We start from the raw sequence: 143800 nt of genomic DNA, 5'->3' as shown, positions 1-143800 counted from the left end.
CTGTCCTCGCGCCCCCGAGTGCTGCGGTCCAACAGAACTTTCCGTGATGATGGAAATGTTCTGTATCTTCACTGCGCAGTATCCGTTAGTCGGTAGCTACAGGTTAACTTACCGAGTTCTTGAAGTGTGGCTGAAGAACTGAATTCTTAGCCGTATTTAATTTTAACGAACTTGAAGTAGCCACGTGTGCTTGCAAATGTCCGTGGTTACCCTCCTGGACCATAGAGATTTAAGGGCTCAAGTTGATCAGGGCAGTTGAATGCATAGTTATGTTGTTAACAGCACAGTTTTATGAAGATTCCGGTAAAGCCTGGATGGAGCACGTGCCTGCAGCACCTGAAAAGATGCCTGGAAGTTGCTGGTGGGAGAAAGAAGTGGTGTCAGCTGACTTTATTTTGGCTGTTTGGGGTGATAAGTGAGGGGATGAGTTGTGGGAGGGGTTAGGTGGCATGGAAAAGAGGGTGAAGAGGACATGCTACTCTTGCAAATGGGGCTGCATCAGCTTTAGTTTATGTTTAGAGAAACTCTGGGTGCATAATCACCATCACCTCTTCATTGAATAAGTATACACATCACACACACCAGGCTTCTTGTGTCAAGACTTAGAAACACCCTGGCAGAACTTGGGTTCTTCTGTGGTTCTGTGTGCTTATGCCGAGGTGCAAAGGAGGCCCGTGTCTGCCTCGCTGGCTGGTGGAAGGTTGAGTGATGTCACTGTTGTCTTCCCGGACCTTGGGAAATATTAAGCAAAGACAGGAAGTATAGTTGTGGGTTAGGAGGGCGTGTATCTGTGGGATTCAAGACAGTCCTGGGTAGGAGGAAAACCAGTGGATTGGAGGTGTGTTTCCTGGTCCAGAATGTCTAAGGTAACAAGCTGATTTCTTACTCATTAGAGCGTAAAGTACACAAGTTACCTACAGCAGAATTCCTCAGGGTTTTGGTCCTTCAAGAATGCTTAATCACCAATCTCTTTCCAAGGGTGTAAACCAATCAACAACTTCCATTTATTTTTATTGAAGATAAACATGTATATTTTAGTAGATTTCCTGGTCTAGTTGATTGAACGTTTCCAATAAGCAATTCATTTATGTGACTATTTTTAAAGTCTGAGATGGAAGCTCCCTTTTGATTTTTTAAACAATGTGTGTGTGATGAACCAAGAAATCTTATATTATCTTTGAAGAGTCAGTGTGCCCTTCAGCCTATTCTAAAGAATCCAGAAATAAACTTGTAAACACTGACATCTTTAGCTCAGACAGCTAAAGCTGACTAAGGTGGCCTGGCAGGGCTCGTTGCCCATAGTAAGCATTCAATAAAGATTTGGTAAATTTTTAGTGAGAAAGGAATGGGCCATGATTCCACATCCAGACTGTCTTTGCAGGTTGTCCATCCCTTTTTGTTTTGTTTTGGGTTTTTGCCCCCTGGAGATGTTCCCAACCACAAATAAAGAACAAGGGGGAAAATAGTTAAGCACACCTAGAGCTGCGTCCAAACAAAAGAGGAAAGAAGACTAAACAAACCTAAGGTTTTCTATTTCTCCCTGAGCCAAGTAATCCCTTTGATTACATCTAATACCTGCCAAAACCCAGATGGTGTGCCCACCCATCTCCCGTGTGATAATGCCACATTGTGAAATCTACCCATTAATATTAATTGTCAGCCAGAGAATCTGTCTGAACTACTAAAGCTTGAGATTGCCTTGAGAAAGCAGGCAATGCCTTAGCAGGGATTTTAAGATAATTCTCATGCTTTCATTCTGTATCTCACATATGTAGAATGTGAAATAATAGCCTGGAATGCTTTCCTAATTTCAGCACGGGTCTGCCTCTCACAATGTGGGTCTTAAACCACTGTTAATTTGGGGTCTATACCTGCTGACCAAAATATTACCTTAAACTGCGGTGGGCTTGCCAGTTACATGCAGGCACCCACTGTTCACCATATAGAGAGAATTTTAACTCCCTGGGAGCTGTTTGCATTGAGTGTGCCCTAGCTTGCGACACTCAACTATTTCCCTTTTATTTTTCTCCCTCTTAGTAATTGACTTGGTAATCCTTGAGAAGTATTACAGAATCTCAAGGTTTTTGTTGTTGTTGTTGTTGTTTTTCAATTATGTTGTGGGCCTTCCTGAGGAAAGGCAGAGGCAGAAGAGAAGGCCTGGGAAGAGGAGCTGAGGTGCAGGCACCTTTGGGGTGCTGCTCCTGGCTGATAGTCCCATCTGGTGTTTGACTTGGACTCTGATCATGAACATGCCCAGGTGAGCGCCACAATCGGACCTGTGATTCCACATTTCTGCGTTGAAAGGTCTCAGCATTGCAATTTCTGCTACCTTTACTGAGCTTTTGTCTTAAAGCCACACAATTTTTAAGTCCATTTATGCCCAAACATATTATAGATATGAAAATTTAGTAGGTATGAGACTGAGTTTTTACTCTGAAGTCTCCCCCTTTATTCTCATGGGTTATGATACAATTGCTGGCCCCGACACTGTCTTTGTTTTTGCCAGGAGTATACGGGGCGGTGAAATGAGTTAATTTAATACTCCAGACCTCTTGTTCAAGGAGAGGGCTCTCCCTGGTCTTAAGCTCAATGCCCGGCTGTGGCCAGAACTACGGCCATGCTGTAGCACTGACTGGGCAGTGGGGCACCATGCAAGTGAAAACTGGAAATGTTCTGCTCTTTTGGGTGCATGAATGAATGTTTACTTCAAAGTCATGTCTGTTCTTTTGTTAGCAAATAGGAATTTCAACTGAAAAAAACAACAACCAGAAGACCTTCCTGGAGCAGCATGTCTAAATAGACATTGAGATAATTTAAAAAGTAACTATTGGTATGTAAAGCAACCTTCCTCATGAAAAGAAGTAACTACACAAGTGGCAGAAGCCAGTTTACATGGCTAAATATTTTGATTACTTAATTTATTGCCATTATTTTACAAAATGAAATAAAAGCATTTGAATTGCAATTTTGTTCCCATTCTAGGCCAATACTTTGCAATTCTGGTTTACGTGAATGCTGCTTTGGGGAAGAGATGGGGAATGAGACAGCAAATGGCTTTTTATAGAGAGAGGTGAGTCCTCTTACCTACTTAGTCATCTGTTTCTACAGGGCTGGTAAAGGCAAGCTAAGGTCCTCATGCGCATGTGCAAGGAGGTGGCCTCCCTGGGTGTTCCTTGGAAGGAATTAAGTAGGGGTGCACCTCCACTTCCATCCTACCTGTGGAGAGTTGCAAAGGGTTTTTCTCTGTTTCTGTCATGGGCAGTGTTAGAGAGGAGGCATGTCTACAAGTGAAAGGAGATGGCTCTCTCCTCTCCTGCCCCTGTAAAGTTGCTTTCTGATGCCAGAGATTGGGACGCATTGATGTTATAAAGGCACCCAGAAGGCAGGAAGTAGTGCTTTTAAATGGAAGGTAAATCACAGACCCATTTCTGCCTTAAGTGCTGCTGTTCCACCATTTAAAAGGACAAAAACTAACTTTTAGACGCATTTCTTTGTACGAATAAGAGTGGGAGGCACACCACATTACTTTGTAAAAGAGAAGCCCTCTCGGAGAGTTTGTTCCACATGTATATATTTTCAAATGACCAAAATTCAGGTTATTACAATGTCTGAAGTAATTCACTTGCAGGATCAGACCCTAACATTCCAAGCTTAGTTCTGAGCAAATTTTTGGACTGGTTTAAAGACCTTTGAAAAATACACTTAATTATATAACAAAGCAGCATTGTGCAAACATGCTAAAGTGATGTTTGCACTATCCTGTTATCAGTTAGAAGAAACACAACAAAAATATTAAAGAGCAAACGAGCCAAAATCAATGTGAAAAGAGATAAAAGTATGATTGAAAAGAAATATATGTAAAAATACTGTAAAAATCGTAAGGTATCACCACATATAAAGTAATATCCTATTATCATCATGATCTTTAAGCCTTAAGACATAGCCCAGCCCACCCCGAATGCAGCCTGTTTTCTAATGTGCTGGAGCTGTCTGACATCTTGTATATTTATATATTTAAGTTGCAGGGCAGTGAGCCATTTAACCCTCTTTGCAAATCAATTTGTACCTTTGTTTTTTGCTGTGCCTTCTCAAAGGAATTTCCAGAAACCTGCAAACATTTCAGATGTTCCTCATGAGAACTCTGGATGGTAAAGTCAAAGCGGAAGCCTAAGCAGTTCCGCTAAACACTTGTTTTTAGGGAATAGCATCTCTTGAGATGAGAAGGTCAGTTTGAAAAAGTGTGGGGATGTCTTAGAGGTGCTTTAGGTCTGAGTCTGTGGATGTCATTCAAACCCCACATGTCACCACAGGCCTGTTTGTTTGATTTCCCTGGTAGCCGTCACCTACTGAGGGGCTATGCTAACCTTGGCCCACACTGACCCACCGCCCCAAGCCTGAGCCCAGGAGGCAAAATTCAAATGTCCTGGAGACCTTGGAATTTTAAAATATTTGCTTGCAATTCCTATTCTAGTTGGAACAGAACCCACCCAAGGGTCTCTGAGGTGATGTTCTAGGAGCTCCAGGGGCCCCCTCCTCCAGCATGGGGCTGCTGATATGTTCTTATAAACACAAATGAAAAGAAATCTTTTTGGTGTCTAATCTTTAGTATCTGAAATCAAGTTTCCTTTTGCATAAGTAAATTGAGGGTTGAAACTTTGAAAATAACCTACTTCCTCCCAAATCAGAAAAACAAACAGACATGAAACAGACTTCTATATTTCATTACCTAGGACCTTGAATTTTTAATTGGCTAGCAGAAAGTTATTTAAAAATAATGGGCAGGGCAAAATAAACATGCAATTTGATAGTCCGTTAGCAACTCCTTTTACTTATTGCATGCAGAACATTTTCTAATTTTCCCTTTGATTGTAAATAGAAATCTACTTTATTAAGCAGAAACATAGATTATTAATAAATAAACCATTTGATGCCTGTAAAGCACTTTGAGGGTGAAAAGCCCCTACTAAATGGCAAATATTATTTTTATTGCAAACTAACGGGAGGAACTAAGCTAATGAATGCTTACAGAGCTTAGAAATACTCATCACACTCAAATTGCCACATACTGTAAATCTTTAAACTTGTTTCTTAAATAGAGATACATTTAAATTTTAAGTCAATGCTTTTTCTTTTTTTTTTTTTTGCCAAGGATGAAAAGCAACATTTATGGGCCTGTAATTTAAATAAGAATAACTCAAGGGTTTAATCATTTCTTTACATTTAGATAGAAGTTGCCTAAAATACATAACACTTCTGAAAGTCCAGCTAGCAAAAATAGAAAAAGAAAGGCCTAGACTAATTTTCTGAATTAAATTGTTACCAAGGGATATAGCTTCTTATAAGTATCGCTTCTTTTGAAAAATATTATATTCATACACCAATCTACTTTAAAATGATACCCTATACAGATAAAGTGAAACCTGATGTTTTAGGGTTCAATCTGAAAGCTTCCTCATGCTTTTGCATTTGGCCTTGATACTGTGGTATATATGATATGTAAGAAAAATGAAATCTTTTACTCTCTGATATTTGAAGTAGGGCAACTATATAAAGATAATACCAAGCCACAATAGATTGAAAATGGAATTATGGATGTAAATTTGATTTTCTTAACATTTTTCTAAAGTGAGACCATAAGTGTTCACTTGTGCTGTTGGTTAAAGTGGACATACTGTATATTTCTATGGGTTATGTTAAATTTGCCAATACACATGTGAATATGTGTTTACGTAACTGGGACCCACACATTTGACTCTTTCTTATTGAGAGTAGACTTCATTTAAACCCCAAACAAATAATTTAACAAAGAAACAATAATTGTAACTGTTTATACTGAGAAGCTACTTTGCTTAAATCTCATATAAATATATATTTTGGCTAAATCCTGGATGAGAGATCCCTATGGGTCACTTGAGACTTTCCTCACTAAAAATGTTCAAGCTGCTTCATTCTCAAGAGAGCGAGGTTCCGAGCTGAGATCACAGTGAAGGTGTGCTGAGAGGGAAACATTCAAAGACAATTTTCTTGTCTCCCCCCACCACCTCCCCATGCACACATTCCAGGCATTTTAAAAATGACACCATTATGCTCCGTGTCCAGGACTGGAAAACAAAGTCTCCTCCTGTTTGACAAGATTCAGCCTGCAGTGATTTTAGCAGCCAAGATACAAGATTTTTAAATTAGGGCCTTCAGAATGGAGTATTAGCAGAGCCATATTAAAACAATGCTGGCAGCCCTGATGATGATACAGGGTAATTTTCTAATTAGCAGAAAGTTATTTGAAATGCAGCCTGGTGTCCCATTTTTCATACTGTTACTTTCTGCTGGGTGGAACTGGAGAAGTCAAACAAAAGCCACGAAGCCTCCCAGTCAAAGTTCTATGAATTGGTCTCTCCAGCCCTGTGAAGACAGAATCTAATTTTAAAGGGTTTTTAATTTACAGAACTTAGCTTTGCTACACTAGGAGAGTTGTGCTAAAAAGCAGCAGATCACCAGCCAACCAGTTAACAAATCACAATCACTGCTCTTCAGTTATTTGATTTTAGTGTTTTTTTTAATTTATAATTTCATCCTTGTATTATTCATATATTATTATCATCTTTGTTCCCTTAATACCTGTGTTTAGGTTTATTTTTTTAAAGCAGATTCAGTGAGGGTTGTGCATATAGTGGGTGCTGGATAAATATGATTGTATTGTAGGAAGGGTTCGAAGGGTTAGATATCTTCAAGTAGCTATTCTTAAAGATAGAAAAGAGGGGTTTCCTTCATGAGTTTGGGTCTTACCTTTTGCAAAATTGGATCAGGGGGATGGGTAAGAATTGGGGGTAAAAATTACTGGGACTCCCAAAGGGAAAGACAAATTAGATGTTTTGACATAAAGATTTCAAATATAGAAACATTCGAAGAACGTATTTTTTATATGTGAAGATTCTGAAGGTGTCATCCTGTGCATGGAAACAGAAATCTCCATCGCTAACATTATCTTCCGTTGTGAGGGAGAAACGATGGATATTCCTCTCCTAGTCAGGTCTGAGCTGCCTCATTTGCATGGGGACAGCTTCTATGGCGGGATGGAAAAGCAGGTTCAACCGCAGAGAACAACTTGCTTCCAGCCATCCTCCAAGTTGCCTCTGGGTTCTATTTTTTTTTCAAAGAGTCTCCAAAGGTGTTTCACTGCTTATGGAATTTGGTCAAGACTATGAAGCATGGTATTTAGTGCCCTTCCCAAACTTGCCCAGCCTCTCTTTCCAGACATCTTCCTGCCACTGCACTCCATGCTTTAGCTACCCCAGGCGAACTACAGCCATCACACTCTCCAAGCCCGTTAGTGTGCCTGATCTTGGTTCAGGCCAGTTCTTCTACCTTGAATGCTCTTCTCACATCTCCCCACCTCGCAGAGTCCTCCTCACCCTTCCCCAGCGGTTGAGAAACTTCCTGCTTTAGGGTGCCCCTTCACCTCTTCTTTTTTGTCCTATTCCTAGTCTGACTTGTTCTGTAGCAAGATGTGAATACATACAGACTGTGAACTGCTTGACTTGGGACATGGAACTATTTTTAAACCTTCAGTCCCTTCCATACCTGGTAAAGACCACTGGGTGTGGTAGACACTCAAAAACACCTGGTATTACATTGGCTCTAAATAAGGGGACTTCCTCCTTCACATTATACACAGTATTCGATATTCTATAAATTGGATAGATTGGTTATGAATGAAAAGGAAAACAAAAGGAATAGCTGCCATGTTCAAAGAATTACGCTTTGAGTAGAAGGAGTGAAAGAGACTGATGTATAGGGTAGTCCGGAAGCATTTTTCAGCCAGTTTTTCATTTGTGTGTACCCCTTTCCAACATGTTGAAAGCAACTTTCACATCCTTCCCAGGGACTGGGAATTCACACCCTGGCTTTACTTGCGCTGAGAAGTGGTGGACATGAGCGTTTGGCATGATTTGGCCCACTGTTTTCTATCCATGGCACAGCCTGATCAATGCAGGCACATCCTAGGGCTTTTTGATCATAGTGTAAATGTCTCTACAAACAAATAAACAAAAACCCAACAAGGCACTTCTCCCTTCCCACCCCACCCCCAAAGCAGTCAGGCTTTTAAAAAAGAAAAAAAACAAAAAGGAAAGAAAAATGCACCATATTAGTCTATGTTTAAATAAAAGAATTGGAATTCTTTATTCTTACGATGATTGAAAGTCAATGGACTCATCTGAAATGTCTGAACCAAGGATATAGTTTACAAAGCAGGACGTTCAGCTCTGCAGTGGATCTCCTGTTAGACTCCTTACAGTGATGATTCCTGGCTTAGCCTCTTCCTTGCTTGAATGCCAACAACTTGCTACCTCCTAGATGATTTTTCACTAGTTCTGCTTGAGGAATAGTAAATTCCATAACATCCTGTTTGCCAGGCCATCAACAACTGCTTTCAATAGCCACGGAGGTAGGTAAGTAGGTAGGTAGGTAGGCAGGCAGATCTACCTACCTACTTTCTTTCCCACAAATAATCAGCTGCATTGTTTATCATACTTCTTTGTGTCTATGCATCTATTTGATGGGTTGTGCTTTTTCCTCCTGTCTGGGTGCATGGAATTAAAAAAATTTTTTCCTATCCTCAGAAGATACTGTGAGAGTTCTCATAGGTCTTTGACATAGTTGACAGCTACGGCCATGTTGGAGTTACTGCACACTACAGGCTACTTTGTCATATTAATCCAGGGGGCTGATAGTCCAGTAGGCAGAGCTAAACAAATTTACACAATACACAGGAAAAGCACTCGAACCTGCCTCTTCTGATAGAACATATGTAAGTAATTAAGAAAAAAAAATAATTGCACATTTGAGAAGGTGGACTCACCAAGCAGTTGTTGAACTATAAAAATGCATTAAGTGTAGTCAGTTTCTTTTTTTAATTATTCAGGAATGTTGTTTATGTTATCATGAAAAAAAGAGGTGAGAAAATATATTCGGCAATTTTTGGTTTTGCCCCATTTGAGCAGATGGCGATTTGTAGTTCAAAATTTGTAACTCAAATTATTTCACATTTTTATTAATCAGTACAATATGTTTTTAAAACAACAAACTGCACTTAGAAATATCAGTGTAAGTCCCCCCAATTTGCCTCGTTCCATTAGAGAGCAGTTTCAGAATTAGAGATTTTTGTTACCAATATTGGGAAACATGGCATTCTAGTTCAGTATTTCAATTGTAATTATTTTTATTCCTATGTTCTGAGTATCTCCTGCGGGGGAGGGGCAATAGAAATAGTACAGAAAATTGCAATGGGGAGCTGTAAAAAGCTGGGAGAATCTGTTTCAAGATGTTTGCTTTTTTTGGTAGAACAAAAAGTGCATTTTGTTAGAGACAAATATTTTTGTGATGAAAAAACATTTTATGTGAAGTGTAGATTGGACTTTTAATATAAAAAAGAAATGTTAAGCTATTCTATTTTAGGAAGGTTTGGCGTCTTAGAATGAAAGCTGTTAGAACTGCATATATTGGAATGTTCTCACAACTGTTGTCATCCCATGTTCCTCTGCAAACCTGTTAAATTGCACAAGTGTAGAAATAAGGGAGCTTTTTTGTTATTAATTGACACTCATCTTTAGCTGGCATGTGCTGGCAGGTCTTTCCAGACAAACCTCAGACGGTACAAGGCAGAGCTTCAATCTGAAAGTTTGGGGAGGATTCTAAAGCTCTGTAATATGGAAGCTAGGAAGTGTAATATTAAAGTGATAAACATCTTATATTCAGTGTAATTCACAGTTTCTTTCATTCTTTCTACTATCTATAGATCTAAATCAAAACAAATTCCATAAAAGAGGGGGTTATTTTCAAGCACATTTTCCTTCAGAGAGTTCTTGAATATTTTATCATATCTATTTCTATACATATGCTATACATTTCTAGATCCCTGTTGAACAAAATCCAAGGTGATGATTAAAAAAAAAATAAACCCCTATGACATTAGAATTCCTAGGAGATATAAGTTAGCCCTTGTAAATGCAATAAACTTTGTTTTGGCAATTAAAGAACACACAGAGATATTAAGTCAAAGAACAACATGTCTGAACTATTAAATTGTGGTTTTTTTTCCAGGAGGTTATTAAAAATGTATTTCAAATTACCAGAGTGGCAGGAAAAAATAAAAAATAATAACTTAAAAACGGTTACATTTTCCTTTGCTCTTGAGAAAGCATATTGGATTTCATATAAGATGATTTCCAAGTAGAATATTTCTAAGCGCCAAATATCCACTGTAGGAAGCCTTAGAGCCCCCCCCCCCCCAATAGTGAGACTATTTGAGCAGTCACTGCAACAAACTGTGAATGGCTGGGCACTCAACTGTCATCTGGCAATGGGAATATATGAATTTTCTGGATGTCCCTCAAATTTTGCAGATCCCCCGGATTTAGACAAGCTCTTCACAAGGTCAAACAAAAAACCAGACCCAGATCGCGGTGCCTGCCCAGAATCAAACGGGGCAGGAAGTAAAAGCTTATGATGGGAGGGAGGGGATCTCTGGTGTCTGAACAGCGTCTGCATCCACAAATGGTTAATTCCCGCAGGCTGTCATATTGCATAAACAGATCCTCCTTTAATAAAATTAATTAGGTTCTGAGCTTTATAGGGTGATGCCCACTGACCCTTTACATGCCTATTGTTCCCAGATTCGAGCGAAAGAAAAAAAGAGAGGCTGCCCAGTCGACAGGAGAGAGAGAGAGAGAGGGAGGGAAAGAGACCCAAGTTGAAAGATTAGGAATCTCAAGTAGGAGCTGGAAGAGGGGGGTGGAGGAAGCTAGTTAATGTTTGCTTTTGCAACGAACTTAAAAAAAAATAAAATAAAAATAATAAAACCAACAGCACTGTGAAGGTGGTTTGTTAATTTCGCTTTTGCACGCGCCACGAAATTTAGGCTGCGTTGAGCTCCGGAGAAATATATGCAGAGTAATTGCAAATTGCGAGGACGCGCAGATTTAGTTCAAAAAAGATCTGAGGCATAAGGGGCAGGGTTAGGTGGAGGGCACCAGAGCATCTGCAGAAGAAAAGCAGGAACCTGCAAAACCACTTAGATTCCCACTACATCCCTCCCTTTTCTTCTCGCTACCCACCCAGCGCTATCCCGGGCATTTCATGGCACAAGTTGCTTCTGATAATTCTTTTAAGTTTGCTAAGGGAACTCCTGGATGTGGGAACAGGAGGTGGGATAAGGAAAGGTGAGCCGAGGATAGTGGTCTTTTTATTTTCATCTTCTTCATCAGAAGGGGCTTGAGGTACCCGTCCTGGGGATTAAGAGGGCGCATCCCGGGTGCCTCTGGTCGAAGGAAATCTGAGGCACGACAGCAAACATTGCCCGATTCTGTTAGAAAAAAAAAATTGTGAAGGGAAAGAAAAGAATCGTCGACCGGATGTTTCCAATTACAGGGGAGCCAGAGAACAGAAAGGGGGAGGGCGTTTGGCATGGATGGGGCAAGATTTGGAGAGGCGGAGGGGGTGGAGGTGGGAAGAGATGCAGCAGGGTAAAATGCGAGAAATGAGGCTTCTGTGAGGAGAAGAGGAAAATAGGAAAATGAAGCAGAACTACAAAAATGACAAAGTGTTGAGTACTGATTTATTGCAGAAGCCTCTGGTCATTTCCATATATTGAAATGCGCCCAAGCGGCCAGTCAGTCAATTTCTTTTGAGCTGCTGCTGCCGCTGCCCACGGGCTGCCCACGTGACTCCCCCTCAGTCAGCCTCTTTACCACCCAGCCCTTGAAACCAACAGAAGAGGAGGAAAGAAAGAGAGTGAGGCAGAGGAGGAGGCATCTGTGTACTGTAGTGGGTGATGTGGAAAAGGAGACATTTGTGTGGGTCTTTGGGACAGGAGGAATGTGGTCTGGGGAGGGGAGAGGTAGGTTTCATGCTCTATTAAAGTGTTACATCCAGTTACCTCCCTCTGGAATCTTTCTGTCTGTCTTTCTCTTTTTCCTCACTCTTCTTTTTCTCTTTCTCTCCCCTCTTAAGCCATTAAGAAAGGGGACAGAATACAGAGATAGAGAAATCTTATCTACAAATACATAATGGGGATGGGTGTGGAGATGTGGGATATTCAAGTCAGATTTGATTTTGGTGTCTTTGATACTATCCGTTGCTTTGGTAGATTTTTCTTAAAGAAAGGCGCGCGCGCGTGCGTGTGTAAAGAAAGGCGCGCGCGCACACACATACATACACTCACACCACACACACACCGTACATAAAAGCCAGTGAGTTGTTAAAAAATGAATTTGCAGCATTAGAGCTGTTAGCATCATTCAGCAAGCAGCAAGCTTGATAATTTCCAGGTGTTGGGAAAAGCCGTTGTCCGGGAGTTCTTACAGAGCTTATAAATCCCTGTTGGGAGGGAGAAAAAAAAAAAACCTTTGGAGGTGAATGAAATATCAAATCACAAGACTCCTATGTAGATTTATGATTGCATAAGAAGCTTGATCATTTCCATATACTGAAATGTGCTGTCCTCCTGAGCCTGCCCAGCCCTTCCAGGAGACGAGGCGCTCCGTTCTGCCTTGATCAATGTTGACTATGAAGCAAGAAAGGAGGAGGGTGGGGGTAGAAAGCAGGCTGGCACCAGATGGAGCAGGGTCTCGGGAAAGGTCAAGGTTAGCCCAGGCTGCTATTGAGTCGGTAGCAGCCTCACAGATAGATCTCTGCCTCCAAGGCACCCACTGGGGCTTCTCAAAATCAAATCTAATAGAAAAGGCAGTCACAGAATGAAATCGCTTCATCTGAATGCTAAAATTGTTATTAGGCTACATTAGAGAGATATCAGGCACGTGGTTACCAAAAAAGGGAGCATGCCTAGCAGTTTGTATCTGAAAGAAAAGCTATGAATATGTTGATAACATCAGTAATAGGCAAGTAGAAGAGATGGGTATCTTTATTTATTTGTTTTTTTGTCTGAAGACAAGATTAACATATTAAATGACATTTTTTTCTCTCTTTTTAACAGGACAACCTTGGAATTCTTCTTGGGCCATAGGGGGTGGGGATGGGGTGGAGTGTGTGTGAAACTAATCATTCAGTCCAGAAATAGGTGACCCTTATTGATTAAGAAGTTTGACTCACTTCAGGAATTTTGTTAGCATCTTTTGCCAGGTGTGTGCCTTTGGAAAATCATTCCTCAGGCATTACTTTGGAAGTTGACACTGCTGTGGAAATCAATCTTTCTGGCTTTGGACCATTGAAAAATATATCAGAGGTCTTTCTCTCCTCTCCCTCGTCTTCCCCCCTCCTCTTTGTCCATTTGCATTCTTTTTTGGAGAGAGAAGTGTTTCTGGAGGAAATGACCTCTCCCAGGCAAACCCCAGACTAAGAGAATGCCTGGGACAAGACATACATAGCCTGTTGGTATAGCCATACTAGTAGTTTTCAGACAGTCTCTCCTCCCAATTATCATAATGAAACCCACATTAGCTATTTTTAACCTACAGCATAGCCATATCTTAAAGAAGGATTTAGTCTTGTAAAATAAATGCGGGCTACACTAGATTAAACATGATGACTGTACTCCAAGGGTTAATAAATTTAGAATTAACAGATCATCTCAGCTTGATACAGCTACTATAGATGATTTAATATGCAGCCTAAGCAGGTTGACAGTCAGCTCACAGATGCAGATAAGATCAAACAGTCTCTTGATTCAGTAGATTGAATGGTTGTACTGAGTGTCTAGAAGGTGAGTGACAGAGCATATAGGCAGGGGTTCTAGTAAAGAGGAGCTTCGATTCCCAACTGCTGTTTTGTGCACTTGTTTTCTTTCCCTAACAGTTCACCTTCTGTGGGGATAAAACCCAGAGTGGGAGCTTCAAAATTCTCATCATCTAGAGTAATGGGAGCTTGTTTAAGTTTTGAGCAAGGAAAAGATGGATAACTTTAATATCAAGATCTATTTCTAATTATTTCTGCCCGGTAACTAACACCCCCTAGTTCCTCTCCCTCTCTGTCCCCGTGGTCTCCCAGGTCAGGGCTCTACAAATAGGTACAAGATTCCAGATGATGCGGGTAAAGGCAGGCTCAGGGCTGAACTCACGTAGGTAATTTCCTCAGTCCTCTTCTTTGCTCTCAGTGTGAGGACCTGAATATGGAAAAGAAGTGCAGAACTACACTGAAATTCAAACTCTGGTCCATGGCCACTGTGAGGTGTTTACACCAGGAAAGAGCTTACATTTCTGAAACTGATGTTAAAAGATTGGAAGATTGAGGCAGAGCTAACAGAAGAAATTGAGTATCTTTGTCATCAGGGCTCACCTTGATGGCTCTAGCCAGAGTTTCTAATACCTGAATGTTTTTTAAAAAGGTCTAATCCCTTTATCTGTTCCAACTCTAGTATTTAAACAAGACGAAAACAATCTTAATAGAAATGTATGTGCTCTGATGTGATAGACAAGTTTATAACAGTTTTTATGATTTGATCAAGAGCAAGGGTTCCTTCTAAACCCATTAGATTCTGTCATGTGAATATATATCCAGGCAATTTAAAAATGCATATTATGTATTCAATAGACCGGCAAAGGTCTGAATTGTATCGTGTTATTCTTTTCTGTCAACCCCCCTTCCCAAGTCTTAATATGAAAATCTGTAATAGAGTGACTATAGAGCTATGGCAATCAGTTTTCCAATGTTTCTAACTTGGTTGTTTCATTTATTTATTTCATTTCATTTTATTTTTGAATATCAAACTGTCCAGTCCACACTATGAGCTAATGGCCCACAAAATTTTCCTTTAATTAATAAAGCCATTTAAAACTGAATAATAGCTCTACATTCTGTTAACACTTCAACCTTTGCCTTCCAGCCTTAATGTCCTAGTGAGTAGCATGATATTCTTCTAATTTGGAATTTATTATCGTTAGATAACCTCTAGAAAATTCTTAAAATATTTCATTCTTTAAATATGCTGTTTTGAATTGTGGTGTGTTGTGGTGCTTTTTTGTTTGTCTGTTTTTGAGAAGTAAAAATCTTTCTCTATGTAACCTGCATATTTAAAGGAATAGAAGCAAATCTTTCAAATTTTAGGCTGGAGAAAGTATTTAAAGTGAATTTGTAACTGGCAGGAAGAAATCTGAACTCAGGTATGGCTGTTCCTGGAGCCAGGGGAGTGGGCATTGATTTCACCTATTAACCAGACCTACATGCTTCTGAATTTTATCCTCCTTTTCTTGGACAACCTGTGATTGCAGCAGGGGGCACTACCAACATATGAATTACTTGGAAGTAGGAAGCTCTGGCTCTCCTGTTTCCCAGACTACTTGGAGGCATAGCCACTGAAAACAGTTATCTCTCAGAAATTTGCATATTTATGGTGCCTCCTGCAGGTTCCTGTGATTGCTTTACAGTGAGGAAAGGTAACAGAAAAATATATATCCTCCTTTAAAACATGAAAAAGGATCATATAAGAACAGTGACTCTAATAGGAGACTAATCCTTGCAAAGCCTTTAGCATGAAATTTGTTTCTGGAACATTTTTTGTTTTGTTTTTATTTTAGGATTTGAAGGGCATATTTTGGAAGTTTCAGGGTCTAAGTCTCTGATTCCTTGAAAATAGATATAGAATACATACTTCACATTTTGAAGAAAAAATTAGCATAGGCTTACTTATTCATTGAATGAATACCTCTAAGGAACAGAAAATTCCTTACAGACACAGAAAAGCCACCCAATAGATCATTGAAAAGCCTGGTTCCATGGCACATATATTTTTTTGGTCCTAGTCATAAGCAATGAACAAATGTGCAGTGTAGCTTTGGATATAAAAGTTAATTAGGTCTCAGAAGAGAATAGTTTCATTTTTATTGGCTCTGAGTTCCAAGGATACCTTTGATGCACCTTTTCCTTCAGCCCTTTTTGACCTTCTTTGTGGAAACTGTACATGGGCCAGACTCTGGCTTGTTTGGTTCTGGATGCCAGATTTCTGTTACTCTGCTTGCTCTCTGGAAAAGCATTCCACGAAAGTAAGCATCATCATTGAAATTACACCCAGAAACCTCTAATCTTATCTCCACCTCAGGACCAAGGTGCAGTTAAATGTGATGTTTTATCAGGGTTTTAGATCAGCGAGAGATTTCCAACACTCTTCAGTTGACAATACTTGAACACAGGAATATGGGGGCTGAAGCTTTAATTCTGAGTTGTCCAGCTTCTGTGTATCCTCATCAGAACCTCATCCTTATTCTATCGCAACTTTATTGTACTTAATTCCCTTCCTTCTTAAAAGGCCAGTTCACAGTACTCATAGAACTGTTATCAGTAATCATCAGCAAACATCCTTACTGAGGGTGGAATTTCACAATACACAGCCTTCTCTGCATCCCATCCTTTCTATGGAAACACCTATCAAAATCAAGGGGATGAAAATAATTTTTCCTGCAATTAGACTTTACACAATAAAGACACCATGTAGTAAAAATAATACGTGCTATCAATAATACATGGTGATATAACTGCCCAAACGGCAAAGCAGAAGGATTCTCTTATCACACATTAGTTTCCACAGCAGTGTGTATACTTATGTACTACCTTTCTGTGTAACGTTAGGCAATGTATCTGTTTGTTTTTCTGGCTAGGGAAATTCTCCTTAAAATGCTTATTGCCATCATATTATTATTTCAGTGCAAGTTTATCCACAATGTTTGAGCATTTGCTGTTATGTTGAAAAAATATATATACTTTGCCAGTAATATTTATTTCCTTTTGCTGCTGGTCAATCTCTGGTCCCTAAAAAATGAAGAATAGACACCACCCAACATCAAGGGCTGTTTTGCCCCTTTCTGCTTCCATAGTGAAAAGCATCTTCCTTCTAGAATATTTAAAAATTGGAAGTAATGAATCACAACTTTTTACCATCGTCAGAAATGGATTAATTCTGAACATTTCCACAAACTAAATATCATGTCAATCTCACTGAAGGTAAAGTAGCTGAAAACACAAGCCTGAGCTCAGCATTTAAAATTTTCTCTTGTCACATTATTTTAAAGAGGTTGAAACATTTAAATGCAAAGATCAGTGGAAATAAAATAATCCAGCTTGGAATTCTAAAGATGTTACTAAACCTAAGTCATATAATTTTTATTTTTTAAAAGAAGTTGTTCCTTTTTGGTTTGAGGCTGCTTTTCAGTTTGATTTATTTATGCTGAAATAAAAGGAAAAATGGAAAGTTGCTAGTTCCCATTAAGGAAAATTAACTTCCTGTAAAGCATATGTTTTAAAATAAGAATATTTTTTAACTCTGTAGAATCTTTAAATCAATACACCCAAGAATCTAAAATCTTCATCAAAATCCTTTTCTGTGTATAATATTCAAATAGTTAATCTATATACTCCCCCCCCCATATGTTTACTATTAGAACCCAAGTTTATTTTAAAAATTCACTAATCTTGTTTTTTTTCTCCTACAAATTGAGCTTGGAGTTCAAGATTGACTATTTCGAGAAAAGAGGGTCATGATTCTTTCACCATTGTATTTGGAGAGCACATACTGATATTTCTCTTACTTCCTGAGCAAGGCCACAAAAATCACTACTTGAGGATGGGTAGTGGGCAATTGCCAATATAAGGCCCTGTGAGCTTTGCTTTTTTCAAATTAGAACCATCTAGAACAGGCTTTGATATTTAAAGAAGGTAGTATCCAGAGAATCAGGCTCCAGATTAATCTCTCAGAGTTACTCTGTGTTATAATGCACTTGGATTTTGGCTGTTTAAATATTTTATTGCATTTCAAAACCTGAGACTTGAGAACAATAAAAAGAACATTTTATCTATGGTACATAGGAATTTGAAGTTTCTGGGAATCTAAGTGGTTGACTTTGTACCCTCTATTCACATATTAGACATTTCCTAGAGTCCTACTCTGTGCTGAGTGAGGAAAATGATGAAAATGGCAGAGGCTCTGCCCTATAAGCACTGACAACCCAGGACTTGAGACATGTGGTAACTTTTGTGATGTAAGTTATTATATAACATATACACAGAAATACATGCAATTGTTTCCATCTGACACAAATGGGTTTACAGTTTATAATGTGTAGGTTAGATAGTAGTGCAAATGACCTATACTTAACTATTTAAAAAGTGAAATAATATAATTTTCCACTATATGCATATTTAATTTCTTAGTGAGCAGACACAAATACCTGTTTTTTTTTTTTTTTTACCTGCAGTAGCAACTGAAATACAGTAGATCTGTGGAATTCATTCTTTGAGTCAACAAATGTGTTAAATGCCTACTATGTGTTAGGGAAGTGAAACAATGTCATTAAAAATGATACATTTACAAATGCATGCTAGAAATATTCTATAATATTGTCTACAAAACAAATGTAGTACAGAAAGCTCATTTCTCAAAAGTAACTAGTTAAGCTATTTAATAACATCTTAAGGAGTGGAAAAAACCCCCAATAACAATAGATTATCACAGATATTCATGACCAAACCTCATTAATTTACCATTCTAATTTCTGGTAAATCAAACCCTTTTTCTAAAAAGTAGAAATCTGTTGTCAGAACTGACCAGAGCTGTTCCTTCAAACAGGTCCTAGTTAAATGTTTAAAATCAGCATTGTGAAGCCAGGGCTGTATGAAGCAGGGATAATAGTGTGCATCTATCTGTATGGCTTTGGCATGTGTGACTCGTGAACTTTATGTGACATAAAGGCTTGTGCCTGTGTATGTGTATCTTAGTGCCTTAAAAATAAAAGCCATCCAAGAGCAGGAGCCACGTCTCATGTCTGCTCAGTGCAGTGCTCCATAAAGAAAGAAAGAATAACAATTCTTAGGACTGGATTCTCCATTTTATAGGAAACTGGAGGCTCAGATAGCTGACCTTGTGCAAGACATTTTTTTTTAAAGAGAAAGAGAGAGAAAACAGGCAAATTGTATACAATCAGGAAAGGGAGGCTAGAGAGATTTATCCAATACCATGCTGCCAAAGAAAGATGCAATAGGAACAGAAATTTTCTAACAGAAAAGTTCCCTTTGTTAAACTTGGCAGGAAAAAAAAAAATACTGATGATTAACTATCAGAGGAAAAAAACATGCCTTAATTTCTGGAAAAGGGACCAGAATAGTCCCAGCTATTCAGTGATCTCTGGGTATGATATTTGTGGGGTTTATGAGAAACTGGCAGAGAAGGAACTTAAGCCTGGTGACATGTTCTGATGACTGCTTCCCTTTTGTCACCTAGCTAATTCTAGAGAAGACCAACAAAAGCTATTGTGAAGTGAGAATTATCAAGGCCATATGGTAACTTCATGGCCTGATTTGGTGGTTTGATTCTAGTCAGAGAGAACAGAGAAAAGAACTGCCCTTCTTCTGCAAGTGAAAAGGTTGCAGACATGGTTGCTGCACAGGTCTTGGTGGTCTTGCTGTATGAAGTCAGTGACCTTGGGGCAGGGCAACAAAACCCAGGCAAGGCCAAATTTTGGTGAATGTGTGGAAGACACAGAGCAACTTGCCTTTGAAAACTCTGTTTTAACTCATCTAGCCACCTGATCTTTATGGAATAGCTTTTCTAAAGCAAGAAGAGTTGGAAAAGCCAGGGCTTGAGGCTTTTGCCTTCATCTCCATCCTTTTTCTATTCCCCTCTGGTAGATTTGTTAACTAGAAAAACAATTATTACCGCCATCATCATCTCCACCACCCATGCTACCATTGCCATCTTCACCACCATCACCATCAATGCCATCCTGTCTTCCTTATGATGTAATCAGCACCAGCCGCATCATTACTAACAAACATTAATTACATATTATGGTGGTGGTAGACCAGGTTAATAGAACATATTTCAAAAAAATCCAGTCCGTTAGGTAATCCTAGACAAATTCTTCATCAGTCTGTCAATAGTCAAAGTCAAGCACATAAATATAGAGTGCTTGTGTACAGTCCTTGGGTAATTCGGTGCTGATTGCACGTGCTAGCTGTTGCTTTCTAAACAAAACAAGTGGTACCAAGAATTACAACTATCTGAAATACCTCTTTCATTTTTACCATACCTGTTGGTAGACAAGGTAGAGAAGATCTGAGGGTGCTTTATTTCTCCTTTTCAGTAAATTTATACATTTTCATCAGAATGTAACACAAAATGAATACCTCTGTGTATGTATATGAGGTTGCAACATTTCTTGACATATAGTCTTGATTTTTTAGTTGTTTTACTCTGGCTCTCTCGCTCTGTATATATATTTTAATATATATTTTTCCATATATGTCTTTTCTAGGATAATAAACTAATAAAAGCTTCAAATAATGGTAAAGACTACTTGTCCAAATAAAGGACTAACTGCCTATAAAATTTCTTTTTAGACAGTGAAGTCATAGTTAGAAGTTGGCAATAAGACCATCTGAAACTACTAAAATTCATTTCCATGATGCTTTCTTAGAAATAAAGAAAGGGAAGGAAGAGAGAGAGAGAGAGAGAGAGAGAGAGAGAGAGATATTTCACCTTCCTCAGCTGAGTTATTCTATCTTTATAAAATAACTTCACATCTGGACTGATAACTTGAATTCCACCCAGTGCCATTTAAATAGCCCAGGTTATAACGCTCTTAAACTTGGGGTTTATAACAGAAACACTGACAGACCCGTAACTATAGCGCCTCTACAGTAATGAGAGCACAGCTATTTCATTACACCAGTGTCTGGCAGCGCTGCTATAATTAAGAGTCTGTCAGCGTTTCCATTAAAAACCCAAATTTTAAGAGATTTTTAAACTCACATTGTTTTAAATCACATTGGGCTGAAATTTACTATACAAAAGGTCAGACCAGATGTGTATGTGTGTGTAAATGTTGTGTTGCTTTTTCTTTTATTTATACCCTCCCCCCCCCCAAAAAAAGAGGCAAATAGGTGGAGCTTGTTTTTAAGGTTAGTGTGGAAAACATGTGTTGAAAAAATTACTCCCTTATTAAAAGCAAAAGATTCATGGAGGGGGTGCACAGAGGCTGAAGATTGAGATGTTTTTTATTTTTGTTTTATCATATTATATTTTTTCCTTTGGAAGTGCTCTCATTTGGGTAACCATATTTGTACATATCCAAAAAGCAATGTTAAAGAAATAGATCTAGTTAAAGAAATTGATACTAGTTTACTTGGAAGATATTTGATAACATAGTCTGCTTGGGTTGATAAAAATATCTTGCATTGTATTCTTAATTGTTTAGCTGCTCTGATATTTGGGATAATCTTTTTGATCTTACCATCCTTGGTGGGAATCACTTTTAGGCTAAAATGCACTCTTAAGAGGATTGCGTGAGCCAAGCCTTATAGATCTCTGGGGGGAACTAATAGAATTTGGATGGTTATGTTGTTGCATTTATGTAGTGATATGATTTATTCAATATTCACTAAAAAAACCCATTTATTGAGCAATTACTATGTGCTAAGTATTGCACTAGGATGTTTCCTTTTTTTATTTTATTTATTCATTTTAGAGAGGAGAGAGAGGGAGAGAGAGAGACAGAGAGAGAAGAGAGAGACAGGGGGGGGAGAAGCTGGAAGCATCAACTCCCATATGTGCCTTGACCAGGCAAGCCCAGGGTTTCGAACCGCGACCTCAGCATTTCCAGGTCGACGCTTTATCCACTGCACCACCACAGATCAGGCCACTAGGATGTTTCTAACACAAGTACATTGGAATGGCTTCATTGTCCAGCAGCTGTGTGTCTTTGGTGTCCATGTTAGAGAGCTAAATTGAGTGTTTCACCTAGCAGTGCTCTAAACAGAACTCCTTGTCTTCAAAGGGGCCTCTTAAGTAATGAGAGGACTGTTCCCCTCTCCCCACACATTATTGACTCAGCATACAGCTGACCAGTCTAGAGGCAAGTATAGACTTACTTAGAGCAGATTCAGCCTTTCCTTCTTCCACTTCCTCCCGTCTCCCCCTCCCTTCCTTCTCTTATTTTTTGGATAGGTTCATCCAGGTATGTGAGATGGCCTGCCTGCCAGCCAACCAGTCAAAGGCCCAGGGAGCCTCTGCAGAAATAACTGACTAGCTCCCTGGGGGTAATCTGTGCCTTTGCAGGTGTAGACACTGCCCTCCAGGGGCCTCCTTAGGTCACAGGCTCTGGATTACACTGGAAGTAGAGGAGAAAGAAATGTGGCCCTTCTGCTCACCTTTCAATTTAGGGTGCTCACATTAAACCCACATCCTTCCTCACATGTAACTCCATTCCCCTATTTAATTAACTCTCCTTTGTCCTAACAACACCCTAGCACTGCCACCCACAAGAAACCCCTACGCAAACCTATGTTACGTGTAGAATCCATACCTAAATTTTATTTTCATGAAGACAACTGCTCATTCTCTATTTTCTGAACTGCCTTGAGGGGGAAAAAAAGGGAAAAGCAAGGTGGGATCGATTGTATTTTTAACCATTCAGTTAGTCATTCATTTATTTATCTTTAAGTCTCTTAAGGTATTTCCCCCTAAAGGCAGGCAGTGAATATTTTATTTTAATTTTGTAGTTTCCATCGAGAAAGACCTTTTAACCCTTCACTCTCTGGCTCAGCCGGAATCCCCAGCGCCAGGCGATCCATGGCACGAAGGCTGGGGACTGTATTAAGTCTCCCTCTTGGAGCTGTTTGTTGACCACATTCACGTTCAGAGCCCTGGAGCTAAAAGCACTTTACACCATAAAATAAAAGCACTGTCTTTTTTTCTAAAAGGTTACGTCTGGAGGCCACGCGGCTCATACTTCATACCGAAAACTACTGAAAGGACTATGAAATCCTCTATGATTTACATTCTCTCACTGCATTAGGGTATAGATCTACTTGACTCTAAAAATACGGTGGGTTTCTAACCGACGTGAATATATGTGCATTATTTCAGAAAGTCTGTTAGAAAACTTGTCAACACATTATAAAGCATAAACCAGGACTTGGCTATTAAGTACGGAGATCAGAGGCAGAATATATACTGCAGGAAGTCCTGGGGAATCTCCTCCGCGGGCAAGATAAAAAGGGGGCGGAGGGGCGGGGAGGGGTCGTCTGCTGGCCTGGAGTTTAGATGCAATGTCGTCACCAAAGGTTTGGGAAAGAACCCACGGAGCGTATTACCCCCTTAGAGGACTCAGCAAAGGTTTTACAGCTCAAAATGAAATTAACTGAACGGTCAGAAAATAATTTTAACGTTGTCATAATTTATTACTTTCTAAAAGCCACTTTTGGAACGGTAAATATACTTACTGTGTATCCAAGTGTGCTCGTTTAAAGTGACCTTTCACCTCTCTACAAAACCACCTGCATCATTAATCAATACTTATGTAAGGTTTTAAACCCTCTTAAAACAACACATTTTTATTTCTTTAAATACACATACAAACCCTCCCCCTCCCCCCACTTTGGGCGCTTTAGCAAGCATCCAGCCATCCAGCAGCAATAAGGGAGGGGCCATCACTCGTAGGGGGAGCCCGAGGTACCGTGAGTGGGGGTCCGCGACTATAAGGGACCAAATGCTTAAACACAGCCTTGGTTTTCTGGACTGGGTGAAATCAAGCTGTGGGAGGGGCAGGACTAGAGGGCAGTTCCTATTTCACTCTGGACATTTTATGATGGTGAAATTAAATATATGTTAATGATAGAAACGGCGCTGCTTACCTCTCCATTGGCATCCAGGGAAAGCAACTGCAAAACTGGGTTTTTAATGTATGTTTTAAGATGTGGTTTCGGAAGGAACCCCCTGGAATCTGAAACAAGTGCAATAACATAGCAGACCTACTTGTAACTAAGTGCTTAATATCCTATTTTTTTAAAAAAAGGAAAATCAATAAAACGTTGCTAGTTATTTATTGGAAATAACCACAGTTAGCGTCCCTGATAGGGTCCCGGTTTTAGAGAGAACACAAATGTGTAATGAATTGTAATTCAGAACACTGTTAAATGTGAACCACAGAACCTTTCAAAGGTAATAAAGTCATTACTTTTTACACTACAGCTAACCCTGAAAAGCTCTATACACACCATTATATGTCATACATATATATTTCCACAACACACATTTGCCCATTTATAGACCTTCTCTATATGAACATTTATGGTTGGATGGGGAAAATATTTAAATCTGAAAAGCTTGGTTCCGAAAGAATCTGACTCACTATTGTTACCTGAAGGGGTTATTTGTTTTTCAAAGGCCTCGCAGTTGCATTTTCTTTTTCCCTCTCCTCACCTTCCTCCCAACTATTCTTGCCCTATTTCTCCCTTCCAACCTCCAGCAAGGACATTCTTTTGGTTGCTCTAAAGCTAGTTTAAACACGACAAAAAATAGTAGTGGAAGAGAGATGCTGACCTACTCTGAAGAACTCATGAAAAAGGAGAAATGGTGTAATGTACATGCTACAGAGCTTTACTGAAAGTGAATCTTCCTGCTTCTTAAACAGGATTTGAACCCCCCCCCAAAAAAAAAATTCGAGGGAAACAATAAACCACATTTGCAAAAATGCAGCCCATTCTACATCTCTCTTAATGTTGAGCATCAAAACCTCTTTTTCTTTCTTAGAAGAACCCAAAGCTTCGAGCTAGACAAACCAGTCATTTTCTAATAGGTTTGAAACTTTACCAAAACAACACAGGAATAAACACCCGCTTGCCGGCAGGGCTGGGAGGTGGGTGCGCCCGTGCAAACCCGGACTCTTGCTTAAAACAATAAAAGCCCCCGCCGGGTGGGCGAATTTACGAAAACAACGTCCCTTTAGGCTGAGGGGGTAGAGAAGCCACGAGGGGTTGTGGAACCGCTTGGAGGAGATGAAGGAGGCTCTTCGCTCTGCACACGTCCACTCACACACGTCCACCTGCAGCTCGGAGTCTCGTGGGCCGCGGCAACCCGCCTCCACCCAGCACGCTCCGCGCCTCCCTGGGACTTGAGTCCCTTTCCCTCGCCGCCCCGTCCTTCCGGATTTGCGATTGCAGCGTGGTCTCCGCAGCAGCGGCTACAGGGTGGCGCAGGCCGGCAGGGAGGCTGGGAGGCGGGAGACGCCGGGGGACTTGGTAGGCACGTTTCCGAATAAACTTTCCAATCGTAGGGGGTGCTGTTGCTGTACATTTTACGTAAAACTGAAAGTATCCCACGCCAGAGTGAAGCCCGCTTTTTGACAGCGGCAGCGTGTGTGTGTGTGTGTGTGTGTGTGTGTGTGTAGGCGCGCGCGCGTGCGCGCGTGTGTACATTAAAGAGACAGGGGTTTATTTCCAACAGGTCTTCCCTAATTTCCAGGGAACGTCGGCAGAAAGGCCGGGCGGTGGGGGAGGGCTGCGGGCTCCAGCCTTGGCCGGGGTAGCGTGAGGAGCGTGGCGCTGACTTGGGGCGGTCACCCCACCACCATGGCCTCCTCGCAGCTCCTGCGAGTCAGTCGTTCTCTCCATTCCGCATTTTCTCTACTCGGGTAACAGCACAGTAATAGTTGTGCTCCGTCCGAGAGAAACATTTTCTTGTCATTCCTCTGTGCTTTTGCAGTTGATCAGGAGTGCGAGGGGGTGTGTCCATCCCTGGGACCCGGCTCCGGGACCTCCCGCGGCGCCAGGAGCAAGTTCCCAGGGATTGGAACTCCGAGGACTGTCCGTGCTTTGTCCTCTGGCCCGCGGTCGCTCGGAGAGGTGGATGCCTCGGCGCCTCCCTCGCCCTGGGCTCCAGCGCTCCCCTCCGGGGGCCGGAGCGTGCCTTGACTTAGGCTCCTTGTTCTTTATCTCTCGGCTTCCCTCTCTTTCCGTGACTCTTGGGAGCCTCGATTTGGTGCCTCCGGTTGCAACCGGACCCAATCAGTTGTTGGGGTGCTCAGTACCTCCCAGCTCGGCCTTGGGGGTGCCCTCCCGGCCGGGGCCTGCACCTCCTCCCTCGCCCTCGCCCCCTCTCCCCAGGCCTTCGGGGTTCCAGGAGGCCCCAGCGCTGCCCTTCCGGACCTGCCACCCTGCAAACTTGGGCTGGATTCCGCTTAGCCGCGCGCTCCCTCCCGCCTCCCCTAGCCCGCAGCGTATCTGTAACTTGGAGGCTCAGCTCTCAACTTCGGGTGATTTTTCTTTGCTATTTTCTCCTTGGGTAAAGTTTCCTGAGCGTAGTCTCGGGCTCAGGGCTTTCACTTCGGCCCCCGGCGTCCGCACGCGGGGAGCTAGCGCGGCGGCGGCGGTGAAGGGAAGTGGGTGTGCGCACGGAGGAGGGTGTCCGGGAGCAACTCTACCTGGTTTCCCTCCGCCCGCGCTTCCCCGGCCCCAGGCTGCAGCCTCTCTGTACACTCCAGCCCTTTTTTTTTTTTTTTTTAATAATCTTTCATTTTGGGGTGCGCATGCGGGGGGCGCGGAGGGAGCACGTCTTGCTGCCCCCACCCCCTACCCCTGCGCCCCTTTCTTCTCCCGCGGCCACGCTGCCGCTTCGGTGCAAGCTGCGGCCACTGGTGAGCTCGCGGCCCCTGCGCCCCCTCCCCTCCGCCTGCCCCTCCCCCGGGGGCCGCGTCTGGCGTCTGCTGAGCCCCCCGCCCCGCACCTCCCCCGCCCCGCACTGGCCATTGGCTTGTCCTGGTCTCTTTTTCATGTCCAGCCCCTGATGTGTGTCCATTGGTGTGAGCTTCCCCTTCCCTCCTCCCCTTCTCTCCTGCTCGCCCTGCCCATGTTTTGTGTGTCTCTGTCCATCCAGACTCCTGACGTTCAAGTTCGCAGGGACGTCACGTCCGCACTTGAACTTGCAGCTCAGGGGGGCTTTTGCCATTTTTTTCATCTCTCTCTCTCCCTCTATCTCTCCTCTCCTCTCTCTCTCTCTCTTTTTTTCTCTTAAAAAAAAAAAAAAAAGCCATGACGGCTCTCCCACAATTCATCTTCCCTGCGCCATCTTTGTATTATTTCTAATTTATTTTGGATGTCAAAAGGCACTGATGAAGATATTTTCTCTGGAGTCTCCTTTCTAACCCGGCTCTCCCGATGTGAACCGAGCCGTCGTCCGCCCGCCGCCGCCGCCGCCGCCGCCACCCGCCCCGCAGCCCACCATGTCTCGCCGCAAGCAAGGCAAACCCCAGCACTTAAGCAAACGGGAATTCTCGCGTAAGTAACCCAATAATAGTAATAATAATTACTAATAATCACGAGAGCGCGCAGGACGAAAAGCAAGAGCGAGGGGGAGAGAGGGGTGTGTGCATGCATTAAAATTTTTTTTTTTTTAAACAAGAAAAACCTCCGAGAGTTGGGAAAAAAGAGATTAAAGGAATGGAAAAGAACCTCATTCCATCCCGAACCATAGCCGTATGTACTTTTGGGACGGCACGCACCTTTTAATTTTATTTAATTTTACAAAAAATTGACTCCTCCTCTTTCCTGCTTTCCGTTGCTTTATTTCGCTTTTTGAATAGGAATGCAATGATTTCCACTCCAATTTTGCAAAATAATGAACAATGCTATGTGTGGATGCGAACTACTCTCATGCAAACCTAGGGGAGGGAACTGGGGGGAAAGAGGGGTTGCTTCCACTCCTCGAAGGAAGGAAAACGAGGGGGGGGTGATAGGGAACCCAAGCTTAAAAAAACAATTCTCAGGTTGAAAAGAGGTGAAACTGGCCCTCGGACATCCGCGCGCTTACGGTAAAGTCTGCACTAGGAGAAAAGTAGTAATCTCCACAATAGTGAGAAAGTGGGGTTGTGGGAGGGGGCCCCCGGCGCTCTGGAGTCTGTCGAATGTGGAACGGGGCCGCGGCGGCGTGGAGAGGGGCCGCGGCGGCGGGAGAGCTGGGCGCCCGGGAAGGAACCGAGACGCGATCCGCGCCTCGCCTTTTGTTCCGGCCCGAGGTGGGTGTTTGTCCCGCTGCCTTTTGTGCCGGCTCCTCGAGCTTGCCCTCCCGCGCCGCCGCCGCCGAAAGGCAGGAGCGAGGGCCGGGGAGAAACTGAAGAGGGAGGGAGGGCTCCCGGGCCGCCGCCGCCCGGGTTGCGGCTGCCCGCCCCTCCCGGCCGAACCGCAGTGGCGAGAAGACGTGCAAAATAAAATAAAATTAGATGAAAAGATTAAATAAAATAGGGCAAGAGAATATAAAATTTCTTGTCCCCAAACCGAGAAGCCAAACGTTCCGCGGGCCGTTTTCTGCAACGCTCTCCTCTTGCTATCCCCCCCCCCCCCGAAAAATCTCACACTCTTTAAATAGAGAGGAAAAAATTACGATTACCCCTTCCCCAAAACCCCTTTAGTTACAAACTTAGAGCACTAGCGGCAAGGAGAGAGAGTGAGGAACTCCCTCCTCTTACTATTTTTTGGAAGATTTTCAAAAAAAGTGGAAGTGGATTTTGATTGGGAAAAATCTCGTGTCTGAATGTTTACAAGCACCGCGTGTGCGGGAGCCTCCTGCCAACAAACAGAGAACCGAGCGCAGCGCGGCAGCCTGGGAGCGGGCGGCGGCGGCGGCCGGGCCTCGCTGGGGCCTCGCCGAGCCTCGCCGCACCCCCGCCCTGCCTGGGATCGCCCACCCGGCTCTCGGCGCCCGCCCGCCGGCACTGCAGCAGGCCGTGCCGCGACTCCGCGCCGGCGGAGTCCACAGTCCCTTCTCACTCCCAGCACAATGCCCAGACCTACTCTCGGCCAACGAGACTTCGAAAGCGGCCGGGGAGAAACTTGGCTTTGCAAAGCATTTTTATTTTGCAAAGCAACTAAAAAAGCGCGTTCTGTCCATCCTCCCAACCTCCCGCATATCTTGTACACACCACAGCTCGGTTCGGCGGGGAGGTCACCACGTGCTTTCCCTACCCCCCTCCCACTTGGTCTGGTCACCAGCCCCCTGGCTCTTGAGTACTGACCAGCCAGGTAGAGGTTGGTAGGGTGGGGGTGGGTGAATGTCCGCAGGGGAGTAGTGTATTTGAACAGCGCCCTGGAAGTGCTGGATCCCGGGACTTCGCGCACCCCACCCTTGAGTTTTTGCCCTCTATCCTGGGCCTGGCTTGGTCTTGGGGGTGTGAGAACCTTATGAGCCTATATAAGGGGTGGGTGGGTGGCTGACTGTCTCCTGGCTAGTAGAGTGTGTCTGGAAAGGTGTGCGGTGGGCACTTAGGAAAGTTTTGTCAGTGAGGGAAAGAAAGGCATGAGAGGGCCCACATCCTTTCCCCTCCTCATTCATGACCCTTATTTTAATTTTTGATGCAATTTTAAAAGACCACCTATACCCAGTTATGTATTTTTTTTAAAAGGGGTGGCCGTGCGCACAGGGAATTGAATTTTTCTCTGAGCCCTGGAACTTGTCACATACTTTGGAAGCTCCCCCGCCCGGGCACGTTGCGGGGCCCTCCCTTTCCCCACCTCCGCTCTTCCCTCCCTCGCCGCTCTCCCCCGCCCCCCACTCCCCCGGCTGCGCCGGATGCGGAGCAGACGCGGCGCGCGGCGGTGTGAAGTTACAGCCCGGCCAGGTACCGGCGGGAAGGAAGGGCAGTGTTCGCAAGACTCGGGAAAGCCGGGCCCTTCTTTGGAAGGATGCTTTGGGGGCTGGAAGGACAGACTGAGACCTGCAGTCCTGGCTGCACCCCCACCCCCCAATCCCGGGTCCATCCCAGGATACTCCTGGCTGGGTGGGTTAACCCCCTTCTCTCCCTCACCCCCGTTCCATTGCAGGCTTTAGGTTACGGGACTGTCTTGGAGGGGGTGGGTTGGGGGTCGCTCCTTTTACTGGGTGCGAAGAGGGGGCGGGAGCCATTCGGGTATTCAGGACCCCCCCCCCTCCACTTCATGGGCTGAATGAAAGCCATTCGGTCGCTAGGAGGCAGAACAAGATCAAGAAAGCTCAGCGAACTTGAACCTGTACCAAAGCCTCCCCCACCCCCTGCTCAGCGTTTCTCTGCCAGGGAGGGTAGAGCTTTGCGAGGGTGGGGGTTGGGGAAACGGACGGTTAGGCAGAATTCCCTTTCTCCCACCCCCCCATCACCCCTTATGTCTTTGTTCTTCATTTCGTTTCGACTTTAAAAATGCTTCAGGCCAGGGCTACGTAGAAGCATCCCGGTGCGCCGACACCCACAGGCGCGGAAAGCAGAGTGGGGTGCAGTTCTCCTTTTCTTTTGGGGCGGGCATTTTTAGTAGGGAGGAAAGGGGAGTGCGCGCTCTCAGGCTTCTGGCTGGGCAAGGCCAAAGGGCGGGATCCCGCAAATTTGCACTTAGGCTCCAGGTTCACTTTTTCCACCCCCCCTCCCCCCCACTCAAAGCACGGACCGTCGCGGCCACCGCGGGCTTGCAGAGCGGCTCTGCAGCCAGACCCCTGGCTCCCCCGCCTCCTGCAGCTCTCACTTCGGAGCCCGAAATCACAACAATAGTAATAGTTATCATCATAATGATGCGGGCAAGCAGCGTCATTAATAATGAATAACCGCAGCGCGCTGCGCACCGCAGTGCCCGGAATTGCGGGAGAAATGCATTTGCAGAGATTCCCCCAAAGTAAAGTGTGAGCTTGTGGACACAAAATGAATTTCAGGAGCCGCACTGGGGTATGTGCGGTGATATCGAGACAGCACCAGGTTAACCAGATGAGATTTTAAAGCTTCATGTGCCATTTTTACCACTGGTCGGCCCGGAGAACCTCGTCTCCTGGTGGTCGGGCTGGATGGACGTAGAGGCGGCAGTCGGGGGCCCCGGCCGCCCGCCGCCTCTCGGCCCCTGGCCCCCGGGCCCCACTGCCCCGCGGCCGCTGCTGCACGTGTTCGCAGCGAGCGCGGCTGGAGCCTGCAGCCAGCACGCTGCTCGCTTTGTGCCTCCGAGTCTGGGCGCCCAACTTCACTTTCTGCACAGCCCGCCCCCGCCGGGCCCCCTTGCCCCGGGCCTATCGCCCCTGCCTTCGCTTTTGTTTCTTGCTTTTCCTTTCGGCAATTCAGCCTCGGTTTGCTTCCTTACCCTGTTAAGACAATCAAAGGGAAGGACTTGGAAAGCAAACTTGAAGGCAGATCTCTTTTCCCCTCCCCCTCCTCCAGCAGCCCTCTTTCCCCTTGCTCCTTCCCTACATTTCTTCTAAGGATTTTTTTTTTTTGTTTAATTTATTCCTTTGCCACAGCAGAGAGAGGAAAGAGATCTCAGTCGCCGCTGGGGCATTGAGGCATTTCAGTCTTCTTGCTGTTTGAACGCAGAAGCATTTTATTTTCTATTTTTTTTCTCTTGTAGAGAATTCGCGGCTAATTATTATGATTATTTGCCCACTCCCTTCCACTTCAATCCTGGACTCCCCGCTTTGTAGCCGGAGCTTAGGCCGGAGCTTAGAAACGATGGTATTGTGGGGGCGAAGGAGGATGGAGTTGAATTGAAGGAGGGGGTAAAATGGCTGAGGTTAGGAATATTTTTAGGGAAAGAGGAATTTGCATTAAAATACAGAGAAATTATCTGATGCCCAGAAAGGAAATGTTGATTGCCACTGAGAAAAGATGTCAATGCAAATCAGTAGTCTACACCAAGAGAATTATATTTTCATATTTTCTTTGTGCCCCACTTTTTCTGATTTTAAATAATACAGCAGCAATAATAAGAACACGTTTTGATGTTTCTCTGAACACCACTAGCCAAATGTTTTGCAGGGAGCCCGATGTTAAATGTATTTCATACATTGGGATATAATTCTTGTTAATTAGCAATAATTTACGTTAAGAGCATAGAAAATGTTGAGGTTACAGGTTTTATATCTGTACATTTGATCATCTTGTTATTTTCAAGAACTTTGCCTCCTATAAAATTAATTAGGTGAAATGTGGAGGTGTAATCAGCAACCTCTGAATTACCACTTCATTTCCTGGTTTTGATTGTAAATCAGTTTAGTCACTACATTTGGAAGACTTTAACCAAGTCTGTTTTGAACTGTATTACTTTTAACTATTTGATACCTAGGAGAATATTTCCACTTACTCCTAAATGTTTCCGCTTTCAGAAATGTGACAGGCCTTGGGAATAAAAAACAAATCTTAACAGTGGAGTTTTTAAAAAAATGGTGTTGTTATTTTTTTTCCTGTATTGAGTCTACGTACTATTAACTTTGGTAAAATAAAATATTTTTTCTGAATCTTTCTTCATTCTATAAGCCTGAGAACTTGTAGTTAAAGCTGAAACACCCCCCCCCCCCATTTGTTAATGTGTACTTAAAATCCTTAATTCTTATAGCAAGGATCTGGGAGAATGACTTCCATATTCAGTTCCTCACTTGGTCAAAATGAAAGCAAATGTAGGAGAAAAATGACATAGAGGCATAATGCATAACTACTTCCGTTTATCTCCTTTTATTTGAAAAGCATTCATGTGTATTCTGTATTTATCTTTTGGTCAGTGTGTTGGGCAAAGAAACATAAGTGCTTACCCTGCTGTCTTTTCTAGTAGGAATATAACCTTCATATTCCTGTGGTGACCTTATGTTAAATTAGGAGGAGTACCAGAGGCTAGAAATTATGACATGTCCTACTTGAGCACAGGTGCAGCTAGGCAGGGCTCTCTCAATATTATTTCACCTAGCACATCTGGGAGTTACTCCAGATCTTCCCCCTCAATATTCAGCCTGGGTAGGGTTGAAATAAATTTAACCTGAGTTCACTGGATTTTTGCACTTTATCAAAATCTGTTCCAATATTCTACACTCAAATTAAAATCTATTTTTTGATTCTCTGTGGCTTTAAGTTCATTAAATGTGAAATTGGCAGCTTGCTAAAGAAGGTCAGACTGATTAACTGTTTAAGACTTGTACATTTTCTGCTTCAGTTTTATTAACTGGCAACATCCTGAATGTTTTTTGTATTTTGTGCTTTTTTTTCCTTCTAATAGAGTAAGCATAAGGTTTCAGGAGCAGAGACTTACCAACTCTCTTTTCCTCTTTGGAAGGTTAAACAATGGTAGGAACTGTTCAAATAGATGCTGGAATATTTTAGTGCAAAGTTAAAAAAAGGAAACAAGAATGAAAGACATATCTACCTTGTTATACCATTGCCGGTGATTATGTGTGCAGAAATAACCCCATAATGAAGCGTTTTAGAGCTCATTCAGAAAATTAGTCAACTTTGACAACATTAGGCAAAGTATTTCAAGTCCGAAGAAAGGACTCCTCAGCCTCGTTCTGAAATGTGGCGTTTGCTTGACCATTTTGATTTTTATATGATGGGAGCCATCAAGTGCAAACATGTTTAGAATATTTTAGGCTTTCTTTCTTCAGAATGAAAAAAATGACTAATTGGCTTATTTTCTTAAGTACTCAAAAGTATCCCATTTAGCTAATGTGTCTGAGAAGAATTGCCAGTGAATTTGGTATTTCTTTGATTTTGTGGCATTGCTGAGAGTGAGATCAGAAAGGTTTTTGGCAGTGTGAATTATGCTGTGTTCTGATTATTATTTAGATCTGTTTCGCAGGTGAATGCAGTCGTTTTCTTATTACGGCAGTATAAATGTGGCACGTTTTCTGTCTGATGCAGTAGCTTTCTAATTTATGAAGCTATGTCTCTGTGTAACTTAGAAGTATGTATATTCACACAGAAAGGCTGTATGTGTTTATTCACCTCTCCTTTTATTATTTGGCACAATAGACAACTTAGTCTATAGGAAAAAAGGAACTTGGTTTCAATTCATGTTTTTACAAATTATTTGGGGAGGAAGTTATTTAAGCTTTCTTTATGTTTCTTGATTTAACTTTATTTAATAGTTACATTCTTCCCGAACTCACTTATTTAAGCTTTCTTTATGTTTCTTGATTTAACTTTATTTAATAGTTACATTCTTCCCAAACTCACCAATCAGACACATTTATAGTGTGTAGTAGTAGTAGTGTGTGTGTGTGTGTGTGTGTGTGTGTCTGTCTGTCTTTGTATGGGTGTATATTTCTGGAGTTTTGCAAGTTAGACCTATGATTTCTTTAAATATGTGATGGTTTACCTCATTGATAAATTTGCTTTCTTGCTGAGCACCTCCACAGCTTTGTACATTTTAGGAGCTCACATTTTCTGGGGATTATATGGAGAAGCCTAGAAACACTTTGCATAATGTAGTGGGGTGGGATGGGGTTGATAATGTGTTTCCCCCTTTTCTCTCCTTTCTGGCACTCTAATAATTATTGTGCTTTTGTTTCTCCAATCACAGCCGAACCTCTTGAAGCCATTCTTACAGATGATGAACCAGACCACGGCCCTTTGGGAGCTCCAGAAGGGGACCATGACCTCCTCACGTGTGGGCAGTGCCAGATGAACTTCCCGTTGGGGGACATTCTTATTTTTATCGAGCACAAACGGAAACAATGCAATGGCAGCCTCTGCTTAGAAAAAGCTGTGGATAAGCCACCTTCCCCTTCACCAATCGAGATGAAAAAAGCATCCAATCCCGTGGAGGTTGGCATCCAGGTCACGCCAGAGGATGACGATTGTTTATCAACGTCATCTAGAGGAATTTGCCCCAAACAGGAACACATAGCAGGTAAATGAGAAGCAAGGAGAAAAGCTGTTTGCATGTTTTCTTTTCATTTTCAGAGGCGCTGTAGCCAAGCACTAAGGAGTGGTGAAGTGCTTTCTGCATTTCTCCATGTGACTGTCCTTGACAGCCCTGTAATGTTAAAATAATCGTTCCTCTTGCTTACGTTCAGACCACAAAAAAATAAATATTTTTCACTTCACTGAGTCAGATGTAGGCAGAGTAGATATAAACACCTGATACCCTCTCTCTCGATCTGCTGATTCTGAATTTCTTTTTTTCCCCCTTCTCATATTTAAGTGTTGAATCTTCCTACATCCAGCCCAGATTCCAATGTCCATTTGTAGCCTGGGGGACAAGTCAGAGACAAAATGGCCTCACAGGCATTTATAGTTTGGCCAGTGACCTGTTTGAGTCAGACTACTCGGTTGGGCCTCTCCAGGGCTGCAGTTAGTTCCAAGGTGTCTGTGAGGTGGGCTGGGCCAACAAGCATTTTGGAGGGGGCAGAAAGAGTTAACCGAGCTTCAGGGCTAGCCTTGGATCCATATTGGCTGTCAGCCCGTATGGGGCTGTAATTAAACACAGCCCCTTGGTGGGATGACACCGTGACCTTGACTTTAAGATGCCATTTTCGACTGGCCAGGCCAGAGTAGAGAGGGCAGTTGCTGAAGCGCACAGACATGCTTACTCGAAAAGTTTAAGGGCATGTTGGAAATTTCAAAAGGTTGGTTTGACAGGAACGGCTGCTCCCTGCAGCCTGCCTCCTCAGCTAAATGATAAATGCTTCTCTGTGCTCTCTCTTGTCTCTGATGTGGTTTTGACAGATGTATCTTGATTTTGTTTGTGGTTTACACAACCACATGTCACCCTTACAAATGTCCAGTCCAGAGACCCACTGTTTTTGCTATGCCACCATATAAAAATTCTCTTGGAAAAATACATACAATACATTCAGCAGCTCTCCTTTGGTTAATTTTAGCAGAGAAGTAGCTGGATGTGTGGATCTCTGAGCAGCTAAAAGGAAAAAGAATTAACAGCTAACAGAGGGACTTAAATCCCTACTCTAAGTGATAAACAGTAGCACTATATTGTGGCCCTTAAAACATATTTTGTGAAACAGCAGTGATTTAACACATAAGACAAAGTGAATGCAGATTCTGTGGTGACGAAAATGGCTTGCCTGTTGGTGGATCCCTTTCCTCTGTTTCCCCCTCCCCTCCCCCAAAGGTAGGAGATTCGTTCAGTTTTAGGAAAGATAGAGCATATAATCAATTGATTCATGGGAACTTGTCTCTCTGACCTAGTTTGACCACAAAGTTGAACTATAGTAGGTCAGTGGTCCAGAGGGGATTAAATGTTGTATTATTTCTATTCTCCCCCTCTGGAATTTGATCATTAAAATCAAACGTGGCATTCCTTTCTTTATTTTTAAAAAAATGCTTCCTGCAGTAGTATTCAGTTACTTTTCCTTGGTGAGATGGAAATCTGCTCCCAGGGAAGCTGCACTTGCAAAATATTTTTCTCGAATCCACCACATTTAGCTTATATGACGTGTAGGTTAACATTCCACCTCCCCCCTTCCTTCCCACCCCCCAGTAGGATATGGCAATGACCATTTCCATGTGCTGTCTTGTGACTGGAAGGAAAATGAACAGAAGTGTAAGGCATGATTAATGAAGCAAGAGCAAGCGGAAGGGGATTTGTCATCTTCAGAGATCCAAAGCCTTTCTAAATCACCAAATATGGAGTAACACTTGCGTGATGTAACATCGTATTTACATATCGAGCTGCCCGTTTAAAAGACAAAACACAGTGTCTGTCAAGCAAGAATTAAAACCACACTTCTTACTGAGGTCCCAGATAGGTTATTCAGTCTCAGATTAACCAGCTTGAGAATTCTGTGCTTCTGTACTTAAGAGGAGGAATCTAAAAGCTGGGGGAGGGCCCGACAGTAAAGGCTTTTTGCTGTTACAGTTGTGAATCTATGTAGAGAGAGAGAAAAAAGATTTTCCTTCAGTCTCTGGTTGTCATAAAGGTTCTATAATTTTGTTTTAAAGAACTAGGACAATAACAGAGCTTAGAGAAGCCAGAAAAGAGGCAACTTCAATATATGTTTTATGGGGCTAATCTGAAATAATTTCACTGAGATGGAAAGCTGTCTAAGGTATCTAAGATATTCAATGGGCGCAGAAGTGCTTTAACCCAGGTGAGGTAAACTTCGCATGCACGAATAATTACAAAGCCTTGATTCCTTTCATTGTGTTTAATCACCTGTTCCCGCCCTGGAATTGGCTGAACATGAATAGCATGGTCACATCTCAAACCGAGATGTCAGTAACTAGCATCACGACTTCTCATAACTCACAGTAATGAATTAAGAGTTTCCTATGGTGAAATTAACATTCTACCAGCAAAGATAAATTAAGATGCCCTGGCCCTCAGGTGCCTGTGAAGCGAACTTCTGGAAGACGGCTCTGTACTCACTCCCAGCCCATTGCTGTCAAGCTCGTCTTCACAATTCCAAGTCTGCTTTTCTCTTTACGGTGAGGAAGGAAACAATACGGGTAATCATTCAGTGGATATTTGAGTCGTGTCACAAAAAGAAAGGAGAAGCAATACTCTGTTTTAGGAAAGATATATTGATGAATCTCTCGAAGAATATGTTTGGCAACCACATAAAAGGTAGTCGTTTAAGTGCGCTGTGTAGAAAAGGCTTTATTAAAGTGATGTAAGTTGGATTGAGCTCACTGTGTGCTCTGTGCCATTTTATAAGCAGGAAATGAAGTAGGAATAAAACAGTGACAGATCTCCCTGAGATAAATAAAGCTTAGAATTTGAGGCTTTCAAATAAGAGAATAAGGGGTAGAGTTCTTTACATCTTCAGTAAAATCATATGCATTTTGACTGTACACAGGCCTCTCAAAGCTGAGTATTTTTTAGAAAGGGTGATTTTTAACATGATGAATAGATGGGTATGTGTCCAGCACTATACCTAGGTGCACGTGTTATCTACATGCATGTATATACATTGATCAGGTTGCTTTTTCCAGTTTATTCAAATAGTCAAAATACTGTGTAACTGTGATCTATTGAGACCATTGCAACAGTGTTAATTCAACTGGAAATGAGCAGGTTACACTGTGCGGGGGCCCAGTTCATCAATTTATGTGTCAAATATCTACCATCAGGTATCAGCAGCCTTTGACTGGCAGTCAGAGCTTTTAATAAGGGTTTGGGTTTATTTTCTAGACTCCTAATTTATGATGGGGGAAATATTCATCAGAGGTTAGTGAGTATAAAACTGCTGTTCACTTATAGAAAAGTCCAGAAAATATTATCACACAGTATCAGATTTGAGGTTTTGGCTTATTGCACACAGAAATCTTTAAATTAGGATTGGGATTTTATAAACTGAGTTTTTTGAGAGAATGGAAGAAAACATGACATGGTCTATAAAATTTAGTAAAGTCTATTACTATTGATAAGTAACATTTTTTTTCGCCTTAAAGTCATGAACAGAGACATTTATATCAGGGTATTTAAAAATTATTTGCCTAGACAATACACCTCCTATCTGGATAAAATGTAAGACAGACATGCTAATGAAGGGAGAAATACTAATTCAGAACAGAAATACATTAGCATGTTACTTAAAGGTAAATCAAGTATAACGTACATATGCTTTTCAGAATTTAGAAAATCAATTTACCTTTTCTCTTTGTGCCCCTTCCTAGCTCAGACTGAACTGGAGAATGAAGTTGTATACTTTACAGTGTAATTGTGAGTGAGACTATAACTGATAGTATCCCATTATGACTCCTTATTTTTCATTTTTCTTTATTTGTGTGATTCTGAATAAAAAATCACTGACTGCTGAAGTGAATTTTTCATATGGCATCTAAACAACCATCACAACAAAACGCCCCAATATACTAACACTTTATTTACTTTCAGAATCCACAGACTAATGAATATTGTTTCCTAACAAATACCTAGGATTTTTATTGGGAAACCTATGTTTGTGAGGCTGCTACCCAAAGACTCATGTTCATGAGACCGGGAGTCCTATATACAAGCTGTATTTGTAAATAAGACACAGAGAGGTTGTGAACTGGAAGCTTGGATGTTTTGTCAAAGTGCAATGTCAGAGAAACTCTAAGACAAATTGTAAATAGAACTGTCACAGTGATTGCATGATTGAGCCGCAGAAGTGTCTTACAATTGTTGGCATTGTCAGAGGACTTTTGAAAGCTTAATTAAACACAGTGGCCCTCATGGCTGCTAAATTTACTTCAGAAAGCTAAAAAGAAAAAAAAAAAAGTCGTAAAGGTGGAAGATCCCAAAGATCCCAAGATCTTCAGACAGTATCCTTTCGGTGACACAGAAAAGATGCATTGTACATTTTCCTAGTTGTCTTTTATAAATGATAGTTTTGAGAATCGGACCACGTGATATGAAGATCATACTGTGTGTGATGTGGCGATTTTGTTAGTTTTTCTGTCTCCTGCTGTTACAGACAGTTAATGTAAAAATGGCCTTTTATTGGAAACACAAATATGTATTCATTTCAAGAACAGGAGCAGAGGGAGAAAGTTTTCCTCCCATTCTCTGTGTTTATTCTTTGAAAGCTTAAAAAAAAATCAAGTGCTGTTATTTCTTAAATCGCCCCATTCCTTGTTTTGTTGCAAGTTGTGACTTTTACTTTAAAGGATCTGAAATCTGTTTTGCACACCTTGCTGCTGGTGAATGTGGCATTTAATCGTGGAGCTGCCCATGGGCTGGAAAAATGCAGCTGGGTGTAGAAATGTGCAGGCAGTGTCAGGACAGCAAACCTTAAGCTCAGGGAGGAGGTGAGTTGGATGCATATTAATGGCACATTTTAGAGTCCTGGAAAATCATTGATTTCACAGTGCAGCATCAGTGTAGTTTGACTAATGTGGGGGGACTAAATTGGAGTATGTAACAAACATGCAAATCCCAGGAAAGCGTTGTTCAAATTTCATGATTTCTTAGTGAAAGTGTTTAATAAAGGAAAATAGATGAATGGTGGCCTTCCCACATTAGTCGGGGAGAAAGCAAGAAAGTTTGGCTTTCCTTTGGGGGAAAAATCTGAAATTTAACCCAAGTAGTACAGCTAGGGAGATGGCAACCAACAAGATTGGGTCATTCGATGTTAATTTAATCTACTTTGGTTGGTCTGTTCACTCCCTTTATTTATTGCACAAAGAAATCATTTGACAAAATTTACCCCAAGCCCAAGTCTGTTTTTAGAGACAGCAGTACCAGCTTTGTGCAATAAAAAGCACTTAGCATCAAGCTGGACCCAGCCTGGCACCTTGCCACTTTTTTAGCAAGAGATTTAATCACCAAGGATCTTTAGTACCTTTCTGCTTGTTCAGATTTCATTTGGGTCATGGTTATGTCAGCAGTGTTGTTATTACAAGGATTTAAAAAATTTTTTTTTAAACTTTGTGCCCATTTTTACTATTGTCTGAAATTAAGCATGTTTTTATTTTATGTGTCAATTTGGAGGACATTAATAAAGTTCATAAAATATGTTCAGACTATATAATTTAATGGAGAATGACTAGTATTTTTATTTGTAATACAAATAGAAGATTGGCCATTGTAGCCCTCCCTCCTCTGTTCTTTCCTCCTTCCCAGGTAAATCAGCTGCTTCAACCCCTTTGCTTCCAGGGTATAGAGCTCTGGCCAATATCAGTAAATTTACCTTTGTAATTTGCCATGTAGTTTTTACAACAATGACCTAATTAATTTGAGCATGAACCATATTATTGCTACTAGAGTCATTTTCTGTCACAAACTTAATTTCCAGGAAATGTAACCTGACGAATAAGAATGCTTTAGCTCTCCACATGTGCTCCTAGAGACCAGAGGCAGATTTAAAGTAATAATAAAGAAAAAAAATGCCAGCATTATTAAAGCCAGTATGCTTGATGCCAAACTCAATTTGAAGCCAGTAAACATCAGGCTGTATTTCTAATCAGTTTTAGAATGTAACGTGGTCCATACTGGGTTCACTGGAATTTGTCTTCCTGCTTTTTTACTGACCAGCTGCACTCCTTATGCATTTTTAAAACATTTCAGCAAAGGCTTTTGCTGTTCTTAGCCGGGTTCGTAACTTGGGGTCTATTTCTGAGCTCATTCGTCATTCTGCAGTGGCATTGAGTTAGGTTGGCAAGGGAAGGATTTGAGGCATGGGGGGGGGGGTGGTAGGTCACTTCTGACCCCAGCAGGGAATAGGTGAGCTTCATTTGCCTTTACAATAGGCACACGGTGACTGCACCTCCGAGGAGCTCTCAGGTGCCGCTCAGATGGGCGCATGTAAATGCCCTGTCAGATGTGGAGCCGGAATATTAATGCTTCTTCCACCACCGCACCATAATAAAGCTGTACACAGCCAGCTTAATATGCAGCTAGTCTGGGGAATTGTGTAAACTTAGATAGCCCGGTGTGAAAGACAGCGATGTAAAAATGCTCGATATGCCACAGTTCCCATTCTTGTTCTTTGATCTATAGCGAAATGAAAACATCATCCTTTCCTCCTCTTGGAGTCCTCTCCCCAACTCTGCCACCTCCCAATCCACCGCCAGAATTTTTTTTGCATGTGCTGGTATGGAGAAATGCGACATAATTTGTTTCATATGGTTAATTACAGGCGTTTGAATATTTAAAATTTTAAATAGCCACAGTTCCAGCTTTTCCTGTTAAAAGTATGCGATTTGAACAAAGGGTGTACAGTGTAAATATTTGTGGTGATTTGCAACACCCCTCTTACTCCATTAAATACACACACGCACACGCACACACATTCAGTTTAAATCTAGTGCTGACTTGAAGGACCTCTGTACCTTCATTTGTATTTCTTTTTTAACCAACTCTCAACTGGAATTCCATTAAGATACTTTACCATTATTTTGAGTCCACTGTTGCTTGAGGTTTTAAAGAGGATTTTTATAATGTGTTCATTTAACAGAATCAACAGCTGTCAGAAGCAGTTGTGGCAAATCCACAAAACGTACAAAGAAAAATACACACGTTTCCTGAAACAAAACTCTTGGAAAAATAAGCTGCCAAGAACTGGCAAATGAGAAGTTTGCAGACAGGGAACCGGAGTGTTTCATCTCTGGGTTCCCCCTAGAGACTGATCGGAGCGGATCTGATGCAATGCCGCTGGAAGCTTCACCTGAACAGGTTGTTGCTCTGAGCTACTGTGTCGAGCACAAGGACTGAGCCTGTTCCCTCTGCTGCCCTCCTTTCTCCTTTTTGATCTCTTTAGAAAGAGAAAATACCAGGTTCTTAGAGTGCTCCACAACAAATTATATCCACTAAAGGTGAGATGATAAGGTTTAAACTTTCTATAAAGGAGGCAAGAAAGGCGCCTTGCACACCCTTTTCCAGGTAGGGTTGGCAGCCTGTTATTCAGAATTGGATCAGCCCCACCAGGGAATTCCCACTGGGAACCCAGAGCAGGCTTGTTGATGAAGGGGATACCTGGGGACCTTTGGTCACTCACAATGACTTTCTGTTTGTATCTTCATTCTTGTTAGCATTGGCGATGAACAAATTACACCTACAATTTGATCTTAGTTTTAGATAGAGGTGAGTCCACTGATTAAAAACTCCCATTAAAATAAAGAATGGAATTATTGTGAAACCTGCAAAGATGCTTTTGAGAAGAACACAGGTGCTGTTGTGTCCTCCCCCCCCCCCATTTCTATTTTCTTTTTGAACTGTCTAAAAACCACAAGGAAGCCTTCTGCTAAAGCATCAGGGCATTTACATTTATATTCATCAGTTCATTTTCTTGATATGTAATGATACATAAAAAAAGTTGCAAAGAAAATGACATCTGTTAATTTTGAGGGAAATAAGGTGTACTTAGATTCTTACCTTAGCCGAGCACCATGTGCCATGTCTGATCTTTTACATTTTAAATACGGAGCTTCTCTTTGCCCCCCCCCCCCAAAAAAAAACAAATCTGAAACATTTCCTTTGACCCACTCAGGGGATAAGATGGTTTCATGATTTATTTACATTTAAGGGGCAGATCACAATAAGGCATTTACTGCTCATTTTGGCCTCCACCTCGTCTTTAGAGTTCACAGTTGAAACAATACATGAACCAATGTTAAATGTAAATCTCATGATTTTCTCTGTTCTGCTCCACATCCCATCCCAAGATTAAAAATAATTATTCTTTTACATTTAAAAGTGAACATTGGCTACTGAAAAATGATTTAAAAGGCTGAGAAAAATTTTAATAATAAATCGTAACCTTCTCATGTTATGTTTTTGTTATGTTAAGGGGAAAAATCAATAAGGAAAAATTTAATTCTGATAAAGATACTCTTGGATCTTTGAAAACAACTGCTGTCCTTTTAACTAAAACATTTGAGCAGCTTCAAAGACTATGCATTTCTTCTGATCTTGGAGCTGTGTGACTGGTAGCAAGAAAGAAAAAAAAATCTTATTCTACATACAAGTGGATTGCTTAACAAGTCTGCACAGACACGTACTTGTTTGTACAATAGAGATAAAAATTCCTGTATAAAAATAATTCAGCTGCTGACAGCAGGCATTGTTGTTGGACCTGTCTTTTGTGCTTGTCCCAGCTCTGGGCCCCCTCCCCCGCTATCTGCTTGGGGCAGCTGGCTGCCTGCAGACTCCTGACCAGAAGTTAATTGCTATATATTAAATATATAGGTATTGTATCTAAAGAGGAGCATCTCAAGCCTTCATATGTGTATCACACTCTTACTTTCTGATGTGACCACGGCATTGACAGTGTGTGTGTGTGTGTGGGGGGGGGGGGACAGGCAAAGACTCTAATAGGGAAAATGACTTGAAGGCAGTTAGGGGAAATTTGGCCTTCAAGTCCCATTTGCTCTGCAGTGTAGCATCGGTTTCTAAACTTTTGTTTTTAATCTAATTCTGATTTACTCTGTCACATCCCATATCAACCCTCATTGAACTCTACTCATGTAGAGTAACATTAGTGTCAAACGGAATTGGTCAGGACCGTGGACCTGTAGCTCATACAGATGGTTGTGGATGTGGGTTATGTGTAGCTCTGCATCCTCTTCCTTCTAATAAATGTTAAAATGGGGCCTGTTTCTGAGCAGAGCCTGAGATTCCTCTCCTGGAAGAGAGTCAAGGAATCAGGGATAGTACCTGAGGGTTTTCTCCCCTTCCCTCCTCTTTCCCATTTCCTTGACAGACTTACCTTTCAGGTAAGATCCACTCTGGGAAAACATCTTAGACTGGAAGTGGGGGGGGGGAGGAGGTTGAAGGGAGAGAGGTGGCAGAGAGAAGTTACTAGAATATTTTCAATAGGGGCTCAAAACAGTCACCAAAGCAGAGAGCCCTTTGGGTCCAGCAGCAGAGCAATAAGCACGGGCACGTAGTCCTTTCAAAGCTGTTTGTTCCCAGTCTGACTTGTACACTTGCAGAGATAGGACTTACATATACTTCGGTGCTTTTACCTGTGTTGGGTGTTTGGGATGGGGGAAGAGGAGGCCTTCACTGGGAAGTCTTTCACGAGAAATTCTTAAATGTCATAGGGTTAGTAAGGGGTGAGTTAGATTCTTCTCCAGACTGATAATTGGGAAGCATGAAAATTCAAATTCCCACGACACTCTCTAATAACTGGGGTGGGTGGACACCACAACTTTCTGAATGTCAGCTGACGTCTGCAATGACGGGTCCCTCTTGGATTTTAAAGGCTGCCAGGGTGGGATGGAGGGGGGTAACCCCAGGAAGATAAAAAGACCCAACAACAGGATTTTCACTCTTCAGAAGCAAACCAGATCTTGTTCCTCGGCCTCATCTCTCCTTTCTTGCTCTTTTCCCTTTGGAAGCAGCAACTTCTAAAATGAATGCCACTCCAAGCTGATGAAAAAGCTGTTTTTTATACCATAGTGGATGTTTACACAGGAGACTCAACTTGAGGGGGGAACAGTCTTTTTGGGAGGGTGGTGGGACTCGTGTTAATCTGTCTTGTTGGAGGACTGTGCAGTATTGCCTATGAGCAACTCTGGGCTGTTTTTGATAAATTATCATGTTTAGAGATAGGTTTGGTTCTTAAGGGCTTAGTTTTATGAACAAAGTCCGTAGCGATGTTTGCTGTCTCTGTTTGTCTCTAGCCCCTTCGGCTTCACTAGAAGCTCAATGTTTAGTTTAAGCTCAGTCTGGAAGATATAACAATTTTGCATTAAAAAAATGAGGAAATCATAGGAAGAAAAACCCTTTGCTTTTTGGATGAATCTTACTGATAATTTGCTAAAGCTCATTTGAATTTTAAGCACTTCTTTAATCTTCAAAGGCTAAATTGCTTTATGAATATGCATGGTGTGGGCAGACTTCAGTTCATTACCTAGTTGTAAATTCTAATGACCATTAGGTCCTTCCAGTAATTGCGAATTGTTTTGCATTTTTGATTGGCCTATTAACATGTACGTTCGGTGCACATCAGGCTGGCCTGTCAGCCTGCTGAAGGAGAAAAAAAAGGTGAAAATTGTTTATAGCACCAAGATTCTTAGATTTTCAATCTTGCAAAATTGATGATGTAAAAAAATTAAAGCAGTGTTTTTTCTTCTCAAGATTGAAAGTTCACCAAGAGATTTGACATATTTAATTTACATGATGACTTTGCACTCCTTCATTAATGCAATTTGCATATGAAGCTGTTGTTAATCACTTTTGATCATGTTTTGTGTATTAGCTGCCTCAGTGGCTCTCCTCCTCGGGATGCCCCAGTAGAAAGGAGCAAAATGATGCATCTTCTTGCCAAGTTTCCTTTAGTGAATTGAGGAATTAGAAGTCTAACCTTGAGTAATTACATATGTTTTATCCGTTTTCTTTTAACGTTAAGTACAGTTTGTGGAAGTGTTGGCTGGAAATCCTCATTTGGGGAGAAGACTGTAAAATTTAAGTGTGTGATTGAGGCACATCCAGATACGTACAGAAATATGTATTGCCTGTCCCTGTTCCCCCACGAAAGTTGCCGGGCAGTTTTATTGTTACCAGTTTGATGGCAGGGAGACTTGAATATCCCAGTGGATTAAGACATCAGGCTCCTCCTTTGGAAGAGAGACGACTACAAACTACAGACAGTTCTAACAATGCTTTGGATTTCCCCTTTAAGCGTACGGCTGGGCTGGCACCTTACACGTCTTGGGCCTGGGTTTGGCTGACTTTTTTTTATCTTTTAGCTCAAGTCAGTGTTCCCGTGGCTTTGTTCAGAGGTTGCTCCCAGAGCTGCTCTTGGTCACTAAAGCAAACCGTGGTCTCTGGGCTCCCGAGTGCCTCCCTCAAGGTACAGAAGTGCCCTGGTTGTGAAAACAAGGTGCAAACTAACGGTTTCCGATTTTTGAGAGCCTGTGATTTTGGTGTTTGCCTTTGCTGCTGAGTCACCAGTGCTGTATTATTGATGTTCATCTTTGGTTTATGAGTTTATCACTGGTTAACAAGAAGAATCAGAACACTGAAACTGATATTCTGATTAAAAGGAATGTGTAATGAAAGAAAATAAATTGTGATGGAAAATGAACAGTGTGTAAGAAACATAACTACAATTTTAACCTCCGAGGGACCCTCGCACTGCCCTACCATGACTTCCATCCATACCATGCTAAAAGCATACTTCAGTTCAAAGTTGTTAATATTCAGCTGGGAAACAGTATCCAGAACACAAATAAATTATTAAGTGCATGAACTTTTTAGGCAGTAAGATGAACTGATGGGGTCCATCTGTGAGATCCAGGGGCTTTTTATTTGTGTGTGTCGAGCGATTCTGCCCTCTCCGACTTCACAGCCTTTGGTCTCTGGCCAACTGCATGCATAATTGATTCCACACGCACTATCATTTTCTTGATGTAATTGCTTTACTAAGATATGATGAAATCTAATGGATAATTTGCTATTTGAAAATGGGCAAAATAAAAAGGTTCATACTTTTTATTGGCGGGAGGGTAGAAGAGAAGGGGGTGGTTCAGATGACCTGGTGTGTAAGAAAACAAAACGAAACGAGAAAGGCAAAACTAACTTGTGCATGCTGCTTCAGTCGCGTTGGTTGTGGGTAGGAAGGTCTTTGTGACATATGGAAGCCAGTGTGTAAATCTCCCTCTTTCTATCTCATCTCATCCCCCTTCATTCCTTCTCTGTCTCTCCCCCAAACTTTACAAGAAAGGGATCCTAACAAGGTAAAAAGTAAACAATTTAGTCATCACAAGCCTTATTATTCAGTCTATCCAGGAGTTTTGCCATGTAGGTTTATTTAACTTCCAGGAATGTAAACACTGACACAGCCCTAGAAGCAGCAAGAAAGATTACAGAATTAGAGTTAAAAACCGTGAGCAGGGAGTAGCTGTGCTTTATACTCAGATATAATAACACTTTGCATCGAAACATAATAATGGTAAGTCAAAACCAACTGGAAACTTCTGCTTATATGGAGTACAAATTTCATTCTAATAGATTGGCATAATCTACTGTACCCAGAGTAGATTGCTATATAATGGAGAAACTGCTTACATGTCAGTTACACAAATAATTCTATAGGAAGTAAATGAAAAATACTAGAATTTCTTAAATCACCGTTAAATTTTGTTGGTGGGACAATCTCGTTTGCTCCCTCAAAGTCATGTGTGGCTTTGCATAAGTCTTTTAAAAATGTATTTTGAGGGAATTTACGGACGTTGAAACATTGTTTTAATCCAAACCAGTTCATGCTTTAAATGTACCTTAAAAAAATTGTACTGTTTTTTCAAAATATTTAAAGCGAGTGGAGGGGTAGAAAGCGTATAAAGTGAATCCATCTCACTGTGGCAAACTGTTTTTTAAGTAAAGTCATAATAATGAACAACACATGATCTGAAATTTGATCAGCAAACATATACTTATGCCAAGGAATTTTCTTTCTTTCTTTCTTTTTTTTTTTTTTTTTGCCATTCACATACCAAGGTTCTGTAAATCAGTAAACCAGGCAGAGAGTAGTAACTATCGTAAGGGGAGACCAAATCCTAATATACAGAATGGCACAGCTAAGCTGTCTTTTGGAAGAAACATTAATATCACCATCACTAACAACAACAACAAAAACCTTTTTTCAAAACTGGAAATGACAGAATAGTTTTAAAAGGAAAGAAGAAGGAAAAAAAAACACCCCCAAAAAACCCAACCCAAAAAATGCAACCACCCCACCTCTGATGCTCAAAACTTCAAACTATTAATAGACCACCAGTGAGATAGACTGTCTTTGTGCCTTGAAATGCAAAATGAGGGAAATAATTAGCAGAGGAACAAAATTCTCAAAATTTGAAGAACTTCTGTGATTACTGGGGGTACAGTGAAAAGAAAATGCAAATTTCTTCCTGATCTTAATTAGATTCAATTGTGCTGTGGGTATGTTGGGTTTGGGGGGGGGTTGTGGAGGGAGCAGGGAGTCCTGGGGGTGATGGGAGGGGCTGCGTCGTGTGGGGACAGGTTAGCAGGGTCCCTGCGGTGTGGCAAGAAGGTGGCTTCCGGGGCTGGTGGTGCAGAAAGAGCTTCTGATGGCGCCCAAGCCTGGGTCCTTCATTCAGCTGGGCTCCTTTCTCTCTGGGTCTAGGAGATTTCATCTGTTCTTTTAGGGAAGGGGTGAGCACTGAAATGGGAGCCGCGCTGCCCTAGGAAGCGGAAGCAGCCTGTGGGTAACCTTTTTCCTCCACGTGGGTACACCGTGAGAAACGTTGTGGGCTCTCCCTGTTGTGGGCTCTGCCTGCGCAGTATGGTCATCACTCAGCTTCTCAGGGTGGTGTCTGCACTGGGGCCCCAACACCGAGGGCACCGCCACTCCTGACCCCCCACCAACACTCTCTTCAGAGTTCCCTGGTGGTGGTTGGCCAGAGTCCTGCCAAAGTATGTATAGCAAGTTTCACTGGCTGGATTTTCCCTCGTGTGAAATAATAAAAGCCCTGGCCAAGGCGTAGGAATCTATTTTTGTTTCATTAATATTATTTATTATGTATTTTATTAATATTTTTAGGGGGGACTGTGCTCTCATTTGACCATTTGTAGTAATAATTAATACATTCCGTGCTGGTTGTAAAAAGTGTACTCGCATTTAATTGCAAGTCAGGATAAATTAATGGGTATGATTTAAAACAAAACTCACTTAAAATATTCTTGCAGAAAGCGAAAGAGGGGGCAGCCCCTGCGTTGAATTTATTTTCTGGGTGAGTGTCTGTTGTGAGGAGATCGAAAGGACTGTGTGGGTCTAACGGGCTTGGGGTATGTGTGAGGGTGTGGGGGCTCAGAGGAGGAGGAGGAGGAGAACCTGGGAGGAGGAGGGGCAGCCAGGAGCTCCGTTCTTTTCTTTAATTTCTGAGGGGGGCTTAAGCAAAGTGGTCAAGTCCATCTGCTCCAGAGAAGGTGGTAAAGAAAAGAGGTTCGTGGCAAGAGGGAAGGGAGCACAAAGGGAAAATTGTACATTGGGAGCGTTGCTCTCCCGGTCGTGGTGTAGCCAGACTGGTTTGGCAGACAGAATGATAGATTGTTTTGTCAAGGGTCCCAGGGTGTGCCCTGAACTTGAAGCACTTTGTTTATCTTGAATAGAAAGGGAAAAGCACAGACATAATCGATGTCTAGTGTTTAGGAGCTAGAAAGAGGTGGGAGAACAGAGGAGAGTCGGGAAGGTGGGGGAGGTGCGGGCCCTTGGTTGTGGCTGTCCATTAACAGATGAACTTGGCCGAGGGCCAAGCTTTAGATGAGAGCGTGTCAGGGCCCCAGTGCAGCTAAGCCTTTTCAGTGGTTTTTTTTTTTCTTTCTTTTCCTTTCCTTTTCTTTCTTTCTTTCTTTTTTTTTTTATTAAATATCTGCTGACTGTACATCAAATGCTCCCAGGTCTTTGGCTGAAGGCAAGAGCAAAAAAGACACACAGCTCAATTTTTCCCCCCTCTGAACCAGTTGAGGCCAGTCTTTTGGCTATACACACAGGTTCTATCATCTTTCCTGGCTTGCCAATTGGGAAAAACATAGTTGTGATAACGCCAGTAACCTGAGGGCCCAGGATCGGAAGGGTTTGGTGTGCGCAGGAGACCAGTGTGTGTGAGCGCTGTGTGCCCAAGTGTGCGGAGCTGGTGGGGCGTGGCGGGTGGGCCTGCGCATGCACATAGGGAATCAGTGGAAACTTTTTTTTTTTTTTTTAATGGCTGAAGTTAAACCTCTTTTTGGAAAGGACCTGTGAACTAATCTGTTGGTGGCTGAGAAAGATGATACACAAGCAAGACCCAGGAAAGGCCAGAGGTGGGGAGAAAGCGCCCTGGTTGGAAGCACAGCGTTTCCTGTGCAGGGCTGATGGCAGACCCATGTGTCTAGGCTTGTTTTGTTCTCGATTACCTTATCTTCTCTGATCTGTTTCTGTGTTTTTTTAGTTTATTGTGGCGTTCGGCATTCACTTAGGAGGGTTAGCAAACAAGAGCCATCAGCCCAATAACTCCCTGACATTTTTAGCTTTTCTAATGTGCAGACTGCCCTCCTGCCACAAGTGGCGAGGTAATTGAATTTCCCTGTTACTTACTGGCAGGAGGCATGTTCTGGTTCCCACCAGAGGGTCTGCGGGTACTAAGGCTGGGTTCATAGAGTTCCCCCGGGGGACACGGGGCTTCCAGGTGGTTTGGGGGCCTGCCCCAAGTGCAGTTCGCACAATGAAATCTATTTTTCCCCACCATAGACTTGAAAAGGCACCACTGTGACCATCCAAAAAAAAATATGTTAAAAATCATTTTTACTTCCCCAGGTTGAAGCCTCTCAAGTCAAGTAGGTGAATTTTTCTCCCTCCTTATCTAATAGCAAATGGAAACTGGGAAGATTTGGAGGCCTCTGGGCTCATCCTACAAATCACTTAAAAAGCTTAGCCAAGCCCTTTCTTAGGTATCCTCTTTCCTTCCACTCAGGTGTCTTAGGAACCTGTGTGGTAAGGATAGGAAGAGGGGCTGAGAGAGGGGAAATAGGTTCTTAAAAATATATTTATTTCATTTTTTTGTCTTCTTCAGCCTCTGTGAGTACGTGAAATAAAACGGTGAAAAAGTGGTGCCATTTCCAGTTGTGTGAGCTTGGGCAGATTCCTTCATCTCTCTCAACTTCGGTTTCCTCAACTGTATCATGGGGCGAGTTGCAGGACCCGCCTCGTGGACATTGGGAGCATCATGTGAGAATGCTTGCCTGGCAAGCACTAGAGAAAAGCTAGCTACTATGATGGTTATGAGTCACGACTAGGAACTTTTTTCTCCTTTCAGAACTGGAGTCCCCATAGTTCCCCCTGCGTGGGGGTGAGCAGGCTGGATGAGAGGAGGGTAGGGCAGGGAAGGTTCTAAAGCCCTCAGAGCCTCTTTCTGCCTTTGAGTGGGCTCCTGTGGCAGCCAGTGAGGAGGGGTCCTTGGGTTGAGACAGTTCAGGAGCCACTGCAGATTGGGTGATGTGAGGTGACCGGGGGGACTTCTGTCCATTGGCAGCTCCCTCAATGCCTGGCCTCTCTCCCTACAGACACGTGCTGCCTCCCCAGGACAGTGTGCCTGGGTGTGTGACATAGTCACTCGGGGTTCAGGTTCCTACTTTGCCACTGACTGGTTAGGAGAGTTTGGGCAAACCATTTGCCCTCTGTGAAACAGCCTAACCGAAGTACCTCCTTCAGGGGGTGGGTGCAAAGAGTAAATGAGAGAAAACACATCAGTTACTCGCCACACAGGATGCACTCCGAGAGTTTTTATTGCCATACTATGTACCCGACCTATTGTTACTCCATCCCACAGCAACCCCAGAAGGGAAGTCCTAATAGCTCCATTTGGTATAGGAGGAAATTGGGGTTCAGCAAGGGTTAAATAACTTCCCTGAGTGTTCACAGTTAGTAAGAATTCAATACTTGAGCTTCCAGTTATTATCTTCTACCACCTCCTCATAAGGTTTGCAGCTTTCTGCGGTGGGGCCGGGCACCAGCTGGGTGGGAACCTCTGGTGCTGGACGGTTGGCCCTCCTGTTAGTTCTGTGGTCAAGTTTTTCAGTCTTCTGGGAAAGAGAAATGTTCCCATCCAGTCCTTGGGCGGCTGTCCTGGGCACACTGGAAGAGCGTTGGAGCCGTTGGAAAAGAGTTGCAATGTAAGAAATTCTGCTTTGCAAGTAGTCACTTCTCCATTTGTCCAGAGTGAGCCAGAGTCCTGTGAAGAAGAGGGTGGAGGTCTTACTATCTGTGGGCAACTGGGTTAGGAGACGGCAGTAGGCTGACCAGGAGAGCAAGCTAGGACTTTGGGGGGCTGGTGAAGTCTGGCTTTCAGGAATTCTGTTTTATTGTCTCTTCGGCATTCCCTTCACTGATGAACCTTTTTAAAAGGGTGGAGAGGGAGAATCAGAGTTATACTGTGAGGGAGAGTGTGAATGTGAGTGTGTGTGTGTGTGTGTGTGTGTATGTGTGTATACTGGGGAGGATGGGTGCTGGGGTGTAATCATCTGCTCCAAGGAGGTTTTCATTGCTGGCCACACCAGAGCTGTGGTAAGGCGAGTCCAAAAGGCATGCGAGGAGACTTGAGGGAATATTTGAATGGAAACTACAGTCAACAACTCCATATGATCCACATGTGGCTTTCCCTGAGGCAAGTTTTCAGCTGCATGGTGGCCTCCCCCAGTCACTCCGCAGGCTGCTCTGACACCATTAATATTTGCTGAAGCGAGACCTGAGGTTCGTTGCAGAGGGATTATGTAATGTATTCCAAAACCAAATGTCAGTGTTTTCCTTTTATTTCCCATTCTTTTGAATTGGCTGGGCCACCATGGCCCTCCATTGATATAATGGCAGTCCGTTGGTAGTCAGGAGGCACCTACTGTGTGCAGGGCCCCAGGGGGGGAGCTGAAGAGTTGACCTCAGCCCTGAGAAGTGTCATTGGGGAGCTCTGTTCACTTGGTAAGTAAGCCCTTCCATTCGGACCCAGGGAAGTTGGTGAGAACCAATACCAGGAGGTTGTCATTGGCGGAGACCCAGGCGTTGTTCTGACTTGGGGACAGCCGCCGAGAGCACACGTGGGCAGAGAACTTCAAACCTTCCATTTCCGTCCTTCCTCTGCCCTGGGTCTGGCATCCTTGCTTCCTCAGCCCTCGCCTCTCCACGTTGTCTCCACATGCCTGGGACAGGACTGCAGGGGCCTGCCCTGGTCACCCCAGAAGAGGAGTTCTGAGTTGTGTTTGCTCGGACTCCTAGACTGTGCAAAGCTGAAATGGTAAAAGGAATACCACTGCTTTAGAGCCCCTATTCCACCCCACCCCAGTTTTCTCTCCATTCTCTTGAAAATCAGGCCAGCTCTCTTGATGGTGGCCTTTTGTTTCTTTTTCCATTTTGGTTCTGCTGTCCTTAAGGTAAGCACGAATTTAATGTCCCAAGAGGCAGGCTGGTGACCCTTCAGCCCAAGTGCCTGGATGTGGCAACACTATAATAAATATTGAATGGTGAGAGCAATGGAGATTTAACAAAGCCATAACTGAGGAGACCGCAGAGGGGCTGTGGACTGGTTAAGAGGCTGTTGGATGAGCTGGGTAGTATTTCTACTTCAACCTGATTGAAATGTCGACTAAAAATCAATGCTGTTGACTAGTGATAATTTACAGCGTTCCCGGTGCTAAGTAGTTCTCCGCTTAAGAATGCGTTGGCTGGGCAGAGATTAGTGCAGGGAGTTGTGTGTGTCACAATGAATCAGACGCATTATAGGTCAGCCCTTTATTTGTTTCATCATGACTTTTACACAGTTGTCATGTAATTTATGGCTGCTTTCACGTTGTCAAACATTTTCATTGCATCTTCTTCTTTAACACACTCCTGACACAGATGCGCTGTCTTGGAAGGCTTGGTATTATTTCATAATCTGAGAGGAGGCCTATAAACCATCAAATTACGCTATCTTCGGGCTAATCTAAATGCGCTGCAGATTAAAATCAGAGCTCATTTGTCCCTGATGCAAATTATTAAGTTCTAATTATAAATATCCATTTAATTACCCCATTTTTATTTTGCGGACCCTTTTGAGCACTGCTGTCTGCGATGGGGGGAGACTATCTCCGATAATTAATGTACACTTCCCAAGTGGTAAAGGATAAACATATGCTGCTTTGTTTGTCTTATTTATTGATTGATTAGATGTATAGAGATTTTGGCATCGGCACAATCCGAAGTTGAAATTCTTTTAAAAATGAAAACTATTTAAAAATCTCTTGAGGAGGAAAAAGCAAAATCTAGCCAACCAAGAGCTTTCTGCTAGAACACGTGGTCCTAAAATGTATGATTTTCACCTGATTCTGAATTTGATCCAGCCTGGATTTTGCAGAAGTTAGGGGTGAGAGAAACCATAGCTGCTTTGTACCTAGAATGTGAAGTCATTGTTACAGAAAAAAGGTGTAATGTTTAATAAAAATGTCATCCTTATTTCCAGCCCTGCCACTGTTCTCTACTAGGAAATAACAGTATGTGCCTGTCATAAGAAGACGATCTCATTGAGAACATTATGATAAACTATTTTTGATTTCCAAACTGTAAAGTAAAAAATAAAAAGCAATAAAACAAAAATCTGTAAAAGCCAATACCTAGACATTTATTCTTCCATGAAGGCAGTGGAAAATTACCATGACTGGTTTTAGGGGGAAGGATTGAGGTCGTTTGGGATTTTTCTAGAATGAAACTTTGTCTTTTTTTTTTTTTTCCATTTTTTCTGAAGCTGGAAACAGGGAGAGACAGTCAGACAGACTCCCGCATGCGCCCGACCGGGATCCACCCGGCACGCCCACCAGGGGCGATGCTCTGCCCACCAGGGGGCGATGCTCTGCCCCTCCGGGGCGTGGCCATGTTGCGACTAGAGCCACTCTAGCGCCTGAGGCAGAGGCCACAGAGCCATCCCCAGCGCCCGGGCCATCTTTGCTCCAGTGGAGCCTTGGCTGCGGGAGGGGAAGAGAGAGACAGGGAGGAAAGCGCGGCGGAGGGGTGGAGAAGCAAATGGGCGCTTCTCCTGTGTGCCCTGGGTCCTCCGCACGCTAGGCCAACGCTCTACCGCTGAGCCAACCGGCCAGGGCTGAAACTTTGTCTTTTGATGATTGTGGAAAGACACTCACTGGTCTGGGGACCAGGTTCTGACCCTGAGCTGTGAGATGCTGGCTTTCCTTCACCTCTCGGCCTTTCAGTTTCCTCATCTGTAAAATCCGTAGTTTGGATTGGGTGGGTCTGTAAGCTCCCTTCACGTTCTAGCATTCTCAGAACACACAGACATGGTAGATTTCCTGCTCTTTTTGGTATCTACTTGCTGAATGGGGCTCGACTGTAAAGAGGACAGAATATTTCTTGATTCTCCTCAAAGATGGAAACTACGGTGGATATTTAGTCTTGGGCTCATGATCCCTTGGCAGAAAGCTTAAAGAGCAGCTTTCAAATTGCTGGAAGCAAATTGAAGCATGGTATAATGGAATGGTAATAATTCACAGAAGTTTCCAGCCTTGTAAGGTTTCTCCATCTTTTAATTGTTGCAAGCTGTTTTTTTTCTTTTTAAATATAAACTCTTAAGGAGTGTAAATGTGTATTTTCTCCAAGCTTGTTTTTTTTTGGGGCAGCTCCTAGCTATGTTGAAATAGAAATATGTTTGACAGAGAAATCAGTTGAATTCAACCAGGTATTTTAGATTCAATTAACTGACTGAATTTAGTGATATTTCCCCCCTCCCCCCAAAAGCTGGTTTCTCTGTATGGGCATAGCCTGCATATGCTGAGTTCTTGGAGTTACAAATACTTGCTAGTTAAAGGCATCTGATGCAACATGTTTAAAACTCTCCCTCTGTTAGTGTTGAAGATAGTGTAAATTGAAGGAAAATGCTCTTTTTTTATTTATCACGTAGATAATAGCATATGGTCTATTCTGGGACATGGGATCTTTGCTGTGTGTTCTAATCTTGGTGTGTACCATCGACTTCTAGTATGGATGTTTCTGTTTCCACACTGTCCAGCAGATACAATTTATATGTGGCATTAAATTAGAGAGAAAATTAGGTTTTCATAAGCATGCTAAAAAACATTGTTCTTTGATAATGATTATCTAAAACTTTTTTATTATGATCTCATGTGCTGAGAATGTGGGGAAAATGAACCAGTTGTGAAAAACATGTTCCTTATAGGACAGAGGCACTCTTGAGATCTACAGTTTCAATGAAGAAGTAATTTATTTAAATTACTGCCTCTTTAATTTGTAATGTTTTGGGGATTTTTATTAGGAGTGCTCTATTAGGGCACTGATAATCAGCTCTTTCAGATTATGCATGCTCTTTGTTTCTGGCAAAAAACAAAACAAGTTTAAGGAAAAAAAAAACAAGGAAAAGAAACAGTTTAGTCCTAACCCAAACCAAAGGAAGATAATGGGCAGAATGAGTGAATGGCAGCCGCCCAGAGACACTACTTTCCCCTGGGTTATTACCCAAAGCGAAAGCCTGATAACATTCATGCCAAAAAGATAGGCAACAAAATATGTATTCAGTTATGAAGCTTAGGATTTCATAGCCTGATAGTCCCCCCCCCCCCCCAATCATTGTACCAGCCGCTGTATTGTTAATGTGTGCTGGGATGCTGCCTCTAGGACAGTCTTGGCTCACTAATGGGGTCAGCTGTGTCACAATGTGATATATGGATTATGTTTATCATGGCATAGTTTGTTTGCAAGCGGGGCTGGGAGATAGGAGCAGATGATAAATGAAGATACCCTACAGTTTTCACACTAGTTCCTGTGGTCCCAAGTCCTCAAAACAATCAAGCACCACTGATAATGGAGAAGTATTTATGTGGGGACATAATTGATTTCAAAGTTTTAGATCTCTGGCTGAAGTTTAAGATGTGACAGTCCATTGCATGAATGTCTTTACTTAATGCTCCTGTTTGACTTAAATAAATAATTTAGGGTTTGCTGCTGAAATCTTATGTATGTGCCTTTGGGCCAGTTAAATAACTTTCCAGTGGTTTTCTGTGACCTTGGATATTCATTTGCTTGGGCTCCTGTGTGTTTGTATGATTTTCCAAGTTTATTTCTCAAGTTTCACTGGCAAGAAATGATTTTTTTTGAAGTCTTTTGGGGTACACCTGTAAAAACCTTATCTTTTGAAAAAGACTGGTATACAGCAACACTATGATAAGATGTTGCAGGTATTTATATACAAATACATTTATGCACACATATGTGTATCACATATTAGTGTGTATGTATACAAACTATAAATGTATTCTTTATAATGTTTGTGTGTATATATATATACACACACATATATATATACATATATATATATATATATAGAGAGAGAGAGATTAAGAGTAGGAAGATCTTTAGATTTATCACGATTCCATTTTCAGTACAGATGTTTCAGGAATCACCCTCTTAGCCCTGGACTGAGGGGCCAAGTTGCACATTTAGGGACAGCTGTCTGAAGGCGAAATCATGGATGCAGCCTGTACCTTTGCCTTCACTGAGTCCAGAAGGCTGGTCTTGCTCTCTCTCGGGCTGTAACACTTGTTGCCCTGAAATCCCCTCCTTCAGAGTTCTGCCATGAGTACATTTCTTTTTTTTTTTTTTTTTTTTTTAAATTTAGAACCTTTTTTTTTTTTATTTTTTTATTTTTTTTTATTTTTTTATTTTTTTTTATTTTAGAGAGGAGAGGGGAAGAGAGAGAGAGAGAGAGAGAGAAAGAAGGGGGAGGAGCAGGAAGCATCAACTCCCATATGTGCCTTGACCAGGCAAGCCAGGGTTTTGAACCGGCAACCTCAGTGTTTCCAGGTTGACGCTTTATCCACTGTGCCACCACAGGTTAGGCATGAGTACATTTCTTGTGACCCGCCTCTGCATCTGGTTAAATGGACTTCAGTAATCCTTACACAGTTACTTTTTACTTATTTTATATCCTGAAAGATATTAAGTCCAACAAGCTTTTACCTACCTAGTCTATAGAGAAAATAGGCAGGCAATTTTTGTTTCAGTCTCTGTGTCTCTCTGGAGCACCAGTTCCAGAGGCTGATCAATAGGTTTTATTGTAGAACTTACTGTCTCTAAAAGCATTGTGACCTTATCCTGTCTAAAAATAGCATTTGCTCTTGCCTGCAGAACCTTGACCTGTGAAAACCCATTTGGAACATAACTGACATATCTAGTCAGCTGTATATCCAAGACATGCTCTGTGAATGAATTCTGTGCAGAACCGGCCAGGAGAACACTTCCTTCGAAGAAAAATAAATACCAGTTTTGAACACTGGGAGTGCATCTGCTTGCGCGATGGTGTGCTGGGACACGTGGTGGGGAGTGAGAGAGACTCTGGGCCTGGGGAGACTTGGCGAGGAGTGAGGACCCTCACAGAGGACTCCTGGAGGGTACATGTGACCCCAAATAGGGCAAGAGGCTGCCAGAGGCAGGAGTCTGGGTCGAAGAGAAAGTGGCTTTAAACAAAGTCTGTGATCCTGTTCAGAGAGTGCGATCCTTTGAGTACTTTCCTCAGCGGCTTGAGTCTTGAGCCCGGGTGGAAGGGAGCTTCCGGAACATGACCTACGGAAAGAAGTATTTCTGAGTTCAAAGTAACTCCCCTTTTTAGTGATAAGGAATTATTGTCACTTTATTTTTTTTTAGACATGATAATGGTTTCATGGTTAAAGGAAAAAAGTCTTTATCTTTTAAATGTACATGCTGATGTATTTCCTGACGAAATGATAGGATGTTTGGACTCAGTGTAAGTAGTGGGTCGGGTTGGCGCTAGGGTTCTAGATAAAACAAGATTGACCGTGAGTGGTGGGAGCTGGATGATTCCAACATGGGGTTTGATTTTATACCATTCTTCTACTTTTGTATATGTGAGATTTCCCCATAAATAAAGGTATTGCCTGACTGGTAAAGAGCAAAATGGCCTTGTTCAGTTGATGTTCCTTCTCCCAGGCTTTGGCTCAGGTAGTGGGGGTGCAGTTGTACTTGGGGTAAAAGTACCTGTGAACCCAAGTCTTTTTTCTGGAAAGCTCGCTGTTTGGGGGCCACCTTAGACTCGGCACTGTGCTCCATCCCCCTGGAGGAAAAGAGGTCCTCTGATTTGTTTTCAATGCATGAAGAGGAGTTGGAGGTGGACTTGGATTGAATTTCAGCACCTGTGCCTCTTTGTCGGGTGGGTGTTGGGGAGATGCAGGTGGGCAGTGCTTCTCTGGAAGGCTCCTTGGGCCTTCTGATGGCCATTTGAGCCATGGCTGTTGGAGAAAGGTGGTGGTTGGTCTGAGAGGAGGCTGACCACATGCTAAGGAAGCAGGGGGCCAGAACACAGTTAAGGGAGGATTGGCTTGGGGCAGAGCCTCTGAAAGATGGAAGGGACCAATGCCATGATTGCACAGCTATACTGGGGCGTTTTGTCTCTTCAGCAAAAAAGCCAGAACTGTTGCTGAGTGGCTTGATTGTGAGGTCACCAGTGATCCTAGTGCAGCCAATTTCGTCAGAGCCAGGGACCAAACCATCCCAGGCACAGGTCCCTCTGGTTTTACAAAATGTCTGTTCCTGCCCGTTCCATGCAGAGGCTATTATTAGCAAGTGTCACTCAGTTATCTGAGAGTGGTGCTTTTAGCTGCCATCTAAGTGCATGACACTTGGGTTTACAGCAGATTAAATTAAATTTTAGGCTGGTTTGGCTTCACTGGCAGTAAACAATAGGACCAGCTGTTGTAGAAACATAACCTGGCACCCTCAAGGACTGTGTGTGTGTGTGTCTGTGTATACGCTTGTGCTCCCATGTGCACCTTGGGGGTTTCTGAGCATGCAGATGACTCTTGAGCAATTAGGGACCTGACAGGCCACTGCTATGGGAATGGGGAAGGTGCTATTGTCTGAGGCTGACCGTGGGGCAACACCTCCTTTTTCTCTCTCTGCACTTCATCCCTTCCTCAAAATATGTGGTTCAGACAGTTTCTCCATCTTGATTTTACTGTACTTGATTGACAAAGGGAGTGTAGGAAGCTGGAATACTCTTTCTACTGCTGTTTGCACATCCACAGTGGTGTTTCCCTGCAAAGAAGGGGCAAGCTTGCATAAAAATACCAATAGAAACCAGCAGAAAAAGGGCGTAGATGATTTGTGCCTCACTGCAACATGACCAAGCTGAACTGGTGGGTACTGTAGGTAGTATGTCTGGCTGCCCTGTCTTGCTTTATATCTCAGAGTCCTGTAGGTAGGTCCAGCAGGCAGACTGTCATGGAGATGGGGGTAAGGTCTGCTTTTCTGGACGCGAATATCTTCGCTCTCCTTGGTCCTTGGTCTTGGGTGCTTGGTGTGGTTGTGCCTGTGAAGTTAGGACCTTTGAATTTATGCCTCATGCTGTTGAGTCAGAGTAAAGCAGTGTACATCAACATCACTTACTTAAAATTCTTTAGAAAACTCTGTGGGGGTAACTCCTCCTCCTTATAAAACAGAATGCGAATGTGTACATTATTTCACCAAAGGGCGATGCTCCTTACTTCTTAATCTAGATTTTAAAATTCTGTGGCACTTGATTTCATTTCCTCAGACTCCAGAATTTATACTCACTGATTAGTAATACATTATGCAAATAATTCAGTTTACATATCCAAATACTGTTTTGCATCATTCACACCTCATGTCTTGAAAAAAGAAAGTGAAATGTTTCTTCAAAATAAACAAAACCTGCAGAAGAGTTTATTGTAAGGGTGAACATTAAAGAGGCACCCATTTGCCAGGGAACTTTTGAGGAAATTTTGAATACTCTTGCGTAAATGATTTTGCAAGGTTTTATTTTTATTTATTTTTTGCTTCTACCAATAGGACATGCCTTTCAAGATATAAAGATATATTATGCTATCTTTGGCTTTCTGGATTTTTAAATTTTTTGGAAAAAAGAAGCCATAACACTGTACATCAGATACACATTTGTGCATATATATGTACAGCCATAAATAAGATTTAAGCTGAGTTATTGGAAGGAGGTACAATAATTGCTTGCCAGTGACATGATTGTTTTTCTTTCTTTCTTTCTTTCTTTCTTTCTTTCTTTCTTTCTTTCTTTCTCTCTCTCTCTCTCTCTCTCTCTCTCTCTCTTTCTTTCTTTCTTTCTTTCTTTCTTCTTTCTTTCTTGTGCCAGAGGTGGGAGAATACGTAGATGCAAACTTTTAACTCTCCATGTCAAAAAAGAGTTACGTCAGCATAGCCACTAATGCTTAAGTTATAGACTGGCAAATGGCAGTGCCCTATGAAGAGTATCTCTTTGCTTTCAGTTTTTATTGTCACTGGAGTAATTGAGGGGAATACAGGATGTGACCTGGCGCCCTTGTCTGAGTAAGCACGTACCCGTGCCCATGCGAACGTCGGAGCCTCACGTGTCAGATCAGAATGGGCCTCAGCCACGCTCCCAGATTCCACTGGTTCTAGCCTCACTCTCTGGAGCGGCTGCTACTGCTGCTGCTGCAAGGCGTGTTGGATTGCAGGAGGAACTTCCACTGGGAAGAAGGAGGAACCGAAGGAAGGGAGGAAAGCAAGCAGGGACCTTGTTTTTCCTCTGCAGCGTGAGTGCTGTCATCTTTCTTGTCTGATGCTCCACCCCATCTCCCTTAACAGCTTATAGACACATTTTTGGCACTGCGTAAAGTCAGCGTTCCAACATGTTTTTAATCTTTAACTTTCACGTCGTTAAAAAGTCTGATGTACTGACTCTAAGCTGCCTGGAGATAGTTCAGGACACAGCACCTGACAGGTGTAATATTTTGTGTTTTATGTCTCTCAGTTTGGAGGTTATAGAATCAAAGAGGCCGCAAAATACCTTAACAACGTTGATACCCAGACACTGACCCTGCACGGTCCTTGGGTTCCCTTTCTTGCCCTACTCTCACACCTACCTTTTTTGGTAGGGGGCAGCCTGTATTTGAAAGGGGTCCTTGCTGTCCTTGGGAGACAGGGAACTTCTTGGCTTGGTATAACTCATGAGGACTGAGGAATCCCACTTTCCATTTTCTTTTATGGGCTGAGGAATGTGTAGCGGATCACTTTTAAAGAGCGGACTCTCCTTTCGTCGTGGGCGATAGAGAGGCAGGTCTGGTGCAGCCTGTGGCGTCGGCTCTCCACGTGAATGACGATGTATCAGGAACAAGCAGCCCCAGGACCCTCTGCTGTGAATGATTGCGTCTTCATCTTTGCTCCTCCAACAGTGGCATGTCGATGGGGTCCATACGGCTTTTCTTGAGCCTGAATAATAATTACTGGGTCATCAGGAAGCCCTGTGGACACCCTATTTTACATTCTGGTCTGGATAGACTTTAAGGGGAACTCTGTAATGATAAGTAGGCTCCTACAATTTTCTCAACACACACCGATGGGCTCACGCCACTCTGGTATGTGGCAATTTTCAGATTAGCCTTGATATGTCTTACCTTGTCCCACCATGTCTGTGCAAGTGAGACATGGACATTCTTATGTCTGATGTCTTCCCATGTGCAACTTCTGGCTGGGCCCTACCTCTGACTCCCCAATCAAGTAAGTGTATTAAAGTTCAGATGAGCAAGAATGTCACTTTATAGCCACAATCTTGACACTTAAAGAGTAAATTTTGTTAATAAGTAGTAACAAAATTCTCTGAGCTCCCTTCATGATGGGGTGCAACACACCTGTGTGGACTGCAGGTCGCCTCAGAGCCAGCTTCCTCTCCGTAGCGCGTGCCGCCGGCTGCATGCCACGTGCCAGCTCCACCATGAGGAGGGGACGAGACCAGGTGATCGTGGCCCCACCTTGGCAGAGGGAGCCTGGATTGAGAAAAACTGGGCTTCATTTTTTATTTTCTTAATTAAGAGAGCTTTAGATTCCCAGTAATTATTTTAAAGTGTTTTTAAAGAATTTCTCTCTTTTCCTTAAAAACTGACTTTTTGGGGGCAAGACTGTCGTTCCCTGGTGGCCAGAGCACCTGAGGAATCACAGCTGACCATACTGGTCTTCCTGCACAGGCACTTTCCCTCATGGAAGGGGGGAGTCAGTATTTACTGAGCATCTTCTGTGTAGACGTAGGTTTGTGACGTCCTGTCGATCATTCTGTCATTTTACAGATGAGGAAAGGTGAGGACATCAGGATAGCCGTGGACATCAGGATAGCCGTGTCCCTGAGGTCACTCCTTAGGCAATGATAGAAACGGCCTGGCGTCTGGACCTCAGGCTCGTACCCTGGCTGGCCGTAAAGACTCCCTAGCCTCTCCTTGCCCGGTGGGCTCCAGGGGTGGCTCGCAGAACTTCTGCAGAGAAACTCGGCTACTCTCAAAGGTGGTGTCACGACGGCTGGACTGTTCTCCGGAACTGGAGCTTGGCGAGGTAGACTCCAGAGCGCTCTGGGGGATGCTCACCTAGGGCCTCTATGGTAAAACCCCAACAGCAACCCACCCAGCCACCTGCCATCACAGAGAATGGTTGTGCGGCTTTGCCTGTTCATCGGACCTCCTCCCTTGTCTGTGTCCTCTGCCCTGTTTCCTGGGAGGGCTCCCACGGGGTGGCTGTTCTGAGGTCTGTGCTGTGTGCACAGGCAACAGCTTGGGGGCTTTATCCAGATCCTCGGACATATGGGGTTGATGGACTTGGGATGGTGGCACCCATACCCTCTCAAGGGCAGACGGGTCTTGAGAATTAACCAGCCCAACCTCTCCCTTCACTTCACGGGTTCTAGTTTTAAAGACCTGTCTTGATAGTAGGAAATCCTTCCTTTTGTCTGCCTTAAATCCCTTATGCTCAGTGTATACTCAATCCCTCTTCATTTCAGAGAAGAGAGTATCTTGTCACCAGCTTTGGGCTAAACCTCCTCATATTTTAGAATTCTTTTCTCTACTCCCTGCCATTGTCTTTCAATAATCTTGATTCCCTGAACTTGAACTCGTAAATCCATGATCTTGTAACTCATTTATTGTTTTTGTACATCTCTTTAGAGCCTCCTGGTTCTCCAGATCTTTTGGTCAAACATTATTAGTGTAACTGCTGCAGAGGAACAATGGCAAGATACTTTCCTGTTGTCCACATTCCTACTCCTCTATCTGTACTCTGGTATCCTGCCGGCTTTCAAAAACCAGTGCTTCATTGAGGACTCTCACTCAGCTTGATGCCCACTAGGGTTCCTAGACCTTTGTTGGCCATCTTTGTGCACAGTTAAGCTTTCACTCCCAAACATATCGATACCACCTCTCTCCCTTCCCAGACCGCCCTTTCTGTCCTTGTTCATATTGAGCTTAGCTCTCCATTTCTGTCTCAAGTCCCTGACCACCTCTCTGCTTTCCTAGGTGACAGAGTTACGATCCTGTTCCTGAAGGTGCCTCCTTCTTCTTGGCTCCTTTCCCAGTGACAACTTCATGAGGGTGAGAAATTCAGGGAGTGGCCTTTCTTGCCTCACTCACTGTTGGAGAGAGAACTGTTCATAACTTTCCACGGACATCTGGAGAACACAGGTTTCGGAGGAGCAGAGCCCAGATTCCCCGTGAGCCAGCACAGCGAAGTCGTTTTTGAATTCCCTGCACAACCTGTGTTATAGTAATAGGAGCTGGCCATTGTGTTTAATAGTAAAACAGAGCCTAAGTGCATGCACTGAGCACATCTCTCCTGCGTGCCGGGGCGAGGAGAGGTGACAGTGAGTGTGTGGGATGACAGGAAGAGCATTACAGACGTGGGAAAGCATTTCAGGGCATACAACATGGCATGAGTAATAGCAGGCGTATAGCCACAAGGCTGGATTTTCAGTCCCTGCCTCCCTGTTTGTACTCTAGGTCAGTCAGTTGAGAGGCAAATGAAATGGTGAGAACAGGGGCGGCCTGCCCTTTAGACCCCAGGGTGTTCGTAGCCCAGGACACCCTTCATGGGTGTTGGCTCAGCGGAGCCCAGACAATATCACCCGACTGGACCTTTCTCGGACTGACTTGCTCACTTCCTGTTCTGCCCTGCCCAGAGGTGACTTGGTAATCCCCACAGTATGACCTCACATTGGGCTAAGTGGCCTGGGAATTTCTGCCTCCAGTCTCAAGTCGGGAGCAGAAGAGGGGAAGCTGGGAAGTTGAGGGATCAAGAGGGTTGGAAACCCGTGCCTCTGTCAGACCTGCTTCCGTGTGCCACTCTGTCACCGACACACTCCCCTTGCCTGAAAGCATGGGGCCGTGTTTCAGGGAAGAAGAGGCAGTGTGTCCCCATGTCCATGTGCATGTACTGAGTGCTTGTTGCTGTGGCACCCGCCTTTGGGCCGGATCTCCAAGGCCATTTCTCCAGCTCACTAAGCATTCTGAGTGGGGGCCTGGCAGAAGCTTGACTCCTTCAGATAGTGGCTCCAACTCCTCACCTGCCCGGGGTGGAGGTGTTGTCCCACAGTTAGTGACAGAGTGTCAATAGTATTCACATTGCCTCCTGGGTGTTGGTATTATCTCCTCCCCAAAGTAGAAACTTTTTGAGGGCAAGGACTATGTTTAACTTTTTGTATTTTCATACCCCAAACGATGCCAAGTCATATATGCTGTTTAATTCATACTGATTGGTTCAGGCTGATTGATTGGAAGTGTAAAGGCTAGGCGTTGCATTGGATTCCTCAGCTGGTGTGTCTCCCCTCCTTCCTGCCAGTGGACAAGCTGAGGAAGGGGTGGGGTTGAGGTGGGGATAGCCTTCTTGTGCCTTCACTCTGTGAGCACCTTTCTCTTGGCCAAGCAGTGAGCTCTCTGCTCTTTGCCTCTGCCCCTTCTCACCTGTGTGTGGGAGGTTCCTCAGGCCTGGGCAGAACAGGGCAGGCAGCTGGAGGATCCCCTGGGGGTGTGGGAACTTGGGTGCTGCATCCTGCAGCCCAGAACATTCTAGAAGGAAGTATGGGCTGTGTTCAGAAGGGAATGAGCACTGCTTTCCCTCCGGTAGTTCTGGCAGACACTGGGTTGGGTCCAAGCGGTGGTTCATTCTCTCTCCCTGTTGTATGTATATGTGAGACCATCGCTATTTGAGTAGGGAAATTCTCTGTGATCGGTGGAATTCACTGACTCTTACAGAGACTTCTCAATGAGAAAGAAGCAGCAGCACTCTTACAGTGTTACCCTTCCCATTGTGCTGTGGAGACGGTCGTCCAGACCAACTAGATTTACTTGCACAGTTCTAATTTCTTTTATAAGAAACCTCCCAACCCCCCCCCCATCATCAATTTAGTTCCATGTTGGGGTGGCCTGTTCTCCAAGTCCCAGGACTGTCCAGAGTGGGCTGTTCAGCAGGGCCAGGCTCAGTTCTGCTGTTCCATTAGTGGCGAGGGCAGCCCACAGCCTTCTAGTTCATTTGTTGACCATTCTCATATTGGTTTTTGTTTTTTTTTGTTTTTTTTACCTGCTCCTACCTGAACCACCAGAGATGGCCCAGCACAAAGCATTCCCTTTGGAGAGCCATGGGGAAGCCCTGCTGGCTGGAAGTGCGTTGGGGAAGTCTGGAGAGAAATGGCGGGTGTGGCCAGAGGTCCCCATGCACCACGTCAGCCCAGCCCAGGTCGCTCAGCCTGCCCTCCTGCCTGACTGTCTCCCAGAGCTTCCTCTCTGGCCCCCACTGCTCTCCCTTCCCCCTCCGATTCCCTTAGCCTCTCCTTTAGGAATTTAGGACCTTGGATTTAGAGAATTCAAGATAATGGATCTAGAATCCAAGTTCCCTGATGTAGTCTAGAGCAGTGGTTTTCAGCTCTTTTACACTTGGGGACCGGTGAAAATAGGAGAATTATTTCAGGGACCGCCAAGGCAGAGAGCACCCTGAGTGTAAATGAATTTGACTAAGATCATTGAGTCTATAATCTTTATACAGCCTCAGGGTGGTTAACTCTTTCGTGAAACACTGGTCTGGAGTATTTTCCCACCAGGGACCAGGGAGCAGCTTCACCTCCTTGAAGGTGCCCGTCTGCGGAAGGCAGCGAGTCTTAGACGGGCCGCCTGCCCTTTGGACTCCCGGGTCTTTGCAGCGCACACAGCACCCCGCTGCGTAGATGCCGACTCGCTGCGCTCAGTCCTAGGAGAGGCTCTCACTTCTCCTTTCTCAGATGCTGGCGTGATGGGGGTCCTCACTGTGGTGGAGACTTTCTGTCTTGTCCCTGGATGAGTCTGTTCCTTTTGGGGGGTGAGTGGGCAGTCAGCCCTTTGGAGGGAGTGGGGATCTAGAGGGGAGAGAGCAGGACAGGGAAGATCCTGGCAGGATTTGGAGATAGGCTCCAACAAGAGAGAAGAAGAAGCAGGAGCTCCTGCTGGAGGCTGACCCAGCACCCACTCCTGGTAAGGCACCTAGCACCTACTGCCACAGGCGGTTCGGGGCATTGGCCAGTGGCTTCTGCTGCAGAGTAGCTTCCCGGTAGGGGGGATGGATGCAGCAACTTCACCACTTGGTAGTGAATGCCCCTGAGGAGGGGTGGCTGGGAGCAGGAACTCCATCTGGTGCCACTCCTAAGACTAAATTCCTTGTCCCCTTTTGTCCCACCATCTTGGAGTGATGGTGACCTCATAGATTGGGGACTGGGACATGATAGGGGTGTGCCTCAAACCTCATCAGTACATGGTGATTTATTCTCTCTCTCTCTCTCTCTCTACCTGGTGTATGCATATGTGAGAGCCTGGAGATCCCCTTACTCTGGTCATCCTCCTCCCAGGAGAGAGCACTTCAGAGTTGTGAGGATGAGAGAGAGAAAGTTTTTCACTGCCCCTTGAACTCTCTATAGCCCATGGATTATGGTGGGGGTTGGTGAGTCCTCACTATCCCTGAAATTCTCCTCAAAGATGACTGTTTTATGGCCTGTCCTTTGTCTCTCTCAGGGGTAACTAGAGGTGCTGGTGTGGTTCCAGTGTGACTTGTCAGCTGTGCCCTGGGGGCTTGTTTTTGGGTGAAACACATCTTTTTTTTTTTTTTTTACAGAGACAGAGAGAGAGAGAGAGAGCGAGAGAGTCAGAGAGAGGGACAGACAGGATCTGATCTCCAGAGATGAGAAGTATCAATCATCAGTTTTTTGTTGTGACTCCTTAGTTGTTCATTGACTGCTTTCTCATATGTGCCTTGACCACGGGCTTTCAGCAGACCGAGTCACCCCTTGCTTGAGCCAGCGACCTTGGGTTCAAGCTGGTGAGCTTTGCTCAAGTCAGATGAGCCCGCGCTCAAGTTGGCGACCTCGGGGTCTCGGACCTGGGTCCTCCGCATTCAAGTCCGAGGCTCTATCTACTGCGCCACTGCCTGGTCAGGCGAGACACATCTCTGAGATGGCTAATAGGTAAAACTCCTTTCTCCTTGCATCATCCAAATGGATGCCATGTGGGTAGGCAACATGGTCAAGTTTATTTCTTCATTTTTGCGCATTGCAGTAAAACTAGCCTGTTCTCCTCTGCCTTGTTAAAGGGGACCCAGTTGAGAAACTGTAACCCAGGGCTGCCCTGATGCCTATATTATTGAAGCCTCTTAAATGAAATAAGCAATATGAAGTTATTGGGGGTTTTCATTTCCATAGGATCAAAGTATTAGAGCTGAGATGAGAAGCAGGTGGACTATACCCGCCCTGTTTTATTCAGCGTGTTTATTGAGCACTGCCTTACTCTGTGCCCAGCACCGGAGATGCAGAGGTGAACAAAACCAGGCACGCTCTTTCTTGTGAAGCTCACTTTATCTGGGAGATGGGCTGGTGGGGGGAGGAAGAGGGCATGGGGGGAAAATCCTATACCTGAGAGCCACAAAATCTAAAAGCACACAGTCTGAAAGAGGTGAAGCGACTTGCTCAGGCCACAAAGCTACCTAGAAGCGCTCAGCAACAAACCCAAATGGGTTTTTCTGAGTTCCAGACCCACACATTTTTCTAGCACATCAGGCAGCCACCTCTGGGGTCTGAGCCGTGGCAGGTGGGCCTCTAGCTACCTTCTGATCGCCCCCTTTAAGCATCCTAGGTAAGCAGGCTTCCTCTTTGGACAGCTCTCCAGGGAAGGAGAGCACAACGTTTTCTTTGCTGCTTCCCTCTCTACTTTCTCAGCCGTTCAAGTTGTTTGTATAAAGTGCTCGGTCCAGGTGTGCACACATACTCATTTTGGAATCATGGAGACACTGTATTTCCTGGAAGTGTTACTGTATCTTTGGCCCAGTTAGTACTAAGCACTGAGCCAGTATCCTTTCTTTTGTCTTTGAAGTCCCATCCCAGTTATTAGAAGGCCAGCTTGGTGAGCTGAGTATAGCAGAGGAAGCTACCACATTCTTATTTATTTATTCATTTATTTTCTTTTCCAAATGAGAGGAAGGGGAGACAGAGAGACAGACTCCTGCGTGCGCCCCCACCGGGATCCACCCGGCAATCCTGGTCTGGGGCTACTGCTCCCAACTCAACTATGTATATTTAGCGCCTGAGGCGGAGGCTCCATGGAGCCATCCTCAGTGCCCAGGGCCAATGCCTTTGAACCAGTCAAGCCACCGCTGCAGGGGGGGAAGAGGGAGGGAGGGGAAGAGAGGGGGAGAAACATGGTTGTTTCTTCTGTGTGCCCGGACTGGGAATTGAACCCTGGACATCCACATGCTGGGCTGATGCTGTACCACTGAGCCAACCGGCCAGAGCTTACCACATTCTTACTTATTTGCTTGTTTGTTTTGAATGGAAAAAAAATTTCCCCCTTGCTTTACCATTCCTTTTGTTCTAATGCCTTCGTGGAAACAGAGAAAAGCTGAGGGAAGAATTGATGGCACCCCCTTCCCACAGTTGTCTTCCCTTAGGAGCTCCTACTATGCCTACCGCATTTTCAACTTATTACAGCTTTCCTATGGTTTGGAAAATCTGTTGACTGAGTGATGATTGTTTTCATGAACTGGTGCGGCAAGTGAGGCAATGGTGGTCATTAATAGTATAGTTATGTAGAGTATGGCGCTTTAAGCCTCCACTTTCAAATCAGATTAGTGCTCTGTTAACTTAAAATAGTCCCCCAAAAAAGAAGGGATAAAAAAGAACTGTCGGAAATCGGAGGGAAATATTAGCATTATGAAACATGTTAACAAGTGGCCATTAGCACTTTATGTCTGCATGAATAGCATCTTTAAGTGTTTTATTGGTAACAGAAAAGAGTGGAGTCACATAGAATGGCATTTCTTTTCAAATTGGCAAGTTCTTTTAATTCAGACTTCTCCTTGTTATTGCCTACTGGGGAGCATTTATTTGCTTGTCAAAATGTTCATCAAGGTAGGAAAAAGTACTTTAGCTTTTCTGGCAGCTCCTGGGCTCTCAGGTGTAAGGGATTGATCCCTTCCCAAGCCCCCCCCCCCCCCCCAACACCCCTCCCACCAAGGGGAGGGAGAGTAAGGCCTGCAGAAAGCTGGCCTCGCAGCTTTGTGCCTGCCCAGTTCCAGGGCATCTTAGTTTGCTTGGTCAGTGGCTGGCAGCGTGTGTGTGTGTGTGTGTGTGTGTGTGTGTGTGTGTGTGCGCGCGCGCGCCAAGGAGGAGGAGTTTGCAGAGTTGCAGGTGGATGGCACCTCCCTAGGCTCTTAGCCTGTTCCAGAACTAAGGCTTAGGGATAAGAACTCTAATTTGGTCTTCACTGGCCCCTCTTAGGAGCCTCCTCCCCTTGTTCTTTTTCCTTTCTCCAAACTAACCAAACCCTCCCGTTTATATTATAATGCAAAACGCTCTTCCCTCTGGGCCTCAGGGCTTGTGGGGAAAATGGAATTTGGTTGAAACTCAAATTTCAAAGCTAGAATGACCCCAGGTTGGACTGCTGGGCTGTCCTATAGATAATGGAGTTGAACAGCCTCCTGGCAGTTGGGATTCTGGAAGTTCTCTCATTCGTTTTCAATACAGTTTTTGAACACTTGCCCTATGCCCGGACCTGTTGTTGGTATTGGGCATATAATGATAATTAAAACATTCGAAAGTCCTTGATCTGGGGGCACTCCCATTCTAGCCAGGGAGAAAGATAATGAATATGTGAATTATATAGTATATTAAAGATGATCAAACTTCTTTGGAGAAAAATAAGGTAGGGACAAGGGATGGGGGGCTGTGTGACGGGCGCACTTTAAATAGAATGGCAGGGGAGGGCCCCACCGAGAAGGCAAGGCTCCAGGGACCTGCCTGTTGGCCACGTGGCTTTCTGGGGCAAGAGGATTCCAAGCAGAGTGAATCGGAAATGCATAATCTATCTGGTTGTGGGAGGAGCAGTGATGGACCCTGGTGGTCAGGGTGGAAGTAGGAGGTAAATAGGAACTGAGGTCCAAGGTGAGGAGACTAGCACCTTGTTGGCCATTGTACAGACTCTGGCTTTGCCTGCAGGGAGATGGAAGCCTCTGGAGGAGCAGCGTTAGGTGACCTGGGTTTCCAGGAGGTCACTCTGACTCCTTTTTGAGACTTGAGCATAGGGAAGTGAGGCAGAAGCTGTCAGGAGGCTGTTGCCAAAATCCAGGCAAGAATGATGGCAGCTTGGATCAGGGTGCTGGAGATGTGGGAGGGGGCTGGGTTTGGGAAATATTTTGACAGTAAGACCATTAGGACTTGCTGACCAGTTGGATGTGTGAGGTATGAGAGGAAGAGAGGAGTCATGGTGGATTCTTAGATGTTCGACTTGGTGCCTAGATGGATGGAATAGCTGTATGCGGGGCTGGGGCAGGCATTGGCCGCTGCTCAAGAGGATGGGAGTGCTCAGCCCAAGCTGTGGGCTCCTCTCCTGCTTGGGGCCGTGGGTGGGTGAGAGACTTCCTTGTTGAGGAAAGATTGGGAGGGCAGGGACGTGGCTCTTGGATGGGGCAGTTCGGATGGGGCATTTTGGAGTGCTCTAGTACAGTGGTCCCCAACTCCTGGGCCGCGGACCACTACCGGTCCGCAGAGAAAGAATAAATAACTTACATTATTTCCGTTTTATTTATATTTAAACGTTTTATTTTTTAAAAATGACCAGATTCCCTCTGTTACATCCGTCTAAGACTCACTCTTGATGCTTGTCTCCGTCACGTGATACATTTATCCATCCCACCCTAGAGGCCGGTCCGTCAAAATATTTTCTGACATTAAACCGGTCCGTGGCCCAAAATAGGTTGGGGACCACTGCCCTAGTAGACTGCTTATTGCTGAGATGAGATGATGTAAGTCAAACTAACCTGTAGCTCTTTCAGGAAGGTGTTTTTCCGAACTGTTTTTATTGTTTCTTGCTCTGTTGTTCTTTACATACTAAAGACACAGAAATATGTGTTGTGTCTCGCATTTTTTTCCTTAGCTTGTTTTCAGAGGCTAGGTAAACCCTCAGGGGCTGCTGGTGAAACCATGGGCTATAGAAATGAGTATATGAGCTGTGTCTTCCCCTGGACTTCACCCTCTCCTGGTGCCTGAGGCTTCTCAGGGAACCACTGTCTTGTACCTCCGGGGAGTCCTTTCCTGAAGATGTGTCTGTGGCTCTGCTGTGCTCTGCTCTGCCAGTCGTTCTGGGTTTGGAATTCCTCATGGAAATCCGTTGTCCTCCTTTCCACAGGCCCTCCTCCTCCCTTTCCCATTCCTGGAAAGAAGTTGGCTGGCAGATAGAGTGTTTTTCCTTGAAAGGAGACTGGAGAGCCCTCTAATGGAAAAGTAAAATAATTCTTGGAATCTGCATCACACCCAAGCCATCCGGAGCTGAGACCCAAGTACATTAGTTGGGGGAAATTTGCAAGGGCCTGAGTCAAACAAATTGTTTTCTTGCCCTGATCTCAGCTTGAATCTTTAGATCAGAAACCAGTGATTTTAAGAGTCTGATGAGAAACAGGAGTCAGTTGTTTCTGTCTGAGCCACTTTTGTTTTAAGAGGTCTTCTAGGGTTTAGGGCTCACAGGTGAACATCTTTTTCCAGCTATGGTTCCTCATTACAGGGGAAGCTCCTTTACCTTCAAGTCTCAACAATGACCTTAAAACAGCAGCATTGAGAGTAAGAGTTTGACATCCTTCCAGTTAGGAGTTAGTATATTTTTTTTCTGTAGTGCTGGCTTTGCCACATGTAGAATGAATTATTCTGGAATCATAGCTGATTCAAAGCACAGCCCATAGGAAAGTCTAGGCTGTGAGCTCCAAGGTGCAGCCCCGTTGTCCGAGAGACCTTTGGGGAAATCCCAAAGCCCCAGATATGTAAGCACCAGCCTTTCCCTTGAACCGGGCAGAGCTGGGGTCCTGACACCATCATTCTGATAGCTACATCCTGCCTTGACCAGTTTGCCAAAGTGCCTGAGACCAGTATCCATCCATCCTTCATCCACAGTCATATTATTTCCATTCTGGAGGAAAATACAGTCTTCTCCAGCACATTCCACATTGGCTGATCCATGACCTTACAGCCTTCTTTCTTTAGAAATCTGTTTTGGGTATGTTTTCCCTGTGGCCACTCCCAAATGCCTTGTTTCTATAAATGTCAAAGGCTCAATGACTGGAGTGCCAAGCTGGTCCCCTTCCCCAGCAAGGAGAGTGGTCTGCGGCCTAATTCTATGTTACAAGAAGCTTTCTCTGGCTCCTCTTTTCTTTTCTTTCTTCTTTTCCAAGTGAGAGGAGAGGAGATAGAGAGACAGAGTCCTGCATACGCTCCAACTGGGTCCACCTGGGGCCGATGCTCTGCTCATCTGGGGCCATGCTGCAACGGAGCTACTTTTAGTGCCTGAGGCAAAGGCTCCATGGAGCCATCCTCAGTGCCTGGGGCCATGCTGGCGGCAGGAGGAGAGAGAGAGGGGGGGGAAGGGGAGGGGTGGAGAAGCAGATGGTTGCTTCTCCTGCGTGCCCTGACTGGGAATTGAACCTGGGACATCCACATGCCAGGGTGACACTCTACCAACCAGCCAGGGCCTCTCTGGCTCCTCTTTCACATCATGCCTTCTCCTTCACACTCTAAAATAAGTGTGTCTGAGTTTTGAGTTTCTTACTATTTTATATTTAGATAATTTTTTTGTAGTTGTTGGGGGTGGGGTGCACGAAAGCGTAGGCAGCCCTGGAGCAGTCAGCGTTTTAGGTTGGCTCTTTGAGATGAATGACTACTTAGCTGTTGCTCAACTACTTTTGTTTGTGAAATAAAGGGCAGTCAGCACCATGACAGGAGAGAATTTCAGGTTTATTGTGACGTCTTTTTTGTTTTTGCATCTGTCCTGCTCACTTAGGGCCTTTTCCATAACCCCATAGGAACCAATACTGAAGACCATATGATTTGAAAGCTTTGGAAATCTGCGTGTGTAATACGTTTTTTGTGAAAAAAAATATTTTTTGTTCTTTTGCTTTCAAAACTGTAATAATAATCCATAGTAATTATCCCATAGTATGCTGTCCTTTGTTATAGGAGCATGGGATTAGTGTGAAAACGTGTCCCGTGTACAGTTTCAACAGCTTGATTTTGCCCCCTCCCCCTTTCTGTCTTGTGCTATTTGGAAGACAGTTTCCACATTTCTGCCATATGTTTTAGGAAAGCTCGGGACTTCCAGGCGGAAGCAGCCTCAGGACAGTGAGCTCAGCTCAGGTGGGGAGGCCGCCGTGGGTAACAGAGACTGTTATGCAGACAGTGAGCTGTTGAAACAGCTGCACTTGGAAATAGTGCTCTCCTTGCCTGCCTGCCCTCTTTTCTTGAGAGACTCCAAAACATCTGAAAATTCAAAAGCACTTCAGGTTTTAACTTTTCTGGCTCAAACAGAAGCAGCTTCAAATCAGCAAGAGCACAGCAGTCTTTGTGGGTTTTGTACACATTTTTTCCAGCTTTTAAAGAAAAGCAATCCCTTTCTTTTTCCTCCCTCTCTCCCTCCCTCCCTCCCTCCCTCCCTTCCTTCCTTCCTTCCTTCCTTCCTTCCTTCCTTCCTTCCTTCCTTCCTTCCTTCCTTCCAACCTTCCAACCTTCCTTCCAACCTTCCTTCCTTCCTTCCTTCCTTCCTTCCTTCCTTCCTTCCTTCCTTCCTTCCTTCCTTCCTTCCTTCCTTCCTCTTTTTTCTTTTCTTTTCTTGTTTTGTATTCTGCTGTGCTGGAGAGCATTTAATCCTTGGCCTCCTGTCTGTTGAGATATTATGTTTTTTTAATAGTGCTTGTTTATGACTAAGGTCAAAGACAGTATTTCAGAACAAAAATTAGAGTTAGTTCATAATTGAGTGCATATGTATGTAACTGTTTATTTTTATAGTTTGCTAATTTATTTTTAAACAGCTCAGTTATGCCAACATGTTTATAGCTCCGTTCATCACATGCCTTACCAGTCAGGGTATTAAAAGGCACATGCTTTTCAACAGTTTGGATCCCAAGTTAAATTAGATAATGCCATCAGGTAGCAATTTAATTACATTAATTGAATGTTTAGGCCGAAAGGTAGTTTTGCAGAGGCCATAACGAAAGAACATTTATAAGTGCATGTGTATAAATCTCAGCATTATAGATATTATTTGAGGTTGCTGACAGGAAAATGGATGCATGTCAGGTGCTTAGAGGGAGACATGGGGGCTCTCTCATCGGTGGTAAATGCTGCCTTCACAGTTTAGGAGGCTGCTGGGCACGGCCATTTCCTTCGGAGCCACCTTTATCATTAGTCCTTGGGGCAGAGACACACAAAGGCACTTGGGTGCGTTCTGTGTAGCCAGGGCTTTCCTGCGAGGCAGCCTGCCAGCTTGGGCTGGCTCACTGAGCCTGAAATGACGAGACACAGTCTAGTGAGGTCTTTGTCACCTCGGACAGTCGAGGCTTGGTACACTTGGGTTTATCTTTGTGGCGCTCTACGCCAGCTGTGTCTGGAATCTGAGGAGGGCTGTCTCAGGATTCCCAGGGGTTTTACAGACCAGGATGGAAGCCGCTGGCAGAACCCTGGGATATGAGATGAGATGAGATGAGACGAGTCAGCCCACAGCTCTTGCCTGTTAAGGTGGCTTTTCCTCGGATGCAGAGGGAGATAAACGAGGGGCCCGATCCCCCGCCCCTGCTCACCTGCCTCTCCTTGAAGCCCTCAGACAAAATGGGAGTGCCAGCATTTGGATAACATGGCAAGCTATTTTGGGTCCAGGTGTTCTTTCCCGCTTGTCTGTGATTTAGTGTGATGGGTGTCAAATGGTGGATAGGAAAAAGGGATTTTTAGGTGTGCTAACAAAAGATCCTTTGCCTATGAGTAATTCATTGTCTTCTGACACCATCTGGTTTCACCTGGGCCGTAAAACCTAGTGTGGTTTCCCATACCGTATGATACCCTGTGTGGGTCACTTACCAAATGGCACCCCGCCTACCCCACGGCATCCGGCTAGCAGATCCGGGTGGGTCTGCTGTGGCTTCCGGATGTTTGCTGGATGCGAATTTTTCTGCCCACCCTTGTTTGGAGGGATACTGTCCTCCCTCAGGAAGAGTTGTTCCTGGTGATATCCACAATCAGCCCTTCCCTTTAGGAGTCTTCCATGGATGACTTCGGCTAAAATTAGAGACTCGGGTGGAGGATTGCCTCTCCTCATCGCAGAGCAGTTGGCTGGGCTGACGTCCCCTGCCCCTGGGAGTTGGGCAGGTGGGTGGGATTATTTCACAACACTCTTGCCTTGGTGGCCTGAAGGTCTCTGCCCCTTGGAACAGAAAGGTAGGGTGGGGAAGCGTGCCTCTGCGGGAAAGGAGGCCTACCGGTTGGGACAAGAATGTATTGGAGGGTTGACTGGGCCCCCGAGGGAAGGACAGGAAAGCCCTCGTTCCCTGCGCGGATTCCGTGTTTGTCCAGCTGAAAGCAGCCCCACTCGGCTGACTACCCGATGAGTGATTTTCTTCAAGCTGACAGCTGCCCCAACATGTTTCACCTACAAGTCCTGGCAAAGTGATGTGTTCTTTTGGGGCTATTACTGCAGCAAGCATTTGGAAGAATCTGGAAGAATGGAGCTCCAAAGGACAACCTGGAAGCAACCTCTGAGTACCTGTTCCTTCCCTACCTGCCAACTCTCTAGCTTTTTTGGTTTATGAGAAATGGGCCCATCCCCTTGCAACATCCATTGTGCTATTAATAATGAGGATAGAAATAAAATCAGTGTGTTTTTATGGGTTTTGAGTAAGCCCTTTGAAGAGCATTGTCAGATTTGAGCCTCACCTCATGAGTAACCTTGTGAAGAGGCGGGAGAGGTGTTATCTGAAGCCCAGAGAGGTTAAGGGCAAGTCTGGTCTCAAATAGCTCCAGGACCCAGGACTCCGCAACCCCGCCCTCCGCTGGTTCCACAGCCCACCCACACGGCTGTCAGGGCTTGCAGAAGACTGGTTTTTTGGCGGAAGGTCTGTTTGGAACAGTTTGGAGCATGGGAGTTGCTGGGGGTGCTCACTGGTCCGGGAGGCAGGTGACAGGAATTAGCTTTATCCTTCAAGGGTTTGCAGGGACAGAACTGTGCCTGACATCCAGCCTTCCTATATAATTTCAAGAATGCATTGCCACAGTCTCTAGGCACCAGGGGAAATGTTAATATGGAGAGGCTTCTCAGTAAATACGACAGGTCCATTTCCCCGTGAGCAGCAGTACCTGCTCTGTGGGCTTGTTCCTAACTTGCTGCCATGCTGAGAGATGGCTCTGAAGAGGAGGATTTTGTGGGAGACACACATGGAGTTGGTTGTTTCGGCACATTCATTCTTCCATTTGCATTTTGCTTTAGATTTGACTTTTCATAGGTTTCAGGACGCTGTGCTCCCACTGCAAGGAGAACGTTAGTGTAAATATAAAAACCACAGGTAGTCGGAGGTTGACTTGTTTGTTTTATTATGCCTTCCTCTTGGGGAGAGCGGGCTGGCAGGCTGGAAGGTGCAAGTGTGTGTAATGTTCTGGCATTCAGATTGGTGGCCTCCTCTACCTTTGCGGTGGGCGGCTGGGTTGGGTGAAGCCCCGAGATGACTTCAAAAGGGAAGGGTAGACCAGTCAGACCTCTGGAAGACAGTGTCTTCATTATCACTCCTGCATGCATGCCAGCAGCCAGATATGTGTGGATGGCAGGGGAAACTGCTGTGCAGGGTTAGCCCCTGGCCCTGTTCTCTCATTGGAAGGCCCAGTGGGCTTCTCTGTTTAGTGTGGGGGAGTCCTGCTAGGCAAGTGGGAGTGGAGGAGGAGACCAGGGCCCTGTGGCACAAAGGTGGTGTGGGATGAATGACTCTTTTCTGAGTTTGCAGAATGTGCCACCCAATGCCATGAATGCTACCAGCAGGCTGTGGTAATGTGGGGTTTTGTTCTGGTTGGGCCTTAACACTCAGTGTCTTTTATTTCCTTCCTCCCTCCCTCCCTCCCTCCTTCCCTCCCTCCCTCCCTCTCCCTCCTTTCCTTTCCTTTCCTTTCATCTTTCCTTTTTCGGTTTGATCGTGTCTTGACATTCAGTAACTTTTATGCTGTCTCCCCTTCCCTTCCTTCCTTCCTCCCTCCTTCTCTTCCTTCTGTTACTCTTCTATTTTTGAATCAATAAACAGTCGATAATCCATTTTCAGGAGGTTTAGACAAATGCAAATTAGTGTTTAATTTTAAAAACTCGACAAGAAGAATTAAACTCGGACCAAAGCTCCAGACTGTGGTTCCTCTCCGTGGGCCTTGGGTGTGCATCTTTTCTCCCAGATCCTCTAGTCGGGTTGAATTAGTCCTCACGTGATGTCGCACTCTTCTGGCAGAGACATCTGAAAATTTGATGAAGGTTTTTCAGTTCTGAGTAGGAACTGCTGGGTGTTGAAACCACCATTTGCAAACCCCCAAACAGCCACTGGTGTGGGAGCTGGGACAGCACTCAGAGCTGAGTTGGGCAAGTTCCTTTCCCGGCCGTGGTCAGTGCTTGGCAAGTTGGCCTGAAAGTGGGAGCCCTGTGCCCCATCCTGGGAGTAGATGGGAGGAGAAGGCTCAGAGGACAAGGCTAGGATGCTCACAGGAAGGAAGAATCAGCTGTCTCCCAGGGTGAAGGCTGGGTCCTGGAACGGCTGCCCATGCTGGGGGTGGTGGCATGGTGGGAGTTTTAATAAGAAGTCAGATTCCTGGAGAAGTGAGGTTCCTTTGCTGCTGCCCCCCTTTTCTGCCTCGGGTCTCTCCTACCTGCTTGGAGACAGCTGTGGCTTCTGAGCGCAGCCGACATGCTCTGGGGGGATGTGGCCCTCCTTTCTGGCACTGGGTGGGTTGGGTTTGGAGGAGGTGGCCTTCCTCCCCTGTTCCGCCCCTTGGGGCAAATGCAGTGAGTGGATCTGGGTCTCCCTTGCTCACAGATACCTTGGTGACTGGCTTTGATCCTTTATTTTAAACACATTCCATACGTATTAAGGTGACAGACACATTGGTTTTGCTCCAAGCAAGTAGTCGTCCACCCTGGATGGATTTTTGGGCCCTAAAGGCTGGTAGGTGTTTGGAAGAGAGGAAGCAACAAACAGTGCTATTTCTTCTGGGAGCCCCTGATGGATGAGTGTTCTCTCTCTGTCTCGCTCACGCTTTTCTGTGTCTCATTTTACCCATGAGAAACTTAACTCTCTTAGAGATTAAGTGCCTTCCCTTGGTCACATAGCTTCTCAGTGACAGGTCTAGAATGGATGTTTTTCTGATTATTAATGTGGAGTGCTTTTTCTACTCTACTATTATGTACCCAGATTAGAGCTAAATATATATTTTTTGATTGGTTTTTCTTAAACACATATTTTAATATAAGAAAGCACAGGATCAGGTATGAATAATACTTTTGATGCAGGAAGATGATAAGGGAAGGCGGTGGAGTGGGGGACCGTTCCGGAGCACACCTGAGATCTGGTGTTGTTTGCACAAAGCCCTGCGACAAACAAGTGTGCTCGCACGAACCCACTGGGCTGCTCTCTGAATCCCACGGAGGTCTTCAGTCTGTGTAATTTTATTAGGCCGAGACTTTTTTGATGTTTTATATTTCCATTTGCTCACAACCCAATGGGTGGGGGGGGGGGGGTTAGGAGGACAGGCCAACACGTTTGCCTCATTTACCTGCTCTCTGACTTCAGGGCTCAGCCACTCTGCTGTGTGTCACTTTGTTATGCCAACTTTTACAAATCAGGACAGTGAACTGGAATAAGCACCTCAGCTCCCTTTGAGGGACCTGATACCTGACTGTTACTTTGATAGGTATCTGTACAAACATTTATATGATTCTAATATGAGTGGCGTTGTGACAGCACACCAAGCTGTCAGGTTTCCTAGACTTCTGGTGGCAGAGCTTCTCAGTGGAGTAAGGATGACTTCCGAGCTGGCCTTTCCTCCCTGGGACCCTGTGAGACTGAGATTTCACCAAAGGCAACACAAGTTGTTTAGAGAGAAACCTAACGTTACCTCGTTCATTCCGTCATTAACTAGTAACATAACCAGAAGAGGGGGGCACTCTGGAATGCAGAGAGGCTGGTGTAACTTCTTAGAGTGTGTCTCCCTGTTCCCCCTTAACTTTTCATGTGAGAGGAGCACATTGCTGTGAATAAGGAAGCAGTGTAGTACTTTTGAAAGGTCTCTTGCCGCTCAGGTGACACCTGAAAGAATTTATAAATCATTTGGAGGGACTTACTCCGAAAGTGTCCTTCATTTTCCTGGAGGATCTGTGGCTTTCTGGGACACCTCCATGTCTGTTTACAGGGTGTTAAGGATTGGAGCCCCTAGACTGTGAGCTCCTTAAGGGCAAGGCATGAGGCTCATTTGACCCCCTCCCCCTGTCACTGACAGTACATGTTTGGAACAGATGAAAGAAAGTGGCTGCCATGGATGTGAAGGGCAGTGAAGGGAGCATTTCTGGAAGGATGTTCTAACGAAGCACAGAATGGATATGTACCAACACCTTCCCAGAAACAAGCCTTGTTTGGGAAGGCAGGCTCCTGATTTGGGAGGGGCTCCTGTGGCCGTCAGAGCCCTCTGTTGTTGGTGTCGTCAGCTATGAGCGAGCCGGGCAGTGTAGGCTTTCCCCGTATTACAGACAAGGAAGCGAAGCCCCAGACGTGTCTGCAAGCCCACCTGGCCAGGTGCCCGAGCGCCGGCAGGGCCTGAGCTCCCGCTCTGGGCCGAGTGCTTCACAGACACTGTTTTAATCCATTCCCACAGCTGCCCCAGGAGGCCGCGAGGGAGTGCTGTCACACGCACTTTACCGACGAGGAAACCGAGGCTCAGAAAGGTTAGTGGGCTGCTCTGGGTCGCATGGCCAGGAGCTGGAGATCGAGGAAGATTCTAGAATTGAATTCGGGAGCCTGAGTGCTGGCCCTACTGACCCCCCAGGGCTTGAACCCATGTGCTCTGGCTTTGCTGCCCCCGGCCTGTCGCCCTCACACCCTGGCTGCTGGCAGGCACTGTTTTTAGAGGTAGCAGGCTGGCTCTGGGCTGGGTCCTGAGGGCCTGGGAGCAGTGGGTGTCCTCAGTACACCCAGTTCTTTCCACTCTTCCCGCCTTTCACAGGGCCTCACCTGGCTTCCCTACCGCAGCCTGCCTGCCTGCTCTCAGGTAGGCCACCTGCTCCCACGTGCATTCCTGCCGGGGATTAGTCCTCTGGCCAGGCCACGGCCGCTCCCCACCCAGCTCTGAAGGCGTGTCTGTCAGCCCGCAGGGGTGCGGTCACCCAGTGGAGAAGTCAGAGGCGGCTGGCCTGAGGGAACTGGTCCTGAGGAACCTCACCAGCCCCTTTTCTCCTCCCTGCCCAGGCTGGACGGGGGGACTTTCACTCTCGGGACCACCCCTCTAACCCACAGCCCTTCTGCTGCCCCAGGGCTACCCCAGACCTTGCTGGCCCCCTGGGTTTTCCATCCTGGGCAGAGCAGCAAGTCTGTGGGAGTCCCAGCCCTCAGTGCCCTGGGCATCGCCCTGACATGCAATCTCTCTGGCAAGCAGCCTCAGGCAGGCCTGGACAGGGGACCGAAAGGAGGAGGAGAAGGGGAAGGAGGCTGCAGTAGACCAGCCCAGAGACAAAAGCCAGCTGAGGAGCAAACCGTCTGGCAGCGGGTGGGTGTCCCGGCTGGAGGGGCCAGCCCAGGCTGGCCTCCCTGGGAGGGGTCAGGTCGGTGCCTGTTCTCTCTGTCTTAGTCCTGCTGGCAGCTGGCCAGCTGCTGGAGCTGTGTGTGGGGCCATGAACAGGTCCAGAGTCTTGAAGATTATGAGTTGGGAGGAGGAGGAGACACTGCTGAGATAGCAGAGCACCAGACACCTTGGGAATCATCTTCTCCATCATCCTGGGGCCCAAGTGTCGCCCTGGGCTGTTTTGCAGCAGCCACACCCATCGGGGCTGCCTGGTCCCCACACCACAGTCTGCGCTCTGTTTCTAGGGGTTTCACGGTCCCTCTGGCTCACCAACACCTGTTGTTGTACAGGGGCCGGTGGGTAGGTGCAGGGTGGTTGGCAAACATTGCCTTGAGAAGGAAGCACTTTGAAGGAGCTTAGGTACAGGATTTCCTTCAACTGCTGGCTGGGTGGCCTGAAGCCAGTTGATCAACCCTTTGAGCCTCAGGCTCCTTATCTGTTAAATGGGCTAATTACCTTTCCTGTCCACTGGGAAGAAATGTTCTGGGGCCTGTCACTCAGAGCTGTTAAGGAATGTGCATCTTCTCCCAGGGGAGTTGTGCCGGAGGGCATAGGGCACAGGGCACGGTGGCCTTGACTTCAGCCTCAAGCACTGCGGGCTGGAGTGCGTGGCAGGGAAAGAGGTGTGCCGGGGCCCCTGACAGCCCACTGAGGGGCACTGTCTGCTGACCTTGCACCGCAGGTGTGGCTGGCCCGATTCCCGCTGGCCTCGCCAGGCTCTGCGGCCAGACACTGTTCTTCAGCTCATTGGCTCGGGCCCAGTGATGGGAGAAGATGATGGCAACACTAGGAGCCAGAGTTCCAGAGGACATGCCACAGGGTCACCTTTCAGAAAAGGCAGAGATAAATGTTTTGTCACTGTAATGTTCTTCCCTTTCGTTGCTTGTGTGCAGAGTCAGAGGAAGGGAAAGTGGGGAAGAGATACTGCTCCTGCCTCACAGCCCTCACCCTACCTGCTTCCTGTTCTGTTAGAGAAATGTAGTTTCTGCATGAGCTGGACAATCATCTGAGTCTTGTCAAGGTTTATGGGTGTTTCAAATATATGTTAACGGTACATTGGTATTAGCACACAAACCCAAGGGCTTCCCTTAGCAACAGAGTCTCCGGGCTCCTTGGAGAATCAGCAGCCTGGCCAACAATGGGGGTGGCTCTGGGGCGACCTGGGACCTGCAGGTGACCTTAGCAGCTCCACTGGCTTCTGGCCTCCTCCTCCCCTCTCATCTGCCTGCTTCCCTCTCTTTCCTGACCTTACATGTTGGTTAGTGGCTGGGTAGATCAGATCACCCCTGCCTACTTCTCTTTGATATGCTAAATTTACTTGCTATAAAATTAGAAAAATGCATGCTTTTCCAGAGGCAGCTATGTTATGACTGTACCCAGCCACTTCTAGGAAGAGACATGAGTATGGGGCAGTCAGTGCTTTGTGGTGCCTTCTGGTACTGGGCTGATGCAATGCTTGGAGGCTGTCACCTCCCCACCTCCTCAGTGGACGCCCTGCAACCTCGTAGGAACCCCTGTGTCCAGCCCAGCCTGGGTGTGCATCTTGTGTGCTTGGTTCACACTGATAGGGGTCACTGGTGGGGAGGAGTACTCCTTGGAGTACGCTGCCACATGTCGCACGAGCTGTCCCTGAGGCTGTGCCCAGCCTGCAGTGTCCAGGGCCTCTTCTGCCAGGGCCCTGCTGGTTATCACTGGGGGCATTATCTTCACGCACCACCTCTGCGCCCAGGGCTGTGGTGTCCCCTTGAAGAGCCACACACCCATCTACCCAGAGGCCCCTCTTGCTTAGAGTCTGACCCGGTCCCCACCCCTTGCCCCTCCACCAGCCACCCCCAGGCATTTTTGATCAGCCCAGCCCTTCTCAGAACAACGTTTTTTCCCCAAAGTACCAGGCCCTATTCTCTAGGGACTCCCTGGCCTGTGGGTACCCCAGTCCCTCACCTCCATGGGCCTGCTGGTTTTGTGCAGAGCAGTCTCTGCAGCACCCAGGCTTTTGTGGGTTCTCATGGTGGCCCTCAGGTGATGAAGAGGTTTCATTTAGGACTATGCACAGGCCTCTTTTGGGCATTTCTCTGCTCGATCATTGTCCTGTATTGGCAAAGGGAGAAATGGGACAAGGGAGGCCACAGAGTCCCCCGGGGTCAATGCTGAAGATGAGGTGGTAGAACAGAAAGCAGGCGTCAGGACTGGTCTGGAAGGCCTTCACAGGAAGTCAAGTTTGTAAATTGCTCTCTATGCTGCGAAGTGCCATTCAGTGGAAGCTATTATTATTATTATCATCATAATGGTCATTTTCATCACCATTATAGGTTATAGCAATGAGGTAGATGGTAACTGGCGAGCACTGATCGGAGTTTCCAGCTGATTTCTGACTGTAAAGGCCATGAATTTGCCTACCTGGACCATTCCACTTCAATATTCAGGAGCTGGGGTTTAAGTCTAGACTTCATAGCTCTTTGGTATTTCCCTGGCTTATTCAATTGGTGGCTAGTTTCTAGGGTTTGACTCGAAGACAACAACTTATATGTCTTTGAATACTAGTTACCCCTATTGTGAAAAACCTCGAAGTTATCAAACAGCAGTAAAAAGGTGATGCTTCATTTTACAAGAGATCTTTTTCCTCACTTTACCAAAGGATCCACAGTGCTATTTCTTTTGGATGGAATGTTTCCTTTAGCTCCCTAAGTGTTTACAGGCCATTAACTACTCCATGGAAAAGCTTTGTTAGAGACATAGGAGGCCACAAGAAAATAGACTCAGCTCCAGCTTAGGGGATGCTAGTTAAAGAGAATTAGAGTCTGTGGGACAACAGGTGTCGGCTAAGCCCTCCATGTGCTCAACGCTGGCAGGAAAGAGGTAGGGAGCAAACTACCTTTTTTTCCTGAGAACTTAATGGCCCCTTTGGAATCCATATTTCTGGTGAAGTAATTGTGAAGACCAGATCGTGAAGACAGAAATTAAGTGCTAAGTTGTGCTCACTCACCTCTTAGGATTGTTGGTGAGAAAATAGGCTCTGCTTTACAAAAATGTCGTTTACATGCTGCTTTTCTGCATACTGTTTGCGTGCTGTAGGGGGGATTGAGGAAGGAGTTGGCCGAAGGCTCCTTTTGGGAGCATGGAATGCAGGGGATGGCTGTCCTGGAGTTTAATTCTGTGTGTTTGGGGTTTATACGCCAGAAATGACGCAGGTGCCCGGGCTGCCGGGAGAGCAGAGTTGGTGAGGAGAGAGGGTTGGATACGATGGGAGAGATGTGCTCATCAAGCTCTTCCAGAACGGGAAACTGGCTCAAGTCTGTGTCTCAAACCAGTGGCCAAGGCAAAGATGGCTGTCGTCCTTCTGTCTTCCTGCCTTCCTTCCCGTGGCTGCTCTGAGCTCACTTTCACCCAAGTGTCCAGAGCAGGGAACAGCGGCCTATCATCAGGTGGTCAGCTGCAGTCCTGTCTATGCCTGGGCAATGGTTTTAAAAAGCTCCTGGTTCTGGCCTGGGCACTTGCCTCAGAGGGCTAGCCACTTTAGAAACACCTTTGGGATGGCCACCCCTCCCCCGCATCTGTGGCAGCCGCACCACCTTCCCAGGGAAGGCATTCTGTAAATGGGTTTATTGGACTTTAATTGTGTGGGTCAGTGTTTTTTTTGTTTTGTTTTTTGGCTTCCATGGATTCCTCCCTAGTCCTAGCGTTCTGGGCTTTCCTGAGCGAGCCCATGGCCCTTCCTCTGTGCATGCGTAGCTTTCAGTCATCTCATGTTATCCTAAAAGCCTTCATCATCATTTGAGTTTTTGCATATGAGGGTGACCTTGGCCTCTTTCTCTTCAGTTTGTCTCCACCCCTCTTCTGGCAATCTTTCCCAGCTCTGTTGTATGTTTCTCAGGCGTTCTAGAAAATATTTTAAGGCGAAGGGAAACATCCTTTAGACCAGGGGTCTCAAACTCAACTCAGCATGTAGGCCGCAGAGCAAGATCACAGCCTTTCGGCGGGCCGCACTAGGTCTACAAAAGGCAACTGTTACGCAACACTTTTCTCACTGCAGTTGAAAACAAGTCTGCGGGCCGCACAAAATTGTTCGGCAGGCCGTGAGTTTGAGACCCCTGCTTTAGACTCTCAGAGAAACGGCCTTGTCGCTTAGAGCCCGCAGTTCCAGCGTGCCCCGAGTGTGCCATTTCTGCGCAGGCCTCGCAGCGGCGGGGGGATTGGGTTAAGAACGGAGTGTGGAACTGCCCTCCTCTGAGCAGGAAGGGAATCGGCATTTGCCAAACACCTTTTATGTATCTACTCAGATTGAGAGTCCCTTTGAAATATCTGACTCAGGAAAGCCCCAAACTTTTAAACCACAGGGACCACAACAAAATGTCAATGCCCCAAGCAGGAAAATATAATAATTACCTGACTGCCCCCACTGGCTGAACTGGACTCAGTCTGTAGGGGTTCTGCCCTGAGCCACTGCTGGACCGTTCCCGTGAGAAGAAAGGAAGGGGTTGGGAGTGACATGGCTGCGGGGAGACATGGGGCCTGGCCCGGGCCCAGGTATGTACATACATGTAAGAGCAGGTAGCTGGTTCCAGGGCAGAGCCCCAGCTCTGGCCAGAGAAGAGATAGGGCGTTTGCTCTTAGACCTGACACACCAGGGTCCACACGTTGGTCAGGCGCAGGCTAACAGTTGCTTTTATCAAAGGCCCCATGGAAGGGTTTGGCCTGCGATCAGGTGGGGCGGGAGAAGAGTGGTGTGGTGGAGTCCCGGGTCTGTGGCCGTTTGCTCAGGCGGCCTCTCTCAGCAGCCTCTCTGTTGGCAGAGAATTAGATTTTATTTCTCAGTAGAGATAAAATTATTTGTGTGTGTGTCAGGTGGGTGAGATCGCCCCTCCCCAAATTGTGAAGGAGGTGAAGCCACCCTATGTACACTCTCCCCACCTCACCACCGTGCGCCCGTTTTTCATCCTTTGTCCACTGTCCACCCACTTGTCATAGAGAGGCATCTTCCAGGACCGGCTACCAGGCTAGCATCTGTATGCCCAATCGACACCGCCCCCCCCAAGCCTCACATCCTTTTCCTCTCGTCTCTTCCTCTTCCTTTCTCTATTGATCTGAACTTACTCTTTGGAAAGGGGCTGATGACCTCATTTCTGCTGAGGTATAATTAATAAATACTAGGAGATAAGTGTTTTATTTCACAAACAGAGAGCACTTAACGCTGTCCTAAGTACTTTACAAATATTAACTCATTTTGCTTTCGTAACAACCCTATGAAGCAGACACTATGATTATTCCCATTTTACAGATGAGTCAATTTTTTAATTCCAGCTGAAGAAATAAAGTTTGGTGGTGCAACATTAGGGGTGAGCCAGCGGTTCTTTGCCGTCGCAGGATCAGTCTGTTCCGCCTCTGACCGGCTTCGCCACTGGAGGTGGGGTGGTGGGAACGAGCGCCTCAGCGCCTCATCTCCGCGTCCTCGGTCCGCCGTCCTCCGGGTCTCCCGCATCCCCCGCGTCCCCCGGGCCACTCCTCTCCCCTCTCCCTAACCCCAACCCCGCAGAAAGGGCACGAGGTTTATAAGACGGTAGGGTATTAGAAATCATTTATTCCAATGTGTTTGTTGACAGTGGAGCGACTGAGGTCAGAGAGGTGATAAGGCCTGGTGTGGTCACACAGCCAGTCATGGCAATGTACAGATGGGGAGCCAGGACGCCAGCGCCCGGCCTTCCCAGACGCCTGCACCACTCCGTGAGCACCACCCGCCCCCTGCCTCCTGCTTCCCCAGGCTGTGTAGCCAAAGGGTCTGTTGCCCCAGGAATAGATGTCAGGTGTCTTACGTAATGCAGGCGTGCCTTACCTATGGGGCTTGACTTTCTTTTTCTGTTTACTGCCAGTAGTATTCTCCATTCTGTTTTCTTCAGCTTCTTCCCCTTGAGTTATTCTCTTTTATTTAGGATGGCTGCCCCCTCTTTTGTCCACTTCCCCTCCACCCCCCATGTCTTCCCTTAATTCCCTTCTGCCACTACAACTCTAGTCTCCAGGCTCTGGCTCCCTCCGCTTCCTGCTCTCCTCTTCCAGCTCTGAGTTTGGGGGGAGGGGAAGGAGGGTGAGCCTTCCTTTCTCCCCCCGATTCTCTGCTGTCCACAGCACTGGGCAGCATCTGTTCTCCCCTCCCCCAATCCCTACCTCCACCCGCCACGGTGTTGTCTGAGAGAGGCCTTGGTGTTGTCTTTCTTCCCAAGGCCTTTTGGTAAAGTAAAAGTTATCTCCAGGACCCTTGGCTGACGTTCAACTATATGGCTAACGGGGGAGGTCAGCCCCCCCTTCCCTGACGCAGTAGGGGCTCATGGAGCTCGCAACACTACACTTAATAGTTACCCCTGACTCAGAAGGGGCCTCAGTCCAAAGGAATGCCCATTATAAAAAAGTTTTGGGGTCCCTTTCCATCTCTTAAGAGTAGTGGAGAGGTTCCTGTGGAATAAGATGACATTTGGTAATTGAGCCAAACAGATGGCTGCTATCCAGGCTCTGGAGGTGAACTCCCAGGGTGTGTGGAAGAAGTGGGGCAGACTGGGGGGACAGGATGGCGGCTCCCTGGACTCCAGACTCAGAATCCTTTCTGTGTTCTCAACTTGTATCCTTAGACATTTACCTAAAGAGAAATGAAGACATGCGTCCATATAAACACATAGACACAAATATTCATTGTATCATTGTTCATAATTGTCAAAAAGTGGTAATAGCCTGAATGCCGAGCGATAGGTGAAAGGTTAAACGAGTGGTACTGCCGCCGTACAGTGGAACACGGAATGTAAGAATGAAATGGCGGTCCGCTCAGTCACACGGGTGGGACTCCACATCATTCTGCTTGTGAAAGAAATTAAACACCAACGGGGACACGCCTGACGATACCACATGTATGAAATACTCAAAATCAAAACTGTGGCGATGGGAAACAGATCAATGACTTAAAAAACAGATCAGAGGGTGGGGAGGGGATGGGCTGCTAAGGGGTGTGAGAAAACTTTTTTTAGAGCGATAGAAATGTTCTACAATTTTTTGATTGTGGTGGAGGTTATACCACTGTATAGAATTAGCAAAATTCATCAAACTGTACACTTCAAACGACTGACTTTTATTGTATATAAATTATGCCTCAATAAAGCTAAAAAATAAAACCCAACCACTTGGGTTGGACCATCATGGAAGGTTGTCTGTCTGTCTCTGACCTTTAACTGTGACTTCTCAAGACTCCAGCCGTCTCTGAGGGTGCTGGGGTAGGGGGCACCACAGTACATGTCAGTGATGTTGAATGCTCTTTGGATTTTGAGGGGGTCTCACAAGAGTCGGCCACGACTGGGGAGAGAGGCAGAAGCATACTGAGATGGAGTTGTCCACCACGAGTAGAGCATGTGTGTTCGTGTGAGGAATGTGTGAGCACTGGAGAGCATGTGAGGCAACGGGAAAGTGAAGGAAGGGATTTATTTCCTACAGTTCCAGTGGGCTTTAAAATGAAAAGGGGAGAGGCTGTCCAAGGCAGTCTTATTATTCATTGATATATCTTCTTGTGTGGAGATCCCAACTGTGTAAACTGTCTGGTGAATCCCTGTAAAGTGAGCATTTTTGTTTGTTTTTAACATCCATCTTCACCTCCAAATTGTCTCTCATGCAGGGTTTCCAGGGTCACCAGCATAAATATGGTATCTGAAGTTTGCACATTTACTTAATGCGGAGTGCCTTTTCTGAGCCCAGCTCAGGGGTAAGGCTGTATAGATATGGGCCTCACCATGGAAAACCTCCGTGCATGCATAGTGTTGGGTCCTACCTGATCGCTTGACCTGGCTCTAAGTCTTGGCTGTCAAGGTGGATTGAGGATGCCCAGGGCGCTTTGATAGGAATAGTCAGCCCAGTCTGGAGAATTGCGGGCAACATTTCAAATGGTAGTCACTTAACTGCTGTCTTAGATTTTGCTAGGCCTTCCCTTTACCACACTCAATAGCTAAAGGGAACCAACGATGTCCATGTTCACTTCTCTCTGGCATTAGAGTGAAGTCCTTCTTAGTGGTGCTGGGTTTAAAAAGAATATAAAAGCTATGTTTTTAGAACTCAGTCTTTGTATTCAGGATATGCTCCTGCTGTGGCCCTAACTTCTTTGCAGGTGACTGAAATACAGATAGAGAGTCTGCTCAACTGTAAAGTTGAGAATTTGATAGAATTAGCAAAATTCATCAAACTGTACTCTTCGGGTTTTACATAGAGAAGGTGTTACTGGTTTTTGGTAACTATGAGACCTAGACTTGATCACCTTGGCACATGCTCTGGTTGGTGCATGTACTGTTCTTCTCCAGCGTGTGAGGTGGCTGTTTAAAGAGGGTGGATATGAATGCTAATCTTTGGGTAGCATAACATGTTATTGCCACTTGCCTTTTTTTATCTGGAAGTTCAAGGAGATATCAGAAGGGAACTGTTTGTGGCTACTGAGATGGTTTAAATTACCATTATGGACAGAAATGATATTTGGCAAAATGACTTCCCTTTTAGGAAGCTGAAGCAGTCATCTAACCACTATTTGTTGAATTCTTATGATATGTGTGTATCGTACCACATGCTGTGCCTGGGTACTTTGAAATAAAATAAAATAAAATAAAATAAATTAAAATAAAATAAAAATAAGTAGAAAACAGAGTCACTGCACTTAAGAAGCACATTGGGAAGCCATGGAATTAAGTAGAGGCTGAGAGAGGGAACCAGTGCTGTGAGGATAAGAATGAGGCCAGAGCGTGCAGGGAATGAGCACTTCATGGGGCTGGAGAAGGAAGATAGTGAGTCTGCGTGCTAAGGTGACTAGTAGGCTGTTAGCTGGGCCTTCAGGTATGAACAGGCTCCTAGGAAGTCAGAGAGGAAGAAGAAAGACCAAAACGGAAGAGAATGGAAAAGAATTTGACTTGAGCCGAGTATTTTCATATGTGTATAGCGAGAGGTAAGCCTGGGATAGAAATTTGGGACTAGATTATGGAGCTCTAGAATGTATCCTATTGGCCATGAGAGACAGTGGAAATATACTGAGCAGAGGACAAAGGCAGCATTCTCGGAGACGTAAATCAAGGACTCTGTCCAGGGGTGGGACAGGGCAGCTTGCTGGGAGCCTCTCTGTAATGTCCTTCATGCTAAGTTCCCTCCCCATTGGTATATATGTCCTAAAGGATGGAGTCGATTGACTGTAGAGTTTCTTTTCACAAGCAGAGCGGAGCCAGACATTGTACGGGACTAGCACTTGGATCTCTCATTAGAGGATATTTTAAGTCTTGCAAAGCTCCCGTTGGGGAGTGGACAGGAATGCAGTTTGGAAGCAGAAGTCCGTCAGGTCCCACAGTGCTCCCTGCCCCTCTCTGCCAGACTGTCCATGCTAGCAGATTGTTCAGGGTGTGGACAGTGGTTCCAGATGGCATTTGTCATTCAGGTGGCATGTGATGAAACAAGGCAGACACCAAAATTTATATCCTTCTGAACCCTAGTAGTATCCTCCTACTCCAGAGGTCATTAAGCTAGCCTGAATCTGAATGAGCTTTTTTTGGATGGGGTAGGAGAAGAGTTGATAAAAGGGCTAGTAGACAGGCATTTGGAAAGGCAGGCCTGGGGGCCCAGGAGATTAGCCAGGGAAGCAGAGAAAGTGAAAAGAAGAGCAGAAAGCCTACTGAGCCCAGAATGTTCTAGAGAACTGGTCTCTGTGTGGATTGGAAATGGTCAAGAACATCTCCTCAGCCTCCTTTGTGACTCTTCCTCCTGGACAATGAAAAAGCCCTTAAAAATTTTTTTTTTTTAATTTATTGATTTTAGAGAGAGAGAGAGAGAGAGAGAGACAGACAGACAGAAGCATTAATCTATTCCTGTATGTGCCCTGACCAGGGATCAAACTGTCAACCTCTGCACTTCAGGATGATGCTCTAACCAACCGAGCTCTCCAGCCAGGGCATGAGGAAGCCCCTCTAATGGCCTAACAGCTGTGTGTTCACTGCAGAGGAATAACAGATGTAGATGTGGTGGCTTTGGGGAAAAACTAACAGTGGCAGAAATTAATTAGAGAATAGAGTAGAACTCACTTCCAAAAGCTCATGTTATGTGGATTCGGCTGTGCTGTGGGCAAAATAACATAAAGGAAAGGGAATGAGGAATAGTGTAAGGCAGTGGTCCCCAACCCCCAGGCCACAGACCAGTACCAGTCCGTGGGCCATTTGGTACCGGTCCACAGAGAAAGAATAAATAACTTACATTATTTCCGATTTATTTATATTTAAGTCTGAACGATGTTTTATTTTTAAAACATGACCAGATTCCCTCTGTTAAATCCGTCTAAGACTCACTCTTGATGCTTGTCTCGGTCACGTGATAAATTTATCTGTCCCACCCTAAAGGCCGGTCCGTGAAAATATATATTTTCTGGCATTAAACTGGTCTGAGGCCCAAAAAAGGTTGGGGACCACTGGTGTAAGTGACTGACAAGGACCCTGTTGTCAGGTAGACCAGGAAGGTTGATGTCTCCCCCAATGTGAATTTAGTTAGATGTTTCCACCTTATCTTCCCCAAACTCTCTAAAGTCAACGGTTTCATTGGGATCTGAACCATTCTTCAGAGACTTCTTGGTTTTTGTTTATGTTTGTCTATGACCAACAGAAGTTTTTCTTCTTTCTTTGGAGATAAATTCATTTTGGGTGGTAGTGACTTCAGGGTATTATTGAATCTTTGGTTATCGGTTTGAAAATACTTCTGTTATTATTTTCACATCAACCAAAGCTCCAAAGTTTCACTGAATCCCCCTGCAGTATAATAAATGTTTCCTTTCACCGGTGAAGCAAACTATTTACAGCCATAACAGGGTTTACAATGAATTGTATAAGTGATACTGACTTCTGTGTCAGCAAAAAATGAAACAAAAACTGATCATAGATGACATTACCTAAATGACAGTACCTACGTGTGTCCTTTCTTTCACATTTGCTGTAATCCTGTTATGGCATTGTCCTATTACCTCAAGTACTGTCATCTTTAAATGCCGTCAGATTGTAACTGGATTGCCAAGGACAGAGGAGAGAAATCGGAGAACGCAATGGCACTTCCCAACACACTATAGAGACGGTCTTCCCTCTCTCATAGCCGGAATTCTCAGAGAAATTGTTCAGTTAAAATGATGAGTCAGGTATCTTTTACAGGCATTGATGAAATAGCCAGATTCACTCCTCATGTTCCTAGAAGAAAAGAAACGTTCTCTTCTAACAGCCAATGAGACAGACTCTTCTGTGAAAATGTTAATGTTTCTACATCATGAAAATGTGGTGTAAGTATTATTATTGTGTTTTTAAAACCAGGTCAAAAGTAATAGCAAAGAGAGGGTTCTAAGAGTTTAACATCAGTTGTTTTTCTTTATGTTTCCCTAGATTTGGTTAGAGATTCTGTTTTAGGGGTGGGGCACTGAGTCATAAGACAGAGGTGGACATTATCAGACAGCTGGAGTTGGGAACATTTGTATTTTGTGTTTGTGCCATGTGCTCGTGCTCCTCTTTATAGTTTTAGACCAAATTCTTATCCAGAATTCAAGTCTCCACCTTTCTTCAGCTTCTGTAGATAGACTGGTTGATGGGAGAATGCATAAAAAGTATAAGCCTCTTGCTTTTTGTATGCTGTTGCTCAGAAATAAAGGAGTGTGACATGGTTACTTTGAACGCTAATTAAGGATGGGTTGACTGCCAGAGAATTGGGCTGAACTCAAGGCAACTAGCTAAAGGTCTTTTTCATGTTCTTTTCCCAGTCTCTTTCTCTTTTTGCTTTGGGTTTTATAACAGTATAATTTAGTTTTATAATTTAATCTGACTCTGTATTCATTTTTAAATATATAATGTTGATTAGTATGTTCTAGTATTTATAGCCCTCCAGAGAGATTCCCAAGGGAAGATAATCGCCATTGGAGAAGACAGTTTCCCAATTTCCATTTAGATGACAAAAAGTAAGAGCCCACTGCACGACTCCCTCGCCCCCCCTCTGCGTTGCCTGTGACACTCACGGTGTGTGGCGTGGTGGGTCGCAGACACCTGCAAGCCTGACTAGAAGTGCAACATGGGATGTGAGGACACGAACGCAGAAGGACTGGGTAATTGACTTGCAAAATACAGGTTAGGGAGTTTTATGGGATATCAAATTATCTTATTCTTTCTCTGATTAAAGACAAAATTTTATATTAAGTAGATCATTACATGGGTAAAAGGTTAGAGCTTCACACACTCCGAGGTGTAGCGCCAGCTTCCCCTCCTGCTTGTGGCAGCGGCCCCTGGCAGCTAACAGACTGAAGGCAGGAAGCCTGTAGGTAGAGCTGTGAAATGTCCGAATATGCTAAGTCAGATTATAGGAGGGGCGTTTGCCTTAGCTTTGAATTACCCAAGTCTTTTTAAATTATGATAGAATAGCAATCTTAAGATTAAATATTGTTCTGATTCCATTTCTGATAGCAGGGGAAAGGGTGAATATGTGGGAGGGGCCGTGGGCGGTGGGCAGAGCAGTGGCCAGGTGTCAGAGACAGAGTGACGTACCCAGGCTGCCTGTGAGTGCTATTCACAGGGCGCTGAGTGGAAACATTCCGTGGAGGGATGTGGTCATTCGAAGACTATGAGCTGCTTCTCTGTCACACCATGATGTCACGGTTCACCATCTGATGCTTTAATGATGACTTAGTCTGTCTAATGCTGTGAAGTTCTCCCTGAAAGAAATTCCAGGCCCAGTCCTGAGGTTGAGCTGGACTTTCCATGTGTCTGATGGTAATCTACCAGCTAATCCATCAAGCTGCCCATTTCTGTGCATTACTTATTTCAAAACCCGAGGACCCCAGGTTTATCATAGGGTTTGTGATGTGTAGAAAGGGGTAATTTCAGGGCTTTTCCTGGCTGGATGTAGCCATTTGCTTTCAATATCTCAGATTGGTAGGTCTTTAGAAATTACCCTTAAAGTGTGATGTTGTATATGTGTGTGTGTGTGTGTGTGTGTGAGAGAGAGAGAGAGAGAGAGAGAGAGAGTAGAGATTTCTAGAATTTCTCACTAACCGCCATGCTTAACTACATATATGTGCATAAATTGGACTGTCAGTATTTGGCCACCCTATTCTCATGCGAGAAAGCAGCTAAATTGAAGTGGGGTGTGATGGGCTAGCAGAGCTGTGATTGGTGTCTTGGTTTGATGTATGGAGGAGAGACAAATCACAAGTCATGCTCTGGAAATGAACCTTGGTTCACCCACAGGACAAAAGACCCCGAAAGCCCCAGTGCAAGTGGCAGCTTCCCCAGGATGTCTTGACCTTCAGCAGCCTTTCAGTCAAGTCCATCTCTGAATGGAGAACAGCTCGCCCCTGTCCTCTGCTCCTGGCCTGCTGGCAGAACAGGGGTGTTAGAATATTGGATAGATGGGGAAATAGATCCCTAAATATACTGAAGAAATCATATGTGGTGTGTGTGTGTGGTGGTGGTGGTGGGGAACCTGAGCAGGAGGTTAGAAAAAGAGTAGGGCAGAGAAACACGAAATGTACAGTTTTATTCCTCAGCCCTTCTGTTGAAAATGGGGATCAGGGATCAGATGTAGCAATTTCTATTTCCAAGAGAAGACAAAGCCATCTGTTTGGTGAAGGAGTTTGTCTGGGGGGCCTAGAATTGCTGTGTGATCTCAGAGGAACACTTGCCTTCTCTGGGCTGAGCTCAGCCCATCGTTCAGCAGGGCCGGCACTTGTATTTATAGACCAGGTTTGATAGTCCTGAGTGAAAGGCGACTTCAGTTCTCACCTCAGAATGGCAAGCGTGGCTTCTGGGATCTAGGTTGCTGGAACAGCTTCCAGGGAACCTGATACTTGGCAGTTTGTGACATTGGATGGAGGGTTTTTCTTTTGAAATAAGTTAATTGGTTTTTGTCACTTTTCACATTACTTTCTGGGTCTAGGTTTTAGATTTTTTCTTATTTTTTCTTCACAGGCACAATCTAAGTAATCCTTTTTTTTTTTCAGTTAGCTTAAAGGCACCAAGGGCTCTCCTGGGACAGATGTCTGGAGGCTGATGACTGAGCTGTCAGCAGCAGGATGTGGGTGGAGGCATGGCCCCCACTGGGGTTAGTGGCCCACTGTTGAGGATACTGTACTTGGGATTCTTGCTGAGGTCACCTTGCTCCACCCTGCCCAAATCTCGATTTGTGTGAATTCTAGCTGATGGCGTCCCACCCCATCCCAGCCTATTGCATTTCATAAACCAGTAGCTGCCAGGCCAGGCTCCCCTTCCTCACCTCCCGCATTTGTTCGCAGAGACCTCAAGGAAGAATTGGGTCTGGTCAGCGACTTGGGTTTGGCCTGGTGAGATGAGTCAACTTGGGAACTATGGTGGCAAGGGCTAGCTCCTTCTTCCCGGGCTAGGCTTTGTCAACGTTGGTGGTGGGGGAAGGGGGTTGTGCAAATAGTGTTTATATTTCTTATTTTGATTTATAGACTGGTCTCTATTTTGGCCAAACCTTAGTCAAGTGCCACAGAGGGTTTCTTTTTGGCTTGAACTTTTGATGAAATTTAGATGAACTTGATGAAATAAACACAAGTTTACTCACAACATGGTTATGGACACATCACCACTGCCTCCCTCCTCCAAGCACATATCTCATAATAAGCTGTTCCTAAGTGAGAATTCCTGTGATTTTAGGGTCTTCTGTTAGACTAGTGATAAGGGTGGATGGTCTCAGCCCTGTATATGTTGTTGCTTGAGTTAACTTTTCCTTCCTTCCTTCTTTTTTTACTCCCCCTCAAAGGTCCCCCTTTCCTTAAGAGAAAAACGTGAGCATTGCTGGAAGTATAGACTCGACCTCCATCTGACCAGGTGCAGCTGCTGCATGGCACAAAATTAAAAAAAAAGGAAAAAAAAATTTAGAGAAGGGGGAGAGTTTCTGTTACACAATCGCTGCTGTTTCAATAAAAAGCAACCTGGTTTATCTGTAAGACCTGCTTCCCTTTCTGATGAACACAACCATTTTTAATAACATAGGGCCCCGACAGTTGTGGGGGGTTAGAAGGGAGGAAGGTGAGAGAAGAGAGATGCTAGAAAGACGAAGGGAAGGGAGAAGAGAGAGGTGAGAAGAAGAAAAAGGGGAAGAGGGAAGGGAGAGATGATTGAAATTGGAGCTATTTTTAGCCGAATGTGAACACAGATTTCATCAGGCTTATTGGCTGTGGGGAAACAAACTGTGTGCGGACAGTCACCTTGTGTGTAACTTCCTGCCAAGCGGCCATGGTGACTGCATTTTCTGACACTGTCAGAGTTTGGACAACACTGCCAGCTCCTAGGGCAGCCCAACAACTGTCAGAGACAAAGCATCAAGAGCCTGAGCTGTCGATAGTGACCTGCATTTTACAGAAAATCTGAGGGCTTTCTAATTAACGGAGGAGTGCCAAATTAGAGGAAAGCTGTTTGACAAGCCCCCCTCATATGTGGTAAGTGTCACGGTGCAGATAATCATTACATCTAACCAGCTTCTGATTTTTAACAGACGCTATAAAACGAACTCACCAATAATGGCTCAGATTCAAGGGGGGAAAAGTGCCCCACCCCCAAAAAAGAAAGATAGAAAGAAACAAAGAACAAAATAGAAAAATGAAAGTGTATCTTCATTCTAGTGCTTCCGGCAAATGCTGAGACCTCATCTCTGCATTTTTGCCTTGGTTGCTAGTCAAGCATTCAGATACATCTTCTGTCTCCAATTTCCCTCACTGCAATCTATGTCTGCTAATACTCCAGCACTTTCATTTGATGTTTCCTGGAGACCAGCATCCTCCATGAGTTATTTCTGACCATCACAGCATTCCACAGGGTCTGAGTTGTTGAAAGCAGTTCTGCAAACTGTAACAACTTGTATATTACAATCAAAACACATGATAGAGACAACCTATTGGAGTTCTACCTCGGTTGGAGAACCAGATGGAAGCCGTTTTCTGGGACTTGCCTGAGGTTACATTAGGGTTTGTCTGAGCTCTGGCCTCCTGGGCACACCCAGGGCTCTTTGCACAGGGCAGGGGAATTTTGAGTCCCTGTTTAGAGCATTGATTTAAACCAATTTTCAAAGGCTTCCTTTCCATATGTTCCTCACCTCCACCTCAGACCATTTCTCTACCAGGGATATATACTCAAGGGGGAGGGCTGTGAACCTGATGGTTGCGTGGCATTGTTCAGGACGGGCAGCATCAGCAGCCACCCTTCTCCTGCCTGCGTTGATGGTCCTCAAACTCCCCGCACTACCCTTGCAAATTATTCATGGGAAAATAATATAAATCATGCCGCCTGATTCTTCTCAAACAGCTCACAAAGTAATCACAGGCTGAAGTGCAGCTTTTCTTGCAGTGCCTTTATCAGTAAATCAGATTTTGAGCATTTATCAGCAAAAGTTAGATTTAAGCATCATTCCTGTAATGTTTGAAAGAAAGATTTGTTTCGGTGGGGACTCTGCCAATCAGTGATCTTCCTGCTTGACGCTGCTATCAATTATTGCTGCAATTATTTGTCTAGTTGGACATTTAAAATGTCATCAGAAAGAAATGATTACATATTCTAGAAAGCAAGGCACTGTGTAATCCGACGAAGGGAATCCAGTTAAATGTAGTATAGTACCAACCTGTCCTTCAAAGGAGAATTCTTGAGCTTCCACCGATGAGGTGGCCTTCTGCCCGGTTCTCAGGAAGCCGACCTTAACCTTGAGATGCAGCGTGCTGCTGGGGTCGGGTGATACTCAATTATGGGAAACTTTCCAAGTCTGAAAATGGAATTGCTCCTCAGATACATGAGAAGTGCATTTTGGTTATCTCATTCAATTCATCTGCAGATCTATAAATTAGAAGTCCCTTTATTTTTCTTGTTTCCTGTGGATTTAAATGCCAAATCCTGATTTGTGGCAAAGTTGTCACATGCCCCCTTCCCCACTCTCTCTGCTTCTTGCCCAGGATCTAAGCAGTGGCAGTAGAAATTACAACAGTTTGGAAGCCAAGAAAAAAAAAAATCTCCGTTTCTCTTCTCCAATTCTGGATACTCTCGGCCCTGCTCCATCTACCAGCCCGCACCCCACACCTCCTCCACGGCACACCCTCCTTCTGTCCATGAACAGGAAACAAATACAGCTCCAGATTTATTGTTTTTTTTAATGGAGGAAAAGAAACCACAACCTGAATACTCAACACAAAAATGCCAACCGAACTAAACTCTAGGCAGCATGGTCCCAAATGTTCTAAATGTATAGAAATTCCCCCCATTACCAGTCTGGCCCCTGCTGTGGGTGACAGGAGTGCCCAGGGATAAGCAGGGATGTCAGATCTGAAAGTGACTTGAAAGCCCTCAGCTAGTAAACATTAGTCCATCTGTGTTCTTTTGACACTGAGGATACAATAGCAGGCGTCCCCAAACTTCGGCCCAGCGGGCCACATGCGGCCCCCTGAGGCCATTTATTCGGCCCCCTGCTGCACTTCCAGAAGGGTCACCTCTTTCACTGGTGGTCAGTGAGAGGAGCACTGTATGTGGCGGCCCTCCAACGGTCTGAGGGACAGTGAACTGGCCCCCTGTGTAAAAAGTTTGGGGACCCCTGGACTGGAGGTTCAGGAGACATTCTATCTAGATGGATTTCATGAGTTCAGTCATTTTCTGTGGGACTGTCTGTCCAGGCCTTTCCCAATTCACTTCCCACCACAACCAAAAATGTATTGGGGGTCTTTTAGAAAATTAAGCTTATCTGTGGGAAAAAAAAATAACCCAGCCCCCTTTAAAATACTAGAGCCCTGAGTTGTGTGTGCTGGAGCGTGTGGGAGAGGCAACGATGTAGGGGTGAGACATTTTTTAAAAATGTCTTTAAAAAGTCACAACCCATTAGCATGAAGAAGAAACCCTGTCTCAGCTGCAATCACTCTTAGGCAGGAGCTGGCTGTGGACAGCCCTGTCACCTTTGTCCCCTCCCCTCCTTCAGCAGCTGTGCTCAAGGACCCTTGTCATGCCTGGATTTCCCTGCCAGGCTCGGCAGCTTGTGGCCTGGACAGCTTTAGTTCTAGTCTGGGGCTCTACGGATCCGCGGGCCACGCTGCCCTACTGGGGAGCAGAAATTGCTTTGATCCTCAGAAGCAGGTTCTGTGCTTATGGTGGGTGAGGTGTAGTGTGTTAAAACCACAAAGCAGAGGTGTGAAGGGCCCTGGGGAGACGGAGAGGAGGCCCCAGATTTGGACTCTCTTTACTCTGCCTAGGATCCCTGCCCTCCTTTTGTTTTCAAGGTATATGTGTCTCTCTCCTCGTGCCCTCCAGCACATCCCGAGCAGAAGTGGAACCTCGGCCGGGGATGGCTCCTAAGCCCAGTTTGGTTCACATTCCAGGGCCCTGGCCAGTCTCTGGGCTGGGGAGCCCTGGCCTCATCACATCAGGGGCCTCTCTGCTGGGCTGTGCCAGAACCTGGTGCAACTTGGGCAATGAGGTATGGGTGGCTCAGGTGTCCTGCAGCTGAGGCAGGGCGGCAGGTGAGATCATCTAGCCAGTCTCTAACACACCTTCCGTGATAGCTTCCTAGCCCTATTTTAAAGCTTTCCTAGTAGAGCAAAACTATGGGTTCTAAACAGGATTATTTGAATGGAAGTACTTCACACTATTCTTTCTCTTGGAGCAGAAAAATAAGGGTGTAGGTGGAGGTAAGAATAGAGGAAAATGTGGGAGATTACTTAAGAAAATTTGAGAGAGGGAGAAGAAAGGAACCCAGTCTAGGTAACTGGGACCAGTTCATCAGAAGATGTGGGAAAATTTGACATCTAGTGTAACTCTTCTAGCTGTGTAATTACTCAGCATTTGGAAAGTGAATTATTAACCCGATTGTCCATAACAACCATTGAGTAAATACACACTTATAGAGTGCCAAAATTGTACAGTGAACAGATGGGCCAGCAGCCACTTTCCAGGGGCTGTAATCGTGTCTTGGTTCAAGGCTGACCTGGAGGCTCCTTGGTTAGTGAATCATTTACTGAAGAAACCTCAGCGACTTCAGGAAGGGAAGATCCCCACCCCCCACCCCCTGTTCCATGGCCGCTCTTTCAGCATGCTCATTTAGAATAGACAGCTCTCTGGCCGGAAGAAGAGTCTACTGAACAGCTCTCTATTTCTGAGTATTTAGTGAAGGCTCTCCTCTGCCCAGAATGGTGCTGGGTGGACGGTACAATCTTGGTTCTCAGAAGGCTTGGACTTCAGTTGGGGATCCAGTGTTGGTGAATACATTACGGTCACACGGAGCCCTGGACCCAAGAGTACTATAGTGGTGTGTGGGGGACAGAGAGTGGCTTATCCTCGCTGTCCTGTCTGTTGTCTAACCAGAGGCCTTCGTGCCCCAGCCCCCTGAGCTTCAGTGCCCCCCAGAAATCTCAGTCGGGGGGGCCCCCTCCACACTGGAGGAACCGCCCCTGCGTCAGCCAAGAGCCGCAGGCCATAAATGCAAAGTATGGTTTAACAAAAGCAGCTTTTGAGTAAGAAAGCTGAGTGGAGTTGTCCTAACCTGTCAACTTCAGATTTCTTTCCTCCTCTCCATAAATCAAAAAACGGTTGGTGGAAGGGAGGGACAGAAGCGTTTCATTTTCGGATTTTGTAAGAAAATAAAATAAAATCAAAAGAACCTGTCCCACGCTGATACCTTACATGCCAGGTTTGAGCCTGAGGCAAATTTTTGTGGCCATGTAATAAGCCTCTTTAAAATGGTGACAGACCCTTGACTCTTTGCCTTGAATTACACTGATAAAAGACATTTTATTGCATTAGAGCCAGGGCAGGAGTACAGGACGGTTCTTGCCTGGTCGGCCTCTTTGAAACGGTGTCAGCCCTGCTGTCCATACCCCCCACTGCCTGACAGGGTTTGCGTGCAATGGCGGCGGAGATCTGTGGGCCGGTGACAGACGGGCCTTTCTACCCAGCAGTCGAAAGTTGAGGTTCTGGAAGCAAAAGGATTTCAGCCTGAGGGGCTTGTTAGGGAGAGTGGAGTGTCTCCCTTTCCTAGTAGACGTAAGAGATCTTGATTGAAGAAGCTCATTGAATCTTAGAGAGATTCAAAATGAAAAGTGATCTTGGGGTCTCCTCTGTAGTGTGGGGTTCCTTTAGCTCCCCCCACCCCCACCCCTTGTTGCCTGTGGTGAAGGAGAAGGGGGATTGTGGGTCTCTGTGCAGCGCGGCCAGGGCTCTGTGAGCCGAGTTCCCGGCGGACCTGTCTAGTGCCTAGAAAGCAGCCGAGATGGTGCACTCTTGGTTTGGGGTGGGGGGTGTTCTGGTAACACTGGGTGCTACCCTCACTGAGGCAACAGAGTTACTAAACCCGAGAACAGCCGGCAGCACCTGTTCTGTGGCCGGATTGGGGCCTCTAGAATGATTGCAGGTGATACACGTGAGCATTTCTTCTTTATTCTGGAAATTCTTTCCAGGTTGGTCAGTGGTATAAATGAAGGATTAGAAATTGGGTAAAAAGCCAGGAAAACAACCATAAAGCCAAGAGAACAGGCCTTAGATAAAAAAGGCTGTGTCTGCCTGGTCTTTGTTCTGTGAGGCTCTGTCAGAGGTGAGGGCGGAGGCCGCTCTCCTGCTGTGTGCCCGGGAGGGGACAGTGCTGAGGGACTGAGGAGGCGCTGGCAGACGCTGGCCTGGCGGAGCGTGTGGGTGGGCAGAGGCCTGTTTCTGAAAGAAGGACTCGCTGCCTTGGGACAAGGCCTGGCCTCACAGCGCTGGAGCCCTCCTTGATTCAATCTCACCTCAGGCGAGAGGGCAGCCTAGTTTTGTTCCTGAAGAAATGTCAGAGCCTGACCTGCTAGACCATTTTTTTAAGATTGTAGAGCTTTGAAGCCTTAAATTAGTTCTCATAATTTCTGAGCAGTTCTGTGTTAACCATAGGACATAATAGGTTTTCATTTTGGAAAATGGCCAGTTCTAGTTCTAAGAATCCCTTGGCCAAGATTGTCAGAGGGCGTCAGGCCAGTGGAGTGTGCCTTCCCGCCTCCCCCAGTGCGCGCCCGCATGCCGTCGTCCCAGGAAGGCAGGCAAGGGTCTGGGAGCTAGTGCTGGGCAACACACTGCCTTGGCCCATCAAGGGAAGGGGACCTGAGGTGAGGGGTGACCAGGGCCAGAGCCCGGTCCCTGAAAGGGATGGGCACGACTCTTGAGTTCCCGCCCTGTCCTCATGATCTCTGTAGGATGCTCCTGAGAGCTTCCATTTCAGCACTGGGGAGGCGAGGGTAAGAACCTTACCTCGTCCCACAAGATAGCTGTGGTTCCAGAATGGGAGGAAAGGGCTTTGGGAAGCAGAGGGAGCCTTCCACGGGAGCCAGGACATCCTTCCTAAAGAAGGTCCAGGCTGGGAGGCCTGACAGGCCGTCCCTGGGGCTGCCCGTTCTTCTGGGCCTTTCTCCGTGGAAGGCTGCACAGGTCGATCCTGGGAGATGAGAGCAGAAGTCTCTCCGGCCCGCGGGGTGGCCGCGCTGCCTGGGCCTGCTGCGGCTTTCCAACCAGGCCTGCCCCCTCTGTCTCTGCAGCAGCAGCAGGGCCCCACCTGGCCAGCGTCCTCCTCCCCCTCCCTGACGCCAAGAGCACCTGAAAGCATTAAGGGTTTTTTTTTAGAAGCACTATGCTTGGTTTTCTGAAGCTTATTCTGGTGTGTTTTTTTGTTTTTTTTTGAGGCGGATAGAAATGGTAACACAGTAACCATTTAACTGTGTTACCATTAATGGTAACACAGTAACCATAGAAGGGGCATACAGTAACGTCAGTTGTGAGTTGACACAGTTAAAAAGACTTGGGGTGGCCTCTTCAGAGGAGTTTGGGAGTTGCATGTTCCGTTGGCTTTGATAGGCAAGTCCTTCGCTGCTCTGACTGGTGTTACCAGACTTAAACGTTTGCTAAGCAGTCTCATGGGATCCACCTTGACAGCCCCAATGCCTTTCCGTCCCCTCGGATGAAAATGCTCATTCCACAGGTCTCTCATAATACTTAACATCAGAAGAAGCTTGTGTAGTTTCACAGCTTTCCAGGGGGCTAGGACAAGGATTCCCCACCCTTCTCTCCATTTTTCAGGAAGGGAAGAGAGGTGTGATGTTGGTGAGGCTGGACATTTTGGGTGAAAAAAACCAACCAGAGGCAACTTCCTTCATCCCTCACCTCCTTCTAACCACAAAGGTGTTACACTGGAGCCCGCCTGAAGGAAACCTGATATACCAAAAAAATCTCACCAATGGAAACTGATAAATTAGAGGGTGATTTTTTCACATTACAGAAAGATTGTTAACTTTTCAAAAGGTTTCGCCACAGGGTTTCTTTAAATAGTGAGCTCCCCCACTGAATGTAAAGTGTTTGTTTACAGATCATTAACTACTTGACTGAGAGGTTGGGGAGGGGGGTGGAGGAAGAAGCTCTTAAAAGGTAAAATGTTGGAAGCCCTGCCAGTTTTCGATGAGCCTGGAAGGGTGATGAGACAGCCCTGAAATTCGGTCGGTTAGCAAATGTGATTCACTTTACAGAAACCCGTTTTACACAGGGCTTTCCAGGAAAGCTGGTCGTGGGCAGGGACCACAGGACACCGGGGCTTTGCCTCCCTGGTTTGAGGTGGCTGGGTGAGAACTCTGGCTTTTCTTAGAGTCCTGAGTGTGCCCTCATGAGCAGTGGGTGCCAGGATGTGGCATGAGGCCGAGCTCTGCCACTGGCCTTCTGGCACGGACAGCAGAGACCTTCTCCCTTGACATTTAGCCTGGGTTCGTGGAGGTTTCTTCCTGGTTCTCTCTGACCTTCAGCCTCTTTGGCTCCGGAAGCAGGTAGGTTTCCTTCCTGAGGCTCAGACAGGTGAGCTTTGCAAGACTGAAGCCCAGGAGGTTGAGCTCCACCTCCGGGATTTACACCGTGCATCTAAGAATAAGGTTGGGGGCAGAACCCAGCCTACACAGGTCTGTGGGTCACTCCTGATCTCTGCTAGTTCACAAGGGGCACAGACCCATCCAGGCCAACTTCTGGGACAGTTTTTTCTAATAGTAGGTCTGTTAACTGCATCATCCAAATCTCTTGCCCAAAATGTTGTCTCAAGGAGACTGCAGCTGGTGAGGGGAACTGGAAAGAGAAGTCATCCACTTAAGCCAGTCTTCTTTTTTTAAAGATGAGAAGACTTAGGGCCAGAAAGGGGAAGAGATTTACTCAAGATCACAAACAGCTGGTGAGTGGCAGAGTTGGCATGGACGAACCTAGATTCCTGGCTTTGTTTGGCAGTCTCTCCAGAGGGGTAAGGCCCTGATGTCCTAAAGGAAGAAGAGAAGAGAGTCAGAGAGCGAGGTTCAGCGGGACTCATGGCCGAATGAATGCACTGGGCAAGGGTATCTTTAAAGGCGGTCTCCAAATTCCCCCAAATAACCTGAAAATACCTGGTAGAGGCAAGCCTATACACACATGCATGCATTTTCTCACCTCACCACACACAAACAAAATCCTCAAATAGGACTCGGCAGGAAGAAGGTGACCCATGTCCTCCCTGTGAAGGAGAAGAGAAGAAAGAAGGAAGAGGAAGATTTTGGAGGGAAGGTGAAGTTGATGATTGAAAAGACAAAGTAGCCTAGGAAAATCTCCACATTTTTTGCAGAGTCATTTGTTGAAAATGTGTCAGCAAGTGCAAGCCCATCTTAAACTGGCAACAATACATCTGAAATAGATTATTTAAGCGGGAGAGGCAGGATTGCCAAGAACATGGCTATCAACACTTGTTTGTCTGACTCAGAGGGATAAAACACAGTGACTTCCCTCTTAAAGACTACCCATCATTCATCAGGGGAAGGAAAATCGAAGTGGGGGGAAGACAAAGCAGGATGGACAGATGAACTTACCTAGAATTTCACAAGAGTCCATATGACTGTATCCCTTTTAAGAAAATGTGGTATTTGAAAATAGGAACTTGTGAAAGCTGAAGACTTCACAGAAGCCCCCCAGGGGGCCATTTAGACGACCTTGTCCTCTGTTATCAGAATGAATCAACGTACAATGTTTTAAGTGTCACCACCTGTTGGCACTTGTTTTGGGCTCTGCTTTGCTCTGGGCATCCATACCTGTGTTTCTTTTGTCTAGAAAGTCCTTCCTATGGGCTCTCCAGGTCTGGTTCCTAAGTTACCTGTTCCCTAACACTACTCTCCTCTCTTCCAAGTGGAAGTAATTTTTCTTCCTTTGAAATTTCCCAAGCAGTTTCCCTGTACCTGCCTGGTGACACACTTTCTACTGGAGTAGAGCGAGTTCTGTTCTACTGGAGTAGAGCGAGTTCTGTCCTGACCTTGTCTTCTCTACTATTGATAGATGAAGGTTCCTGTAGCCTGCGTCGGGGTTTCCTCTGTGCCAACCACAGAGGCTAGGCCGCTGCTTCGGCTTTATAGGCATTGGGTAAATAATTGTTGAATGTATGCACGAAAGAATGAAGGAAGGAATTTACCCTGGGCACACACGTTTTGCAGAGTGAAGTACACAGTTAAACAAAGGGGGAAAACTGTCCTAAGACAATTTGTCTTTTTATGCAGCCGCCCTTCCAGTCTCTTCAGCAAGTTCTGCCATTCTAAGGCGAAGCATAATGTGTAATAAAAATTTATCTAATTCACGATCAAGTGAAACTACTTTGGGCCCAGAGCCAAAGAATATTATTGGAGTGAACTTTTTTCAACACCCTAAATTTAACCAGCTGGAATTCTTTTTTTTTTAAAGTACCATCCTATTCAACCTTTTGAAACGAAGGATTTGCCTTTTAGTGGGAAATCTGCATTTCAACACAAAGATGGAACACAATGTCTCCAGCTAAGTTATTCTTCAGAAAAGCAAGCTTTTTTTTTTTTTCTTGAATTATATGCTTTGCTTATGTTAAAGACACAGATTGCAGAAAATTTTGTTTAGGCCTGACAGATTGGTGGCGTGCATTTTTCACATTTTTATAGATAAAGGGGCATGAAAGATGTCATCTCTCCACCACTCCCCCCACCCCATAGAGTGAATGTATAGGGTAAGAACTCTTAAAAGGTGAAGTTAGTACTGTGTTGTTTAGATAATCAAGGCTTTGAGAGAACAGAATTGGTCAAAAAAGAAAATGAGTTTTTAAATGAGTGATCGATGAAACTGAAGTCACTGGTGAAGTGTCTAGGAATGTAAGAAGCACCACCAAGTTGCAGCCAAGGGATTCTGCAGTGTGATGTCTCTAGAATTCTCCCTTGCTTTCGTTTGTCCAGGATACACTCTCTAAAGAGCATCACGATTCCGTAAAACCTGAGTGAGTGAAAAAGCAGTGATGAGAGAATGCTCATGGAAGTGTTCATTTCCAGAACAAAAGGGAATGTGATTTTGACAATACTGGAAGGTTAAGAAGTCTGTTAGCAATGGTGAAGCTGGCATATTTTCAGTTTAGATTGACATGGCTCAAGACATAGATGTAGCTCGTGTTTGCTGTAGAAGACTCTGATAAGGCACAGAATCTGAGAGAGGAGAGCTTATTTCTATTGTAAACTGAGGGTCATGAACTAGAAGGACATTCAGTGGATTTGATTTTGATTAAAGAAGCCCTCGCCCAGACTAGCTGTACAGTCGTAATTTTTGTGACTTGGACCCGGTAATATTTGATAGAACTGGAATTGGGTCTTTCAGGGAACTTGACAAACTTTCAGGATGCACTTTAAGTGTAGTCTAGAAGTTGGCTACTAGCTGGGCGGGGAGAAGACGTGAGAATGTGGAGTGGGAAGAGGTGGTAAGGGTCCTTTATTTTGGTCTGTCACCAATACAGAGATCCTTCTTATCCTAGTGGGTTGTCATCCATCCTCTTCTCGAAGTCCCAGAGTGGAAAGGAGATCACAGTTTCAGAAGGTAGCCATTCCTCTTCAGGACAACTTGACTTCTTTTGTGCCTTTTCTCATTGGAAAAACAGCAAAATTATCTTAAAAATACATTTTAGTGAACAGCAAACATCTGTACATCTATGTATTGCTAGTGAGGCCTGGGGTTTAAATACCTGATAAAAGTTGGGCACCCTGGGCAGTCATTAAGTGTGTTGGAAATGATGCTCCATCCTTAACTGTTTGGGCACATTTGTAGGTCAGCTGTGTTAGTAGACAGTAATGTGGATGTATTACATACCTAGTGATTAGTTTCAGAAACAAATAGTATGTCAGTAGTAAACCTAAAACTTGATTTATACCTTAAATTTCAGGGACATCCAGCAGGGCTCAAGGAGCTCTGCATCAAAAGTTGGTTCTCAATGTATATAGAAATGTAGAGAAACCAAGGCGTAACATTAAGTCACAACCCTTCCCAATTATTTTGCGTATTTTTAATAAGACCCATAAAATAAATTTGTTCTTTTTTATTCAGCCGAAGGAAGCACCTTATGCAACCTAACAATGCATAAAGCATTTCTGAAGCCCCAAGCAGAGATGCCAGGCCTGGAGAGGCCTTGATGAAACGGAACAGGTTAGAACACCTTTCACCAGAGGAACCAAGGCATTTAAAAGGTTGATTCAGAAGAGGGCCACACATCACCTGTGAGAGTCCAGGAAGGGACACAAGTCCAGTGCTTGCTCCTCCACGCAGGGTGCCCTGGCTGCATCCCCGGACATTCCAGCTTTTCTGGGGGCAGTGAGGCCGCCACCTGCCTCAACTAGGCTGGTGTGGATGTTGTCTTATTATGCAAAGAGCGTTTCCTACTGGATGGAGAGCCAAGGCCTGTTTTCTGTCCTGGTCCGTGAGGGAGAGGGGACCTCAGATTCCACATGGAGCGATCCCTAGGCATTCCCAGTCTGGCTCTACTTCTGACTGCCCTGGTCCTAAAGGAGGTGGTTCCCAGACAGAAGGGACAGCAACCTCCCAGCCCCTGGAACTCTGCCAGGGGAACATCAGAGCTTCCAGCTTCTATGTTTCCCCTTCCCAAAGAAGGCGCTTGTTAAACTGGATTGTGCATCTGAATCACCCACCTGGTGGGCTTGTTAAACACTAGTTGCTGCCTCCTTACCCTGCACCTTGTTTCTGATTCAACAGGTCTGAGGTGAGACCTGAGAGGGTGCATTTCCAACAAGTCCCAAGCGATATCCATGCTGGGGCTGGGGCTGTGCTTTGAGAACCCCTGCCCTAAGGGTACCACCATGGAAATAGAGAGACCACAGCTGGGCTACCCACTTCCCATCTAGCCACCAAGCCCATCTCGCCCTGGGGGGTGGTGGTGGTGGTGAAAATGCAGGTGGAAGAAGAAGCCTTCAACCAGGGGTGACCTGGGAAGGCAGAGCTGCACCTTGAGTGTGTTGCTTAGAAGCATTGTGAGACTTCACTCTGCCTAAACTGTGATGAAATAATTGAAAGCATCATAGTAAGAAGTTAAACCCTAGGGAGGCTATTAACAGTTTAGCATTTCCAGTCCCTGTGGGAATGTTGATCCTCCTCACCAAGGAGAGTGCTGTGGACTGGTTCTGTGGGAGAGGCAGCGGGGTGGGCTGGGGCTCCCCCTGCCTTTGTTTTGACACCTCCGGGGGGAGGAGCAACTCAAGTGTGAGTCTGCCTCACAGAAACAGTGTCAGGGGCTCACTAGGTGCATCCGGGGTGGTTTCTCTTCAGCTGTCTTAACTCTGCAGGGTGGAGACAGAGGGGCGAGCTAGGAGTCGCAGGAAGCAGATTAGGTGTTATTTTCAAGTTTGAAACCAAGTCAGTTCACTTGGACCTTTGGAAAGGTCCACTCAACCCCTCTGGGCTGGACTCTTCCCCCAGCAGGTTAAGACAGTTGTTTCTCTTAATGGGTCAGGTGAAAGAGAGCCCTCCTCGCTGGCACTTCTTGGTCTGTGGAGACCAGGACAGGGACGGCGGAGGGGAGGAAACAGATGGGTAGCCTAGGAAAGTGCCCTGGACGGGGTAGTCAGGAGGCTAATTCAGATCCACACTTTGTGGCTACCCATCAGTATATAGCTGTGGGCCAGTCACTTAATTTCTCAAAGCCTTAGTTTCCCCAGTTGTAAAGTGACGGCATAGATTTGGTGATCTCTTAGGTTTCTTACAACTCAAGAAAACAAAAGTCAAACCAAACCACCATGCCAGGTGTTCAGCACTCTCCTGGGTGAGCCCTCACTATGCCCTGTGGCCTGCGCTCTGGGGAGCTGGGCAGGCTGCAGGCTTCCTTGCTCGGGGCCAGCAGGTATGTGGACAGGTTTGGTGACCTGAGATGCATACAAGTGGTCAGGGCCTGGATTAGGTTAAGGTAATGGTTGCTGGAGGCCTTGGGAGGCACCTCAGGGTCTCTTCCCAGGACGAGTGGCAGCTAATTTGAAGTTAGACTCTCCCTGTCTAATTACTTTACAAGGTCCAAGTACCTTGTTGCTTTTTTACTAAGGTCACAGAGGTACATCAGTTGTGTGGGTCACTTAAGAAAAGAATTTTAGTCTTGGCAACAAGCACTTATTACATAGCTGAGACAAGTATAAGTACAAAAATGAATTCTCAGATTTCTTGCTGGAAAACACTAGACTCAATCTGTAGTTAATTCTACGCTATACATACTCTCGATTCGTTTAAAACAAACCGTGGAGACATACTTATTTTCATACTCATTTTCTGAGCCCAGTCTTCCTGCCTTCCTTGGTTCGTTTTGGGGTATTTATTTCGTTTGGGGTCAGAGAGGAGGACACGGTCTTGGGCTGGGTGAAGCCTCCTCAGCAGCCTCCTTAGCTGTCCAGCTAACAGATTTGTGCCCTCTAAGAGTTACCATGAGCCACATGCCGTTGTTACCCACCAGGTTCTCGTGAAAGGAACCCTTGTGCCGAATGCCCTGGCTGTTCTTGGTGATGTGATCTATGGAAGGAGAACAGGATGTATTTTACACTCGAGACCTGCTGTCCTAGAGTATAACAACAACACTTTTAAGTGCTCTTCATATTAAGCTAATGGAAAACATTCTCAGTGTACTCACCATCAAAGTCTGTTTTTCTTCTCTCCTGCCTCCCCCAATCATCACAGACTCCAAACCTCTAGAACACACCGAGCTCTCCTGCTCCACCTGTCCTCCACCCTGTCTCAACGTTGACCTCTCCGTGCTTGGTTAGCTCAAGGTGGACTTAGAAAAGCTAGGAATTTACCACATAAACCATATATTCCCCATGTCGCATAGACCAAATATTTTCTTTCTCACAAAAGTTTCGGGACTAGAAATGCTTGATTTACTGCTCGATTTATGTTTATTAGTGTGAGAAGTCATTTCTTCCTCACCGGAGTGCAACAAAGTGCAGTAGAATGGAGGACATGGGCCGCTATACTGGAATGTTGGTTGTCTCCCCGTCATTTAATGGGAGGGTTACTCATCCCAGAAGTCTAACTGTTATTCTGTACTGTTTTGTGTCTATATGGGGGGCTCCACTGGTAGGATTCTGCAGTGTGGCTCAACTAGGTCCTAAAGTGCCTCAGGTGTCCCTGTCATTGAAGGTGCTTTCATAAACACAGTGTGGGGAGAGGGGGCAGTGGGACAGGGAAGAGGAAGGCAGAGTGGGACTCTGTTCGAAAAAGAATGATTCACAAACCCACTCATTTTCTATGAGCATACTGTATTTTGCTTGGGCTTGTCTATAAAGTAAAGTAAATGTATGCATGTAACTCAGCCTTGCAGATAAATCCCCCATTTTACCAGCCTACCTATAATATTACCAGTTTCCCCTTGCTGTTTACACATCTTACTACAAAACTATAGTCAAGCAGTAACCAACAAGCAAATGAATGAAAGAACCACCTCCAATACCTCAAAACACACAAACAAAAACACCTCTTTCCTTTTGTCAAAAAGACCAAAATAAAAATAAAACTGTAGGAAATAACTCATCACTGGTCTTTTGATATAGGCATTGGGCCTGTTAACTATCTGCAAGGCTGTTGTAATGATGTTTATTTTATTGCAATTGAAATGTGATATCCTGTGGTTTATGATGCACATTGTTTAAAGCTTTAGTGCTTGATTTTGTTTTCGTTTTTTTCACAGATAAACTTCTGCACTGGAGGGGCCTTTCCTCTCCCCGTTCTGCACATGGAGCCCTAATCCCCACGCCCGGGATGAGTGCAGAATATGTCCCGCAGGGTATTTGTAAGTTGAGCATTATTTCTTCTATAAATGTCCATGTGTATAGAGATGGGAGTTGCTGGAAATTATCTTTACATTTTAAGTACCGAAGGAGTTACTTCCAAAATAGATTGGCATCTGCATATGCATTATTCCATTACTCACTTGGCACCTGGCCCCCACGCCACTCAGCCTTTCCCTCCCGTTTTCTTTCTTTCCATTCTGAGGGCACAGAGCTGACAGCAGCTCGTCCCTGTGGGCTCTCCTCCCCAGGGTCTTGTCTGGCTCCATGGCTGGTGATTGCATATGCCTGTGTGGTCAGAGCCCATTTTATTGCTGGTCAGTCCCTCCTATGACCTCATTGAAGACTTTGAATAATTCCATGGCATACATTTTTAGCAGAGGCTAGAACCAAAGAGAGTCAGTTCAGACTTACTCCAAAGTTATTCTCATGCATGTTATATATGCATTTACATGTGTATTTAAACATGGTGTATTTTTATATATGTGTGTGGTGCATTATATATGTGCATACATATGTAATTTCTACTTGTTTTTCTCCTAGTTTTAGGGAAAAATGCACAGTATTGTTGTTAAAATTCTAAGATACCATCACCACCAGCACCAGCACCACCACAGCCACCAACCACGACTTGTTTCAAGCCAAATTTGATAGTGGAGATCTTTTTATGAAAGTTAGATTTGTATGTTTATAAAAATGTTTTTTGAAAGACACTGTTTTGGAAGGTAATGCAGTTTGCTGCTTTATGTAGGAATACATGGTATGAGTTACGCATGGCTAAAAAGTTGGATGGAGGGTGGGATTGGGGGGGGGGCTGATTCTACCCCAAACACACAGAAAAGCAGGCTCAAGAAAAAAAGAAGCGTGCCATCTAATTTTTACCTAAGGAAAAAAAAACTTATTTTGAAAGTAAAGGAAAAAGAGCCTGCTGTGGGAAGAAAAAAAGAAAGGGAAAGTGTCATAGAAGAGAATAGGAAGAGCAAGGTGCTGAGGCTGCAGAGGGGGCTGGTTTCTCGCTGGGAGGAGTACAGGACCTGTGAGTGGTGTAGCTGAGGCTGCAGAGGGGCTGGTTTCTCGCTGGGAGGAACACAGGACCTGTGAGTGGTGTAGCTGAGGCTGCAGAGGGGCTGGTTTCTCGCTGGGAGGAATACAGGACCTGTGAATGGTGTAGCTGAGGCTGCAGAGGGGCTGGTTCTAGCTGGGAGGAATACAGGACCTGTGAATGGTGTAGCTGAGGCTGCAGAGGGGCTGGTTTCTCGCTGGGAGGAATACAGGACCTGTGAGTGGTGTAGCTGAGGCTGCAGAGGGGCTGGTTCTAGCTGGGAGGAATACAGGACCTGTGAGTGGTGTAGCTGAGGCTGTAGAGGGGCTGGTTTCTCGCTGGGAGGAATACAGGACCTGTGAATGGTGTAGCTGAGGCTGCAGAGGGGGCTGGTTTCTAGATGGGAAGAATATAGGACCTGTGAATGGTGTCTGCAGGGAGGGCCAGCACCTGAGACCAGAGTTAAAGCCAGTCGTTTATTTTTGTTAACTCCTAGGTAATCCTAGGTAACAAAGAGTTATTGTGTGAATTACGCAAGCCCTTGGGTCCTGAGGGCTGGGTGGTGCAGGGGTTAAAAGCACCTCCTCTGCCCCTCCCCCAATCCCACTCCCCACACCACACTGGGCCTTCACCTGGTTAGGTCACAGATTGCAGAGGGTAGGGGTTGGACTCACGGTTTCCAGTCCCTACATGCTCACTGGGCGCTGGGTGGGGAGAGCTCTCCTTGTTTGGCGAGGGGCCCCTGGGGCCCCACACTCGGCTGTGGGAAAAGAGCCACCCTTGGAGGGAAGGGGAAGGAAGAAAGTGGGGCAGTAGAAAGGAAGGAGGAGCCGGGTGGCTAAGGGCTGCTGGCCTGGGAATCAGTTTAGTTCTTTCTCTTCCACTTGACCCCTGAGGGCAGGGAGTTTGATTTGAGGGGTGGGAATCAAGGAGCCTGACATGGAACTCCTGTCTTCCTTGCTTGCTGCCAAGGGAGAGTGCTGGCGTCCATGCCGGCAGGACCAGTTTAGGAGTGACCAAAGCAAGGTATGTGGAAATGGGTTGTGGGGTTCCAGAAAGCTCTAGAGTCAAGCTGACCCCTACCCCACTCAGCTGCCTTAACCAGGCTTTCAGAGCACTTACCTTGTGGCCTCCCTGCTGCTGGGCACAGTCCTGGTCCTTTAAATAGCACCTCTGGGCTTTCCCGCGACCTAGCATAAGATCTGGGTCCTGAATTCTAGGTTCTTTCTTGCCCTGGATGCCCTTCTGGGTGTGTAATGTGGTTCGTCCTGGTCGTGATGAAAACTCACATTCACGTTGGACTTAAAAGTTTACAGAGGGCTTTTTTATACATATGTCTGTCATTTGAACCTCACAATTCTTGAAGGTACTGTTTTTAGTGCTCATTTTACAGACAGGAAACCTAAGGCTCAGGGACATTAAGTGACTATCCTAGAGCCACAAGCTAGTAAGTAGTAGATGCAGCTTCAGATCTCCTTTTTCTTCTAAATCCTGAGGCTTCAATCATGTGACTTTTAAAATCAGCCGACAAACTAGTAACGGGGTCATTCCTTCCCATACAGTAAAATGAAATGAAATAAAATAAAAGCCAGTAGGTGAGCTAATAAACTTATTTTAACTGTTTGGATGCCTGAGTTCCTGCTTGGGGCCAGGTCTCAGTTTATTGCTCTCGATCAAAACAATCCTGGTGATTGCCCAATGAGGCTCTCAAATTGAGAAGTTGATTTTCATCAGAGTAAATGAAGAATATTATTATATTTTACAAGTCAATAAATCAATGTAGCCCTAATTTTGCCACGCAGGAAATCAATTCTGGTCTTTCTAAACCATCAAAGATGTTATGAACAAAGTAATTTCACAAATTATGGCAAGTAACACATTTATTGATGACTGCAGTTTAGGAATTTAGAATCTGTGAGCACTGTAATATAATATAGTACACTGGCGTGAGCCGAGTGAAATACAGATTCTATGGGGAAACTGTAATGCATCATTTGCTATTAGTGGACTGGTAATAATTACCAGTTTCAAAGCAGCTCTTTCCGTGTAATCTTTAGTCTCAATAGGAACAGCCCTTCTCATTGACATTATGATTACACTAGCTGCCCTCCTGATATAGAATATCTAGTTGATGGGAATGCTAAAATGTGATAGCGAACACTGTGTGCTGTATGCTCATTAGAAGACAAAATGCCATTTTCTCTGACCTGATGTACGGGTAACGGCGCAGTGTTAACATATTGTAGCGTGATCACATCACTGGCTCTGAAAACAAAATTTGAGGAAGCTCAGGGCAGCAAAATAAAAATGGGCTTTTCTCAGTTAAACCTTTTTGAAAAGATCCAGACGAGACCCTTGATGTAGTGCTACATAGATCTTGGCATTTCTCAATGGCCACATTCATAGCATGTGGGTCCAGTGCCTGGTTTCAATAGAATATTAAAAGGTAGAATATGATTTTTTAAGGCATTTGGAGTGATGAAAGTGTTAAGGACTTGCTTCAGCTGACAAATCTTTTTTACTCACCCATTTCAGATTGTCAGGCTAAATATATGACAATAAGCCGGAGTCCTAGAGAGGCAAAGGAGAAAGCCACCAAGGGTCACAGTAGTTGGAACTAGATTGTTTTTTTTTTACTGCCTATTTAGGACCAAAGTAAAAAAAAAATTTATGAAAATACTCTCAATGATGCTTTTTATTTCCCTTTGAAGAGAAGAAGCAAACAAAAATAAGCAGATAATGTGATACTAATGTCAGCATTTTCTTTCAAAATCTTTTCTGCCTTTTTTTCTCCCTCCATATTAGGCAAATGTTTAAAACCCAATTTTGGTATCTTATCATCTAATTTTGTTAAAGAGATTTACCCAAGAGTGGGATATATTGAGTGAGATTATAAATGCATTGTAAAGTAAATTACAGGGTCAGGGCAGGGAGTCCATTATTCAGACAAGTGCTTGAGTGAGGCTGGCTTGTTCTGGAATATGCATGTTTGGGGCTCTGGAGAAGACCCTGCTGGCTTTCCGTTCTGACTTGCCAAATGGAGGAGTCATAATTGATTAATTCCTCATTCCCACTCTAGTTCATGCTAAATTTTTTTTTTTCTTCTTAAAAAGTTGCTAGTCAAGGTTTTCGGGCCCCTCTGAGGGGCTAGAGCTTGTTATTTTTCATTTGTGTTCTATACACTGTCTTTTTTTGGACTCCCTGGGAAGTTATCTATTTTTCCCTTCCTGTCCTTTGGCCACCAACATTTGCACCCTCTTTAATGCTGCAGTCGACTGGTAAACTGTTAGTTACGCCCTTGGTGTATATGTGATTTTTTGTTTGTTTGTTTGTTTTTTATTTTTTAATTTAGCTATCTCCAAAAAGGAACGATTGTGAAGTCAAGCTGGCTCCTCTTGCCAAAGTGGCATTTACCACTCTTGGGTTCTCTTCAGTGAGAGAGAGAAATAACGTGACTTCAGCAGGGCCCCTCTACAGACATGTTGGCTACTAGCCAAAGAGTTGACTAGCTGAACTGTATCTTTCTGTTTCTTTCTCAACTGAAGCCGAGGCTTAGCCCAGGGCACAGGATGTTGTATAATTTGGTTCACGTTGTTCGCCTCTCAAAATAATGAGGAGGAGGATAGTGTAGCATTTCTCAGCCTGCTGCCGGTCATCATGCTGGCTGCTTTAACTGTTCTTAAACTAGGCTGCTTGTGTCTGCTTAAGTTGGCACCGGCCTCTCCTCCTAATTCTAGGCTTGCATTTGTGTGGGGTACAGCTCCTAAAGATTTGACATGACCTGTTGGCTAAATCCAAATTAAACTTCTCTTTTGAGATTTTCACAACATCCCTTGAAATAAAAATGAGTGTCCTCGTTGGGCATTGTGGAACCAGAATTGGGACTCACTGACCCTCAGACAGGCTGGGATGAGAGTTTTGTTTTGTTTTTATAGAGATAGAGTCAGAGAGAGGGATAGATAGGGACAGACAGACAGGAACAGAGAGAGATGAGAAGCATCAATCACTAGTTTTTCGTTGTGACATCTTAGCTGTTCATTGATTGCTTTCTCATATGTGCCTTGACCAGGGCACTACAGCTGACCGAGTAACCTCTTGCTCAAGCCAGCGACCTTAGGTCCAAGCTGGTGAGCTTTGCTCAAACCAGATGAGCCCGCACTCAAGCTGGCGACCTCAGGGTCGCGAATCTGGGTCCTCCACATCCCAGTCCTATGCTCTATCCACTGTGCCACCACCTGGTCAGGCTGGGATGAGAGAATATTGTTAGTCTGTTTTCCATGGAATTATATTTTGAGTACCTTCTCAATTTTCACAATATCAACAATTAGTGTATTTCAGGCTAAAATGAAAAGCATCTCTAGGGCCATAGAGAATTGTAATGAGTTGACCTTCTCTTTTTTGATATCTCTATGAAATGATTGTCTATTTAGAAAGTTCACCTGCCATCCAGGGGGAAATAGACAATGGGATTTAGGAAGCTGAAAAGTTTCCCTTAGGTCACCTTGCCCGAGTCCCTCACTTAACAAATGAGCAAACGAAAACAGATGAAATGGCTTCCTCAGACCACAGCTGGTGAAACACTGGGAAGTTCAGAAGATGTTTTGCTGTGGTTCCCTAGACTGTAAGGATCATCATTCTCAAGCTTGAAGTGGTCTAGATTTTTCTGCTTTGGAGACTGGATTTAAAATTCTTAGAACTGAGTTAAATGGCAGGAAAACTGATTCGACAAATATTTATTGGGCAACAACCACTGGATATGCCAGGTACCATGAAGGCACAGGGGATAAGTCGGGGGGGGCTCAGGCCTTGGGGTTGAGGTCTAGGGGTCAGGGAAGGCTGCAGGTAGAACATAAATAAGCAATTGCTGAAGCCCTCCTCCATGATTAAACATTGATGTTGGTGTTGTATTATTTTGCAGGTAAAGATGAGCCCAGCAGCTATACATGTACAACTTGCAAACAGCCATTCACCAGTGCATGGTTTCTCTTGCAACACGCACAGAACACTCATGGATTAAGAATCTACTTAGAAAGCGAACACGGAAGTCCCCTGACCCCGCGGGTTGGTATCCCTTCAGGACTAGGTGCAGAATGTCCTTCCCAGCCACCTCTCCATGGGATCCATATTGCAGACAATAACCCCTTTAACCTGCTAAGAATACCAGGATCAGTATCCAGAGAGGCTTCCGGCCTGGCAGAAGGGCGCTTTCCACCCACTCCCCCCCTGTTTAGTCCACCACCGAGACATCACTTGGACCCCCACCGCATAGAGCGCCTGGGGGCCGAAGAGATGGCCCTGGCCACCCATCACCCGAGTGCCTTTGACAGGGTGCTGCGGTTGAACCCAATGGCTATGGAGCCTCCCGCCATGGATTTCTCTAGGAGACTTAGAGAGCTGGCAGGGAACACGTCTAGCCCACCGCTGTCCCCAGGCCGGCCCAGCCCTATGCAAAGGTTACTGCAACCATTCCAGCCAGGTAGCAAGCCGCCCTTCCTGGCGACGCCCCCCCTCCCTCCTCTGCAATCCGCCCCTCCTCCCTCCCAGCCCCCGGTCAAGTCCAAGTCATGCGAATTCTGCGGCAAGACGTTCAAATTTCAGAGCAACCTGGTGGTGCACCGGCGCAGCCACACGGGCGAGAAGCCCTACAAGTGCAACCTGTGTGACCACGCGTGCACGCAGGCCAGCAAGCTGAAGCGCCACATGAAGACGCACATGCACAAGTCATCCCCCATGACGGTCAAGTCCGACGACGGCCTATCCACCGCCAGCTCCCCGGAACCCAGCACCAGCGACCTGGTGGGCAGCGCCAGCAGCGCGCTCAAGTCCGTGGTGGCCAAGTTCAAGAGCGAGAACGACCCCAACCTGATCCCAGAGAACGGGGACGAGGAGGAAGAGGAGGACGACGAAGAAGAAGAAGAAGAGGAGGAAGAGGAGGAGGAGGAGCTGACAGAGAGCGAGAGGGTGGACTATGGCTTCGGGCTGAGCCTGGAGGCGGCGCGCCACCACGAGAACAGCTCGCGGGGCGCTGTGGTGGGCGTGGGCGATGAGGGCCGTGCCCTGCCCGACGTCATGCAGGGCATGGTGCTCAGCTCCATGCAGCACTTCAGCGAGGCCTTCCACCAGGTCCTGGGTGAGAAGCATAAGCGCGGCCACCTGGCCGAGGCTGAGGGCCACAGGGACACTTGTGATGAAGACTCGGTGGCTGGCGAGTCGGACCGCATAGACGATGGCACTGTTAATGGCCGCGGCTGCTCCCCGGGCGAGTCGGCCTCTGGGGGCCTGTCTAAAAAGCTGCTACTGGGCAGCCCCAGCTCGCTGAGCCCCTTCTCCAAGCGCATCAAGCTCGAGAAGGAGTTCGACCTGCCCCCAGCCGCAATGCCCAACACTGAGAACGTGTACTCACAGTGGCTCGCCGGCTACGCAGCCTCCAGGCAGCTCAAAGATCCCTTCCTTAGCTTCGGAGACTCCAGACAATCGCCTTTCGCCTCCTCGTCGGAGCACTCCTCGGAGAACGGGAGCTTGCGCTTCTCCACACCGCCCGGGGAGCTGGACGGAGGGATCTCGGGGCGCAGCGGCACGGGAAGTGGAGGGAGCACGCCCCATATTAGTGGTCCGGGCCCGGGCAGGCCCAGCTCAAAAGAGGGCAGACGCAGCGACACTTGTGAGTACTGTGGGAAAGTCTTCAAGAACTGTAGCAATCTCACTGTCCACAGGAGAAGCCACACGGGCGAAAGGCCTTATAAATGCGAGCTGTGCAACTATGCCTGTGCCCAGAGTAGCAAGCTCACCAGGCACATGAAAACGCATGGCCAGGTGGGGAAGGACGTTTACAAATGTGAAATTTGTAAGATGCCTTTTAGCGTGTACAGTACCCTGGAGAAACACATGAAAAAATGGCACAGTGATCGAGTGTTGAATAATGATATAAAAACTGAATAGAGGTATATCAATACCCCTCCCTCACTCCCACCTGACACCTCCTTTTTTCACCATCCCCTTTCCCCATGGTCCTCCAGCCCCAATCCTGGTAGGATTTTTTTCTAGTCCCATGTGATTTAAACAAACAAACAAAAACAAACAAACAAACAAACAGAAGTAACAGAAGCTAAGAATATGAGAGTGCTTGTCACCAGCACACCTGTTTTTTTTTTCTTTTTTTCTTTTTCTTTTTTTTTCCTTTATGTTCTCACCGTTTGAATGCATGATCTGTATGGGGCAATACTGTTGCATTTTACGCAAACTTTGAGCCTTTCTCTTGTGCAATAATTTACATGTTGTGTATGTTTTTTTTTTTAAACTTAGACAGCATGTATGGTATGTTATGGCTATTTTAAATTGTCCCCGATTCGTTGTTGAGCAAAAATGTTGCTGTTTCCAGTTCCGTTCTGAGAGAAAAAGAGAGAGAGAGAGAAAAAGACCATGCTGCATACATTCTGTAATACATATCATGTACAGTTTTGTTTTATAATGTGAGGAGGAAAAACAGTCTTTTGATTAACCCTCTATAGACAGAAAAGTTAGTGCTGAAAGAAAATCTCTATGAGCTAAATGTCTGTCTCTAAAGGGTTAAATGTATTAATTGGAGAGAAAAGAAAGGCCTTGAATTGACAAATTAACAGAAAAAAAAAGAAGTTTATTCTGTCATTTGGTTTTAAAATATGAGTGCCTTGGATCTATTTAAACCACATTGATGGTTCTTTCTACTTGTTATAAACTTGTAGCTTAATTCAGCATTGGGTAAGGTAATAAACCTTAGGACCTAGCATATAATTCTATATTGTATTTCTCACAACAATGGCTACCTAAAAATATGACCCATTATATCTTAGTTAATCATCATTTTCCCTTTAGTTTAATCTTGTAAGCAAAACTGATTATACCAGTATAAAAGCTATTTGCTCCTGGTGAGAGCTTAAAAGAAATGGGCTGTTTTGCCCAAAGTTCTTTTTTTTTTTTTTTTTAATGATGATTACATTGAATGTGCAACGTGCAAAAGCCCTGGAACACGATTAAATACACGAGTAAGGAATTTATTTCATGAAGATACTTGTTTTAAATAATGTCTTTTAAAAAATTTCTGGCACCAAAAGAAATAGATCCAGACCCACTTGGTTGTCAAAGGGACAATCAGATGATAAACTTTGAGACCTCATATACGGTGTTAAACAGAAGAGGCTGGCAATAAGGCTCGACAGAGGGTAACAGGAAAAAAAATTAAGTGATTTATTAGCACAATGTGGTACTATTTGCCATTTTAAACTAGAACCAGGTGTATAAGCTAATATTGATACAATGATGATTAACTATGAATTCTTAAGACTTGCGTTGAAATGTGACATTCTTAAAAAAGAAGAGAAAGAATTTTAAGAGTAGCAGTATATATGTCTGTGCTCCCTAAAAGTTGTACTTCATTTCCTTTCCATACGCTGTGTGCTATTTGTGTTAACATGGAAGAGGATTCATTGTTTTTATTTTTAATTTTTTTAATTTTTTTCTTTTTGATTAAGCTAGCATCTGCCCCAGTTGGTGTTCAAATAGCACTTGACTCTGCCTGTAATATCTGTATCTTTTCTCTAATCAGAGATACAGAGGTTGAGTATAAAATAAACCTGCTCAGATAGGACAATTTAAGTGCACTGTACAATTTTCCCAGTTTACAGGTCTATACTTAAGGGAAAAGTTGCAAGAATGCTGAAGAAAAATATTGAACACAATCTCATTGATGAGCATTTTTACAAAAAAACAAAAAAAAACAAACCTAAAACTTTGCCAGCCATTTACTTGACTAATGAGCTTACTTACTTGGACTCAACATTGCAAGAGCTGTGAATGGAAAACAGACTACACTTAACATAGAAACGAATGATTGCTTTTGCTTCTACAGTGCAAGAATTTTTTTGTACAAAACTTTTTTAAATATAAATGTTAAGAAAAAAGTTTTTTAAAAAACACTTCATTATGTTTAGGGGGGAACTGCATTTTAGGGTTCTATTGTCTTGGTGGTGTTACAAGACTTGTTATCCATTTAAAAATGGTAGTGGAAATTCTATGCCTTGGATATACACCGCTCTTCAGGTTGTAAAAAAAGAAACATACATTGGGGAAAGGTTTAAGATTATATAGTACTTAAATATAGGAAAATGCACACTCATGTTGATTCCTATGCTAAAACACATTTATGGTCTTTTTTCTGTATTTCTAGAATGGTATTTGAATTAAATGTTCATCTAGTGTTAGGCACTATAGTATTTATATTGAAGCTTGTATTTTTAACTGTTGCTTGTTCTCTTAAAAGGTATCAATGTACCTTTTTTGGTAGTGGAAAAAAAAAGACAGGCTGCCACAGTATATTTTTTTAATTTGGCAGGATAATATAGTGCAAATTATTTGTATGCTTCAAAAGAAAAAAAAAGAGAGAGAGAAACAAAAAAGTGTGACATTGTACAGATGAGAAGCCATATAATGGCAGTTTGGGGGAGCCTGCTAGAATGTCACACGGATGGCTGTCATAGGGGTTGTACATATCCTTTTTTGTTCCTTTTTCCTGCTGCCATACTGTATGCAGTACTGCAAGCTAATAACGTTGGTTTGTTATGTAGTGTGCTTTTTGTCCCTTTCCTTCTATCACCCTTACATTCCAGCATCTTACCTTCATATGCAGTAAAAGAAAGAAAGAAAAAAAGGGAAAAAAAATCACAATGTTTTGCAGTTTTTTTCATTGCCAAAAACTAAATGGTGCTTTATATTTAGATTGGAAAGAATTTCATATGCAAAGCATATTAAAGAGAAAGCCCGCTTTAGTCAATACTTTTTTGTAAATGGCAATGCAGAATATTTTGTTATTGGCCTTTTCTATTCCTGTAATGAAAGCTGTTTGTCGTAACTTGAAATTTTATCTTTTACTATGGGAGTCACTATTTATTATTGCTTATGTGCCCTGTTCAAAACAGAGGCACTTAATTTGATCTTTTATTTTTCTTTGTTTTTATTTTTTTTTATTTGGATGACCAAAGGTCATTACAACCTGGCTTTTTATTGTATTTGTTTCTGGTCTTTGTTAAGTTCTATTGGAAAAACCACTGTCTGTGTTTTTTTTGGCAGTTGTCTGCATTAACCTGTTCATACACCCATTTTGTCCCTTTATTGAAAAAAATAAAAAAATTAAAGTACACAATGTAAGCTTCTTGTGTCCTCATTTGACACACTCTGTAAAATTACTTTCAAGAAAATAACAGGTTTTAAGAGAAGGCCAGTTAGTCTTTTTCAAGATAATTTCTGTGGGCATTTTGATGCATGTATCATACCCTAAAGGAACATAAAATACTGACTAAATTAAAATAGACATATCTCAAAACATGGAAATAGTTTTTAGACTTTATAGCCCTAGAATAATTTTCAAGAAATGGAAGGTATTTTGTATTTTCAGTCTGATGTTAAAAACTTTCCCTCCATCTCTTAGCAGAAATTCATTCAGATATAAATGAAAACTTAGTGGTAATAGCATCTTAAGCCTTTATTTCCTTTGGATTTTTTTGCTGTTATTGTCTAAAAGTTCTTTTCTATTCTCCCATGCCCATCCTATCTTACAACATAATGTAAACAAGGTTTTATTTTAAAAAAGTCAGCTTTTTCCTTCCCACATAAGAGCCTTTCCTCATGTCAAAAATAAATAAACTTCGTAAATCTAAAACTCCAGAAATGAAGGCATCAGGTAAGAGAGAGAGAGATAGAGAGAGAGAGACAGAGAGAGAGAGAGAGAAGAGAAGGAAAGCAATAAACAGGAGTTTAGCCAGATGTGGCCAAATCTATGGACTCAGCCACTGATTTCCTGAGATGTCTGGATGGTTTGCCTTGTGATTTGGAGATGCTAGGAACCCTAGATGGGAAAGATCTTTTAGGTATTTTTATAGGGTCTTCTTGGCTGATATCAAAGGAAGGCGGGAATACCCTTCAATTAATTATCTTTTGGCCCATCGACAGATTTATGAAATGAAACATCATCTTTGAAATGCAAGTTAGGTCTGTTTTCAAAACCCCTTCTTAGAAATGCGTGTTGTCAGTTTTACAAATACTGCATGTTGCAGCATCTATTTGCTTTATTACAACACATACCTCTGTGATACTGTCTCCCTGTTCCCAGTGTAGACGAATGGATACAACATTGTTTTTATTCTTGTGAAAACCAAAACAAAAGCTGTTCTGTTGTCTTCTTGTGGTAATTTTTTTTTTTTTTTTCTCAGTTCTTAAAGCCTGGTGCCTGTGAGGTGGCCTTTCATGTAAAGCCTTTTATCTGAGGCAAGAATAGTATTATCCAAAATAAAAAGCAAGTAGTAGGTTTTTCTTTTCTTTTTTTTCTTTTTTTTTTAAGCCCTTTTGGGTGGGAAGCAGAGAGTGGAGGCAGAGAGGAATCTGGTGAGAGGGGGTTTGGGAGATCTGGGGTGGGACGGGACAGGACAGTGCTGACTTGTAGAGCCCGATAATTGCAGTACACTGAGGGACCTCTATATGTTTTAGATTAGGTTACTTCCCAACTGAATTCAGCATGCTGGCCAAGACAGATAGAGAGATTGCCCAGTGCCAGCCTGGTTTTAGACGTGGTAACTCCTGCTCCACCCTATTAAATGTCTTTAAAACCACTGTGTGTCCCTATTACTCTTTTATTAGGAGCTATGAGTGCAGCTGTGCATGTTTTATATACAGTATTCATATGAATTTCTCAGTATATGATGCTTTTAGTGTAATTAGGTTTCTCATCTTGACAGAATGAATGGTGGATACTGTATACTTGTATGTTCAAATTTCTTAAATCAAATGGCAAGTAGGAAGGGGTGGGTGCAAACATCAGGTAATAAATCACAGATTATGTTTGATTTACACTATCCCAAAGTTAAATAAATTTATTGGGAGACAGGTTCTTCAGGGTACTTAGTCTCCTGACTTATTGAAGCCCTCTTATAAAATATTGTTTATGAAGCTGAGTGAACAATGGAAACATGAGAACCTAGAAAGAATATAATGTATCAATGACAATCTTATATCCAGAACCCTAAAATAAATAAAAAAAATTAAACAAAATAACAACAAAAAAAACATTATCAACAGTAGGAGGATTTTGTGATATCCTTTTAAAGTAAGGAAGGAATTACTAAGAACAGTAACATTTTTCAAAATTCTCAAATAAGGTAATTGGCATTCCCGACATGCTGATGTGATGTTCTCTACATACCTGAACTGCCATGTATAAAAATGTCCCTTTTTATCTTCATTTTGAGAACAGCTTAATAAACAAGTATATAGCAAATGCTATTTTCTCACAACCTTTAACCCAGAAACTGTCCCCAGGCAAGGACTCCTCCATCCTGAGACTATTTACTGTCTTCTCTGGTTAGAACCTACAGAAGGACTGTTGAGCACATTTCCAAGGTTACTAAGAGGTGAGGTGAACACTGGGTTCATTTGTCCTGGCAATGGCAAGGAAGGGTGAAATAGTTGAGTTTTTCCCAGGACATTCTGCAACAGCTGTTTATTTTAAATAACCGTTTTTGCATATGCAATATGTACAGGCTGGATGTATTCCTAATGCTGGAAGTGAGAATTTGAAAGAAAGTGGTGGTGAAAGTTAGATAGCATTACATTTGGAGAAATAGGAAATTGAGGTGGTTTATTTACAGACACTCAAAAGTTTGTTAAACGAAGCTGGGATATTTCAAGCCTTCTTGAAATGGAGTTGAGAAGCCTCAGGCCCCATCCTGTCCCATTTCAAACTCACACAGAGTGAGGGAGGAAATACAGTGTTCTCTTTTTTTAAACCTCTTGTCCCCCTCTCCTACCCCCCCCCCCCCCCGACATGATTTCTTATGACTGTGTTGTAATCATGTCTTCCTCATGACGATTCTGTTAGCCCATTGTCCTTGGGCCTGGTGTGTTCAAGAATGTACCCATCCCATCCTTTTTTCAGACAACTTCCCACTTAAAAAAGAAAACTTGTGGGAATTTTGCCGGTATGAGGATGGGATTGGCAGTGTTCTTTAAACCTGCTTGGAAAAAAATGTTTTTTAAAAGACTTAACTTTTAAAAGGCACGAGCCACTTAACAAATTTTCCTAAGTGTCTCCTAAGGCCCTGCAGCAATCCAAGTTAAGAATAAATGAACCCCTTTTTAAAGAAATGGACATTAGAACACAGAGGCAGAACTGGGATTGCATACATTTATTCCAGGGCTGCTATAGCTACCAACTGTAGGCATGGGTTGTTGGGTGTGCACTTCTGCTTGTTGTCATCTGTTATCCCATTAGCCCGCTGTTTCATTTAGTAAAACACATGGCCAGTGAATCAGCCTTTAGGGGGATGGGCCTGTTTCTCTCTCTCTCTCTATTTCCCAGTGTCATCTATGGTCATTGGATGCGATAATTCTTCCTTTCAAATGGGAAAGGAGACCAATACAGTTCACTTGGGTCATTGTACTCAAAACCTAAACTTGGCTGAACACAACTCAATGGTTGATCCAAATACTGCTTTTCCTTTCTGTAAAGTGGCAAAGACTACTTAAAGGGAGCATATATCAGGTCTTGATGAGACACCAGAAAAGGCAATCTAAGTGATTTCTCCAAAGTCTATCCTCTAAATCAGGACCCCCCTAAACCCACAGGGGGCTGTGCTTTTAAATAACAGTGAATGTGGTACATGCCCATGCTATCCTTTATTAGGATTTTAAATATTGGTAGCAGGTCTGACAAAGGGGTTTGATGAAGGTATCAGCTAAAGGGGCCTCACCGACAATGACCTAGGGCTGGACTGGGAACGGGATTCCCAGAGCCCACCTGGACACAGCAGGCCCCTCAGCCCGGGTCTCCTCTGCTCGTGGGGGGATTCCTGAGAGCAGCTGAGCTCCAGACCCTGGGCCTCCTGCGGAGTCAAGTGAGGGGAGAGGAGGCCCCAGGCCCCTGCTTCAGGTCGCCATGGCAACGAGGCCTGGAATGCCACAGTGGTAGCCCTCTTCCTCGGCACATCCGGACTCCCAGTTCTGCTGCTTCAAGTCAATGTGCACAGCAAGGGAGGAGCCCTGGAGGAAAATAGCCACTCCCTTCTTCCCTTCACCATTGCCAACCCCCCTTACAAAAGAGAGGAAAAAAAAAATAAAAAAGAAAGAAAGAAAGAATGAAAGAAAAGAAAACTGCATGTTTGAAAGAAACTACAGGCAGTTTTTGGTGCAATTTGGGAGCAACTATTTTGGGTTCTGGTTTTCCTCTTCAGAGATTTGTTCGCCTCTTGTAAATCGTTGGCTGCTTTGACGTTGAACTTGATGACATTTCATGTTTTCGTTGTGCTGCTTTTACATCAATTTTGATTTTTTTGTTTCTTTATAATTTTATTATTATTTTAAGGAAATGTCCCCTTTCCCTCCTTCCTCCCCTGTTCTCCTCAACCAAAGGACTGTTTGCTACTCAAGTTTTCTCAGTCATAAGGGCAAGTGTTTCCTTCCAGGTGTGTCCCGAGTTTATTAGGACTGTCTATCACATGACTGGGTAGAGGGTCTGGGTCCTTGGGCGGGAGGCAGGGAGGGAGCTCATGGGGAAGGCACTCAGAGGTCAGAGATTTGGGGGTGGGGATAGAGTCTGAAATCATTTAAGCTGCCAGTGGCTCAACCTGTGGTTGATTGAAGTTATAATTGTCAAAAGCTAGTTAGAGAACAGAAAATCACTGGGCCAAGTCACACCTGTACTTTTTTTTTCCCCCCTCCTCTGTCTCCATCCTCTTTCCAGGTTCTTCACACACCCCCATTCGGCGTAGTACCCAGAGAGCTCAAGATGTGTGGCAGTTTTCGGATGGAAGCTCGAGAGCCCTTAAGTTCTGAGAAAATTTGAAGCCCCCAGGGGCGGGGTGGACGCGTGCCGCCCAGCCAACATCTGCGTGGTCTGTCATCCTGCTAGTTTGTGGTGTTTTCTGACAGTAGCCTCCAAGAAGCCGTGTGCGAAGACAGAGTCCTGCAGAGTCCTTTCTGCCTGGGCCTGCAGTGTCATTTTATTTATATTTTTTAATAAAAAGTAAAAACAAAAAAACAGACCCACATTGGAATAGTGAATCAGTCCCATAGAAGAGGGCCCACGGACCATCGCTGTCCCGAGTGATGTCCTGGCCTTTTTGAAACCAGCCAACCTAATTACCTGTATTGTGGAAATGAGCATGAGTCCCCAACCCCTTGTTTCTATACATTCTATGTTGTCTTTTAAAAAGTGTGCTTAACATTGACACAATAAATGTTGGAGCTTTAGGTGGTGTTTGCTTGTTCTTTAATTATTAATGCCTATGAGCTAATGCAGCTGCTTACGACTTTGTATTTCTGTACCTGTTTTCTTCAGACACCTACTGGATGGGGTGGGGGGACAAGGTTGAGGAATGAGTGAGAGGTATAGGAGAGGAAATAGGTGACTGCTTATCAGATGGCATAAATTTTCCATGAGAATCAAAATGCAAAACTTGGGAATAAATCATAGCAATATCATAATTAATGTAGTAGTAGTATTGCTGTTTATTAATGCTGAAGTGTGGTTTTCCTAACTGTCTGACTTATAATTTGCATATCATTAAATAATGCATAATATGGCACACTGAATTCTGTTTTTCAAATATATGCTTTTTGTGGCTACCACGGAGGATTTGAATTTGTCTTTTAATTTAGCTCAAGAAAGATAATGTCACTGGATTAGAGGTAAATCCCAAGGAAGGTGATAAATGTCAGTAGTTGCTTATTAAATATTCTAATTTTAGGTTCCCAACCCTTCGGCAAATATATCTTAATGCAGACAAACAAACAAACATAAAACTTCTTTATTACTTAGATGAAGAAATTTGGAGCAAATTTTATAAGGAGGAAAATTATAGGAGGAAAGAGATTCAGATCAGAACACACTATTATAATCACAGTAATGCCCCATTCCTTACAAATCAGTAACACAAGTTATATCTACAGATAGGTAATAAAAATTCCTTCTGGCTTAGTTAATTTGCAAAGAACTTTTCTCAATTTGGTGTTTTCTATTGTTTGGAGATCCAGAAGAGAACTAGAAACAATATAGCATATTAAACTGTTTATAAGTAATAAACCTGTGTATTGTAGCTTTACATATTGACTGTGCACATAAGTGATGAAAATCATACCCACTCACCCTCTGCCTAGATTACCTAGCCTTGTGAGACGGTAACAAAATAATTGGCATCTGGATCCTTTCCTGCTTATTTATTCATCATAAATAATCGTTTCGTCCAGTAGGATGCTGCCTTATACTTTATGCAGTGCTTTCATAGACATTATTCCCGCTGATCTTCATTGGGACGGATCTCACAACGCCTACTTCAGGATGAAGAGAGTGAGGCCCACCAAGGTTCAGGGATTGCCCAAGGCCACGTCAGTGAGCTGAGAAGCCAGATGTTCTGGTATCTAGTCCTACGAACTCTGTAACTGACCAAAGGGCGTGTCCCTCCCTGTGTTGTTAGCACACAAGCTATAAGTGTTCATGAGCACAAACACAGATCAAGGATGTCCATTGGTAAGAACATACAAAGTTGTCTCTTCTGCCAACAATGTGTGCACTGCAGGGGGTGGTTGGATCAAGGGTTCCTCTTTGCCATCTTTCCTCAGTGACTTTTCCATGACAGGTATATACAATGATTGACTAGGTGGCCTTGATGAGTTTTTGAGAGTTCCTTGCACCTAGGTGAGATGGTACTTCCAGACAAGTTATTTTGTGGAGAAACACTCTCCCTGCCTCCTGCTCTCTGCCTGTGTTGTTGAAACCTAAGACCATGAAGGATTCTGTGCCGACACCCCCCCTGAATGTGCTAAGCTCCTTGCTGATAATGGGAGTGACGCCATTTTAAAAGGGAGACCTGACTGAAACAACAGACGTGTTTTCTTGGACAACTTTAGCTTGGTAACTACAGTTGGTGTTCACTACACTTTCATTTCCGCTGCTTCCACTTCCACTTCCTATTTCTTCTTAAGTCAGTTTGTAAATAAATGGATATCTCTAGAAATGGGATTTTTAGGAGGGTGGGGATGGGAGAAGGGAGAGGAGAGAGAGAGAGTAGGGAAAGGATATCTTTTTCTGCCCCTTTTGGAGAAAAAAAGATCCGTAATTAAAAAAATAATTATCTCAGCCTGGCTGGTTTGCTCAGTGGTAAAGTGTCGGCCTGGCATGTGGAAGTCCCAGGTTCGATTCCTGGCCAGGGCACACAGGAGAAGTGCCCATCTGCTTCTCCACCCTTCCCTCTCTCCTTTCTCTCTCTCTCTCTCTCTCTCTCTCTCTCTCTCTCTCTCTCTCTCTCTCTTCCCCTCCTGCAGCCAAGACTCCATTGGAGCAAAGTCAGCCCCAGGTGGTGAGGATGGCTCCATGACCTCAACCTCAGGCACTAGAATGGCTCTGGTTGCAATGCAGCAATGCCCTGGATGGACAGAGCATCGCCCCCTAGTAGGCTTGCCGGGTGGATCCTGGTCGGGCACATGCGGGAGTCTGTCTCTGGGCCTCACTGCTTCTCACTTCATAAAAATTAAAAAAAAAGTCATCTCTTGCTCTGAATGGATAGCTCAGTTGGTTAGAGCATCATCCTGATACATAAAAGTTGCTGGTTCGATCCCTGGTCAGGGCATATACAGGAACAGATAGATATTTCTTTCTCCCTCTCTGCCTCCCTCCTTCTCCCTATAAAAATTAATCAAAAAAAAAAAAAAAAAAAAAGGAACCATTTCTTCCCCCATACTTCTTTTAGTTAAAAGAAAATAATGATTCATTTATGAAATTCATATGAAATGATGGCATTGTGCTAGGGCTAGAACTTTTGAAAACCTTCACACGATTGGTGATCAGTGAAGATACATCAAGGTCATGGCTATCTGTGAATGGTGGACGCAGCAGAAGGGACTGACAGATCTAGTTGAGCTTCTCATTGTGCTCTCTTCTGAGACTGGAACTTCAAATCACAGAGTGATTGTTTGCCAAGCATGCACTGAGCACAGATTAGAGGACACAGTCCTGGAGGCTCGAGAAGGTGGGCACTAAATACCAGTAATTGCTCTTGTCCGACCAAGCCTGGTCTATGAACATTAATTTTGTGGTCTTTCCAAATTGTCACACTAAATACAGAGGCCTGTTAGACTTCTGGGTCCATGATGACAGAGACTCAGTAGCTTCTGCAGCACCTGGCTCCGGCCTTTGTAATTCAAATTATTGCACCAAACACTAGTGGTCATTTAAAGAAAAATCTTAGGCAAGGAGAGCAAACTTGAATTCTACTGAGGCCTGACTGAGTGGCCCAAATCTTGGCAGAATGTGTCCTGGGCACTTTTGCTTGGAGTTTTCAAGAGCATTTGTATTAAAACCAAGTGGTGAGGAAGGTCTTTCACATTCTGTGTGCACAAACGTGCATGAAAGCTAGGTAGTGGGGTGAAGAAGATGGTTAGTAACATAGATTTTTCTCAGTGTTAATGTTTACTATGATCAAGAATCCTTATCTTACAAATCAATGTCCCCAGAGAGCAGTGGAAAAAAGGGTCTGAACTGAAGTATTTTGTAGGCTGTTGTTTGTCTTCTTACATGCCTCGTAGCTTTGGCTCCTTTTGGGGTATAATGTGAGGGAACAGATTTGAGGACTTGACCTATTGGCAGTGAAATCCATACGGAGGTCAATTAGAAGTTCAGAAACAACAAACGTTGCAAGTACCCCTTTTTTAAGGATCCATCCTGTCTTGAGTTCTTAACCCACAGGGAAACAAGCACGTTACATTTCTTTTCTCTGACTCCCTTGAAGGGACAGCACTCTTCAGTTTGTCCTTGCCGAAGATTGTATTATGCCAAAGATCTCACTTCTAGCAAAATCCAGAAACAGTCATTGTTTTCCTTCCCCTTAGTGTAAATTTAGATACTTTGTGTGAAATAATATTACCTTTCTCCCCTTGCCTTATATTTTTAAAAATGCTCCCAGGAAATCTTAAGATTTATGGAACACTTTTATAGACACAATAGAATCCATTTTTCCCAGTGAGTCTAGAAATTAGGTAGGACAAGAATAGACTAAAGCTGAAAGGGACCATAGCAATCGTTCATTTTAGCACATGAGCTGCTGAAGTGAGCACAGCGATCATTCATTTCACAGATCAGGGCAACAGAGGCTCAGAGATTAAGTGAATGACCTAAGATCACAGGGCCTCAGAAAAAAAAAAAAAATGAGAGCCAAACTTGAAACCTCTTAGTTAGTGGCTGAGCCAGAACTGGAACCCAAGCCTCTAGCTCCTGTGCAAAGGAATTCAAGCTGCAAATGTCTCCCTTGTGGCCTACGAAATTCAGAAGCAGGAATGGCAGAAAAGTGTGCATTACAGGTTTGAGAATGGAATCACAAGCTTGTTTGGGTGCCGGTCCTAGTGGTAGCGTGTAAGTATGTCCCATATTTCAAGGGTTTCTAAGCAGCATCCTGACAACAGAGAACATTTAGGTCACTACCAGGGAGGATTCCTCCTTTAATTCGCCCCCTCTGATGATAGAAGTAAACTTAGGGGCCAAGACTGTCTGGGAGACAGCCTTTAAAGTTAAAAGGGCATAAAAAAGAGCTACTCATCAAACCAAATTCATCTCAAATGACTTAAATAGATTTCACAGTCTGCTCCATTCTCCAGACAGAATTTAAAGAGAAATACCCTGTTAATTTGAATTTCATGTCTGCATCACATCCTGTTAGAAGAATCTGTATAGCCAATAGCATGACTTGAATGAATCTTGTGACTGGGGATATTTAATTTTGAGTACCAAGGAGGTGAAGTGGCAATGAACTAAGGAGAGAAATGACTGAAATCGTATACAACTTTTGGTTGTGAGGATTATTCTACCTACTATCCTATCTCGTATCTAGGGTGCACAGTAATTTTCTGTGCAAGATGAAATCTTACTCATTTTCCCCTTTTGATCAGGGGTGCCTGGCTCTGTTCAGAGATGTACAAATTTGGCCTAACCTGTGTTAGATCTGCTGTGTTCAGTGCTTCTGCTGCTATTTCTTTGCTTACCAGCCACCCTTTGATTCACATGTACTTTTTGAATGGACACGGGTTGACCTTTAAATGTCTTGGGGCCAGACCGGGTTGCGGTTGCTGTGTGGAGCCACTGTTGAGAGCCCACACGGGCAAAGTCATCCCTGAAATAGGAGCAGGACTGCCGGAAGCCTCACAGAGCAACAGCAAATCAAATATGTCTGTAGTAGATGGTCTGAGAGGAAGTCATTTGCCTGATTTTTCCCCCTAGTGATAGTTCCCTGAATTTCCTGAGACAGCAATGCGAACGGGCGGCGCCTGCTGCCTTCGCTGTCTCTCCCGCTCGTCTCTCTCTGCTGACGCGTCCCCTCTTCCCAGGGCGCCCTGGAAGCCTACGAAGAGGCACCTTTCAGCTCTGAGACTGGCAGAGAGCTGCTCACGCCTGGATTTCAGAGTGCCCCGTTTTGCCTGTTGCTTATTTCACCACGGGAACAACCGAAATGCAAACACTCCTCTTCCAAAACACCCCCACAGCTCAGAACTCAGGAACATGACAGATTTGCCTTGAAAGCAGACCATTGGCGTGGATTTGCCTGTAGCCACTTGGCCTTATTTGTGGAGCTCTTTTCATTTTTCAGCCTCTTTGAGAGTACAGTTTCTTTTCCTTCTGACAGGCTGTGGTGGGGGTGGACTCCTGGGAGTTTTGGTTTAGACTCGGGAATGGTCCTGGTGATTGAGCCAGCAGCTCAGGGGTTGTCACGTTGGTTCTGTCTTTGCCATGCTCACTGACCTGGTGTCCCCTCCCTGGTGTCTGTCCTTGACTCATTCAAGGCCCATTACTCCCTCCCAAAATGGAAGGACATACCCTCCTTCCTACCCATCTACTAAACAGTAGCACACAACAGCCAAAAACAGTATGAGCCAGCTGAATGCCCTGGACCCTACATAGGACTGGGGGGGGGGAGGTATTGACATCCAGTCTTGATGCCTATGAGGAAGTGAAGTTGTGGTCCATCTTAAGGGGGAACTTTCCTTTGCTTTTGGTTAGTAAACCCATTTTCATTATAAGTTTCTATCACAGAATAAAAAAGGTACAGTGATGTTTGTTTGGAATCTAATGCTGTCATCATTTACAAAATGCTCACATTTTGGAAAGGGTTGCCTCTGCAGTGCCTAGGGTGCCTTTTATCACTTTGGTGCACCTTAATATTGGAGGTCTCTCTCTACCTCTCCACTGGGCCCTGTGCACCCCCCCCCCCCCGCCCCAGGTGGTAAAGCACCACACATCTGCTGCCTGGAGATTGAGGGCCAGCACACGTCTGAAGTGTGATCTCCGGTTGAATACTTAACCCTTCCCATCCTTAGCTGGCAGATTGCCTAGAGCTTGCTAAAGAGCAAAATAGAGGTTAAAGTAGAAATAATAACAACAGCTGATGTTTATTGAGAATTTACTATGTTCTAGGCCCAGTGATAAGAGTTTCCCATGCTTGTAAATTATTTCTTCTTTGTAACCATCTTGTGAGAAAGGTACTTTGATTGTTCCCATTTCACTGAAGCTTAGGGAGACTAAGTGACGTGTCCTAGCTTGTATTGCTGGTACTACCACTACGACGTGACTCCAGAATCCTCACGCTTAATCTGTACACACTGACTTCCAGGATGGATCTCATTTGAGATTTTTGTCACCATATGCAATGCCAAGGTTGAGGGCACTGTATGACAACAATGCTAATTAAGTGGGTTAGGAAGCATACTCTGACTGGCTTGGCTTTGAGTGTTCTGGTCTTGTTAACTATTGAGCAAGACTGGCGTATTTCCCATGATGCTTGCATTTCTGTTCATCCTCAGCCCTGGGAGTTTGATTTTGTGGGATATGTCTGAGTTCCCTTGTGTATCTTCTCCACCTGCAGTAAGGCCTTTTCATTTGTTCAATCAACAAATATTTATTAGGTCTATGCTATATGCAACCTACTGAGCTAAGTGCTGGGGAAGGAATGCAAAGAGGTAAAAGGCACAGTCATTGCCTGTCAGAAATTGCCACCAGTGGAGAATTAAATTAATTAGAAGCCCACTAAATAACTAGTCTCAGTTAAGCTGATGGGGTGAGAACAGTGGGCCTTTTAAAATGCTAATATATAATTCACTTTGTCAATATAGACAGCAGTCCCAGGCAAGGGGCTTTGGAGCTCCTAAATGAATGGGAATGTTATTCTTTACACTTAAACACTTAAAAGTTGTTTCTCAAATGGTGGGGATGAGTATGCATTGATGCTTTTTCATGCATTTGGCCTAGTTCTTCTTGTAAAAAAAATGATGATTAGAAGGAGAGTAGTGATAGAAACACAGTTCTTGTCCTGTGATCAAAGGTAAGTGACCTATACAGAAGATAAGTCCATGTATTTCAACCCTCTGAACTGATCTGTAATTGATTACCTGCCGCTAATTCAAACTAAATGGAACATGACAGAGAAATCTTTATGTTCAGTCCTGTGATCTCTTTCAGAACATCAGCATAAGCTGAGTTTGTCTTCCCCACATACAGTGTGCAACTGTATGCAACCATGGGCAACTGTAAAGAAGTGTAAGACCCAACCCCTGTCCTCAAAGGGATTACAGTCGGTCCTGATGAGGTGGGGTAAGATTACAAGCATAAAAGCAGATAATTAACAATGAAAAGATGTAATATGATTAAATCAGAAGTGAGAGACATAAGCTGTAAGAATGTGAAAGAAGATAATTTCTCTGGGGCCCAGGTATTGGGCTTTTAATTGGTTATTCAAGACAGGGTAGGGTTTAGATGATCAAGAGAAAAGATGAGGGCAAACCAGTTCAAGGAAGCACTGTGGTGCTTGGAGAGCTATGACTAGACCAGTGTGTCAGGAATAGAAGGGCTGTTTACAACAATCATGGAAGTTAAGGCTAAAATCTAATTTGGAGCCATATTATGGAGGCCCTTTCATGATAGGCTCAGGGACTTGTATTTCAGTCAAATAGTTTTTCAAAATTATGTTGGTAGAAAGGTTTAGGAAGAGCATAGTAGGGTCTGGAATAGATTGAAGGGAAACTCAAAGGAGACCAAGAGACTGGTAGGAGGCTGCCCCTTGTAGATGTTGGCAATTTCCTACAGAAAGGGCTCCTCTATGAATATTTGGGTTAGGCTATGTAGTCACCCTTACCACACTTAGCAGACAATAATCCCATTGTCCGATGGTATATCTAAAGTCCCCATTTGCCCTACTCTATGGAAGACAGTCTATGGAAGCCAACAAAAGACCTTCCTTACATGTTGACTCTTGTTAGAAGCCCACACAATGAAAAGCTTAAAGATAAAGACCTTGAGGCCCAAACAGGTCAGTTATTTCCCAAAGATACACTATTTTTATAATACAAAGGGCAAACATCATGTCTCATCAAGCATTTAACACTTTAGCGTCAAGTCTCAAGCACAATGATAAACTTACCTGGAAAAAGAATAGAAAACTACTAGAATTTTGTAGGTCAATGGGCTCTAAGGATTTCTTTTGTGTGTGTGGGGACATGGAGGGGGGAGATTTAAGAATTTTTTGATTCTCTTGATTATTTGGAAAAGTTATGTTGCTTTTTTCTTTGTTGTATGCTGTTGATACATTCCATGTCCTATAATATATTTTTATTGTCATTTGGCCATAGCATTAGATGAAGTTTATAAAGAAGGCACAAATTGAAAGTAAGCAAGCATGTTTACACTGAATAGGAGAAATGTTCTGTGCACAAAGTAAAGCTGAGCAGGCCGGGGGTCACTCTCTTGCAGTTTACAATTCAAAACTCGAGTCCTTCACAGTTTTTGTATTGTAGTCATATCATCTGGTAACTTTCTATACCTTCTTTCCCCCTGCCTACCACCCTCTTTCTCCTGGAAGCCATTCTGGTCTACAACTGTCCAGTGTTATAAGTCAGAACACCTAAGGCACATTAAGAATTACTTTTCTAATGAGGGAGAAATATACGGTGATGGAAAATGATTTGACCAGGTGATGGGCACACAACTCAACAGTTCAAAAAACAAAAATTAAGAGTTAGAAAATTATAGACCAAACAGTATATTTATTATTACTTGCTGCATTTAGTGTTTTCTTAGCAGACATTTAATAATTACTACTACTCAACATTCACTCTGCCAGCACTGGTAAGACAAAGACGAATGCTCCTCAGTTCTGCTCTGAAATCATAGTTTGACAGAGAAGGCTGTAAAAAAAAAAAAGAAAAAGATTTAGTTTTTGACACTGGATCACAAACTCTCCATTACACCCTTGAGTTTCTTCCAGAGCTCCTTCCCCACTCCTGTGACCTGTCCACAGGCAGAAGCTTCGCACTGGCCCTACTCATTAAAAGGATTGTCTAGGGCAGTGTTTTTCAACCAGTGTGCCGTAGCACACTAGTGTGCCGTGAGACATGGTCAGGTGTGCCGTGGGGAAATTAAACATGGGTCCCCAAACTACGGCCTGCGTGCCGGATACGGCCCGCGGAGGCTATTTATCCGGCCTGCGGCCAGCCACCTCCATCCGAACATAAACATTCCCCTCACAATTCCTCCAGCTGTCAGTGACAGGAAGAGTGGAGGCACAGGGAATGCTCACTGACCAATCACCTTCTAGGATTCATCCAGACCACTAGCGATGAACCAATAGTAGGCTGCCTCTCATCCACACCCAGGAAGGTCCCCGGTAGGGCTGCCACGCACTTGTCATTGTGTGGCCGCGGCGAGTAGTTGAAGCTGCTACTCCTCCCCATGGTCCTGATTTTTAATCCTGGTCAGGACTGGAGGTAAATGTTGCCACCACTAGATGAAGCCTCAGCCTCAGCTGGTTATGTCTATCCTGATGGTGTATATAGATATTTGACCTTTTTCTTTTTAAAAGAGGCCCCCGCAGAGGGTGATATACAATGCATCACAATACATCACAATGTTATCTATATTGTATATGGCCTCCTGAAGGATCATCTTCTTAAAGAGCTCAAATCTCTATATACACCATCAAAACAGACAGAACCAAGGCCCCTGCACCCAGCTGACCATGGGGTTTGAACCCACAACCTCAGGGAGAACTCTAGTATTTATCAGAATCCTTACCTAGAAAGCAAACTTCTCAATCTGATAGTAGAGATGCTCTGAGGACTTATGATGTTACACAAGTACCCAACATTTTCTAAAATTAATTTTGTCCAGTCTCTATATAGAGAGAGTATTTGCCAAATTGATTTGAACCCACATCCTTGATGAAAGCTCCAGTATCTATTAGCGGGACTGTATATATGAGGGGATACATGGGACTGTATATATGAGGGGTTACATGGGACTATATATATGAGGTTACATGGGACTGTATATATGAGGTTACATGGGACTGTATATGAGGGGGTGTTACGTGGGACTGTATATGAGGGGATGTTACGTGGGACTGTATATGAGAGGATGTTACATGGGACTATATTTATAAGGGGGTGTTACATGGGACTGTATATATGAGGGGGTTATCCTTTTTTATTTAACTTTTTTTAATAAATGTAATTTATTTAAACTTTAAATACATTCTAACAGTTAGAGTGTCATTTTGTGTCATTTGGTAGGTGGTGTGCCCCAGGATTTTGTAAATATAAAAAATGTGCCATGGCTCAATAAAGGTTGAAAATCACTGGTCTAGGGTATAAATAAATACTAAGGATCAGTCATATGCAAGGGGCTGGGAGCTGCCCAAGGGTTTCAATAGAAGAGGAGATGCTCCCTAAGATGTGAGAATGTTGATATATGGCCCATAATTTTCTTTCTACTAAAATAGAGTAGAGTATAACTGAAAAAGTTAGGTATAGTAGTGCCCCCTTATCTGCAGGGAATACATTCCAAGACCCCAGTAGATGCATGAAACTGAATAGTTCCAAACTCTATGTATACTGTTTTTTTCCCTATACATATATACCTGTGATAAAGTTTAAGTTATAAATTAGGCACTCTAAGAGATTAACAATAACTAAAAATACAACAATTAAAACAATATTCAGTAATAAAGGTTATGTGAATATGGGGGTGTCTCAAACTCTTACTGTACTGTACTCACCTTTTCACTTAAAGGCAGCACTAATTAGCTTCTCTTCAGTATGTCCAAATTGCCAGCATCACCACTTTTGTGCTTTGGAGCTATTGTTGACCCTTTGAGCAGTATGAACATTCATATATGTCCTCGCACCTCCTGACCATCCAGAATACGATTGTACATGTGTAAGGCAACATTAAAAAAAGGCAAATGTTGGCCCTGGCCGGTTGGCTCAGTGGTAGAGCGTCGCCTGGCGTGCAGAAGTCCCGGGTTCAATTCCCGGCCAGGGCACACAGGAGAAGCGCCCATCTGCTTCTCCACCCCTCCCCCTCTCCTTCCTCTCTGTCTCTCTCTTCCCCTCCTGCAGCCAAGGCTCCACTGGAGCAAAGATGACCCGGGCGCTGGGGATGGCTCTGTGGCCTCTGCCCCAGGCACTAGAGTGGCTCTGGTCGCAACATAGCGATACCCAGGATGGGCAGAGCATCGCCCCCTGGTGGGCAGAGCTTCGCCCCTGGTGGGCGTGCCGGGTGGATCCCGGTTGGGTGCATGCGGGAGTCTGTCTGACTGTCTCTCCCCATTCTCAGCTTCAGGAAAAAAAAAAAAAAAAAAAGGCAAATGTATGTTCTTCTTATTTCCATAAATTGGTTATCAAACAAACATGATTTTCAGTTAATAAAACTATAACTGGAACTAATTTCATTTTTTTGAGAAACAACCTTACTCCTGGGGTCAGCGAGCATGAAAAGAACTGACTGCTCAAAGGGTTAGGTAAAACATAAGGGTTACTGGAACACAAGCACTGAGTTAGTGCAACTGTCGATCTGATGATACGATGTTACAAAGAGAATAACGGTGGGAAGCGTGGACAGCATTGTCAGGCTGGGCAAAGGGGTGGTTCACCTCCCTGATGGGGCAGCACGAGATTTCATCATGCTACTAGGAACAGCACCCTACTTGGAACTGAAACTCAAAAAATCAAAACTTCAGGTAAGGGGACCACCATGTTCCCTACAGACCTTGGTTGGGGGGGGGGGACAGGGAGGAAAGTCAGGCCTCTGTGAGGTGCAGACTGTGGAGCAGAAGGGAAAGCTCCCTTCTTTAGCTGGGCACCCATCTTCTATGTCAGCCCAGGGCTCAGGCCACATCACAGGGAAATGATAATCACTGAAAGTCATATATACTTTGTTAAAAATACAAGTGTCCATGTAATTGTTTTAGATTAATAGTTTGATATAATCACCTTTTCCAATTTCCTCATGAATCAGAAGTATGGTGTTTGCTCAGGAAGTGTATATATTCAGTTATAATTCTTATGTGTACATCTATTTACAACAAAGGCATATTCAGGTCCTGTGTGTGCCACGTACACATACAGGCAGGAAAATATGCCTCCTTTTTAATGACTGGGATGATCTTAAGGGCATTACTGGGTTTTGATGTTTGCTATTCATCCCACTCTTGCTTCTATCTTCAGAAACTGTGTTTGCTCTGGGCTCCCACCTTTCTTCTCCAGAAGTTAAAGGTCAAGGCTACAAAGCTGGCTAGAGAAGCTTAGTGTATCCCCTCCTGGCCTAAGGAGTCACTGTGTCTACAGAACAGATGTGGGATGGGCAGGAGAGGAGTAAACCTATCCCCTCTCCTACTGGAAATCACATTTAATTCTGACCCAAGGGGCCTCTGTGTCGCAAATGGAGAGGTAATTAAGCCTCCAGACTCAGCCTTTTGGGGTGAGAGGGCTTAGTTTTTCGTATATACATCTAGTGGATATTTGAAGAGCATAGGGTGGGAGTCTGAAAGGCATAGAAAACCTTGAAGATAACGGAAACAAGATGACAGGTGTTGGGCGTATTGTCATTCACTGGCGTGGGTAAATAGAACATATATTTAAAAATTAATTCTAGTTTTCAAAAGCTCAGAGAATTCTACCAGCATTCTTCATGGTGTGAGAGAGAAATGGGGACACCAACTTGTGTGGTGAGTGGTCCCGAAAAGAAGTATGAGCTAGAGTGCTCCTTCTGTTATTATCATCATCATTATTATTATTATTTTAAAGAGTTATTATTGAAATGGAAAAGTTTCACCTGCAGAGACCTGGAGGGAGACCTTGAAGGGCAGGAGCTCTCTGCTGGTAATGACATTTGGCTGTTAACCAACACAGCCGAGATCAGAGCCCAGTGACCTAGAGGGAGATGGCTGAGGTAACCAGTCCCCAGGAGAGTCCCCCCAGGAGAGTAGGTCCCATTTCAGCCACTGCCAACACGGAACATTCCACTTGCTGCTGTTCTGTATTGATTTAGACCAGTGGCAGTCAACCTGGTCCCTACCGCCCACTAGTGGGCCTTCCAGCTTTCATGGTGGGTGGTAGCGGAGCAACCAAAGTATAAATAAAAAGATAGATTTAACTACAGTAAGTTGTTTAATAAAGATTTATTCTGCCAAACTTAGCGAAAATCTGACATAAAGTACTTGGTAATTAATTATTATTATATACTTTAACTTGCTGTAACTCTGCTATATAAATTTTATAAAGTAAAGTTACTTCCCTACTTTATAAATCATCATTGCTGTGGAACCGGTGAGCGGTTAGAAAATTTTACTACTAACAGAGATACAAAAGGGGGCGGTAGGTATAAAAAGGTTGACTAACCCTGATTTAGACCATCCGTCCTGGGGGTGTGGCTGCAGTAGAGCTTGGAAAATCTTAAGCAAGTGACAGGACTTGAGAGATTTTCCTTTTGGAATGTTGACACCTTCCCACATTCAAGGGACATGGTGTGTGTGTGTGTGTGTGTGTGTGTGTGTGTGTGTGTGTTTTGGGTGGGCAGGTGGGGGTCAGTCTTCTCTCCACCATCCAACTGCATTCGGACTGGTGAGGTGGAAAGTGCTACTGTGCACTCCAGACCCCCTCCTGCCACCACCCTCTTTTGGACTCAGTCTGAGAGAACTCTTTAGCATGGGCACCCTTAGGTTGTTGTTGTTGCCTTTTTTTTTTTGATCAACTAAGCTTACAGTTTTCAAAGTGCTATGACAGGATGGTTGCAAAAATAAAAAAGCTAGTGAAAGCTTAGTCACAATATTTCTATAGCTGGCAATCAAAAGATCATATTGCATGCAACTGGCAAAATCATCACAGAGAAATTATGCATTTTCCAGAATACCTTATTCCCTTCTGTGTATTAAACATTACTTTAATATTCTGGTGACAATGTTTTATAATTAATCTCAATGTAAGGGAATGAACACACCAAAGATTCTGTCTTGGTGCAGAGGTGAAAAGTCGTTTTTCCAGCAGCAGCCCGGATTACCGACTCGCCTCTCACTTCGGAGCAGCAGCGGATGTCACCGAGGGCTGACGTCCCGCCCTCCAGTGACTGCAGTCCATACACTTTGGGGAGTAAAATCCTTTCGCTCATAAGGGTGTTAATGTTAACTCAGAAGAAAAGCATTTTTTAAAATTACATTAGTTCATAGACTTCTATTGAACTCATGAGGAAAATCTAGCCCCAGAGAGACAAAAACTAGAGAGCTGAGCCATAAACCAGTATGATAACATCCTTATTATAAGATGCAAATTGAGGGACCCAATTCACTAAAACACATGTTACTGGTATTTAATTTTGCTTGTGGGAATATATCAGAAGTTGGCCTATGCCTTTTGCACAATGTACTTAAAATGAGGGCAAGTAACTTTAGCTATTAAAAAAACGTGGTAGGCACAGGGCAAGCCCGGATTGTAAGGATCTAATGTAAGCGCACAGCTTTGTTTCCTGGCTTGGGCTCCGAGGCACAGCATCGGCTTGGGGAGGAAGTGCAGCTGTGCTGCTGGGTGGGGAGGCTGGGGTCCTCCAACAGGGCAGGGGTGGTGGCTGCGGGCCGCCTGGACCGGGGAGAGGGAGCTGCGAGGATGGGCCAGAGAGGCAGCCCACACACAGTGGTCATCACAGGAACTTCACTTGAGCTAGTATGGTTGTGAGCCTGTGGTTTGGACAGGAGAAGATGTACTTCCCCACGAGAGTAAGGTCAGTTCCTCTTTCCTTGGGTGGCACAAACAGCCTGCTGGGTGTACTTGGACTTCCTGCCATCACTGTCACCCCCAGAGTAGGTGAGTTATGCTTTCCTCTCAGGGTGACATTGCTTGGCGGAATCTTTCCAGGTGGTCACTATGGTGGGGCTCAACAGATGAGAAAACTGCTCCTCAGCTCTTCCCTCCTCTCAGAAGCCTTCCTCAGCTGGGTGCCCTGGGGGGAGGGGCCTCTCCCCTTAAGACTCGAAGGGCCACGAGCAGACCACAGAGAGTGGACATCACTTGGAAACCCCATTAGAAATGCAAACCCTCCCCATAGCTACTGATTCATGCTCTGCATTTTAATGACGTGCTTTAACTTTTGAGAAGTATGGCCCACCCCAGCCGCTGTCCTTTCGTATGAATTCCTCATTTAGCATTTATCATTTAGGTATGGTAGGGTCTGGAAAATCGAGAGAGGGTCCTCCAAACAAGTAGTGTTTTCTTTTTTTGAAGGGGGAAGATTTCAATCTTTGTGATTAGAGGGAAAAAATAATCACAGGAAGCAAAGGGATGCAGTGGAGCTTGTCAGGGCACAAGTGTGACGCGTGAAATATTGCCTTAGATAATGTCGGGGTCGCCTTGATGCTGGCTGGGGAGGGAAGGGTTGTCCGACTCGGGGCACGGAGGGTCTGCCTAGGGGATACATTTGCTGAAGCCCTTGAAGCAGCTAGGGATATATGGGTGGTCTGCCCTGCCTGACCCTCTCCGGGAATAGGCTGCCAGCTACCTCCTGAGAGTGGAAGTTAGGGAGACAGACAGGAGAGGAGAGGGGTGCAGGACAAAGACCCCGGACTGCCTTAGTTAATTATACTTGCCCACCTCGAGGCAGGCAGGGTAAGCCTTTGGATTTCAGGGGCTTCTTGAACCGACTCTGCTCTCACTAACCTGCCGACGCCTAAAACTTCTTTAATAAGATGAAAAGCCTCTCATAACCCAGGTAGGAGAGACGATGCTTACACTGCACAGGCTGGGTTGAGGTAACACTTCAGCGTGAGTGAGTTCTAGAACAGCCAGCCAATCAATCCCTGAGTCTCAACAGGTGAGGAGAGGAAACTGCCTTGGTTTGGCTGGGTCGACAGACTCAGCTACAACCCAGATGAGGGCTGGGTGCCAACTGTGAATTGGGAGGACTCCGCTCTGTAGCCCGGAGCCGGG

At 44.7% G+C, this 143800-nt stretch overlaps 1 protein-coding gene across 8 annotated transcripts; it reads left to right on the top strand.

Moving 5' to 3' along the window:
* The first annotated feature begins 23938 nt into the window (after positions 1-23938).
* Positions 23939-127768, top strand: BCL11A (BCL11 transcription factor A). Of its 8 annotated transcripts, XM_066267190.1 has the most exons (6): positions 23939-26027; positions 26877-27048; positions 34054-34383; positions 111357-111458; positions 117417-119311; positions 127260-127768. In XM_066267190.1, exons 2-6 carry the CDS (start codon positions 26994-26996, stop codon positions 127359-127361), a joined length of 2484 nt encoding a protein of 827 aa, XP_066123287.1. In that variant the 5' UTR covers positions 23939-26027; positions 26877-26993; the 3' UTR covers positions 127362-127768. The 8 variants fall into 8 exon arrangements, with proteins under 8 accessions (XP_066123287.1, XP_066123280.1, XP_066123282.1 ...); XM_066267183.1 differs by lacking the exons at positions 23939-26027; positions 127260-127768 and adding an exon at positions 26329-26408 and having other exon boundaries at positions 117417-121890; XM_066267185.1 differs by lacking the exon at positions 23939-26027 and having other exon boundaries at positions 26598-27048; positions 117417-119159.
* Positions 127769-143800: the final 16032 nt, after the last annotated feature.

The sequence above is a fragment of the Saccopteryx bilineata genome, chromosome 3 (assembly GCF_036850765.1).
Source record: "Saccopteryx bilineata isolate mSacBil1 chromosome 3, mSacBil1_pri_phased_curated, whole genome shotgun sequence".
NCBI classification, from domain to species: domain Eukaryota; kingdom Metazoa; phylum Chordata; class Mammalia; order Chiroptera; family Emballonuridae; genus Saccopteryx; species Saccopteryx bilineata.
Note: the sequence above shows the minus strand (reverse complement) of the source record. Positions and strands in the feature narration are given on the sequence as shown.

What these genes read in the sequence shown, in the direction of transcription:
- BCL11A (XM_066267184.1), top strand. Translation starts at nt 26,994, where the DNA reads ATGTCTCGCCGCAAGCAAGGCAAACCCCAGCACTTAAGCAAACGGGAA. An exon ending in AAGCAAACGGGAATTCTCGC is followed by an intron (nt 27,049 to 34,053) that starts GTAAGTAACCCA and finishes CTCCAATCACAG; the next exon opens with CCGAACCTCTTGAAGCCATT. An exon ending in CAAACAGGAACACATAGCAG is followed by an intron (nt 34,384 to 111,356) that starts GTAAATGAGAAG and finishes TTTTTTTCACAG; the next exon opens with ATAAACTTCTGCACTGGAGG.